The 139613-nt window shown below is 45.3% G+C and overlaps 12 protein-coding genes, 2 long non-coding RNA genes and 1 pseudogene across 17 annotated transcripts; 7 read left to right on the forward strand and 8 right to left on the reverse strand.

Annotated features, from left to right (window-relative positions):
- Window positions 1–14154: 14154 nt before the first annotated feature.
- Window positions 14155–23566, forward strand: LOC120656943 (lipid phosphate phosphatase epsilon 2, chloroplastic-like). Its single transcript, XM_039935185.1, has 4 exons — window positions 14155–14545; window positions 22182–22404; window positions 22960–23033; window positions 23169–23566. Exons 1-4 carry the CDS (start codon window positions 14243–14245, stop codon window positions 23391–23393), a joined length of 825 nt encoding a protein of 274 aa, XP_039791119.1. The 5' UTR covers window positions 14155–14242; the 3' UTR covers window positions 23394–23566.
- A 13401-nt stretch (window positions 23567–36967) lies between these two features.
- LOC120656945 lies at window positions 36968–38430 on the forward strand. Its single transcript, XR_005668045.1, has 2 exons — window positions 36968–37466; window positions 37732–38430. It is a non-coding gene; the product is annotated as an uncharacterized LOC120656945 (long non-coding RNA).
- Window positions 38431–41515: 3085 nt separating this feature from the next.
- LOC120656944 (lipid phosphate phosphatase epsilon 2, chloroplastic-like) lies at window positions 41516–44298 on the forward strand. The gene is made up of 4 exons (XM_039935186.1): window positions 41516–42027; window positions 42827–43049; window positions 43348–43421; window positions 43917–44298. Exons 1-4 carry the CDS (start codon window positions 41731–41733, stop codon window positions 44121–44123), a joined length of 801 nt encoding a protein of 266 aa, XP_039791120.1. The 5' UTR covers window positions 41516–41730; the 3' UTR covers window positions 44124–44298.
- Window positions 44299–45285: 987 nt separating this feature from the next.
- On the forward strand, window positions 45286–47913 carry LOC120656946 (lipid phosphate phosphatase epsilon 1, chloroplastic-like). Its single transcript, XM_039935188.1, has 4 exons — window positions 45286–45842; window positions 46430–46655; window positions 47057–47130; window positions 47308–47913. Exons 1-4 carry the CDS (start codon window positions 45546–45548, stop codon window positions 47530–47532), a joined length of 822 nt encoding a protein of 273 aa, XP_039791122.1. The 5' UTR covers window positions 45286–45545; the 3' UTR covers window positions 47533–47913.
- Window positions 47914–50750: 2837 nt separating this feature from the next.
- Window positions 50751–54724, reverse strand: LOC120656947. The gene is made up of 4 exons (XM_039935189.1): window positions 54308–54724; window positions 52921–53734; window positions 51731–52159; window positions 50751–51264 (listed from the first exon to the last, which is right to left on the reverse strand). The coding sequence occupies exons 2-4, from the start codon at window positions 53669–53671 to the stop codon at window positions 51101–51103; spliced, it is 1344 nt and encodes a 447-aa protein (XP_039791123.1). The 5' UTR covers window positions 53672–53734; window positions 54308–54724; the 3' UTR covers window positions 50751–51100.
- A 4541-nt stretch (window positions 54725–59265) lies between these two features.
- LOC120656948 (ornithine carbamoyltransferase, chloroplastic-like) lies at window positions 59266–65189 on the forward strand. The gene is made up of 5 exons (XM_039935190.1): window positions 59266–59649; window positions 60453–60787; window positions 63818–63949; window positions 64053–64328; window positions 64683–65189. The coding sequence occupies exons 1-5, from the start codon at window positions 59463–59465 to the stop codon at window positions 64863–64865; spliced, it is 1113 nt and encodes a 370-aa protein (XP_039791124.1). The 5' UTR covers window positions 59266–59462; the 3' UTR covers window positions 64866–65189.
- On the reverse strand, window positions 60617–63472 carry LOC120656949. The gene is made up of 2 exons (XR_005668046.1): window positions 63252–63472; window positions 60617–60828 (listed from the first exon to the last, which is right to left on the reverse strand). It is a non-coding gene; the product is annotated as an uncharacterized LOC120656949 (long non-coding RNA).
- A 758-nt stretch (window positions 65190–65947) lies between the features above and the next one.
- On the reverse strand, window positions 65948–70616 carry LOC120656955 (soluble inorganic pyrophosphatase-like). Its single transcript, XM_039935194.1, has 9 exons — window positions 70442–70616; window positions 68389–68481; window positions 68161–68189; window positions 67502–67567; window positions 67069–67176; window positions 66919–66984; window positions 66583–66703; window positions 66390–66471; window positions 65948–66252 (listed from the first exon to the last, which is right to left on the reverse strand). The coding sequence occupies exons 2-9, from the start codon at window positions 68477–68479 to the stop codon at window positions 66210–66212; spliced, it is 606 nt and encodes a 201-aa protein (XP_039791128.1). The 5' UTR covers window positions 68480–68481; window positions 70442–70616; the 3' UTR covers window positions 65948–66209.
- A 1955-nt stretch (window positions 70617–72571) lies between these two features.
- On the reverse strand, window positions 72572–78983 carry LOC120656950. Of its 2 annotated transcripts, XM_039935192.1 has the most exons (12): window positions 78540–78983; window positions 76354–77629; window positions 75514–75624; window positions 75393–75425; window positions 74953–75121; window positions 74680–74861; window positions 74050–74186; window positions 73835–73930; window positions 73578–73647; window positions 73395–73469; window positions 73268–73313; window positions 72572–72998 (listed from the first exon to the last, which is right to left on the reverse strand). In XM_039935192.1, exons 2-12 carry the CDS (start codon window positions 77587–77589, stop codon window positions 72940–72942), a joined length of 2214 nt encoding a protein of 737 aa, XP_039791126.1. In that variant the 5' UTR covers window positions 77590–77629; window positions 78540–78983; the 3' UTR covers window positions 72572–72939. The 2 variants fall into 2 exon arrangements, with proteins under 2 accessions (XP_039791126.1, XP_039791125.1); XM_039935191.1 differs by having other exon boundaries at window positions 76354–78983.
- Window positions 78984–79100: 117 nt separating this feature from the next.
- LOC120656954 (probable pinoresinol-lariciresinol reductase 3) lies at window positions 79101–81336 on the reverse strand. Its single transcript, XM_039935193.1, has 5 exons — window positions 81103–81336; window positions 80882–81016; window positions 80041–80278; window positions 79721–79924; window positions 79101–79364 (listed from the first exon to the last, which is right to left on the reverse strand). The coding sequence occupies exons 1-5, from the start codon at window positions 81295–81297 to the stop codon at window positions 79204–79206; spliced, it is 933 nt and encodes a 310-aa protein (XP_039791127.1). The 5' UTR covers window positions 81298–81336; the 3' UTR covers window positions 79101–79203.
- A 205-nt stretch (window positions 81337–81541) lies between these two features.
- Window positions 81542–83583, reverse strand: LOC120656951 (annotated as a pseudogene).
- Window positions 83584–93714: 10131 nt separating this feature from the next.
- LOC120656956 (tubby-like F-box protein 5) lies at window positions 93715–97187 on the forward strand. The gene is made up of 4 exons (XM_039935195.1): window positions 93715–94758; window positions 94868–94955; window positions 95948–96080; window positions 96171–97187. Exons 1-4 carry the CDS (start codon window positions 94360–94362, stop codon window positions 96841–96843), a joined length of 1293 nt encoding a protein of 430 aa, XP_039791129.1. The 5' UTR covers window positions 93715–94359; the 3' UTR covers window positions 96844–97187.
- A 2235-nt stretch (window positions 97188–99422) lies between these two features.
- On the forward strand, window positions 99423–103085 carry LOC120656958. Of its 2 annotated transcripts, none has more exons than XM_039935198.1 (5): window positions 99423–100130; window positions 100671–100750; window positions 101050–101168; window positions 102052–102128; window positions 102835–103085. In XM_039935198.1, exons 1-5 carry the CDS (start codon window positions 99890–99892, stop codon window positions 102858–102860), a joined length of 543 nt encoding a protein of 180 aa, XP_039791132.1. In that variant the 5' UTR covers window positions 99423–99889; the 3' UTR covers window positions 102861–103085. The 2 variants fall into 2 exon arrangements, with proteins under 2 accessions (XP_039791132.1, XP_039791133.1); XM_039935199.1 differs by having other exon boundaries at window positions 99538–100130; window positions 102819–103083.
- LOC120656957 (transcription factor BHLH089-like) lies at window positions 103044–105480 on the reverse strand. The gene is made up of 6 exons (XM_039935197.1): window positions 104663–105480; window positions 104317–104547; window positions 104043–104177; window positions 103632–103952; window positions 103462–103549; window positions 103044–103210 (listed from the first exon to the last, which is right to left on the reverse strand). The coding sequence occupies exons 1-6, from the start codon at window positions 104924–104926 to the stop codon at window positions 103173–103175; spliced, it is 1077 nt and encodes a 358-aa protein (XP_039791131.1). The 5' UTR covers window positions 104927–105480; the 3' UTR covers window positions 103044–103172.
- A 24986-nt stretch (window positions 105481–130466) lies between these two features.
- Window positions 130467–136205, reverse strand: LOC120656959 (U-box domain-containing protein 6-like). Of its 2 annotated transcripts, XM_039935200.1 has the most exons (7): window positions 135951–136205; window positions 135725–135858; window positions 134120–134213; window positions 133478–133663; window positions 133263–133370; window positions 131796–132988; window positions 130467–131562 (listed from the first exon to the last, which is right to left on the reverse strand). In XM_039935200.1, exons 3-7 carry the CDS (start codon window positions 134174–134176, stop codon window positions 130788–130790), a joined length of 2319 nt encoding a protein of 772 aa, XP_039791134.1. In that variant the 5' UTR covers window positions 134177–134213; window positions 135725–135858; window positions 135951–136205; the 3' UTR covers window positions 130467–130787. The 2 variants fall into 2 exon arrangements, with proteins under 2 accessions (XP_039791134.1, XP_039791135.1); XM_039935201.1 differs by having other exon boundaries at window positions 134120–135858.
- Window positions 136206–139613: the final 3408 nt, after the last annotated feature.

Raw genomic sequence — 139613 nt, forward strand, 5'->3', positions numbered from 1 at the left:
AGTGCCCTAAAATGCAAGAAGATAATACTGGTGCTGAGGTTGGACTTTCTGGAAATCCCATCGATGGATTGCCTCCGGATTTTGGAGCCCGTCGCGTCTAGATTTCGTTATGTGTGCATATGTATTTGAACCAGAAGTATGAATATGTATTCCGACCTGTATGTGATAATTATATTTTGTTATGTATGGATATGTATTTGCACCAGATTGTAGCATGTAATATTATGAAGGTATTTGTGTAGTAAGATTTCTTGGTTGCAGTTCTAAATGTGTAGGTTGGTTTAATTAGATTGCTCACTGAATGTAGTGTACTGAAAATAGAAGGGTAGTTACGAATCATAAATTTTCGGTTTGCAATACAGTTTTGTAAACAATTCTACGATTACAAAGCAGAGGCCTAAGGCGTTTGTACTACTAGGTACTTGAACAATGAAAAGCATGGCATGTGCAACACGATAACCTCGTGTTGTGAGTAAACCTAACATGCCTTAGGAAATGTAAAATGCCGGGATTACATGGTGGTGCTTTACTGAGTGCACCGGGGATATTTTCCCTTCCTAATAGCTTCATACCCTGCTTCCTTAGCACGGCAGGCCCTCTCTCGCTTCCTCTCCCTATCAGCTTCACGTTCCTCTGCCTTCTGATGTTCCACTTCTGCAATCCTCTTCTGATTCTCTTCCTGGTTTTTCTTGCGCTTCTCCTCCATCTGTTCTTCATGCAGCATTCGTTGCCACCTTTGTGCAGCCCACCTTGCTTGACGCTCCACGTGGTCCTTATCCTGCTGAGATTGCTAGGTGTCTAACCACTGCACGAAATCACATAGAGGCGGTGGAGTCTTTTCCCAAATTATGTTAGAAGTCATTACTAGATTTGAAAGTGACAAACTCTGATAGTGTTTTGAAGTATCTTTGCTCGGTCCTTGCCGTAATGCTTGGGCGGGTCATACTCGTAATTCTCGCACATGAAGAACCTCTTGCCAAAGTCGTCCCCCAAAACCCTTGATTTCATTAGTTTGCACAAGGATCCGCAAAAACACATAGGCACCTGGACTCCTTGGGGGACTGTTTCCGTCACCTTACTCCATGGAATGTAGGTGGATCCTGAGGATGCCATGGTGTTGAGCCCTGGCAATCACAAGTGAGCAATCAGATTGCTAATATACTATATCAACGCTAATCATTATCAGTAACTACACCTAAATGTACCACTAATCACTCATAATAATAATTAAACTGATTGCTAAACTACTGTTTCAACAAAATACTTTCTACAATTTTCTAACATTTTCTAAATTTTTTTAATATTATCTTCCAATTTTTAAGACTTTCTAATACTTCTTTAACAATTTTCTAGTACTTTCTAATACTTAATCTAACACTAAATGTACTGTATCAACGCTAATCATTACAAGTAACTGCACCTAAATGTAACACTAATCACTCCTAACAATAATTAAATTGATTGCTAATCTACTGTTTCAACAAAAATAATTACAACATAATTTATTTGTAAAACGTAGAAGAATTTTGGTTACCTGCAGTCGCCGGCTCGAAAATCCGGCAGGGCTTCGCCTCTCTCCCTCCCTATTTTTTCTTGGTTTCTGAAATTTTAGTGATGCAAATGAGGGGTTGGGGGACTAGCCAACCCTTATATAAGGGTGGGAGAGCCGGTCGCCCTGCAGCCGGGCGGCCAGGGGGGCCGGCCGCCCCGCTGCCGGGCGACCGGCCCCCAGGGACCTGCGCGCAAATATTTTTGCAAAAGTTTTTGCACAAAAGCCCCTGCCGCCCCGTAGCGGGGCGATCAGGTCCCGGCTGCCCGGCAGCGGGGCGGCCGGGGTATATTCCTGTAAATTTCGAAAATGAAAATATATTTTTGTAAAAATGAAAATAAAAAATATAAAAATAAAAAAACCGCATGTGAAAATACATATCGTGGGCTTCGGGATGGACGATCAGAGGGGTCTATGAGAATATGACTTTCGTCTACAAGAACGGAGAGAGAGGCCTTGTTCGTTTTCCAGGATCTTTCATTGGCTTTTTTAACGTTACTTACGAGTATTAAATATAAATTAATTATAAAATTGATTACATAAATAGAGATTAATTGTCGAGAGGAATTCTTTTTTAAACCTAATTAGACTGTTATTTGGCAATGCTGTGCTAGGTAAATATATACTAATCGTGGACTAATTAGGTTTAATGGGTTCATCGTGACTTCTACAATGAGTTTTGCAATTAGCTTTTATTTAGTCCATCTAATCGGTACCAAAAGACGGGACTACTCATAAAAAAATAAGGACTAAAGTTTAGCCGGATCCAAACACCTTGGACATGGTGTGCCAACCGCGAGATTGTGTTGCATGAATGAGTGATTAAAGATATCTAACTATAATAGCATAGTTTCAAATAGATGTATTATAATGACATATCTTAGAAGTCATGGTAAATATCCAATTAACCCCACATTAAGCGGATCTATAAGATAAAAATTAAGAATCTTAACCTAGCACACTTAGTCTCTGTAAAGCACTCTCGAATACGTAGGAGAGCTGCGCCTCATTGAATTAAGAAGGAAGAAATATTTTTACAGGCCCAACAACGAGCGTAAGCTCAGCAAGTTCTAAGAGCATGCCGCTGAACTTAGAAGAAACACCGGCCTAAGCGCTAAACAAGCCGATTCCTTGTTAGAGTTAATCTTGTTGTTTAGTTTGTTAAGTCGTTTTAGAGTTAATCTTCTTGTTTAGTTTGTTAAGTCGTGGCGTCTAGAGTCCAAGACTGTGTAAGTGCTCTTTGTGTCGCATAGGCATGGCTCAGAGGCCAAGATGGGCAGCCATGGTGTGAGTGCAGTAGCCTTGTTTGTATGTGCGGCGGCCAGGTGGTTGGTGTAGTGGCTGCGATTTAGCAGGTGCAAACATGAGTTAGTTTGTTCAGTGTTCACGCAGGTGCAGTTGCACTACTATAAAAATAATTTGTAGCAACATTCCAATTTTTCTTAGAAGCGGACCAATTTTGCACATATTTCTACAAATGAAGCTGGTGCACCGCAGCAATTAAACCGCCCCTGAAAATACATTTATAAAGACGGCTCACCCCCCACCCGCCTCTACAAATGGGCATGTTGACACCGTTTTTTGATACGTGTCAAGGAAGGTGATTTCGGTGAATGAAAGATGGCTGATTCAAAAGAAACCAAAAGATGCACAGAGTTGGGATCGGCCGGTGAGAGTTCATCCGATGGACCAGGAGAATATTCTGCGAAGATGCTGATTAGTCCACTCTGGTACTCGGCCGATGAAGAGTTGCCGATAAAGTCAAGGAAGGAGAAGAGGATCCGGACTCTACGAAAATTTTGATGATTCGGTTGTAATATTTTAAGTAGTTTATCTTTTAGGTAGTCTTTTTTTTAGGGTCAAGTAATGTTTGCCATAATCGGCTAGGACTTGATAGCGCTAGGCTATATATATCAGTTGTAAGGGACCGGAAAAACTTGATACACATCCAATACAACAAACTTTACAATTTTTTTGCACTTTTTCGGCGACTTCGCCTTTTCTCTTCTTTTTTTCGACGAGTTCTTTCAAGTTGATCAAGGACGTCTCACATTCGAGCGACTTGATTTGCTAGTGAGTTTTCGTTTTACCGAGTATATTTGAGCTTTAGCTACCGGGCGCATCGCTGTGGCTTCGTTCAAATCTATTCAAAAGTTATCGAGTTCATCTAAGCTTTGACTTCCATGCTCATCGCTGTCGTCTCGTCTAGATTTATTCACCAATCATCGATATCGGATAGATTTGTAGGTTTTCCTATATTTTTTTGCCATTATCACATCTAAAAATACACTAGATCGGGTTTAGGTTTTGGAGTGACACTTCTATTATCTCAAAAGCCGGTTTAGATCTGTTTTTAGTTCCACATCATCTAAGTTACATATTCGTAGCTTAGACGTTGTCATACATATACGATCGGCTATTCAAAGCCGGTTTTGTCGTTTAGTGCATCGGCTAATCCTGCTGATGCGCTCTTTACTACGCGCTTGCATTTAATATCTTTTTGTCGTCTATAGTATCGGCAAAGCTTGCCGATACGTCTATCTGAGAGATATTCGGAATCCCAGCCGATACGCTCTCGAATTTGACTTTGTTTTCTCCCTTGTCAATTTCAGGTCAAATTGACTGGCTGACTTTTCCGTGCTTGGCGAACACTTGCCCTCGGATTCCAGTGTGTTGATTTTTGCGTTAACAGGGTGCATTTTCAAGGACAGGGGGAGGGGTAAATCGCCCCTACAAAGTTTATCTTTAGGAGCAGTTCACCCCCTACTAGCCCCTAAAAATAACTATAAAAGTCTGGGCACTTCTTCCGCCTCCCAGCAAAAGCGGGCGTGCCACCCGCCTCTAAAAATACCATTTTATCTGCCCCTACAAATGCTTTGTGTAGTAGTGTTGGCTTGGAGTTGTGGTGAGTCAAGTAAATGAGTCATGGTGTTAAGACTTAAGAGTAACTCTTGCATGTAAGTTGTGGTGGGTGCTCACTGCTCTGCATGCAGCGGGATGTGCCTTGCATGTAGGAAGGTGGTTAGAGGATAAGCCATGGGAGACGCTTGCCGGTTTGTGCGGCAAGACGTGACTTAGCCTGTGCGTGTGTTCTCTATTTAACCAATGTAATCAGTGCTTGTTGAGAGTGCTGTGGTGAAGAGAAAAAAAAGGCAAATGCTGGTGCTGATGTGCAGCACCGAATATCCTCTCTGTGTGCTAGTGCTTGTCTCAGAGTCTGCGTTTTTTGCGTGTGTTCTTCTGAGTTCTGAGTGTGTGTCCTATCCGCGAGTGTTCGTAGAGTTTGTGAGTTCATGAGGAGCCTAATCAGCCTGATTAGTGCCAACACTCCTCACATTTGAGACAATCCAACCTTGTCGCTCCTGAAGCAGGAGATCTGCTTGACGAGCTGCATAAACTGGTCCATAGACGAACATCACCAGTCATTCCTTCGAGAGGAGCCAAATTAAACTGGTCCATAGAGGAAGACTGCCAGTCGTTCCTTCCAGAGGAGCCAAATTAAACTGGTCCATAGAGGAAGACCACCAATCGTTCCTTCCAGAGGAGCCAAATTAAACTGGTCCATAGACGAAGACCGCAAGTCGTTCCTTCCAGAGGAGCTAAATTACTAGCATGAAGGGAGGATCGAAGCCCTTCCGTCGTTCCTTCGCTAAACCTGTTTGGCATATATAGGAGCAACTGACTAGGATGTGGTCGCTCGTCTCAGGTTCCAGGTTGCAGAGCCACCGGGTATCATGGGCGTCCAAATTCTTCCCTCCGTTGCCATCCAGGTGAAGAACTTCACCTTTGGAGCAGCTCTTAGGATGGGCAAATTTAACCGAGAATCAAAATCGAAGTTTCCCGATTCATGTTCGGTTCCTAGTTTCTAAGAATTGAAATTAGTTTGGTTTTTTATCTCGTTAACCGAACTAACTAAATACCAACCTCTGTTTCCAAATACTTGTCACTTTTAATTGCTTTATTTGTTTCCAAATATTTGGCATTTCACGTTCCCGAAACATGATTTGCTATTTTGCTCTTACATGAATATCATAGGAATGTTCAAGAGATATTAAAAAGGTACATTTACAAGGGTATTTTGGTCATTCCATGCTTGAAAGGTAAATTGCCTTGGTATTCGTGTCTTGTCAAAGTTGCTAAGTATTTGGAAATAGAGGTTGATATCAAAGAGACCTAGTAGCACATTTGGCCCAAGCCCAATCTTACAATACGATTTCCGCACCAAAAGAAGGAAGAAGAGCGTGGCCACGTCATCAGAAAAAATCGTGCCCGTCCATCCGGCGACCAACGGCCGGCGGCTGGCCGAGCCCATCCTCTCCGCGGCCCGCTCCTCGCCGCCGCTGGGCGACGCGACGCCCCGCCGGTTCCTCGCAGCGCAGGCCCGAGCCTCCTCGCGCCCCACAGGGCGCCGCGCGCGCCCGCAGCCGGCCCGAGGTCCGGCCGCCTGGTCACAGCTCCCCCCGAGCCGGATCCGACCGCCGCAGGAGAGAGAGGGAGGGAGAGGGAGAGGAGGGAGAGAAAGGGCGGCCAGACGCCGAGGCCCGTACGCCGCCGCCGCGAGCTCGTCGCCGTCTCCCGTGGCCCTGCTGAGCTCGAGGCCGCGTGGGCAGAGCTCGAGGCCACGCCGCCGCGCCACGCAGGCCGAGCTCGAGGCCACGCCGCCGCAGCCAGGTCCGGGCCGCTCGAGGTTGCGCGCTCGCGGATGGAGAGGAAGGGGGCGAGGTGCGGGCTCGCCAGCTCCAGGCACCGCCTCCGTCCTCCTGCCCGAGCAGCAGCGCCGCCGTGCCTTGCACCGGCCACCGCGGATCCTGACGGACGGCTAGGATCCCATGCAGGGTACTGGGCCGAGCATCGCCTCCGTCCTCCGGCCCGACCTCCCTCCTCGGCGCGAGCCGTGGGGTCACGCCGGGCCGCCGCGCCGCCCCAAGCTGTCCGCGGGGCCACCGCGGAGGACGAGAACGGAGGAGGACGACGCCACGAGCCGTCAGGAAGCCACGCCGAGCCGCCGCGGCAGCCGCTAGGCCGCGCGCCGCCGGGTCGGGACGCACAGCCGCAGCTCGCCTGTGTCGCACACTCGCCGCCCCGCTCCCGCGGCGAGCGTAGCAGCCCGGCGGCCGGCGCAGCGCAGAGCAGGCGAGAGGAGCAGGCAAGCGGGCGGGCGGAGCAGGCAAACCAGCGGACGGCCGCCGCCGCAGCGAGAGACAGCAGAGAGACAAAGAGAGCGGTAGAGATTGAGAGACAGAGAGTTCGAGAGAGAAATGAGGCGCACAGAGTTCGAGACCCACAAACACACCCACTCCCACGCACGGGCTCTCATGCCGAAACAAAAAAACAAAGCTAATCTTCCTCACACAAGAAACACACCGCTGCCACGTCACCGATCTCCACCCTTGGAACGGAGCACTCTCATTGGCTACTCCTGTTACTTCATTAAAAAAAGAGCTTATGTACATGTTTTATGTAAAATAGTTTCGAACTTATAATTTCTAGCAAATTTTGGTGCTTATTGGCCGTCCATACTTTAGCACGTTTTATTATGAGAAACTAAACACCTATAATATTTATCTACCTAAGCATGCATCTTTAATCTTTTTAATTTTCTCTTGCTGAACCTGTATGGAAAACATAAATAGTTAAAGACAACTAATCAGGATGTCACTTCTCAGTAAAGATACACAAGCATATCAAATGATATTCTAAAATAGTTTATCCGTGTTACACGGTTATAGAACAAAACAATGTATTATAACCAAAAGTGTTTTAGAATTCCAAATAGGTTTTCAATCATGATGGGAGATTTCTTCCTAAAATTGTTCGGTTACCATTTTCTTTTCTTTAAGAAGTCATATGACTTCTTCAAAAAGGAACCCTAAATATTTTCATTTTTAAAACTAAAAAAATATTTTCTTTTCTTTAAGAAGTCATATGACTTCTTCAAAAAGGAACCCTAAATATTTTCATTTTTAAAACTAAAAAAATATTGACATCCTATTTTATGCTACAATAGCGTAATCAAAGAGAGTTCATATGAAACCCATATGCGACAATATGCAAACATAACATGAACATGATGTTCAAATGAACAAATACTATGACTACATTCTAAATATTCCATTTTTGCCCTTCTATGCATTATTTAATTAGAACAAATTCTAAATACATTCTATAAATCATCCAAATGCATACAAATTAACCAAAAGTGATCGAACATGTCTTCATGCCCAAACCCATTGAAATGAAACATCTTGAAATTAAAAAATGTTCAGCATAAAGAGCAACCTACAACTTCGCTACAGAGCAAATTTAGAAATCCGAAGCTCTATAGACCCTGGTTATTTACAAAATAGTCTTTAAACAAAAATTATATATAGTAATATTTTACAATATAGTCTCTAGCTATTTATTATATAGTCTCCAAATAATAAAACAATATAGAAACACAATGGTGTATACAAATGGTATTCATAATTAATCATAGATTTCATGTAAATGATATAGTATCCAAATAAGAAAACAATATAGCAACACAATGATATATAGAAATGGTATTCATAATTGATCATGGATTGCACGTAAAGTATTAAACAGACAGATAGACAGTATTGTCTATGGGTTCGAAAAGTTGTCTATTTAGCTGTCTGTATTTCCTTTTACATATCAAAAATAATATCCTACTTATACCATGCATTAGTACAACTTGTACGAGAATGGAACCTATAGTCCACGACAACTCTTAAATTTGATGAATAATTAGTATTTCTATGCATACAAATAATATATACATACATTGACAAATTATTCACTGCATAACCCAACCTGGCGCGGCAATATGAAAAACTTAAGTTGCTCAACACTTCTAAATATGAAAATTTTTAATTGAGAAAACTTTCAAATTGAAAGTACTTTTGCAATACGTTAGGAAAAATATTTATATGATCCACTGCACATCCGCCGCAAGGCACCATAAAAGTATAGTCTACAAAATAGCTCCAAAGAGAAAGCAACGCTATTGCACCATATCAAATAGACAAATCAGCCCAGGAACACCCTTTTATGCCAATGCCATATATTTGTTCTACTATAGAGGTTATCCTACGAAAAGCTGCAGCACTGAGCTCCGAACAAAAATAATGCGAAGATAACAAATTGGCATATTCATCCCACCTACGTTACAATTCTGAAAAAAAACATCAAACTACGTACATTCTTATTCCACGTATTAAATAAATTTACACCAACTAGAATACGGTCCAATCGTTACTACTACAATAGCAATATTATACATACAATTCAATCACCATTCTTCTATGGCTTCTCATGCTACGTCCACAATAATACATCATATTTTAATACAACCACTACATCCTAAAAAATAATGCGCCTACTAATTAAAATATCTTTTCAAAAATACATTAAGTAACGCACTAATCGCGCTCCGCCCTCCCTAATAAACTATCTTACCCCTTCTTTCAAAAAAAAAACATCAACAAAATAATATACAAAGTTTCATATAATACACATAAAAGTTAAAAAACAGGTCACGCGCAGCAACGCTGCGCGGCCTTTCTAGTAATATATCAAATCCTAAATTTTCCCTCCCCTCGCCCCTGTATCCCTCCCTTCCTCCCGACGGGGCGGCAGCGGCAACCAGCAGCATGCGAATCGCGAGAGGGCGCGGCGGCGACGGATCGATAGCATGCAGCCATGGATCCACGGTGGCAGCGCATCGACGGCACGCGGCCCAGCAGCACCGGAGGTGAAGCGAGGTGCGGAGGCGACCCCTTTTCCACTAACGGGTGCGCGAATATCTTTTTTCTTTTTTCGTTCTTTTTTCTTTCTTTCTTTTCTTGGCTTGCTAAACCTATACAGGAATTCGGTCAGTTTTGTTATAATTGGAACCGAACCGAAATAACCAAAATCGAATTTTCTTTCCCAGTTCTAGAAAGTACTGATCGGTTATCGGTTCCTAATTCCTGAGAACCAAACTTGTGTAGAAACCAAACCGTTACAACTGAATGTCTAAGCTGGAGTTCTTCCAAATGCGAGCAGCACCTTGCATGTGGATACTTCTCTGCTGCATCAACGCATAGGCCAACTTTGCAGTGTAGTACTTGCCATCTGTGGTCCAGCGCCAGCTGAAGGAGTTCGGGCTGTCGCTCAGCTGGAAGTCAGCGAGCCGGAATCGGCAGTTGGAAGTCCAGTGATGTCTTGAACGTCGGACCCAACGGCGTCCACACAGAGCCTGCGCCACCATTCTTCGTCTTGTAGACTTGTACAACGGCACAACGCTTGGAGATCGTGGCAGCAAGGTTGGGCGCGATCTGTTCGACAGAACGCCCCCCAATCCAATTGTCTGTCCAGAATAAAGTACGCTCACCATTGCCAACTTGGACCGTGACCGAAGTGCCGAACCTCTAGCTCAAACCTTTTCTGCAAAGCAGACCTAGCTCTGTCCCCATCAGTGCGCTGGAGCCATAGCCACCGAGTGCGCAAGGCAATCCCGGCGAGCCTGAGGTCGATGACACCAAGGCCGCCAGGCCGTCATACAAGGTCGACGGACAGACCGTTGGCCATTCAACAGCACTCTTCCCTCGGCAGGTGGCATTTGTTCCGGTCCAAAGAAAATTCCTCCTGATTCCATCGATCTCCCGGATGACCCAGGGCGGCAGTTTATCTGCCATCATTATGTAAATCGGCATGGTGGATAGATTGGCCTTCATCAAGGTAAGCGGTAAGCCTGCCGCTTTTATTTATCAAGGGGCCTTGCCATGCATGGCGCCAATTTGGCTGCCATCTTTTCCACCAGTGGCCTGTACTGCACCATTCAAATTCATGGACTGTGATCAAATTTTTCTCCGAATTATCTATCTATAACATGATTAAGGCCCTGCTTAGTTGGTGAAAAATTCCCTACAGTATCCGTCACATCGAATCTTCGAACACATGCATGAAGTATTAAATGCAGTTGAAAAAAATAACTAATTACATAGTCTAACTGATTAGTATGAGATGAATTTTTAAAACCTAATTAGCCTATAATTAGATATTATTTATCAAGTAATAACGAAATGTGATACAATACCAAAATCCAAATTTTTTTCACCAACTAAACACACCCTAAGATGCCCGAGGTTCCTGTACCGTGCAGGAGCAGCAAGACAGTCGAAATGACAGCATGCAAAACTACTGTTCATAAACGGAGCGGTGTTTGGATGTTAATTGGGAGGACTAATTATGAGCTAAACAGAGGGGTGTTTGTGTTTTTTAGTAGGGGTCACATCAGATGTTTGAATGTCAAATAGGGGATTAAATATAATCTAATTACAAAACTAATTGCATAAGCCGAAGCTAATTCATGATGAATCTATTAAATCTAGTTAATCTATGATTATCACATATTTACTGTAGTACCAACAGAGACTAAAGTATACTATGAGACTTCTCTCTATCAAATTTCACCACTTCTGACAAAATCCCTGTCGCGCACTACTACAGCCCTACACATACAAATACGTCACTGTATCAATCTCAGCATAACACCTGTCCACCGGATATCATATCAGTTTAATTCTCCAACCGGCGGAACCGCGCCGGGCGCGCGGGAGAGAATCCGTTCCCATCATGGAGGAGCATTTGTCCAGCCAGGTTGATCTGTACGTACTAGTCCGGATCTCTGAAGCATCCTTGAAAAGGCAAGGCATCTTCGATCTCGGCCAAGGCATCATCCGCGTACATGCTTTGATTGCCGGAAGTCCATAGTTGGCTGCAAGAGGCACCAACCACTTGTGCTTTGACAAACAACCTGTTGAGCACGTCCACCGCGCGCAATCACAACGGGGTCGCCCTGCCGATTCTCATTTGCCACTGCTCCTTAAAATAACTGCCATTTTCCACTCACGTACGCCCCCATCCTACCCAAGTACGCATGCTCTTTTTCTTCCTTCACGTGGCTTGAAATAAACACCACTCAAAAGTCAGAACAGAGGGGGCACGAGATCGAGATGAGGTCTCCGCTTCTCTGCTGTCAATGCAAAGAAGTCAAAGGAGACAGGAGAGCAGAAATCGTTGAGCAAGTGCCGCGAAGTGGTAGAGCAAGAGCAAGAAGCCACACAACACAGCTACAACACACAAGAGACAGGGTCAGCCATATTGAGACTGGGCACACCAAATACCAAGTTGATTGATGGGCAGCGTTTCTTTATACCGCCGCATGCACCGCCACCTCAATTACTATACTCTCGCAATTTTTTATTCACCATTCTGGTCTGACGTGACTCATATGGATCCATTGTTAGGATCCGGCCGGGTCAACCACTGCTGATGCTCTAAGGTTGCTTGCTCATTACGTATATGTTTCTCTCTCTCTCTCTTTATTTTTATTTACAGGTCATATTAGGTTTTTCGTAAATCAAAATTTGTCCACTTTAATCAAATTTATAGAAAATAATAATAATACTTACAATACTAAATTTGTTTAATTGAATAATCCACCATGAAATATACGTTTTTAGGGTAAAACGCGAGCTCCATAGATTAAGGAGACACCTTATCACAATCAAGTGCAACTTGTTGGACAATACAAGTAGGCACTTGTCTCAACCAAACAGCAGAATGCATATTTCTCCTTGCTAGTTGCGCTAACAAATGCTCTGCATAATTTCACTCACAATTTATCTGAACTTTCTCCACCTCGTGAAGAACTTGCATCAGATCCTTCCCTTTCCTAATATGGAAAGCAATCTCAAACTATCCTCCTTCAAGGTTTTGAAGGCATGAATCACACGAGAACAATCTTGACTTCAATATTACAGGCATGTGTACCATTGAGCAGCTAGGCGTATAACCTTGACACAGTCACGAACTTCAGCTTCAATGGGAGAAGAGCAGTAAACAGGACCCGCTATGCTGAGAAGCAAACAATCCCATTATCCCATAGTGATCTCTAGCTAAAATGTCAATTCCTACCTCTTCAGTTTGTTCAACAAAACCATCATCGACATTTATTTGACCCAGCCAGCTCTTGGTGTACCAAGTATGCAGCTTAGACTTCTCCCCAGCGGTGCTGCTGTTGTATTTTATTTCCATATGGCTCCCAAAAGGGCCTCTTACCTTTTGTGTCCTGACCATCCTTGCTTTGTCGGATTTCTATCCGGGGGGAAGTCACGTTGGCTTTTCCTGGTGCACGTGCACCACGGTAAAACTAAAAGTTACTAATATCTACCTCAAATTTTTCATGTATTTCCTCTACAATTGTATATATTCCTTTATATTTGATAGTGTACCTGGGCCAATTTTGAGCTGGCTTCGCCCCTATTTCTGTCAATGTTGCCCGATAACTCAAAAGAAAGTGAACAAAACTTTCTATAGATAATGGACCTGAGTTATGTACAAGAATATTGTGATCTGACCAAGCTCTTGAGAATAAGAACCTCACTAATAGTGCATTTGTTGTATACTATAATTGTTGCTATATTTTTTTATAGATTTGATCAAAGTTAGCTAAGTTTGACTTAGAATAAACATAATACGATATGTAACTAAAAACGGAGGAAGGAGTAAAGCTATTTTGATAGATTTGGGATATAAACTGTTGCAATTTGCGAGTTATACGAATATTACTTTATAGCTGCACACTAAAAACCATTTGAGATGAAGTTTGTTTCCTCTATGTATTTTTAACGTGACAAATATTTTCTTTACACAATATCAACTTATTGGCGTTTCAGTATTTATATTAATGGTCGACCCTCCATTTTTAGCTTCGTCATGGCTACAAAAATAATGGGCCTGATTGTGTCCTCAATCGATGTGCTCAACAGTCAACGCCTCAACCAAACACGCTGATACGGAATTCCGATCTACTCCCCTCCATCATGAAATATGTAAAGCTCCATTTGGAATTTTGGATGTTGATGTTGGAGGACTTGACATTGAATTGGGTTTGATACCAAATCAAACTCAGAATGCGGGGGACGAGGAGGGCAATTTCAGCCAATGCGCTGAGGGAGAGCTCAGCATTCCGGGAAGGGCTGCGCTAGCACGCCGAATGCCGCTAGGTATTGGTCTATTGGAGCAAGTTTTCAATTCCAATTCCAAGATTATCCAACAAACAACTGATATTTTATGCTCCAATATCTACGTCCAAACAGGGTATAAGCCATTTTGGTGTGTCCTAAATCTAACCGTTCTAAGTTTAATCAAAATTATAGAAAAGACTAATAATATTTAAATGTTAAATAAGAATAATTAGATCCATTATGAAATGTATTTTCATAATTTATTTATTTGATGTGTTAGTTACTAATATTCTTCTATACAAATTTATTCAAACTTAGACTATATTAACTTAGGGCAAAACAAATTATCTTGCATTTTAATTTCAGGATTGAGAGAGTAATCCGAAAATACTGACGCACACTTTATTACTCTTCCATAGTTCCATTTATCTTCTCGACCGTCCCTGCCTCTCCCCAATCCATCCACGACCATTTCCGTCAACCACATGGTGTTGACCCGGCCTCAAATAAAAAAAAAAACCACGTGGGCCAAGCTGCGAAATATGAAACATGCAAATCTCGTCATTGGTCTCCCCCCTCTCTCCCGAAGCTCCCAAGATGCGCTCTCTTCCTCCATTAATGTAGCTCCCTCTCGCTTCCCGGCCCGTGCGTGTCTTGCAACTCCAAGAACGTAACCATGTCCTCCTTGCTGCTTCGATCTCCAAGGCCTCGCCTCCTCCTGACCGCCCCGTCGAGCAGACCCCACCTGCCATGTAAAGAACATCTCTTGTTGCCCCGAACGCGGCCAAGGGTGCAGCTCGGCGTGCGCATGGCCGAGACGACGGCCTGGGTCGAGAGTGGCGGTGGGGCGTCACCGGAGACCGGGGTTACTGCGGAGGGAGGCGCGATGATGATGGACGTGGGAAGAGACGACGAACTGCGAGGCCCGTCGCTGGAAGCGAACGGGTGGGCGCACGTGGAGGCGGCGCTGAACTGGATGGTTAGTGCTTCTTGGCAGGAACCTATACTCTCCTCTATTTTTATTTACACTAGAATTAGTCTTACACAATATCACGGGCTTTGCTACGGTATTCCTATCACCTCCTAGGTAATACCTCAAACAAATCACCGCCGTTGATTTTTTTAGAGCATACTGTTTCTTGGATTGCCTGTTATCCATTATCGGAGGCGCGGAAGGGTCCTGCCTACCCAGTTCTTCCGATCCGGTTCTTTCCCAAACGGAAGAAGCATCTCCCGCTCCGAGATTATCGGTCATCGTTAGGCTTTATTTCTTGCGATATCGAAGATGGATTGAGCAGTGTCTCGCGTGGCATTGCCCAGCATTCTACCTGGAAGTCGCCGCCACCCCCTGGTGCGAGCGCCCCTGCATGCCGTCACCTGCGACTGCGAACGCACTGCAGGACCACATCATCTGTTGGCCACCGATGTCCATGAGCGTTGCGCCGCCCGCTGCCGCCGCCAACCGGCGTCCACGGGCGCACGGCGCAGCACTGCCGCTACCTGTGCAGAATCAACAGTTGGCCACCGGCATCCAGTAGCGCTGCGCGACGCCTGCCAGCCACCACCCCATGTCACGTTAGGCCTCCTCCAAAGGTTTTTTTAGAGAAAAGGTTTCCCCCCATTTTACTCAAACGAATAAAACGTTCGCAAGTGTAAGCATCTACGTATTCGAAGCGCGCCCACTATATAGCCAACAAAAGGGAACAGACATCACAGATCATGGGCTACCTCATTAAAACTACAAGCGCCCCGCATCAACGAGTTTGCTGGCAGCACCCCCTGCACCCCCTCAAACGTTGGTGAAGCATCCGTCTGAGGCCAAGTAAGACGCGCAGGTTCTCTCGTCTTTCTGTCCATAGCTTTCGCGATCTCCCCCAAGCGTGCACCTTCCGAGTCCTTGCACAGCACCCTCCATCTTCTTAACATTCCAGCCGCCTTGCTTAGAATCCTCTTCACATCCATCAACACAAGTCCCTGAAAACAAAGAGCATTTCTTATTTTCCAAAGGCTCCAAAGAATAGCAGAGGTGCACATATTAGTAATGTAGTGTTTTTTGCGGCATAGCCACAATTTAGCAATGGAATCAAAGTCCGACAAAGGAGTCTCTAAGATATCCGAACAAACATTCCAAATATTTGCAACAACACAGCAACCAAAGAAGAGATGATTTACAGACTCCGGTTCTGCACAGAAAAGACAAGACTTGTTTTCAACATATCTTCTCTTACTAAGGTTATCCCTAGTAAGGAGTTTATTATTGCTCAGTAACCAGAGAAAAACTTGGATTCTGGGAGGGATATTCAGCTTCCAAACCACAGGGGTGTGGATTGGTTGGACCCCTCTAAAGCTGATAACAGCATAAAGGGATTGGACTGAGTAGATCCCATTGTAATTAAAAGTCCAAACAGCCGAATCTGGTTCCTCAGAAAGGGTGATAGCACTCGTAATACCTAGGATTTCCTCCCACATCCTCATCACATAAGCCGACACGGTTCTCCTAAAAGTGAATTTAAGGTTTATCCCATCCCAACACTCAGCAATTGTGCTCTCTTTCTCATTAACTGAGACATAAAGATGCCAGTATTGGATAGCAAGGCTAGAAGAGCCAAACCATCTATCCTCCCAGAAGCGGACATGTTGACCATTACCAATCTTCCAAGAATAACCCATCTGGGCTGCTTTAACCGCCCATAGAACACCTTTGCAGAAAGGAGAGGAGTTGATGTCAGGGCAGCAGAAGAGGTTAGGGTCATTAACTCTATATTTGAACTCTACAATTTTTTTCCAAAGGGCATTATCACTTAAGTGATACCTAGAAATCCAAGAGGCTAGCAGGCACAAGTTGAAGTTGTGGAGGTCAGGGATGCCCATGCCTCCCACCTCTTTCCTCTGGGAAACAAGCTGCCAGTTGGCAAGATGGTACTTGCCCTCTCCCTCATGGTTATTCCATAAAAAGTGAGTCATTTGGGAGTTAATTGCATCAATAGCCCACTTGGGGAATTTGATTATAGAGAGTAGATAGGTGGGAATGCTAGCTAAACATGATTTCAGAAGGGTTAAATGCCCCCCATAAGAGAGGAGTTTCCCCCTCCACCCAGCTACTCTCTTGATCACTTTGTCAACTACAGGTTGTATGTCTTCTCTTCTGAGCTTGTTAAAGTGAAGGGGCACACCCAGATAAGTAATAGGGAAAGTGCCAACCTTGCAGCAAAAGAGATTGGCAAAGGCATTAAGTTCGTCCTCATCCAACCCTACACCAATCATATCACTCTTCTCATAATTTATTCTCATCCCAAAAAGCTGTTCAAAACAGGCCAGGAGCCATTTAAAATTCCTTGCCTTATCCAAATTTTTTTCCAAGAAAAGCAAGGTGTCATCAGCATATTGCAAGCTAATTACTCCTCCAGGGCACACCTCAGGCATAAGTCCTGAGATCAAGCCCTGCTCACCAGCTTTCATAAGCATCTTGGTGAAGACATCAGCCACTAGGTTGAAAAGGAGGGGGGAGAGGGGGTCCCCTTGCCTCAAGCCTTTTCTAGTTTTAAAATAAACACTGTCCTCATCATTTATTCTAATACAAAGAGAGCCACCCCTCACCACATTCCTAATCCAACCTACCCATTTTTCTCCAAAACCTCGAGATGTCAACATCTCATCCAAAAATTCCCAGCTCACCCTATCGTAGGCCTTCTCATAGTCAAGTTTGAAAATAATGCCACAATCTCATTTTCTATGAACCTCATGTATAATTTCATGGGCTGATACTACACTCTCAAGGATATACCTGCCCTTAATAAAGGCAGATTGATTTGAAGAAATCAGCTTATCACACAACTTGATTAACCTATTGTTCATAGCCTTGGAAAAAAATTTGAAACTGCAATTAAGGAGGCTGATAGGTCTGAATTTCTTCAAAGTTTTGGCATCCATTTCTTTAGGGATAAGAACAATTGAGGCATAATTAAGCCTAGAGAGATTTAACATCCCAGTTTCAAAAGCGGAAAACAGGGCTATTAAATCTAACTTGATAATATCCAAAAAGTGCTGGTAGAATAAAAAGGGGAGGCCATCAGGACCAGGAGCCCCTTCCGCATAAGAGTCAAAAACAGCTAGCTTAATTTCATCTTCAGAGAAGGGTGCCTCCAAAAAGCAGTTATCTGCAGGAGAGACTTTATCCTCCTCCTTCCAGAAGTTGTCCCCTAAAGAGAGACCCAAACTAGCTTCACGACAGAAAAGATTTTTATAATAATCTACTGCTAAATCAAGCATATCCTTAGTACTATCCACCATTCCAGCAGGGCCCTCAAGGGCATTGATATTTTTCTTCCTCTTTCTCTGATTAGCCACTGCCTGAAAGTAGGACGTGTTTCGATCACCTTCTTTGATATCCCTATCTCTAGATCTTTGTTTTGCTTTAATTTCCTCCATTCTCCAAAGGGAATCGAGCTCATAAAGCACTTGTTTCATTTCACTTCTCTCCTCCTCACTTAAAGATCCCTCTTCATACTTCCTATCTAGGAGGTCATATCTACTGAGTAAGGCCTGCTTCTTCTTCCTAACTTCTGCACTAACATTCCAACCCCAACCTTTTAACTTTTTCCTGAGGAGTCTGACCTTAAACTGCCATACCTCCATTGGGTCAAACTGTTGATAAGGGGTGTTCCAGATATTAGCCACCATATCATGGAAACCTTCCAACTGTAGCCACCACTTCTCAAAACGGAAGGGGCTACGTTTTGGTTTGTCATGTACCCCAAAGTTCACCACTAGGGGCACATGATCACTATTTGCCCTTGAGTTAGCCTTAACATTGGCAAGGGGGAATTTCTGGTCAAACAAGGTGTTAACCAGAACTCTATCTAAAGCAACCATAATAGGGCAGTCCTGATTATTTACCCAGGTATAACTTCTTGAGGGGTTTTTTAACTCTATCAGACTCCATTTATTAATCCAGTCATTGAAAGCATCCGACCACCGATGATTAATCATCCCGTTATTTTTCTCAGACTGAAATCTGACAATGTTAAAATCCCCCCCAACCATCATAGGGCCATCCCAGTTATCAAACATAGTACCCAGTTCATCAATGAACTCCTGTTTCCCTTCCTCATAAGCAGAACCATAAACCACTACTAGCTTCCAGACAAAATTGTCAGAAGTATTTCTAACAATCATGGAAACATTAAACTTGTTGGCTTGCCAGCCAATAACTTCCAGCCTACTATCTCTGACCCCAACAAGGACACCACCGGCTGTACCAAGAGCAGGGAGCCAGTGCCAAGAGAAATGAGGGTTAATAGCTTTTAAAAAGGCTTCCTCAAAATTCTCTTTTTTAGTTTCTTGAAAACCAACAAAATCTAGCCTGTTGTCAGTAATAAAATCAGACACACATTGAAGCCTACCAGCCTTATTAAGGCCTCTAATGTTCCAGAAAGCACCTATCATGGGGAAACAATTATTTATTATCTGAGTTCAAGCTCTTGGAAACAATCTGACACCATTGACTGGAGCATTCTCCATCCCCTTTAAGAGGCAGAGTGGCACTCCATTTTACTTCAACTCCATTGAGAGGAGGGAAGTCACTCAGGTTAATGTTATCATCCTCTTTCACAACCATCTGAGAAGGAGCATTAACGTCAACGTCACATTCTAGATTACTAGGGAGAGACAACTCAGGATTACTATCTTTAAAGCTAGTAATTTTCTCCAAGTCTCTACCTTTCATAATCTCAATATTTTCTATAGCTACTTTATTATTGCATCCCATGTTCAGGTCAATTTGATTAGCAATATCATGTAAATGATCATTATCAGAAAAGGCAAAAGAATGACCTGGTTTGCATTTAAATGCCATCTCCAAATTCTTGTATCTAGCCAGTTCCTCAGCTCTCTGCAGGATTGTTTTGCCATTATCCACATACCTTCTTGGTCTAGCATCCTTCTGAATGGGACCCCAAACAGTTTTCCTTTTCTGATTTGCCTCAGCTGGTTTTTCCTTGGCAGCTTCCATAGACACACATTCTGAGAACTCCTCAAGGAGTTGCCTTGCACAGGGCTTGTCAAGGGGTTGATGTGTCATCACATCAGTTTCAACCAAAATATCCTCTTCATCCAGGGCATCCTCTTCATCAGAGTTAGCCAGCTCCATTTATCTCAAGAGAATAGAACAGTCAGTATTGTTATCCCCATCTTTTATCTGATCCATAAAACCCAACCACGCAGCTTGCTGAGAAGAAAGTTCTACAGTAGCTTCGGGATTCATACTTTCTTGCAGCTGATGAAGTTGATCAATCTCCTCTTCATCTCCCATCAGCACTGTCTTGCTTCCCTTTTTAGGGGTAAGCTGCTTTTCAGATGGTATTCCTCTCCCAGAAGCCGAGGACCTAGGCGGTATGGTTTTATCAACATCCATATTTAGGTCACCATCATGTATAGAATCCAAGTCATCCTCCTCTCCATCATCGTCATCAGGTTTGTCATCATCATTTGGGGGGGGCACTCCTCCGGCTTTCCTGCTCAAAACCTTCCACTAGAAATGACACTAGGTAGAGCTGTTTTTTCAGTTCATAGAGCCTTTCTTTAGGGATCTTGCATGGGTTCCTGCAGGCTATCTTGACTCTCACCATCTCAAAAAAGGACTTGAACAGACTTGCCCAGTCTACCTCAATCATTAAGCCAAACCCAGAGGCCATTTGAGCAAAAACTTTCCAGGCACACCACACTGGGGGTACACCCCTGATTTGGACCCAGGTTTCTTGCAATTCACTGTAGGGTTCTAAATTTCCCACCCATTCCAGCACTTCCACCTTGACACCAGGCTTTCTGAGATTGAAAGATGGCAAATTCTTGATATCAGCTACCTTCTTGTGTCCTCCAAAGGTTTTGCCTGCCGGCGATATTGCTGGCTCACGTGGAGGATGCAAGCAATAAAAAAAGAAAAGAAAAAGAAAACGTGGAGTATTAAATGCAGAACGGGGCACCAAAGATAGGAAGCTTTTCGAAAGATGTACCCAATTAGCGATTGCAGGCTCGCTAGCGTGTAGCTTTTTTGTGCTTTCTCTCTTCCACGTCAGAGAAAGTCTAACACAAGCTGGCGATTTCGACCACCGCTGGAGGAGGTTTTAGAAGAAAACAGGTCGTTTTTCTTTAAATTAAAGTGTCAACCTATGTTACGTTCACGTTACGGAAAGAATAAAATAATAAATGGTCGTCAATTTGGTGGAGAAGTAGCAATTGTGTCTGACGCACCCAAGTAGTGACTATAAAGTACAAACGGCCATCATGCACATGAACGTGTGTCACATTTGCATTAGCTAAAACAGTGAAATTATACACTCTATCTGTCACGTTAGATTTTTTTAGTTAGATCTAATAGAAAGTTAGTTCCTATATTATCTCTATATTAGAATTAAAATATATAAATACTACTACCTTCTAGGAGGTAATAATTCATTCTAACTGTCAAGATAAAGATCTATGGTCCATAGTTATTTTGGAGTACCGTAGCAAAGCCCATCAATCACATTACATGTTAATTGATTTTTCAAGCACAAAAATTGTGCGATTCTCTATCTCAAAATAAGTTGGTTGAAGCAGAAAATTTGTTTCACAGCATTCAAATTTTGGCGTATCCACACCGAGCCACAGCCTTAACTATTCCTTAAAACCCTACAAACACACATTTCATCGTGCACATATTTATCTTCGCCGCTATTTTTCTCTTAATTACCCTTATTACACGCATCGTTACAAGACAACAATAAATAAATAATATACTGCCACAAATCAAAATGGCTTTAAAACTGGAGCACATGATTAATGGAGGACAATGCATGAAGTCTTTTTTTTTTCCAAGATTGTAATCTTTCTGAAATTTTTTAAAAGGAAAAGTCCGCTTTACACCCTTGAACTATCACAAAAGTCTGATTTTCAACCTTTAACTATAAAACCGGATAACAAAAGACCATCCAAATATTGAAACCAGGCAAATTTCGCCCTTTAGGTGCTTTTGAAGGTGGTTTTCTATTTTTTGATAATTAAAATATTCAGATTTAAACTAGAAAAATTATAAGTAATTCATTTTAAATAAAAAAGTACAAAATTGGTATAAAAAATTTTCTAAAAATGTAACCTATCTATTGGTATGATACTTTTCCGTTATTCAGATCCAACTTTTTTATTTTCATAATATTTAGTTGCTTGTAATTATGTCTATTATTTTAAAAATGGTACTAGTTTCATATTTTTCCTAATTCAAAATGAATTAGTTTTGATTTTTTAAAGCTAATTAGATTTTTTATTTTAAAAAAAAAATAAAACCACCTTGGAAACCACCCTAAAGGTCAAATTTGCCCGGTTTCAATAATTGGATGGCCTATGTTATCTGATTTTGTAGTTGAAGGTTGAAAATCGGACTTCTACAATCCTAGGGTGTAATTTTTACTTCTCCCTTTTAAAAATAACTCAATGGTGCATCTACATTTAATGAAATTTTTTATCCACTAAAAATTAATGAATTTTTATGACATGGCACTTTTGGATATAAGATAATGATCTTTATAATAAGTTTAATTGGAATTTTTGGCTCTGTACTAATATAAAAAGCTGCCTGCCAGAGCAAATGGCTGGTGGCGGCTGCTTATGTTTTTGCAGGTCTTTGGAAGCGTGATGTAGAAATTATGTGGGTTTTGCTGGGTGCGGCTGCCAGCTACCTGCTTTCACTGATTCTTAAAAGGGTGCTAAACCATGAAAGACCGACAGATTTACGGTCTGATCCTGGGATGCCATCCTCCCATGCACAATCCATCTGCTACGCTGCGACGTTCTTTGTTCTTTCATGTAAGAACTTCAGAAATTTCTCTTTTGCACTGTCTGAACTTGTACTAGAGACAGCTCGAGGATGAAAGTCATTCTCGTTGGGCTGCTCTATTTCGTCTCTTCGTTCTCCTTTTCTCTACGCTTCTCTTTCGATGTAGGATGTCTTGTATGAACTGGAATTTCCGTTGTGAAATGGAAATGGGGTTTCCTCGCGTCAAAAAAAAAAAACTTCCGAAACACTCCAGCGTTCTAACTTATGCTAACCATGATGATACGGCGCTCTCCTGCCAACAGACACACAAAAACAAAGAGCTATTAAGTGTGGTGTGTGGATAACAGCATATCTTCTTTTAGTAATTTTTTGTTGTTTCGCTATGTGCCTCTGCATGCTTATATATATATATATATATATATATATATATATATATATATATATATATATATATATATATATATAAACACGATGAGTAAAACTAAAAAAATATGATAAGCTTATTTTTGCTCAAGATTTTTGCTTCAGATTAAGAAAAATAACTTTTGAAATGTGCAATTCATCTGTTTTGTTTTGAAATGCAGTGTACCACTACCTTGGGACAAACTATCTGACGATGATCCTTGGACCAGCAACTCTATCATTGGCCTTATATCTAGTAAGAATCATGTCCTGCAGACTAAACTCTCACATGTCCAATCATATCCCTGGATGTTGACATTCTCGTATCATCATCATGCTGTAATTTAAGGCGTCAGCTGCAATCTCTAACTCTGGTCCTATCTGCCTGCAGTCATGGCTACGAGTGTCGCGGCGCCTTCACACGCTAAACCAGGTCATGGTGGGCGCTGCTGTAGGATCTGCCTTCAGTGCCCTGTGGTTTGTGCTCTGGCGCTCGCTCGTGCAGGGGGCAGTTGCTTCCTCGCCGTCGGCAAAGATTGCGGCCATCCTCGTATCAGCAGCAACCATTGTCGGCATAAGCGTTCACATGATGGACCATTGGCTCAAGACTGAGTGATTGTACTTCACAGTTGCAGTTGACAACGGATAGGTTTTTCTGAACAGAATGTACTTCAATTTACCTTGTAATATAATTTATCTTTTTTATTTATTTCTACGCATCCAAGTGGAATCTTAATTCCTCAAAAAAAAAGTGGAATCTTAATGTAAGGTTCTGCATGATTGTGATTAGCATCTATATGAAAAATATATTATAAATTTTTATCATTATTTTACTATAATTTTGTGTGATAAAGGTTAATTCATTATTAAATGACATACCCTAGCAAAATAATTATGTATAAATACTAGGATCAAGAATATGCAAGGCTTTGTAGAAAGGCCTGGTTTCCTAAATATTTGGACTTACATACCCTATTCAAACAGATTTACTAATTAAACAGAAATGTAAACTTTAGTGGTCACAATCATCAAGCCATAACTTTTATAAAGGTGGCATAATAATTATTGTTGGGTTCCAAGTTGTGGTGCCCATACAGAATAGAATGTGCTCCACAAGCTCAAAGCTAGGGAATGGGATGTAAAAATGCATTGTATTCTCCAAAAAATCAACCTCGTAAGGTGAAAATGGGAGGGGGTATCTATACCTCTGACCTCGGTTACATGATCCCGGAAATACCCCTACTTGCACACAAAATTCGAAGGATATTCCAGGATAATGGTCATTTCCTAGGGTTGGAGTGTACAAATTAACTACCCCAAAAGATCACGCTTCTTATGAGACCCCGATCTCCGGCTTCAGGTCCACATTTCTCACGTGTTTTCATCTTCGGACAGTCTTGAGGAGCTCCTAGCACCTTTGCAAGTCGCAGATCAATTGTTGTGCCCTTCAATGATCGCCCAATAACCTCCTCCGATCATTGTACAGGAGATCCCCACATGCTGCAGAGCGCCCTTGTTCGGATTTGGAGGTTCCAGAAGTCCTTTGTGCCCTTCATGGAACTCGCCAACGACCTTCGATCTTCCATGTGCTCCACCCTACAACAGGAAATAAGGAAAGAAACCGTCTCCACAGAGGTCAAATCACCGATCGGAGGTTATTTTCATGGTCTCTGTCAATATAACCTTCGACTAGGCACACCAAAGGAGGCAATCCCCAACAATTACTATAGGATGTTTAAGCGAGATCAAGCGATATTCATAATTGAGGAGTGTAGCGATTTGAATTGATTGTACACCCTGCAGGGGATCCCTAATCACACATCACATACGTGTTACCGATAAACCGTACATGGCAACATTTTACGAGGAAGATACTAGACCCTGAACCAAGCTTACCCAGATGCGGGTTTGCACCCCCATGCAGGACGCCACGCCAAATGACCTGATCTCAACACGGGTTTCATGAAACCCCACCAACTTCCCACTTCGAGTGGGGTATAACTTGGCTCAAGAATCTAGATCAACCAAGTTACTTGGGTTACTAGTTCCATTTGTCAGCATGTGATCAGTATGTTCACAGCTTGATCAAGGTTAAACATACCTTAGTTCTTTATTTCTTTCTTTGGAAGTGAGGATAGAGTTAGAACTCGTCTTCCACTCTACACTCAACGACCACCTTACTTGTCAAGCATTTCCTTGATTCAACAGGGTGAACCTTGCACTGGTATGATGACTATCTTTTGCTTTTATAAGGTAGAATATGTTAGACAACTTGGTTTAATCTAAGCTAGTTGATAAGATGGAAAAATGTCCTTAAGCAAAGGAAGTTAGGCATGCATCAAATAGGAAATCAATCAACTCCTAGACCTAATCATACACATGCAAAAACATGAAATAGTGTTAGAAATTAATAAATCAGTAGGTGTAGATGTTATTTCTCAAAAACAAAAATAGTCGGTGTACATGCTCTGGTGCTTGCCTTGATCGACTTCGGGAGGTGGGACCTCGATGGACGGATCTGGATCGTGTTCGACCATGATCACCTCCTCTTCTCCGGCAGAACCTTCAGGCGACAGCTTGATGTACTCGATGTTTATGTCTGTCGCTTCGGGCGCCATTGGTCGTTATGATACGCAGAGACAGTACATGCAAAATATTAGAATTGAATTACAACTTCCCTTCTCTATAAAGTTGTAATCCAACACATAGCTACCCTTCTAAAAACCATAACCACATTTTATCATAATTGTTTAAGCCTTAATAAAATTTTAAACATTTAATTAAGATTATTTGAACTATTCAATTAAGAAAAACCTTAATTTATTATTTATTATTATTCAAATTATTTCTAATAATGGGTTAACAATTATGCAATTTTTATTACAATATGAAATAAGGATTTAAGTATTTAATTAAATACCCTAAGAATAAGGAAAATAAATAAGTAAAACTTTTATATTTTTAATGCATAAAGAAAAATCACACATCCTAATAAAATTAGTATAAAGAATTTTGGATAATTCTAAAATTTATAAAAATTAAAAAAATTGGATTTAAATAAATCTAAAGTACTAATAGCTCGCTCATAGGTTCAGTCAACCTCCTCACTCTTGGTAAGGCAGGGCATATTAGAAATAGTAGTTGTATTTTAGGCAACAAGGTCCTAGGTTTAATTGCTTAAGCACTTATTGTCCGTCCGATTGTTGGAATCAGCTTAGCTAAAAAAGGTAGATCTGGTTGAACTAGTAGAAAGAACACCCTTCTAAGGTGAAGGTATTCCATTGATAAGAAGGAAGAATGCTATATTAGAACTATAGAGAAGCTAGGCCGATGGAAATTGAAAAGAAACATTTTGTCCATCAAGGTACTCACCCCACCAGAACTCGCAATCAAACATAGGGTATCCAAACTAGGAAGGAGCAAACTCGAAGGCATTTGCGGAAGAAAGCAAGCAAAAGCCTACCATTATGCATTGGCAACGAATTTATGTTTGAATCACCTTCTCTTTCCTCTCACAACTTCTTTCACTAAAACCCCCTCCTCCCTCTTTTCTTCTCTCATATAGCCTCCCCCCCTCTACCTTGGTCCGAACCGAGGGCGCATGAGCGGCAACCAGCCGGTGGGCCGCCGATAGCCATTCTGGGTCCACAGACCTCTCCTCTCGTCCCTGCACCACCTAAGCCTTCAAACTCCCATTGCCCTGCCTCTCACCGGCGAGAACATGCTCGCTAATAGCAGCTCGACCACGGTAAACGGTGATAGGCCGCACCGAGGGCCCACGGTCCCGTCCAGCACCAAACACTCAAAGGATCGCGCCACGACTCACAGCTGCACTCAGGAACAACTGGAGCACCTTGCTCCACGGTGGTGTCCGGCCGTTCTTGTGGCAGAACCGCCTAAATTATCCCGGCTCAAGTGCGCAGGCCATCACCATAAAGGCAACATTAGCTTAAACGCACTTCAAACGGAACAATTTTTGGTCTGTCGGGTAACGTCCCGATACAACCACCGATTCTAGGATCGAACAAGCATACCCCGCACGAAGGCGAGTCCAGAGATATTACAACCACAAGTTTTGCATCACAGGTATAAATGTTATTACAAACTAGTTCTAAAACATTATTACAAGTACAAACTTTAAAAAGCAGTTATACAAACCATAACTTTAACTTCAGAGTTTGAAAGCAGCGGAAAGAGACAACGACGGCTACAACACGTCGCAAAAGTATACCAAGCTAGCCCAAGCAAGGTATCACTCGCCATGGTCATTGCCGGCCGAAGACGAATCCCACTCTACGGACCAGCCAGGAGGCAAAGAGCAGGGATAGGTCAAACTAGCGACCTGGTCCTCAAGACTCATACCTGAAAAAGGGTTTCAACAGCAAGGCTGAGTATTCTAATACTCAGCAAGACTTAACCGTCAACGGGTATAAGTAGCCCACTATAACTAGACTATGCAAGGTTTGTGAGGCTCTGGTTTTCCTTTTTGCTGAAAAGCAATAAAGAGTAGATCCTTACTTTCAAGTTTTAGCTTTCAAGATTCTAGTAGATTAACCATTCTATGTAAGCAACTACTATCCAAACATGGTAGAAAAACTAAGCAAACATCAAGATTAATAAATAATATTGTTGCTCTTATTACTCTGTGTGGCAAAGGGATCAAGCAGTCTCATTTCATCGTGAGAGGCGGACGATTCTGAATCGAAATTCAACCTTGCAAGGATAACCTAGCACACACGCTTGAAGCACCGTCGAGTCACTTCTAAGCAACCGTTGACCTTTCTTTCCGGCTTGTGGATAGGGTCACTCTCCCCGACTACAGGGCTCCAAGGTCCACCCGTGCCCGGTCCACCCTTGTCCCTTGAAGTCGTAGTGTTGATCAACAATAACATTTAAAAACCTATCTCTAAAGAGAGAGTGAAAGGTATATCCACTCCCCGGTCCAATCGGCTACTAGGCTTGCCGCGTACCATATTTACGGCATGTGGCTAGTACTTTCAAAAACTTAACCACCGCTACCACACCCCGCGACCTTAGCAAGTTCATCAACACAGACGGGGTCTCACATAAAGTCATGATATCGATCACAACCCCGTCCGTCGTCCTTATATTGATAACAGAAGTAAACAAACAATTCCTATAAAGCTCGCGAGTGACAGGCAATCACTCGACTTTTACCGGTCCTATAAGCTTAGCAAGTAGTCGATCTCGAGTCTAGTGTTCAGTACATAGGTTCCTAGGATCATGCATCTAGGGTTTCAATTCAAATCCTAAGAACTGTAAATGCACAAATAAATAATAACAGTAAATGATAATAATTTGAAATATAGGTTATGTCCGGGGCTTGCCTTCTCGGTAGTTGCTAACTATTTCAGCTCTAGGCTCTTCCGAACTTTGGTTCGGGGCTTCAGTTAGTTCAGCAGTGTTCGCTTGAGCTTCGAGATCACCTCCGACAGATTCCGGGATCAGCTCGTACGTTCCGTCCGATAAGGCAGTCGTGTCTATATGTAATGCAAGAACAACATTATAAACATACATGGGCAATCGTTTATAGAGTAGTTAAATAATAAATTTAACTACACAAGGCATCATGATCAACAGCACAAATGAAGTTGACTAACTTCATAAACAAGTGGGGGTGATTTCCTATACAATTAAGTCATGGTTTGCAAATAAATCAACAACTCAGAGTACAAATAGTAATAAATTCTACCAAAATTACACTAAACAGAACATGAACATACTAAGCTACCCTGCAAAAATCATGCCAAGAAATGTAGCCATTTAATCACAACAAATCATTTATTCAGACAACACCTAGAACAATCTTGAATTATACAGGTCAAACTAAAGCAACGTAGAAGCTCAAAATTTAACAGGAGGTTTACACAGAAAAGGACTAGCTACTGTGAAATGTTCATGATTTTATCTACAGATAATTAATTATGAGAAAATAAACAAAACAGAATAACAGATTATCAAGATTCATTTTTAGCTCCTGTTCTAGCCATGAACTGAGGCTCAAACTTCCTGGACAAGCTAAGATACTCAAGAAGAACATGCAGAAATATTTTCATGATTTATTATGAACAGAAACTATTTAACATAATTAAAGTCTACCAAACAAGGATTAAATCAAAGAAATAGCACCTCATGAGAACTGACCACGAAATTTTTATAGCAAAACTAGTGTCACATGTGTAAACTACCATAAAAATTTCAGAGCAAGACAAGCTTTTAATCATCAGTAAAGAAAAAGACAAAACAATTAGTCTTTAATTACCTAGTGACACAAAACCATTTATACAGCAAAAACTTTCAACAAACAATCATAATATTTTGATTCTACTGCACAAATATTTGTACAAGGACTCCAAAACATCTGAGTTTACATTTTTCTGAATTTCCTATGATTTTCTATGGAATTTCAAAGTTCACTGCAAAAATTACAAAGGAGTCCCTGCTGGCACTATTCATATGAGTCTTGGGCTATGCATAAAACCCCCCGGGTTGTCTTGAATTTGAACCCGAGGTCCTTGGCCGCAGGGGAAGGACAGGGGCGGCTCGGCCGGCCTAAATCCGGCAAGGGGGCTCACCGGAGTTTGGGGGAAAGTGGTGGAGAAGCACCACGGCGTCAAGAGGAACCCGTAGGTGGCTTTGGTTGGAGCAGGGATGGCCGGTGGTGGCTCGTCGGCGTGACAGTGGCAGCGGCGGAGGGGTGGCTCAGCGGTGGCGGCGCTTCGGCGACGGATTGGCGGGGAGAAAGGGCTGGGGAGCTAGAGCGGCTCCTGGCGCACCAGAAGGTGCCCGAAGTTGGGGTAGGGGTAGCCCGTAGCGGGCTGTCCGCGGCGGCCAGGGCACGCCGGCGGCGAGTTGTGGCCGGGGGCGGTGGTCCGGTGAGGGAGAGTGGAAGGGGTGGGGCCGAGGAGACTCAGGGGACCAAGGGGGTTCGATTCAAGGGTCTAACTGGGGAAATGGAGGTTCGAGGTGGGCGCTCCACGGGGGCCGACGAGCGGCGGCGCAAATGGAGGGAAGGGGCGGCGGGATGCTGAAGCAAGGTTCTGCTGAGCGATTCGTTTGGCCGAGAGTGGAAGGAATAGCAAGGAAAAGGGCTCGGGGATGAGCTCGGCCGAGGAGAAGGCGAAATTGGGGACGGCGACGTGCTCCCGTGGGCGGCCGGCGAGGTGGCAGCCGCGCGAAGCTTCGGCGGAGGCGTGGCGAGGGAAGGGAGCTCCAGCGCGAGGGGTAGAGCGGCGGGGAACTCAGGCGCGACGCGTGGAAGCCACGAGGAGCAGGAGGTGGCGCGGGGGCGGCCCTCCACGGCGGGCGGCGCCGCGCTGTCGGTCGGCGGGGGTGAAACAGAGAAACAAGCAGGAGGAAGGAGAAAGAGGATTAGTTTGCAATTTCAGAAAATTCCAGGGACCTGAATGTAAACCAGTGATAACTTTTAATATAGGGCTCAAATGAAAAAAAGTGTCCAACATGAAAGTTGTTCCATTTTTCAAGATCTACAACTTTGATGTTGTGCAAAAATTTATTTGATCAAAGGATAAAGAGCTAATTTTGAAAACATGGAAAGGATTTTGAATTCCAGGAATTTTGTCAAATTCAAGATAATTTCACTTTAACTTTAGACTTAAAAGCAAAATTTGCTGCCATGTAATAAATGCACTAAATTTTACAAAAACACCCTCCACAAAAGCGATAATTGCACACCCTATTCAAATTAACTATAGAAAGGACCTTGCATAAAATCATAATTACACATATAACCTTTATATTTACAAAAAGATCCTTTTTCAAGCAATTCAAGCACATGATGCATAATTTGGTTCTAATTACCCTTAAATTGGCTATTTAAAAACCTTGGGCCGTTACAGTTCTGGTAGTCGGGGCCCAGAACTGGCCAATAGATACCAGTCACACCCTTCTCGCCCCGCACACCTCCTCCCAGACACCCTGAACTCAAGCCAAACCCTAGAACTCCCCCTACTTCACTGACGGCCTCACCTTCACGTCATGGTGGCACAACAGAACAAGAAGAATACGACGACCAACGGCTACAAAGGATGGTTTGTGCTAGAGCTTGCTCCAATGAGGTCGTAGTTTGCGGGTAGTGGCGTGACTAGAAGGAATCGGCGGGAGATGGTTTGAAGGTGGAGAATTTGGGTGAGGTGTGGAGCTCGGGCATGGGGAAATAGAATGGCTGGAGGAAGAAGATGACCTCCCTCCTGGCGGTATTTATTCAAAAAGTTACCACTTCCAGCGATCTACCTCATGCTTCAATCTATGCTGTTTGTCCATGGCTTGATCTGACACGTGCACGTAAAGCCAACGATCAGCACAGATTCAACTCTGCTCAGCTTTGCTCGAGCTCAGCACTGTTCAACTGCTCTTCCACTTTTTTCTTCCGAACCCAAGCTTTTATCCCTATTTTTCTCCAGATTCATTGTGTAGACATCCAAATCTTCCAAAACCAAAGTTGTAATCCCAACATTTCCCTATAATATTTATTTCAGACACAACTACTAATTTGGCCTCTAACTCATCCAAGAACAGCCTTGAATAAGCCAGGTTTAGGCGGTTTTAGGTTTGTTCAGTCAAACGGCCCCAAACCTGCTGATTTGAAGCCAATTATCTCATAATTCTATTTGCAAAGTCAAAAATTTCCCAATTAAAAGTTTTAGATGTGACATTCAGCTACATTTTTCCTTTCATGCACATCTCCTAATTCTGCCTCTAACATAGCTAAAATAGCTATGAATATGACAAGCTCACGCAGTTGTTCGGAATTTCAGACTTCCTTTTTGAACCGAAACTTTTTGAATTTGATTTTGAATCCCTTGCTGACTGTTTCCACACAAACAGATGATACACTTGTAAAGCTTGAACAATCATCTTTCCATTTTGGTACGCAAAATCATTTTATTTAGGTCTAAAGTTGGCTATTTTCACTATTTTTCATACTTAGCACAATCTTCTAAATCCTTAGGCTGAACAGTGGTTGATCCACAATTTGGAAGCTTTCAAACCCAATCATAGTTTCATTCACACCTCCCAAACTCAATTCCATTGCATAGTGTACATTTTTGCACTATGTTTTTATGTTGACTAAATGTTGACTCCATTTCTTTTTCTTCTCCTCATTCCATCTCTTTAACCCTAACCACAATTTCTTTTTATGTTGTTACAGCGGATGGGTGGGGGCGAAGGCAGAGACCAGGCGGGCGACATGCGACGGAGGCGAGGTGGATGGCAAATGACAGTTGTTGTTTTTTTTTGGCGGTGGCGGGGATGGGAGGGGTCTCTCCATCTATTCTTATCAGGAGAGGTCCCTCCATCTAGTTGACAATACATAGTTATGCATCAACTACATGATCATTAATCCGACCCTCACAAAAAAGGCAATCGAATTTGTATCAAGCCTTGCATGACTGGAGAGGATATATATATATATATATCGCATATGCTAAAATCGGCCAATCCATCGCCTGAAGCTGAAAAATGGGCCACAAGAGACGATCAGCCCAATAGTACTTGGTGGGAGTAGCGCAATAGCTACTTTGGCTAACGACAGCTAAGTAGCCTATCAGGGCGAGCTGACCAACAGTGTTAGGCTAGCTTTTTTTTATTATTCTAGCAGCTAACTGCTTGAGAAAGCAAACGACAACATTATTTTTTTTCTTTATCTTTTCTTCTAAGTTTATTTATTTTATTTTTTCTTATCCATTATTGTTTCTTAGTTTCTAGCGTCGTTACTAGATTAACCAGCAACGATGCCAGAAAAATGCCGACGGGTAACAGAATCTCACGAAAGAATCCGCAAGCATACGGATACCGTTGTAACTTTCACCTTAGAGTATTCTAAGGGTTATCGATTCTAGGGGAATGTGAGCACGGTATCTAAGGTTCTGGCTCAACCAAGGACACAGCACCGGCAGGATCAAAGGGGTAGAGAGGACTACTCAGAATCAAGGTAAGATCAGACTAAGAATCAGCTGTAAATGTTGGGCGACGGCTTCGTCTGGTTAGACCAGAAGTTCCGTCATAAGGTTTTCATCATGCAACCGAATGTGGAGGATTACGATGGCACTAAACAGGGATGTCACCACCTGCAGGCCACCTCTAAAAATCATGGGAGGCACAACAATCAAATGGTAAAGTCTAGCCTAGGCACCACGCCTACACTATCGTTTACTAGCTCTAGTCTCGGCCAAGAACATCCGTCTCTATCAGGAGTCTTAGACTAGAGATAACTAGTATATACTAGTAGACACTCAATCCAGTAAACAGCATGAACTTCTAAACGAACTTGTAGGATATTATGAAACTGAGATAGTCACGAACTCTTACAGACTGTGAACTTACAAATTTATAAGCATCTGTCGAGATACAAGCAGAGAAGAGTGCCGACAAGCCCGACACTTCCCCTGACTTCTCTTCACTCTCTCCCTATTTCTCCTTGACCTCCTAGGCTGCCTAAGCTCCTAGGAAGAACTCAAAGCTCCAAGTGAAGGATGAGAGGAGGAGTGTGAGATGTGTTTGTCCTATTCTAGCCACCCACCCTCTCATATTTATAGGAGGAGCAAAGGGGCTTCTCACGGCAGAATCAACAGGTGAGGCACCTCAAACTGACCTAAGGAAGCTTCCTAGAACCTATTGGCCATGTCTGGAGGTCGGTAGCTGGGCCCGCCAGTCGGCCGGCCACTATGGGCCCCACCACTGGCCACCGCCTTTGGCCAGGAAGCTTCCTGGTAGGTCCCTTTGGTCTTGCCACATGCCTGAGCTTTTAGAACGTCAGTTGTCTTGCTCTGCTGGGCCCTTTGATCCATGTGATGATACGTGTTGCGCTCTGATTCGTCGAACTTTTGTGCCTCGGATCATGACCTGCCATCTAGCTCCATTTTAACCTCAATTTCACCTGCATACATTCTCAAACCAACACTTGTGGAATTTGTTAATAAATAAGCCTATGCTACCATAATTCCCACTTTAAAGTATGGTTTTCATGCCAGAGTTGACGGTCAAAACGGGTCGAATTAGACCGTCAACCATAGTTATTATGACCGGGCCGGCAATCGAACCGCTAGTGTGCTCGATTCATTGGTCTGACCGGTTGAATCACCGGTTCAAAATGGTTCAAATAGATTAAGTTTAAGCATATAACACAAAGCACAAAGTGGTGTAGTGGTAACCACCTGAGGTGGAAACAAAGAGTGCAGGGTTCGAATCCCTCTTCCGCCCACTTTTGCCCATTTAATACCCCGCAAGCGCCCCTCTGCTCCACGTTCCTCTCCCTCTTCCGCCCACTTTTGCCCATTTAATACCCCGCAGGCGCCCCTCTACTTCACGTTCTGAAGGACCGAAGCCGGCGACCAGAGGGGGGGTGAATGAGAGCCGATCAAAATTTCTTCGAAATTTCAAAGCCGTCGGCCGATGTCCCAAAGTCACCGCAAACCCTCAAACCGAGATCAGTGAGAATAACTATGGATAAGCAATCTCAACTCCGAAAACTCGGATCGCAACGTGGAAGCAAAAGTGTGAGAACCAACTCAAAACGAAGCAGCTCAGGCACTGACCGGTCTGACCGGTATAGAAGACCGGTCTGACCGGTCAAGCAGTTCAAAAACAGGCAGACCGGTCTCTCCAACCGATCTGACCGGTGGCGTCTAGAAAACCTCAAAAAATTAGTTCCAAATCGTGAATCGAGATCAAATCGCGTCCAAATCGGATGAAACGTGGAAGATAGCTTCGTTCTTACCCCAAGAGTGTATCCCCAAGAAATCTCACCCTAAAGATATCCATAGCACGAGAATTTCGGGATGAGATCAAAGGGGGTGGGGTTTTCTCTAGTCTCCAAGAAATCGAATTTGGACGGGCTAGTGATTCCAGAGGGTTCAAGAACAAAATAGAGGTATGGGAATCACGGCAAAGAACTCGTGGACTCCTCGCAATCAAGCGCACCAAAAACAAAATCGAAATTTCATCAAACAAGTCACAAAACGAGGAGATGGATTGATCCAAACCGCCCAGAGGGCACGAGGAGGTTAGGGCCTCCTTTCCCAATCAAATCCACAAGAGTTCTCACACAAACAACATTCAAATCTACCCTAGAGAGATGAACAGAGGGAGAGGAACACAGAGGCGGCGGCCTGGGAGTAGAGACAATTCACGGACGCAATTACAAAAGCCGCCCTTAACCTAACACAAGTGAAGGGGTATTTATACCCGCGGGACTGGTCAGACCGGTACGCTGGACCGGTCAGACCGGTCAGACCGGTCAGACCGGTTGGCCTGCAGCACCTCCTGTACACGATCTCATCCGACGGCCGAGGTTCTTTCTTCGAAACGAAGTCTTCTCCGCGATGCCGCCGTCTTGATGAAGATCCAGTCCGCAGTTTTGGAGGGTCCGCGAAACCCAGGTAGGTGACCGGTTTTGAGAAAACCGCCAAAACCTCACGCGCGTGAAGATTCCTGCTTCCGCGCCGTGGCCCTAGACGCCGTTCCCGCCTCGGCCTTCTGACGGCCCTAGACGCCGCCCGACGCCCGTCGCCTCCGTCAGTCCCGAGACCGACGCCCGTGCCTCCACGACTTGGCGTCTTCAACCGCCGTCCGCCTCCTTGGTTTTGTGGCGCAAACCAAGAAACCCGCCTTCCGTCGCCGCTTGCGCCCTCGATCTAGGAGTGGACGCCACAGCTGCCGCCCGGTCCGAGCTCCGGTCCCGGCTGCCCTTCACCGCCGTCCATCGCACGGTCCATCGGCCACAGCACCTCCACGGCAGCTCCCCGTCGACACTCGACGCCCGTGTACCTGCAATCCAAAGACCAAGCGCACAATCACACCGCACGGTTAACAATTCACTCATCACAAGTAGGATAGAGTACTCTCGTTCCTCTCCCTAGCTCGGCTCATGGCCAGTTTTCCCATTTAATACCCCGCAGGCGCCCCTCTGCTTCACGTTCCTCTCCCTGGCTCGGCTCATGGTCAGTTTTCTTCGATTCAAATGAATAAAAACCATTCGATTTTCTGTAAAAACCGCCGGTTCAACCAGTCCAGTCCAGTCCGGTCCTAATAACTGGGCCGTCAACACTTAGCCGAGGCTCCAAGCGAGTTTGATCATTATTATATTTTTTCTCTTTTATTATTTCTTTCAACTTTCATTTTCCTTTCTTCCCCCTCTAATTCTGTGTATATTCATTTCTTTCTTTCTTTCTTTCTTTGTATTTATTTATTATTTCCCAATTTATTTTTCTTATACTTTTCATTTTTAATTTTTTGTAATTATTTATGTATTTATTACTTGTTTATTTTTCTTGTTATTTATCTTTCTTGCCTCAACTAGACTAGTTGTTTTTTGTTTTTACTTTTTCTTGTTAATTATCTTCTTCTTCATTTCCATTTTTTCTTTTGTATTTTTAATATTTTATTTTTATTATAATCCTTTGATGTATATTATCTATATTTTTCTCAATTTCTTTCCTTATTTATTTCAAAAATCATATAATATATCCTTCAAGTCAAAGTTTCTTTTATCATACCATGCTAATTTGTTCTAGTTGTGATTGATTGGTTAGTGCGAAAATAACTTATTTACTTTATATACTAACTAATTCAATATCTATTCATATTCTACTTCCCAAAAAAATAATTTAATTTGCAACATGAATGTGTTGGTTATTCATGTTAAATTATTTTTCTTGTGTAACTTATTTGTTCGTGATGTCAAATTATTTATTCCTTCTATGGATTAAATTGTTCGGTGATATTAACTCATTTGTTCGCGATATTTATTTTCCATTATTTATCCTATACAATCTCGCTGTCTAATATTTTGTTCATTGTATATTATTATTTATTCACTATGTTTAATTTTTTGTTAAAATAATTATTTATTCTTAAGATTTGAAAGTAATTATTTAATATTAAAGATATTTTTAATAAATATTATGCATACATAGGCAAGTGTGTTCTTCTTTTGAAGATCGTTTAATAAGATAAATAATGGTGTAATTCAAATTTAATCTGGATACTTGGTTTGATAGTCATAGCTTTATATCAGATTTTCGTGAATGTGGGTAATAGCAAAGAGAATCTATACATGCATAAAAGAGAATCTATACATGCATACTTGGTTTGTTATATTTTCCACTCTTTAGTTTTGCCTGTTTGCAAGTCTCCAAGCTTTGCTTGTTTTGTCCTCCGTCCTCCTCCCAGGCTCCCACTCCCAACCTCTCCTCCAATCGTCCCAGGGCCTAACAAGGCGTCAAGACGTCAACCACAGCAAGGGCAACCTGCCAAACACAACAATCCATCGAAACCCAGACAAACTCCCTAGTCCCTAATCCCTCCCGTCCTCTGGAGCCGTCGAGATGCTCCCTTCCTCCATTGGCCAAGCTCCCGCCGCGCCGTCTCGCGCCCGCCGCTCGCCGCTCCAAGAGCATGCCCTGCTTGCTGCTTGCTGCTCCGTTGCCTCGTCTCTGTCTAATCACCTCACCGCGTCGGCCACCGCGCTGCTGCAAAGATGCAGTTCTTGATGCCCCGGACCGGAGGCGGCAAAGGCTGCGGCGGCTTGGCTTGCGCATGGCCGAGATGGCCAGGGCTGGGAGCGGCGGGGAGCCGTCGCCGGAGGTCGGGGTTTCCGTGGAGTGTGAGGGGAGGAGTCGCCCGGTCCGGGAATGGAGGCAAGCCGGTGGGTGTTAGTTTTTCTAGGTATCTAGCAAATTCCTTGTATACTATTAAAAATTATAGCTATCATCTCAATGCTATTAAAATTAAATGATTATTCAGTGCCATCTGTTATAATTTTTCATTTCCTATATGGCATTTCCGTCGCAATACAATTATATCACTGTTCAGTGTAAGGTGAAAAGACAAAATTACCACTAGATTAAATATAATAAATATTTCTCTGTTATGATAAAATTACCAACAACTCATCTCAGTCTCATCTGCAGTCCTCCAACGGCGAGTTTGACGATTTCTCCTCCTGCACACAGGCACACGCGCTGTGTCGTGAGTCGTGCTGGTGCCTGGTGCAGCTGACGAACTCTGACAGTGCACGGCGGCTGGCCCGCGACACGAGGGAGCTCCACGTTGCCCCTACTGTTCTTCACTCCGGCGACGAAACCTTTTTTTAAGAAAAGGAGAAGCTCCCCGTCCAAGCGTCAGCCTCGTTGGCCACAGCTGCCTGCCGGGACTCCGCGACGTCCTTGGAACGGCGGCCAGCGCCTCCGCTCCGCCACGGCTGATGTGTCCGTCGAGCCCGAATGCCCGATGCGGCGCCTGCGCGAGGGGCTGCGCTCGATCTGGAGCACGCCCGTCGACACTTGGGACTTGGGAGCGGATGGCGTGCCTGGGAGCGGTGGTGGCTGGCGATTTTTGGTCTACTGGTGGCTGGAATTTGGAGAAAATGAGGAAGGAAGATGAGATATGGCCAGGATTGAGGTCTGAGCATAATTCTTCGGAGGGTAAAAAGGAAGAACCAAGTTGAACATTACTTGGTTTGAGGTGTTAGTGTGGGTATTCTGTTAAGTGTAATGGCCATAACATACAAGGGATGGAAAATTGGCTCCGTTTCGTTACTCTCTAGAATTCCCTAGAACAGACTTTGACCGCTAATTACGGTGTCGAATAAAGCCAGTTTACATAATCAACTCCAGAACCCTTGTGTTAGGAATCCTAACGAGGCATTTGATCGCGCGATTAAAAGATGGTTATTGCTACACCACTGTAGCATTCGTCGCGAAAAATTACACTCATTTCTGAAAAAAATTTGCAAATAGATTTTATTTAATACTTCATGAGGAGCCTAGAAGACGTATTCTAGGCCTAGAATGCAACCAAACAAGGTCATTATAATTGATGGTATTGAAAGGATCAGGTAAATTTTAATTGCATAGAAGGGATGGCTATAATTTTCAATACCGTACATGGAATTTACTACATCAGCTATGGATGTTCTTAACTGCCTGTTTTGGCACCAGCAACGCTGCAATTGTAAACTTTAACGGCAGCTATAGTGATTATGCCTTGCACTGCCCACTACCGCAGCAGCAGTTGCTGCGAAACCAAGCAGCCGAACGGTTCAAAAGACTAGTCTGACTGTCTGACTTCATATGTAGAAATAGAATTATGCAACCCGAAAGATTTTGAGATTTGTATTTGTTTTACAATAGTTTTAGGACATGCAGATGAGCTTAGTCCTTAGTAGACTATGAAACTTCCTTATTTCAGATCCCAAAAGGTGAAACAGGCCGCCTTTATTTGCTAAGGTCTTAAAAATATCTCCAACTCCAGTGATAATGGATAACATTCTTTTCTAGTTAGCATTTTATTTGTGACCATCCGGCATTGTTTTTCTTCCTATTTTTTTTCCCTCCCCCCGCGACCCCACCCTCAATGTTGCTTCTTTACCCGTGGGCTCCCCTTCTCTGTTGCTTTCTTTGTCCCCTTCTATGTTGGCATGTTGCTCCTTTACCTGTGCGCTCCTCCCCTTCCACGTGGGTGCCTAGCGATGCTTGGAGGTGAACGACCTTGGTGTCCGGATGACGGATGGTGACGAAGAAGCTCGGGGATCATGGGAAGTGGAAATGACCTAGGTTTGTTTGTTGCTAATATTTTTCCCTCCCGGTTTTTTTTAACGTGCAGAATATTTTCTTTACACAATATCAACTGATTGCGCTTCGGTATTTATTAGTAGTCGACCCTCCATTTTTAGCTTTTTTTAGATAAAGGAATATATTAAGTATATTCCAGCCGGTATCGATTGATACATATAGTTGTTCGAAAACACAACCACACCGCACAATGCGTCTGAACAAAAACAAAACAGAGTAGCAAAAGTAAGATTAAAACGTGCTTAAACATAAGCAATCCGATTAATAAAAGGCCATCCATTCGACGCGCAAAGCACTTAAGTGCGCGGCACCCCTCTAACACCGGCGGCCTTTCCTCTTCTTTTTGCAGCTGCACCCAAAACCGGATCCAATATGTTCCTCTAAATAACACCTGCAGAGAGAAAAAAACTCGCGCACAGTTAAAAATAATGTCATTTCGTGTTAGCCAAATCGCCCATAAGATGGCACATGCTCCCACTAAGGCCTGATGCTTCTGTTGTTTCTTCAGCCCATTTAACCAGTGAGTAAACATATGGTTCACATTTAACAGCATAGGCAAATTAAAAACAACACTTATCAGTCTCCACAAAAAATTAGCATTTTGGCAATCGAAAAAAAAGTATTGTATTGTTTCATTAAGATTGTAGCAACAACATTTTAAGCTCCCTTTCCATCGCCCTCTAGTTAAATTGTCTTTAGTGAGAGTAACCCCTTTAATCAAGTATCACATAAAAATCTTAATCTTAAGTGGTGATTTTAGTTTCCAGATAGTGTGATTATGTGGTATTATATTAATGGTTGTTATTGCCCTATACATAGATCATACTGAAAAAAGCCTGTTCTGTTGCAGAGACCACACAAAATTGTCACTTTGATCTTGTAGCTGGATGTCTATTACTCTAGCCACTAGTTGGTGCCACGAGAGTAAGTTATTAGCCATCAGAAACCTTCGAAAAGAGATATTTAGTGGAATCGAGCTTAGAACAGAACTGACTAAAGCTGATTTTTTTTCCTAACTATGTTATACAGAGTCGGGAATTGATTTTTAAGAGGCTTGTTCTCTAGCCACGTGTCTTCCCAGAATCTGATAAGAGACCCATTACCCAGCTTAAACTTGCCCCATCTCAGGAACTCGGGTTTCACGCTCATGAGGCCTTACCAAAAATGGGAATCTTCAGGCAAATATTCAACCTGAGTAAGAGATTTGGATTGAAGGTATTTTCTCCTGAGTAAGGTTTGCCACACCCCTTGTTCATTTATTAGCTTGAAAAACCACTTGCTTAGCAAGCATTTATTTTGAACATCGAGATTTAAGATTCCCAAACCCCCTTGGTCCTTTGAACAGCAGAGGACACTCCATTTCGTAAGCCTATACTTTTTTTATTTTCGTTACTTTGCCAAAAAAACCTCGATCTATAGAAATCCAACTTTTTCAATACCTCACGAGGAACTTCAAAGAACAAAAACATAAACAAAGGTAAATTACTAAGCACGGAGTTAATAAGAACTAGCTTTCCACCAGAAGAAAGCAACTTCCCTTTCCAACTGCTTAATCATTTTTGGAATCTTTCATCTACTCCCTTCCAATCTGAGTTATTAAGTCTTCTGTAATGCGTGGGTATTCCTAGGTATCGAAACGGGAACGTGCCTTGGCCGCAACCAAAAATCTGTTCATATTCCGTTTGTAAGGCCTTGGCCTCCCCGAAGCAGAATAATTCGCTTTTATGAAAGTTAATCTTGAGACCAGACAGTTGTTCAAAGACATATAACAAGAGCTTTAGGTTTTTTTGCCTATTCAAGGTTATCCTCCAAAAAGAGAATTGTGTCATCTGCATATTGCAAAATAGAAAGACCATCGTCGACTAGATGAGGGACTACTCCACTGAACTGCTGATTTTCTTTGGCTCTTGCAATTAAGATTGCCAGCATGTCTACAACGATATTGAAGAGTACGGGAGATAGAGGACCCTCTTGCCTTACTCCTTTTAGCTTGGTCTTAGCTACCAAAATCATGGGAAGTGTCTCGATTGAGGAGGTGCTCCACGGTCAACGCCTCAACCAAACACGCCGCCGCCGATACAGAATTCTGAACAAATTCAACAATTACGAGTGCACACTTCATTATTCTACCAGTTGTCTTCTTTGTCGTCCCTGGCTCTCCCCAGTCCACCCACGCACGGCCATGGCCGTCATTCCGCCAAACACGTGAGGAGAAGCTGCCAAACATCCAAAGTCCAAAACTCATCGATCCCCTCTCCCAAGCTCCCAAGATGCTCTCTCTTCCTCCACTATTGCAGCTCCCTCCTCGCTGACCCGTGTCTTGCAACTCCAAGAACCATGTCCTCCCTGCTGCTTCAATCTCCGAGGCCTCGCCTCCTCCTGACCGCCCCGTCGAGCCGACGGCACCTGCAATGTGTAGAACATCTCTTGTTGCCCCGGAGGAGCCCAAGGGTGCGGCTCGGCGTGCGCATGGCCGAGACGGCCTGGGTCGAGAGCGGCGGCGGGGCGTCGCCGGAGGTCGGGGTTTCCGCGGAGGGAGGCGCGATGGTAGACATGGGAAGAGACGACGAACTGCGAGGCCCGTCGCCGGAAGCGAACCGGTGGGCGCCCGTGGAGGCGGCGCTGAACTTGATGGTTAGTGCTTCTTGGCATGGAACTATACATTATATACTACTATATGGATATTCTTGATGAAAACTAGTTTGTGCAAAATGTGCAGCCCTATGAATGATCCTGAGTTTCACCTTTTGCTTTGCAGCAGCTTTGTTAGTGCCATCCAATTGATCTTTAAATTTAGTCCCTCCATTGGGACTGGCTTTGGTAACTCTGGAAAATTTGACATGGTAAAATGTATTAGAATTAGTCTTACACAAGATCCAACTTTGGCGCATTTATATAATCTAATAAGTTGGGTTTTCATAGATACAATCACACTACACCACGCTAATTGATTTCTCAAGCACAAAAAATCTATGATACTCTATCTCAAAATAAGTTGATTCAAGCAGAAAATTTTGTTTCGCAATAGTTGAGTTTTGGCGTATCCACACCGAGTCACCACCTTATTCCTTGAAACGCCACAAACACATATTTCATCGTGCACACATTTTATCTTCGCCCCCAGTTTTCTGTTAATTACCTTTATTACACGCATCGTTACAAGAAAACAATAAATAAATAATCTAATTCTACAAATCAGAATGACTTAAAAACTGGAGCACATGATTAATGGACAATTAAGTCTTTTTTTTCCAAGATGCTAATCTTTCTGAAAATTTTAAAAATAACTTAATGGTGCCTCTACATTTAATGATTTTTATGGCATGGCGTTTTTGGATACAACATATTGAACTTTGTAATAAGTTTTCTTGGTTTTACTTCAAAAAAAATTACTTGGTTGGCTCTGTACTGAAATCATAAAGCTGCGTGCCAGAGCAAATGGCTGGTGGCGGCTGCTTATGTTTTTGCAGGTCTTTGGAAGCATGATGTGGAAATTATGTGGGTTTTCCTAGGTGCGGCTGTCAGCTACCTGCTTTCACTGTTTCTTAAAAGGGTGCTAAACCATGAAAGACCGACAGATTTACGGTCTGATCCTGGGATGCCATCCTCCCATGCACAATCCCTCTGCTATGCTGCGACGTTCCTTGTTCTTTCATGTAAGAACTTCAGAAACACTCCAGCGTTCTAACTTATGCTAACCATGATAATACGGTGCTTTCCAGCCAACACACACAAAAACAAAGAGCTACTAAGTGTGTGGTGTGGATAATACCATATCTTCTTTTAGTAATTTTTTGCTGTTTCGCTATGTGGCTCTGCATGCTGATATATAAACACGATGAGTGGAACTAAAAAATAATATGATATGATTATTTTTTTGCTCAAGATTTTTATTCAGATTAAGAAAATTAACTTTTGAAATGTGCAAGTCATCTGTTTTGTTTTCAAATGCAGTGTACCACTACCTTGGGACAAACTATCTGACGATGATCCTTGGACCGGCGGCTCTGTCAGTGGCCTTCTATCTAGTAAGAATCATGTCCTGCAGAGTGCAGACTAAACTCTCACATGTCCAATCCTATCCCCGAATGTTGACATTCTCGTATCATCATCAGGCTGTAATTTAAGGCGTGAGCTGCAATCTCTAAGAGGTTGTTTGGTTCCAGAGGCTAAACTTTAGATCATGTCACATTAAAAAAAATATTAGTATTTAAAAGTATTAAATGAAGTCTAATTTCAAAACTAATTGTAGGATCCTGGGGCTAAATTGCGAGACAAATCTAATGAGATATATTAATCCATAATTAACGAATAGCTACTGTAGCACCAATGTAGCAAATTATGGATTAATCAGGCTCATTAGATTCGTCTCGCGAATTAGCACACATCTGTCAAAAAAGTTTTATAAACAAATATTTTGATGTCATAGGGACTAAATAGTAAAATTCTTTTTGATGTGTTAGGGACTAAAAATAAGTAGCAGGAAACAAACAGGGTCTAACTCTGGTCTTATCTACGTGCAGTCATGGCTACGAGTGTCGCAGCGCCTTCACACGCTGAACCAGGTCATGGTGGGCGCTGCTGTAGGATCTGCCTTCGGTGCCCTTTGGTTTGTGCTCTGGCGCTCGCTCGTGCCGGAGGCAGTTGCTTCATCGCCGTCGGCAAAGATCGCGGCCGTCCTCGTATCAGCAGCAACTTGTGTCAGCCTAATTTTCGCCAACCATGGATAGAGTTTTAGCAATAGAATTGCTGCTTAATAAATTCCCATGTGAATTTTGTTGGTGTCTCATATTTTCTTTTGTAAACATTATAAGTGTGTTTGCAGACGGAGGTGCTGCAGTTTGATGTAATGACTGGGTTGTAGCCTTTTGGAGGTCAAGACCGGGATGTTTTCTTTTCCCATCATCTAAAAAAAAGCATTTACATGATGGACCATTGGATGAAGACTGAGTGATTGTACTTCATTTTCGCGGGGAACTGAGTGATTGTACTTCACCGTTGTAGTTAGTAACAGACAGGTTTTTCTGGACAAATTGGAAAGAAAAAAGTTCAAATTACCCACCTCAAATATGTCCAAAGTCCAGATAACACCCTTAGTTATTTTTTAGTTCAATTTGGTACCTAAACTATATCATTTGGTTCAATTTACCGTGTAAGATAATTTATCTTTTTTATTTCTCCACATCCAAGTGGAATCTTAATTTAAGGTTCTGCATGATTGTAATTGGCATCACAGTGTGTATAAGAAAATATATTATGAAATTTTCATCATTATTTTCCTATAACTTTATATCATAAGGTTCAATTCATTATTAGATGACATACCCTATCAAAATAATGATGAAACTGGCGGCAGCGGCAAGCCTAGCGTTGTTAGTGGGTTGAGGATGGCGAGGCTAGCGGTGATGGCGCCACCGATCGGATGTGGAAGAGACCCGTTGGGGCGGGGGTATAGGAGTGGCGACGATGGTGGTAGATCTGGTGGCTGCGGCACTGCCAGAGCTGAAAGGGACGATGAAGGAGGCAGGGAAGATGAGGGTGATCCTCATCAGTGTCGAAGGTGGCATGGTGGGTGGGAGGAAGGAGTCTCTCCATATATTCTTATCGGGAGAGGTGCTCTATCTAATTTACTATAGACACTTATGCATCAACCAAATCATCATATTACTGCCATTAAATTCAACCTCCTTCCAAATGGCAATTGACATTTGTATCACACTCGGATGGAATAATTCCGCGTGATAAACTCCTAGCTCCTCTTTAAGAAAGGAAAAAAACTCCTAGTCCTGCTCTTGTTGACTTTTAAATCTCACGAACAATCCCGGGCTACCGGATGATAATCAATCTCTTGACACCATAAATAGGAGCTTCTTTTCGCAAGAGCACACAGCCACCAACGTTCGACCGCACCAAACAGTCAAAACACCCACCCCAAGCTTGCTTGTCGTGTCCTCCGTCCTCCTCCCAGCCTCTCCTCCAATCATCCCAGGGCCAAACAAGGCATCAACCACAGCCTGCCAAACACCTCAATCCATCGAAACCCCGGCAAACTCCCTAATCCCCTCCCCTGGGGCCGTCGAGATGCTCCCTTCCTCCATTGGCTCAGCTCCCGCCGCGCCGTCTCGCGCTCGCCGTTCGCCGCTCCAAGAGCCATGCCCTGCTTGCTGCTTCCAGCTCCGTCGCCTAGCCTCTGTCTAATTGCCTTGCTGCGTCGGCCACCGCGCTGCTGCAAAGATCGGTTCTTGCTGCCCCGTATCCGGAGGCGGCCAAGGCTGCGGCGGCTTGGCTTGCGCATGACCGAGATGGTCAGGGTTGGGAGCGGCGGGGAGCCGTTGCCGGAGGTCGGGGTTTCCGTGGAGAGTGACCCGATGCTGGGAGGGGAGGAGTCGCCCGGCCAGAGAAGGGAGGCGAGCCGGTGGGCGCCCGTCGAGGAGGCGCTGAACCGTATGGTTAGTTTTTTCTTGGCATTGAGCTATCTGCTATGGATGTTCTTGATAAAGACTAGTCTGACTTCATAGGTAAATCTGACATCATTGGTACGAATGTGCAACCCGAAAGATTCTGAAATTCACATTGGTCTTACAGCAGTTCTAGGACATGCAGATGAGCTTAGTAGACTCTGAAACTTGCTAACCAAGCTGAAAAGAAGGTTGCACACAACCAAACAGCTTACCAAAAGGCACTAAAGCTCCAGCATATTCTGATTCCTCAATCTATAGGGAATGTGCAATGCCCTAGCGTTACAATCAGTTTATCTTTCTAGATGTCTAGTTGCAGCTTGTAATGATCTCTACTTTCATGAGCTAGACTGTTTTCATATGGTATTTCGAAACTGAAATGTAGAATCTTCGAATCTGAATTCAAATGCCCTAACTTTTAAAAATGCATCTGGAAAGATTCAGTGATGTTCTAGCTTCGTGTTGAGTTGCTGACAAACATTATACTATTCCAAATGACCTTTTTTTACTAGAACTTAAGCTTAGCTTTGTGATATCTGCTTATGGGCTTGTGCTGAAATCATAATACTGTGCGCCAGAGTAAATGGCTGGTGGCCGGTTGTTTTACTTTAGCAGCTCTTTGGAAGCATGATGCTGAAATTATCTGGATTTCGTTGGGTGCCGTTGCCAACTCTCTGCTTTCAGTGATTCTGAAAAGGATGCTAAACCATGAAAGACCTTCATCAGCTTTGCGGTCTGATCCTGGGATGCCATCGTCCCATGCACAATCCATTTTCTATGCGGCGATCGTCCTAATTCTTTCGTGTAAGTAGATCAGAATTTTTATCCAGTGTTTGGATATGATTTAATCATGACATGACATTTAAATATACTCTCCTGCCAATGCTAGTAGCATAAGGCTGGTTAGGCAACATATATGGCTTAAGTGTGTTGATAATACATATATTTCTATTATTAAAGTTTTTTTTGCTTTGCTTTGTGGCTTTTCCTTGCCAACCAACAAAATGAGTAAGACTAAATTAGATATGGCATACTTATGTGCTCTGGACTTTTATGACAGTAAACGAAGATAAGCAAACTTTTCACTCTATAAATCCTCGAGACTAGCACATACCTACTGCTTCTCCATGATTAAAACGTATCAAATGCCCTTTTTCTCCAGCATAACAAAATGTGTGATTCATCTATTTCCTTTTGAAATGCAGTGTACTACTGGAATGGGACAAATTATCTAGCCGTGATTCTTGGGCCTGCAACTCTGTCAGTGGCCGCCTATCTGGTAAGAATAATGCCCAAGTAAGTTATACCATGTCTCAGTCTCCCTGTTTTGTCTAGTGAAGTGTTCCTTGAGGCTCCTCCATGTTCAATCATATCATGAATGTTTCCATTCTCATAACATCAGGCTGTAGTTTTATGTCATTGGCTGCAAGCTAACTCCAGTCTTATTTGTGTGCAGTCATGGTTACGGGTGTCCCAGCGCCTTCATACACTAAACCAGGTCATGGTGGGAGCTGCTGTAGGATCTGCCTTTGGTACTCTATGGTTTTTGCTCTGGCATTCACTTGTGCAGGAGGCATTCGCTGCTTCACTGTTGGTCCGGGTTGTGGTCATCCTCGGATCATGTGTATTTTGTGTTGGCTTTGTCATCTACATGATACGTCATTGGCTCAAGGATGAGTGATTGTACTTCATAGCTGCAAGCCTGCGATGGGAGATTGATTGATAGGCATTACGAACCAATTGGTAGCATACTGTTTTGCCGGGAGCCCTGGACTTAGTATTATCACACTGGAGACTATTCTGAAGGCAGCTTACGAGTCATGATGGTTCGGAAGCCCACGGGAGCAAAAATTCATTTCCAATATATAATCATTTTTATTACCAATACGGAAAAAGCTCCTCCATGTGTAGTAGCAAATACTTAATCTTTTGGTTTACTTTTCTTTTACACCTTTTTGCGTGGATTTTAGTTTTGACTGAATTTTATTACTTTGTTGCTTCCATTCTGTTCTGGAAAAAAACATGGATCACGTGAGAAATCATTCATTACCATGTTTATGAAGATATGGGGGCCACTAGCTAGCGCTGCTACTGCTAGCGGCGACTGAAAGGTGCCTCCTACTGTTCTTCTTCTCCCTTTTTCTCTTTTGATTAAATTGCACTCATCATACAACAACTTGCCAGGTGGGTGCAAATTGGTCCAACAATTTGTAAAGTGCTCAATTTAGTACAATAACTTGATAGCTGGGTGCAGATTGGTCCAACAACTTAAAAAATACTTAATTTAGTACAATAATTTGGTAAATTAGTGCATTCATAGTCCAAATATTACACGACAATATATTGCTAATGTCACGTTACAATGAAGAGTGTATTCACGTCGGAACGTATTATTTGACCGTAGATTGTTGTGTCGCAATGGACACCAATAATTTTATTCTCAGAATAAATTAATTATGGTTTTATTAAAAATAATATATTATTTAACTACCATTACAACAACAACATATTAAGCAAAGTAGATGAACGTCAATAATTCTTAAATTTTATAAATAGAAATTATTGATGGTGATCCGGCTGTTGCTTTTCAACTATGTACATTTTTTTATTAGTTCAAATGCAAACTAATTTTAGAATTACACCATTAGCATCACTCAAATACTGAAGCGATAAGAGAGCCCTGAAACCTTAGGTTTTTTTCTGCGCTTCTACTCATGTATTCAAAAATTTTCATATTTGTTTCTGTTTATTTAGCTCAATTTTTTTTCTAACGAATATATGAGGCTTTAAAAATACATGTACCAAGCTCCTAAAAGGTATCGATAGTTTGTATCAACATATTGACTTTTTTAGTTTAACAGTGCATATAATCAAACATATAGGAAATAGTGAGGGTTAATTTTTCTAAATTGAATATCATGTTAAATAGTTTTAATTAGAATTAAATCACTATACAAATATAATTAATGTAATGACATAACATTAATTTCTAAACAGTGAGGATTTTTATCCGGGCCGAATACATTGCCACGCAGGCGCAACACAAAAAATCAATGGTCAAATAATACTTAATAATTTGTCCTAACATGAATATACTCTTTATTGAGACTTTGCGTTAGTTACATTGACGTGTAATGTTTGGACTACGAATGCATCTATTTGCCAAGTTATTGCATTAAGTTGAGCATTTTACAAGTTGTTGGACCGATCTGCACCCACCTGTCAAGTTATTGCACTAAATTGAGCATTTTATAAGTTGTTAGACCAGTTTGCACTCATCTGACAAGTTGTTGTATGATGAGTGCAATTTACTCTTCTCCTTCCTTCTTATATGTCCTTCCCATCCGCCTCAAAGTCTCTCCTCTCTCTCCGTTTTTTTATCGTTTTTTATTGGCCTCTGCACCGATTAGCAGCCTGCTAGCTAATCCGCCTCAAAATCTGCTAGCATGCTATTAGGTTAGCAGCGGCCAGTCGATTGGCGATTACGTCGACCAACGAACCCAACGCATGGCGGACAAAAACAGATGCAGAAGCCAGAGCCTCCGTGCGTCCTCAGCAGACGGCAATGCACCGCGTGAGGAATCATCATGCCGCGAGTGTGATGCGCGCCGAATGCGACTCCGGCTCGAAATGATTGATGTTTGATTTCTAAACGACGATCTTTGCATGTTCATTGTAGTACATAGGGAATTGATACGAGAGTTCTACTGGGTGATACCAATATTTCCTCGGCTTGATTAATTTTGTAGCTTTGCACTAGTGTTTGTTACTAAATACACTTTTAAAAAAATAAGCACGGTGAAATCATCTAGAAAAGATGCATTAATTGGTAGAAAGTGAGCAGATAGTGGGCGAATGAGTTCTAAAATCACCAAAAGGGACACCAACAAGATTAAAATAACAGAAGCACTTAAAAAAATCCAGATGACTGCTAATATTAATACAAATGATCAAAGTCTTGCAAAAAAAATAACATAGATGATATATAGATGCTATTTTAAATCTTAGTGTAAGGGCCCCAGATTTTAAGTTCGCCCCAGGCCCCAAAAATCTCAGGACCAGCCCTGGCCGCCCCGCTGCCGGCACAAGCCCACCGGCTGTCCTGCCCCGCCTCGGCCGGCGGCGGCACCGCGCCCTCCGCCGACCGAACAGCCGCCGCCACCGCCCGCCCCGACCTTCCCTCTATGTCTGGTGACCATGGAACCGCCCCCCACTCCCGGCAACCCGAAAACCTAAAGGCCGTCGCCTCCCGCCACAACCCCGGCCACCGGCGGCCGCTCCGCCCACCTCCCACCCTCTCTGGCCGCCCCCTCCCCCTCCCCCCAACCCTAGGTCGCCTAGCAGGCGGCGTCGGCGACGGGCCGCGCGCCGCTACAAGTAACAGCGCACGCGCGCCGTATAAGGAATTCGGAAGATATGGAGAAATTGTAAATGGCTGTAAAAGAAACATTTAATTGGTGAACATGGTTCCAGGCTCGTTTCCCCAATGATGCTGAAGAAAACAAGTATCATTCGCGGTTATCCACAAAGCTGTGAGTTGTAGTATGCTATCTCCATTGACACTTCTAAGATCAAAGTAGCATGATGTACAAGAGCTAACGTTATCTGGGTACTATTTGCGCCCAGCAACGTTACTCGAAATATTGACAGTGGCTATCCAACACGAGATTACAGAGGAATGGACAAGATGTAGCATCTGGCAGGACCTTTATAATTGCGGAGCATAGCCACCAAGGCCCAAGGGTGACGACACGGTTATTCAACCTGCAAAACTCCACAAGGGAAAACAACGATCACACAAACAGAGAGCGCAACCATGATAGATGCAATTAAAATCGTAAAATCTGAGTCTAAATCAATTCAGAAACAACAACAAAAAAAATTTCTCGAACGGCCAGAAACAACAAAATTTCCATGATCCATCTCTTTTCTCTTAGTTTGAGAACAGTAACAAAACTGTGGATGGCAAAATCAACTCCACTTGAGTTGGGCATGGATTACTAACCGTGGTGACACTCATATTATTTGCCCAACCAGCTATGCAAAGAGATTTACGGTGATTGGAATGGAGCCAATCCTGAACGGAGATGGCCCATCCAACATTTTTTACAGAGGAAGCGACAAATGAGGATTGTAGCGATCACAGCCGATCACCAAAAGAGAAACTTGTACAACCTTTTTTTTTTCTCTAGGAGTATAGTTAGAGCTTTGTTAGGCTTCTGAAAGGATGATGCATCTTCATCCTAGCTCTATTCGCTGGAGGGGCTATTTGAATCTGCACTGCCTTGAGGCTGCGATGAAGGGAGGTAGGACCATGCGATGGCTGTGGCACCAAGGGTGACTGCAAGCCCAACTGAACCCCAGAACCACTTCTGTCGCTTCTTACGTTCCTTCCGTTGTTGCCTAGACATCTCTGCAAACCATAAGAATAAATAATTCAAGCATCAATCTATTACAGCACTAAAATCATGGAACATAAAGATTAGGGAGAAACAATCTGTGCACGGTGGTTATATGCAACCTTCCATTCAATATTTCTGGAACAAAGCAGCCAACAATAAGTTGACTTAATCAAGGCAACAAACATATTTTGTATTAGTTCAGACCTGGAGAACAGGTATGATATATATCATCTGGGCATGTAACATAGAATGCATGTAGCTTTTTCATCCAGTTTCCACAAACATTTCATCTCTCACCTAATTTATCAAAGATCAGGAAATACTATGCAATATGCAGTGTCTAAAGACCACTAGGAGTTACACAGAAGTATAAAGCCAAGTGCCTAGGTGCCAACTAGAATGCTGCTAAGTAGTAAGCTTTTGAACAGTGATAATCATGACAATAAACATACTAATTGCAGTGATAAAAGTACTTACCAATAGCTTCTTGGTTTCTTTGAGACATCTCCCTGTTTGCCGCTTCATAGTACTGGACCCTATCAGACAGCCTTGCGATCTCAAAGTTCTTTGCTGCAATCACAGTTTCCGTCTCTGATTCCACTTCAGCATGAGCTAAACCTCGTGCGATAGCAGCAGCTACAAGTTGTGAAACAGTTATTTGTTGGCACAACTCAGCTCCAGGATCCACGCATGAATCATCAGCATTCTCAGCTATACTTGGATATGGAAGTGATAAGGCAACACGAGATAGGTGATGACTCAGGTTCATCCATTCTGTTTGCCAGTTCTCAAGTGCTTCTTCTGCTTGCTTCCTCCTCTCTATTTCCATTAACAGACTCAACCTCATTTCACGGAGATCATCATCCATGGCTCGAGAAGATCGAGTTCCACCATCACTGGATATTTCTAAATTTTTGACAGATAAAAAGGTTGGAGTTAGCACAATAGCAAGACTGCTAGTTCTGAATAAACAAAGAGGCATCCAGAAATTCCAGCATAACGAAGAGATTAGCTGAAACTGTGTCCATGCAACAATTAGCCTACCCTAAACATTCCCATCACTGGGGGCAAAAGAACTAGCCCATGGTAACCAGTCATTACAAATGCAATAGATGACTGAGGCAAATCAAAACTATTACTCCTGTCAAAAATAAAACCCTAAAGGGAACTAAAGACTTTGTATAAGCTTTGAAGTTTAAAGACAGGGACAAACTACGTGTACTCCGACTAGAAACCCTGAAATTAACAGAAACCATGGGGAAATCACATGTAGGATGAAATTTGTAAATCTCTAACAACAATAAGTTGTGTGGGGAAAATTGGTCAATTGAACTTTAGAACTGGAGAAATTGTTATAGTCAAAGAATTAACTCGTACAATCAATCACACTTTTTAAAAACACTGCAACAAAACTAGTATAACCCACAGATAATGTGATTATAATCTTACATCTGGGAAGAAACCATAGAATGATATTTCTCCAACTAAGTTGCTACTGTTTTTGATATATGAGCTATTGCCATAATGAACCAGGAATTTAGAGTATCTGCTAAAGAATATTGCACTCACTAACATGATAATTTTCAACATTGTTTTAACAGTAATACCATCAAACCTGGCATACATATTGGTATGAAAAAAAATAAGTGTAGCAAACTGATTGGTACCTTCAAAGGCATCATAGAATTCTGCACCAGGTGTGCCAATAGACGTCCCAAGAGGAGAACTGGGCTTCCACCACCGCTCATGCATTCCAACATCAGCCTCATTATTGCTAGTCACGCTCATGGAATCCTGAAGTTCAAAGAAGGCATCACTCTCAGCATTTTTTGGTGCCCCATCATTTGAAGGTCTTCCAACATTGACAGACCTCACGGATGCTTCAAGACTTCCACGCTGAAACTCAAACTCAGGCTGATCCTGCTCGATTTTAGCTGCCACAGATCCCTCGACCTTCTGCAGCAATCCATCCTGCCCATTCAAAGGCTCTTCCAGACCACTGTCACCTTCAGCTTGACCATTGCCCACTTGCTGAAACGCAAACTCAGGCTCCAGCACTTCAATGGGTTCACAACTTTTGGGCAAACCAGGCAGTATCACAGGGAGCTTCAGCTGGCTGCCCTCACTCACAGCATCACCCTGGGAGAGGGTCTTGGCAAGGGAGGCGCCTCGCCTCTTATGGTTGATGATGTACGGCGACCAGGTTCCTGGGAAGGAGGAAGGCGAGTCCGGCAGGGCCGTGCTCTCCGGTGTGGCATAAAGCGATGCCGGCGATGTCTGTGTCCTAACTGGAACCACCGGCACGGGTGTGGCCTTGTGAGGCGGCGGCGGTGGCGGCTTGGACGCCGCCTTCTGGACCTGCGCTGGCGACCCCGTCTCAAGGAAGGGGTCCAGCACGTAGTGCGTGATGGTAGGCATGGGTACGCGGCTGCAGCTCGATGGTAATCACCGACAGCTGCACCTCTTTGGCATCAACAGTCACTGAATCGAAATCGACAAGAAAACACCGTTAGTGAATCGAAATCAAAAAAGAAAAAAAATCGCCGTTAGAATAAAATCAAACCCTCCATAGAGAGAGAGAGAGAGAGAGAAATATGCCATTGGGGATTCCGATCCAAAATATTCGGAAACATCTCCAACGGAACACGTATGCACCCTATCCTCTGGAAAAAGCCGCCGATGAGATGCCGATAGGCAGCCACAAATCACTCACCGCAGGAAAAGGAGAAACGCTCAATATTCCCCAGCCTGTGATTACTCAAACCTACCAAAATGGAATCGCGCAAACGAACAAACACACAAACCAAACGAGTCCCAAATCCAACAGTCCCATTTCAAAATTTGACCGAAACCCCCGACCAATTCCACCACGCGGCAGAGGAACCCACCCGAATCCGCGTCACCAACGACCCAACACCCCGTCCAGATCAGACGTGACCATCCCCCACCGTCGCCCCAACCCGCCGCGCCGCAGCTTAGAAGCCGAACGAATTGAGCCTCCCTACCCGAACACGACGTCGAAGGAGATCCGGTGGAGCTGGAGGCGGCACTCACCTGACCTCGTCGGCGTCCCGTGCGAGCGGCGGCGGCGGGGACACGCCCACCGAGAACAAGGGGGAAACCCTAGCGAGCCGGCGGCGTGCTCCCCACGCGTCGTCTCCTGGCGTCGAGGAAGGGAAGACGGCGCTGGCGTTTCTCTCTCTGCGTTGGCCTTTCCCACGGCCGCAGCAGCGCCGGTCGCGTTTTGGATTCGAATTTATGGGGCCCCGGGGGCCGAAATAGGAGCAGGCGGCGCGGGGGAGGGGAGGCAGGAGGCGAGACAAAGCCTGGCGCGGCCAGGCGCAAGCGCAAGGCAATAGGCGGGGAGGGGAAGGGAAGGTGTGCGGTTTTTGCGGCGGGATTTTATTTATTTAGCCGCCTCTTTAAATTTACCGCACGGATGGGGAGGAGCCGAGGAGAGAGGCCACGAGGGGAGCGGAGAACACGAAAGAAAACGGGAAAGCTGCCGCACCCAATCCCTTGCGTACCTTCCACGGCGCGGCCGCGGGGCCCGGGCGTCAGCGGTTGGCGGGCGCGGTGGCTCCCCTTCCCGGTTCTTGGAGGGAAAGAAAGAAGGAAAGGGAAGGGGCGGGAAGGCAGGGGAGGCGTCGGTGGGCCTGGTTCTTGGGCGCGAAGGATTTTTTTGTGTTTGGTTGGCGCGGAGTTTGGATGGGATGGACGGCCCAGCACGGACCGGTCGGGGACGGACGGCCCGTGAGCAACACAGGCCCTGTTTGGTTCCGGTGTTCTAGAAAACGCTAGAAGGCACGTTTTCTAATAAAAAAACCTTGTATGTATGGAGTGCTAAATAAAGTCTATTTATAATTTTTTTAGGAATGAGTGTAACTTTTCGCGATGAATCTAATGACGGTAATTAATCGATGATTGGGTACAGTGATGTTACAGTAACTATTTTCTAACCACGCGGTCAAAAATCTAATGAGAGTTTTCAAGGTTCCTAGTGCAGGAGTTCTGGAATTAGTTCTATAAACTGGCTTTATTTGACACTCTTAATCGCAATCAAAGTGTGTTCTAGAATCAGTAGAACACAACCAAACAGTACCACATGCGAGAGCTGCAGCCTGCAGCGAGCAGCCTGCAGGCGGGTTGTTGGGGGTGGTATTGGGTTCGGCTCCCGCGCCCACCACGTGGGGGGGCGCTGGCGGAGGAGGGGCCGGGGCCCAGGGGCTCGGTCAGTTGACCACGTGCGCGCGCTGGCGCACGCGGTGCGTCGTGCGGATGGTTGGTTTGGGTCCTTTCTCGTGCGGCGGAGGAAACGGATTTCTTTCTTTCTCGACACGTCGTGCGCAGCTCGGTTGGTGTTTTCTGTTGGTCATCAAGGGGCTCGAGTTCAAGGCTGCGGATGATGCTTCTCGATCGAAATCGGAAAAGGTAAATAAAACGAGGTGGCCGATGATGACGCAAGGGACGACGTGATCGGCGAGTTCAATCGGGAAGCGGTCAAGCACGGGACGAGACTCTTCCTTCGCTCTTCTTGTGCAACAAGTCCTCCTGACATCATCATGTTATTATATATGAACATGAATAGAGGCAGAGGGAGCAATATTGTACTTTCTTCCTTCTAAAATAAATGCACTTTTAGAGTTTAGGTGTGGAGATCAATGCTAGTGTGAAATTACATACTTCATCCTAAAATGTAGGACATATCGAGTTTTTACAGACAAATTATGAAGATAGAGAAAAGACACATATATCTCTTATTAGTGTATTATTTAATTAATCAATTGTTTAGTTTTTAGTGCTCACACCAAACTAAGGACACTAGCATGCCTTTTTTACTCCCTTGGAACACCATAATTGATTTTTTACAAAATTAACACTAAAATCAAGGAGATTATTATGACTTTTTGTCCAAAAAACTCTGAAGTATACCTCTATAAATATAAATTTTAAACCCTCAAATATCTTAAATTTTAGGACGGTTGGAGTATACCTCTATAAATATAAAATGATTGCACCTTGGATGGATATAAAATAGAAAAGAACAATTAAAATTAGGTTGTTTCATTCATAGATGTACTTTTATTTTAAAATATTTTAAATTCTAAAAATATATTTATTCCGTCGGGACGGAGAGACGGAGAAAGTAATCCTGTGCCCATTATCTCCCGCTGCTTTCGGTAGAGAGAGAAGGCTGCAAACGTGAACAATGATATTTTCTTTTTTTCCCCTTTTACCTAAAGCTAAACTCATTCTCTTCAGCTGGCTTGTCAACCAATCAGCCAGCAATATTTTTCTCTTACGCCAAATCAGTATCAGCCAGTCAGCAATATTTGACTAACAACAAATTAGCACCAGCTACCAGCCACAGTCAGCCGAACAGCCGTACAGTATGTACACCGCCTCTTTCCTGGAGATCCTCACCGATCATGTAATCCGTCTCTTTCCCTTTGGCCTATAAAAGAGGAGAGGCCTCCCGCAAGGTGGATCGCTCTCTGAACACACACGCACACGACACACATTCCAACACTTAGCATCTTGGGAGCTTGCTTTCTCTCTCGGTAGTTTGTAACCTCTACTACAAATTTGTGCAAACAACATTAGCAGCGATGAATAGGATGTAGATGGATATTCAGCCCGAATCAGTATAAATCCTTGTATCAATCTTGTACACCATCCGGATCAGACGCTCAATACAACATTCACTAGTAGGGGTACGAAGCACCGATACAATGATTTAGAAAATATGTAAGCAATTTCAATGCAGTATATTGTACTTGTATTAGAAATAGGGGTGGTTAAGGATCTTAAAATTTGACTTGAATCTGATTTGCTGAATACTGAAATGTTGGCATGTCGAAATATGAGCATGCCAATTTATTCTACTAAAACCTTGGCAAGTTTAGAATAGCACTCGAATATGTGAGCTATTTTTTTTCTTTCAACCTAACAATTGCCAAAAGGGGAGATTCCCAATTTGACACTGAGATAATGAGTTGTTTTTTTCTTGGCTCTGAAAAAATATCGTTCTCTATTTAACTTTCATTCCCAAATTGACACTCCATCGTTAAATGCCATGCAAAAAAACCATTTTACCCTTCCTAGACATGGGCCCCACTACTTCTTTCTTTTCTCCTTCCCTCTCTTCATCTCCTCCGACTCTCCCATGCCCGAGCGTGCCGCCGCGCTGCTTCTCGCAGGGCTATGTGACCGCGAGGCCGTTGGCCCGATGGGGCCGCAAGCCCAGCTACCACGTAGCAAGGGTCCGGCGCCTGTATTGGCTACATGGCTGTCTGATCGTGGACGACACAGCATGGCACGAGTCGCGCGCCAGGAGGTCATCGTTTCGGCGGCTCCAGTGCGCTTCTGACCAAAACGACGAGCGGATGAGCATCAACAGACCAAGGCGATGCTAGCACATGATACGAGAGAGAGAGAGGTACCAAATCGGCCTGGCCACGACGAAGTACTCCTCGGCGGCTATGGCAGACTGCCGCGACGAGATTCCGGTGTGCGTCCAATTTCGACCGAGAGAGACGACACGAGCGGGTCCAACTAGAGCACAAAGAGGTGGCGTAGGTGAGGGCAAGAGGAATCGGGCGGGGATGAATTTCGTTGTCGAATCGAGTTCCTCTTCCCTACTCAACAACGATGTCGCCGTTGGGATATGCGGGTCGTTGCAGTGTGGGTCTGCGTGGGACGCTGCTCCGCGCGTGCGCTGGCGACGAACAGTTCATCATCTTCCTTCCTCCTTTCTTCTACCTCCGTCGCCCCCGCCGTCGACCGGCTCCAGCGGCCTCCGCCGCCGCCATCCCTAACCGAGCACGCCACCATCGCGCCATCCCGCCGCCCACCGCCCACCGGTTGTCCGACCTGGCCCGGCCGGCGGCTCTCCCGTGCCGCCGCGCCCTCCATCGGACAATCCGCCTCCACTGCCGGGCCGCCGCCACCCCCGGCCCCCCTCCTCTATGGCCGGTGGTCATAGGAGCCGGCGAGCCGCCCCCACTCCCAGCAACCCGAAATCTAAGGCCGCCGCCACCCTGGCTGCCGGCAACCTCGCTGGCGGCCGCTCCACCCACCTCCCACCCTCCCTGGCCGCCCCCTCCCCTCCCCCCAAACCCTAGGTCGCTCCTCGGCGGCGGCGGCGGCGGGCGCGTGCGCCGCTACGGGTAGGGGCGCACGCGCGCCGTATAAGGAATTCGGGTCTGCGTGGGCTCACTGCGTTGCTTGCCTCGTTGGCGTTGACTGTCCTCGCAACTGCCGCCACCAATCGCGCCCGCCGTCGTGCAGCCGCACGTCCAGGAAGGAGAGCAACGGCGCATTAGTCGGAGAATAGGAAGAGAGGAAGGAGAAAAGAAAGAAGCAGTGGGGCCCACATCTAGGAAGGGTAAAATGGTCTTTTTGTATGGCATTGAACGATGAATGCATGGAAAATCAAACAGAGTGCCAATTTGGGAATTGAAGTTGAAGTCGGTATCGGTATCAAATAGGAAACAAAATTGTTTTGTGTCAAGGAAGGAACAACTCATTTTCTCAATGTAGATAGGAATTTTCTCTTGCCAAAATGTATGTACTTGCCCACATTTTGGCATGCCTATATTTTAGCATCCAACCAAGCAGGTCCTTAGATAATCTAAGAACTAGGCTCTAATCTTATATTTTTTGAGTTAAAAATATATAAGTATCAAATTGGATTGTGAAGAGGCCACTATGATCATGATATTTTTCTTTTTGAGATAAACTATCATAATCTATTACCACCTTGATCAGAACCATAGAGCTTTAAGATGAGATGTTTTGATGATGTGCTCGAATTGGAAGGTACTCGATGCTTTGTACTCCCTGATGATGTGCTCGAACTGGAGTATACAGTAGTTAGTGACTTTCATTTCAACCTAAAAAAAAACTAAAAAAGGCAGCTGATCACCCAAGCAATCCTGACCGTCCGTTTGGTTAGTCACTGTACCCCTCAACAGACTCCATAGTCAACACCTCCTCCTCATGTCCTCGCCAGCGCGCTTAACCCTAGACTAGTAGTAACCCCGGACCGGCCCAACAAATCCGTATCCCGACGCCGGCGACGGCCAGACCAGACGCCGGTATCGAGTCCACACTGCCACCCCATCCATCACACACCTGTCCTCCCATCCGCTTCGCCGCGCCGCGCCGCCTCGGCACCCCAATCTCAATCACACGCGCGCCACCCGCGATGACGCCGGCGGCGATCTCCGGCTCCAGCGGCCACCTCGTCCTCTCCTCCCCCCGCCTCCGGCAGCCGCTCACCCTCCCTCCGCGCGCCGCGCGCCCAATCGCAGCCTCTTCGCCCGTGGCCCGCTGCGGGGTCGCGGCCGCCGCCGTGTCCACTCCCGCCGCGTCCGCCGCCGCGGGGAAAGATGGTTAGGGACCCTGATGCCGCATTGAAGTGTTTCATGATTACTTGCTGGGTTGGGGGCTCGCTGGTATCTTGGGACTAGGGTTCTGCTCGGGGACGCGGTCGCTGGTCTGCGCTTGATGCGGTTGTGGGATTGGACGAGTGTGAAGTAGCCATGCTGTGAGATGTGATAAACTGTCAGCTGCGAAGCTTGGTTGATTTCGTTGGTTTGGGTCACTCAAATGTGATCAAGCCTTTTCGTTTTTATTTATAAACTAGCTTTGGGTCCTCACTCAGAAGTCAACGCTAGGTTTATTTTTTCCTTTTACTAGAAAAATTTAGAATGGACGCTAAGCTGCCGCATTGCCTGTGCGAAAATTTCAGGCTTGTTTCTGTTCTGGTGCATCCACTATGCTGATGACTAGAATGTGAATTGCTAAACCTTGCATTTTCCTTGAATTTCTCAGCAGTTAGGCACTGTGATTTATGCATTGTGTAATTTGATTTTTGCTTCGCATCACCATTGAGCTGATTCTACTGTAAAGATTTTAATTTTGCTGTTTGATGCGGTGTAGAATGCACAGGTACAACTAATTTAACTTGACTTAATTCTGAGTAAAGATATTGGTTTTGCTGTCTGATGTGGTGTCGAATGTACAGGTACAACTAATTTAACTTTGATTTAATTCCGAATGTGACCCTTTCATACAAATATATGCACTTGAATGTTTTAGGCATTGAAGGAGCTTTCATCATATAGGATGTACCATATAGGAGCTTTCATCATGCTTAGTGCACTTTCCTTCTAACTGTAGCATTTTCTTGCAGCCAAACAGGCTCCTAAGGATTTCCTTCATATCAATGATTTTGGCAAGGATACGATCATGAATATCCTTAATCGGGCGATTGAGGTTAAGACACTGATAAAATCTGGAGACAGGAGCTTCCAACCGTTCAAAGGGAAATCAATGGCGATGATTTTTGCCAAGCCGTCAATGAGGACCCGTGTTTCATTTGAGACAGGATTCTTCTTACTTGGTGGGCATGCTATCTATTTGGGTCCTGATGATATCCAAATGGGCAAGCGTGAGGAGACTCGTGATGTTGCTCGAGTACTCTCTGGCTATAATGACATCATTATGGCTAGGGTTTTTGGTCACCAGGTACGAGCTCGGTTTCATGATTACGAATTTTTCTGGTTGACCTATTTACCAACATCTTGTGTTGAACTTTGCGTTAGCCTACGACTTGTTGATAGCGAATACCGTGTTTAAGAAGAGGGAATCCCATCTTGTGACGTTTCGTAGTGGACAACACTCGAGCCAGATCGACTTTATCCTTACTAGGAGGGAGGATAGACGTGATTGCTTAGATTGTAAGGTGATACCTGGGGAGTGTGTTGTCCCTCAACACAAGCTTGTGGTGGCGGACTTTCGTCTTCGGGTACGTGTCCACCGGGACAAATGTACCAAGATTGCGAGAACAAAGTGGTGGAAGCTTAGAGGGGAAGCGGCACAAGCGTTTAAGGAAAGGATGCTAGGTGAGGGGCCTTGGGAAGAAGGAGAAGACGCAGATGACATGTGGCTAAAGATGGCAACATGTGTTCGGAAGGTGGCCTCAGAGGTGTTTGGCGTGAGTAAGGGAGGCAAACAGGAGGGGAAAGACACCTGGTGGTGGAACGACGAGGTGCAAAGGGCTATTAAGGAGAAGGAGTGTTTCAAGCGTCTCCATCTTGACAAGAGTGCAGCCAACATCGAGGGCTATAAATTAGCGAAGAGGGTTGCAAAGCGAGCTGTGAGTGTAGCAAAAGGTAAGGCGTATGATGACCTGTATCAGCGGCTAGGCACGAAAGAAGGGGAAAAGGACATTTATAGGATGGCTAGGATCCGCGAGCAGAAGACAAGGGACATCAACCAAATCAAATGCATTAAGGATGGGACAGATCGACTGCTAGTGAAGGATGATGAGATCATGGATAGATGGAGAGAGTACTTTGACAAGTTGTTTAATGGGGAGAGTGAGAGCCCTACCCTTGAGTTAGATGACTCTTTTGACGATACCAACAGACGTTTTGTGAGGAGAATTCAGGAGGTAGAGATCGGGGAGGCTTTGAAGAGGATGAAGAGAGGTAAAGCGTTGGGTCCTGATGTTATTCCCATTGAGGTGTGGAGATGCCTAGGGGATAGAGCAATAGTTTGGTTAACTAAGCTTTTTAATCTCATTTTTCGGTCAAACAAGATGCCGGAAGAATGGAGAAGTATATTAGTACATATCTTCAAAAACAAGGGCGATGTTCAAAGTTGTACTAACTACCGTGGGATTAAGCTGATGAGCCATACGATGAAGCTTTGGGAGAGGGTCATCGAGCATCGCCTAAGAAGAGGGACAAGTGTGACCCAAAACCAATTTGGGTTCATGCCTGGAAGGTCAACCATGGAGGCGATTTTCTTAATACGACAATTGATGGAGAGATATAGGGAGCAGAAGAAGGACTTGCACATGGTCTTCATTGACCTTGAGAAGGCATATGACAAAGTACCGAGAAATGTCATGTGGTGGGCTTTGGAGAAGCACAAAGTCCCAACCAAGTACATTACCCTCATTAAGGATATGTACAAAGATGCGACGACGTTTGTCCGGACATGTGATGGCAACACCACTGACTTTCCTATTAACATAGGCCTACACCAGGGGTCAGCATTGAGCCCTTATTTATTTGCTTTAGTGATGGATGAGATCACAAGGGATATACAAGGTGAGATCCCTTGGTGTATGCTCTTTGCTAATGATGTGGTGCTAGTTGACGAGAGTAGGGAAGGGGTTAATAGGAAGTTAGAGCTGTGGAGACGCACGTTAGAGTCGAAAGGGTTCAGACTTAGTAGGACCAAGACCGAGTACATGATGTGCGATTTCAGCGCGACTAGGCATGAGGGGGGAGACGTTAGTCTAGATGGGTAAGTGGTGGTCCAGAAGGATACGTTTCGGTATTTAGGATCGGTGTTACAAAAGGATGGCGACATTGATGAAGATGTTAGGCATAGAATTTCAGCTGGCTGGTTGAAATGGCGGCAAGCTTCTGGCATCCTTTGTGACAAGAGGGTGCCACAAAAGCTAAAAGGCAAATTCTATAGGACAGCAATTCGTTCGGCGATATTATACGGTGCTGAATGTTGGCCTACAAAAAGACGACATGTGCAGCAACTGAGTGTAGCAGAGATGCGGATGTTGCGGTGGTTTTGCGGGCACACACGGAGGGATAGAGTCCAGAACGAAGTTATTCGGGATAGGGTCGGGGTGGCACCAATTGAGGAGAAACTTACTCAGCATCGGCTGAGATGGTTTGGACATGTCCAACGAAGGCCTCCTGAGGCGCCGGTGCGTAATGGGATCCTTGAGCTAGTCGATAATGTAAAGAGGGGTAGAGGTAGACCTAAACTGACGTGGGATGAGTCGGTTAAGAGAGACCTTAAGGATTGGAACATCTCTAAAGAGATAGCTTTGGATAGGAGCGCTTGGAGACTAGCTATCAATGTGCCTGAACCTTGAACTTATTTCTTTCGGGTTTCATCTCTAGCCTACCTCAACTTGCTTGGGAAAAAAGGCTATGTTGTTGTTATTGTTGTTGACCTATTTACCAACATAATCTGCTAGTCTGCTAGTATGCAAATTCTGGATCATTTACATATTTGATCTGTCTTCCCTATATTGCTTGAGCACCACAAAACCATGAGCACTAGAGTAGGCAGCTGAAGTAAGATCTTCCCAATCTGAAATAGATTAATAAATACCAACTTTGATTTAGCGTAGCTTTTACACTTCTACTGAAACAGTATGTTAATCTAATAATCTAGAAGCATGATGTTTGGAATGTTGATGCATGATGTTTTTTGAACTGATGCCATTATCTTAGCAGGTATCTTATGCGATTTTTCTTTGTTTGATTATATTCATTTATAGTAATATCAAAAAATATTTTACCTAAAGCATCAAGCAGATTATTGATGTTCTGGGTTGACATTTTGCTTTGGGATCATCTCGTTTTGTCGACATGTACCGAGACACTTGATCTTCCTAATTTACTGCTACCATTCTACCTGCATGCATTAACCTTAGATTTGCATTCAGTTTTGGTTACTATATATATATTTAGCATCTACGCATTATCTCCCTAACTTCTGATATGGTCTTGGCAGGATATTCTGGACTTGGCGAAATATGCATCTGTACCTGTCATAAATGGTCTCACTGACTATAACCATCCATGCCAGATAATGGCTGATGCACTTACTATGCTTGAGCACATTGGTCGTATTGAAAACACCAAGGTAGATCATTATATGTACCACTGAAGTAGCTGCATATGCTCTTTTTTCTTTATATTTCAATTTGTGCAATGCAACCAATTCTCCCATTTCAATTGCTATGTAGGTTGTCTATGTTGGAGATGGGAACAATATTGTGCACTCATGGCTTCTATTGGCTGCTGTGCTTCCTTTCCACTTTGTATGCGCTTGTCCTAAGGGATTTGAGCCAGATGCGAAGACAGTGGAGATCGCTAGGAGTGCTGGAATCAGTAAGATTGAAATAACAAATGATCCCAGGGAAGCAGTTAAGGGAGCAGATGTTGTTTACACAGATGTCTGGGCCAGCATGGGCCAAAAGGAAGAAGCTGATTATAGAAAACAGAAGTTCCAAGGATTCACGGTTTGTCTTTTTTTTTCCTCATTTACACCCGCCTTTGCTCATGTCAGCTACCCTGATTGGAAGATATATGCTCATTAGAATTCATTCTTGTCTTACTGAACACCAACTACATTTACTGGTACTGGTCCATATGGTGATTTACGAAAAACTGGACAAGTAACCATTTACCATCAGACGCTTCAAGAATAAAAATAATACTAACCTTTATCTCATACAAATAGTTATGATGCTTTAGTGATGGTGAACTGTACAAGCAACACTTGTGCAGATGTCTTCTTTTGGTCTTCGTCAGTAATGCTAGATGCATATGTGGTGGCCCTCAGCTAAAAAACCTACTTTTACCCTTCCCTGCAGGTGGATGAAGCCATGATGGAGATTGCTGGTCCACAGGCCTACCTCATGCATTGTTTACCCGCAGAGAGAGGGGTGGAGGTGACAGACGGTGCCATTGAGGCTCCCAACTCAATCGTATTCCCTCAGGCTGAAAATCGGATGCACGCTCAGAATGCCATCATGCTTCATGTCCTTGGCGCTTAATACCCCTTCCGCACCATTACTGAGGGATAAAGGCTGTTTCAGCTTTAGCGCTGAAGCTCTAGAGTTTCTTTGGAGGCACGATGGTAGCGTTTTTTAAACATGTCACTGTATTACGATGAATTGGACTGTCCGGCAACGTGATATTTTGCTTGTCCGTCCGGGTGGTAGCTTGTTGTGATGTAAAAGGGTGGCAATCTTGAATAAAAACACAAACTTCTATGGTGCCAAATTTTCAAATCTTGTAAAGATTGGCGTTTTGTAAGAGGTGCACAAGCCTTAAACATGATCTGAAATAGCAGATCGCTTATAGTTTCAGTGCTGAAATACTCAAGTCTTGTAGGGTACTTGGAAGCAACTCACCATGTCTGTCAATTGCTATTTCTCCAAAGCGGCTGAATTCTGCGATGGCCTGTAAGCAGAAGCTGCTAGTGAAACTGTGAAGCCCAAAGTAGGAGTAATAATTTTCGGGTGTGGAGGAAAAAGCCCGAAACACCCGGATATCGACAAAAAGTATGCTGTTCGAGTCTGACACATGTTCTGTTTTAGGTCACATTTTGCTAATCTGGGACGTACAAATCTAATCGTAGGGATATAAAATTCTAGTGTTGGTAGTAGGACCCAATACTCGAGCGCGACGTAGATGGATCCAACAATCATTACGGGATATATATTGATTTCTCAGATCAAGGGTAGGAACCAAGATTACGGAAGATTGATTTCTCAAATGACTAGCTTCAATTCATAAACAAAGACAAAGACTATTTTCCTTGTTAGAGCGCGGTAATCTGTATCGCAGCAATAGATTCGATCAAAGGAGAGGTCGATGAGTATGAGCGGCCGGCGGTGCCCCTTCTTCGACGGCACGAGCCACGCCCAAAGTTACCGCTACCCAGTAATTAGATTCTGTGCAAGCAGAAGTGCAGAACATATGCCAAAACATTGGCTCGTAGTAGCGAGCTTTCAACTACCAACAGCAAATCCTAAGCATCTCTAGAACACAACGAACGACAATGTACAACCCCCCCCCCCCCCCCCCCCGCCCAAAAAAAAAAAACTCGGTACATTGGAATGCGCAGTGAAGATAAGCAAATGGCGTTTATGTAATCAGTGATATTCTATTAGGTAATCGTTCTGTCAAATGTTGGTTTGACGACAGATTTCAGCAAAGCCAAGTGCTTGGACTTGACACGGCATATATAATGGAAACAAAAGGCACTGCTGCTAGTCTCAACATGAACACAAGGTAATATTCCTTTGTCATGATTTCAGTTCGTGCATGTTAACATATGTCGTGCTACAGTACTCTCGAGCTGCTGAGTAAATCATGAAGCATCTGCAATCTTGTTACTTCCTCAGTCCTTCGATGATGTACGAGCCATACAGGTCCCTGCATTATAACATTTGAAATAGTTTTGTGAAATAGCTCCTTGACAACATGCCAAATTTTGTCTTATAAAATTGAATCAAATAAAATTAGTATAGAATAGTATCATATCATGCTTGAGTACGAAAAAGAAAACTTGCATAGAGTATCTGATTGCATCGATGGCATTTTTTGCTGGGAGGAACTCATTCACCGCGACCTCTTTGTTTTCATTCTTCTTGTCTGTTAGCCACAACAGAAATATAACAATTACACTCTAGTTAGTAGTAACTGCAGTTGATGAGCTGTAATGTAACAGTTGGGATGAGCTATGGATATAATCTAAGAACATACAATCTTCAAAGAAGCGGCGAATCTCTTGAAGGCGATGTGGAGGAAGGTCCTTGATGTCCGTGTAGTGACGGTATTCAGGGTCATCAGCGCAGACCGCTATGATCTTATCATATTTCTCTCCCTAGCGATAATGATCAATGATTAAATAAGATGTAAAGATGTAAGAACTCAGCCTCGAGGTAAAATTAATTTACAATGAGAAATGTTATTCCATAGAAAAGCCCCCTTATGCTGGCTTGGTCAAAGCTCATTCATCAAGTGATCCCAAATTACATGCAAGAATATGAGGCACAACGGTGAAACAGAGTATGCAATCAGGTGATGGAAAAACTAGACCTGATCAATCATAGGCATGAGCCCAATAGCACGAGCTCGCAGGTAACACCCAGGGACAACTTGTTCCTATCAGAACAAGAGAAGTAGAGAACACAATGTTAGAGTAAAAGCTGACAATGGAAGTTCTTTAAACGTTACATACATTAGTACCTGCATCAGGATGAGGACGTCCATGGGGTCGCTATCCTCACAGAGTGTGCGTGGAATGAAACCGTAGTTGTGTGGGTAAACAACAGAGGAGTAAAGGACACGATCAACCTGTAACAAATAATCTCCGATTATCTATTCTGGATGTGAAAAACAAATGTTGTAGGAAGCAAGCTCACCATAATCCTAAATGTTCCTAATCGACATACTGTTATTGGCACATTATTAAGACCTGTCCTTCTCTTTATTCCTTTGGAATAAAGACTACATTTGTCTGAAGCAATGCTAACTGATATAGCTCTTAAACTCTTGGCATGGCAACTGTGTTTCCTTGTCTAATAGGGAGCGGAGATATGGCGCACAGACACCAAGTGTTTTCAAATTAACAAACATGTTTAAATAACATTAACAGACTGAACATGACATAGGACCTCACCTTGATCAGACCAGATGCCTTGTCCAACTCATACTTCACCTTGCTGCCTCTAGGAATCTCAACCACCTGAAATTGAAAAAGAAAAACATGTACATAAACTTAATAGAAATAGGACAAGTACAGGCAAAAACAGGTTTGAGACATGCCGAATTTCAGCATGCCAGCTGAATGCATGTAAATAAAGGAGCCCAGGCTGGAACAAATGCTATCTACTAGTATGTAGGTGTAGCTGGTTTATACAAAACCGTTAATTGGTGAGTACAAGTCCACCACAGTAACACAACGTGAGACATGGTTGAATTGGTTCATCATATATTCATACTGCATGACAGTTCGACAAATGTTTGAATCACTAGGTCATATATTCATATGACAGCCAAAATGATGTACATATTTAAATATCATGAAAATGATTTGGTACAATGTAATTTAAGCTCTGTTGTCCCAGTAAGTATCAGCAGACCTAATATATGTAGGGAGGTTACAAATTGTGGAGTCCAAGACTGCTAACCAAAGAGGCCACGAATATAAGTCCCTATGCTGTCATATGGGGCTTAATGCAAGTATGAAGATAAAGCTTCAAATTCTTGCGCATCAGTACGATCAGAGTCCAGAACACCAACCATATTTGTAAATTTAGTAATAGAACGTAAACTTACACAGTTGAAAACTTCAGGAGCCCCTGGTCCTGCATTTGAAGGTGCATTCAATTAGGCAAAGACAAAACAAGAAATCACTTGATTAGATATATTTTCCATTATTATATAACAATAGTGCATTCAGTAATTTAAAAAGCATGACGGAATGAAAAGGTGACAATATCATAGTCTTAAGAAAACATAGCAAAATTATGTGTCCTTGATTAGAGAATTAAGAATATTTAGTACCTATCTCCAAATCATGCCATGGATGAGCAGCAACATGTTTCTGGGACATGGAAGAAAGGATGCGCTCATTGAGAACAGCAGTTCCAGCCATGGCTACATGATTTAAAACAATTTCATTAATTCAACATTTTTTCTGAATCAAGGGCAATAGGAATTGGAAGCAAATTAAATAGCACAACAAAGTAAGGTTAAGCATGAGGTCCATGAATAGGTAAGTAAATCAGATTATGCACAATAACAAAGTAAGGTTAAGCATGAGCTCCATGAATAGGTAAGTAAATGGCAAAATAGTTAAAATCATCCCTGAACTATGGTGCTTGGCTCAATTTGGTCCCTGAACTATGAAAACATCCAATTTAGTTCCTGCCACGTCGGATTCAAGGGTGAATGTGGACCGGTTATGATAGTAAAAGGACTAAATTGGACGTTTCCATAGTTCAAGGACCAAAATGAGCCAAGCCCCATAGTTCAGGGATGATTTTGGCTATTTTACCTAAGTAAATCAGATTATGTGCATCATTACTACAAAAGTCAACGTTGTTATCCTGCGTATATAGAACTTTGCCATCTCAATGATCCTGCTTAAGTGTTTAGCTCCACTGTCTCTCATCTCAGTGGACTTGTATCCAAGAGTACACAATTATCAAGTTTCCAGAACAAGCAGCGCTCCTATCTCTATTGCCTGAAGATCAACACACGATGCTAAGCAGACTCTAGCAAACAACGGATGCAATTTTACGCTAAAAATTACTACCACCACATACAAGACCCCAATGACCAAGTAACTAACTGAAGATTGACGTTCTTGGTTTCTTGCTCTGTTGTCAGCAGACATGACACAATTTACAAACACGTTGAAAATAGTCCAGAAAAATGCAGAGAGAAAAACTAGAGGTCTAAAACAGAAACTGAGTGCTTAGTAACTTCAAAGAACGGACAGTCAACAAATTGGGAATCGAGAAAAAGCTCTTTATCCTGAGTAACTTCAAAGCCAAACAGATGCAGAAAAAGGCAAATGGAAAGTGGCCTTCTAAGTAACTTCAAACAGCACAAAGAAAGAGGCCAATAAACAATGCCAAGTGAAACAATTTTATGCGATTGCCAAAGGATGCGGTCAGATTAGTACATCTATTCTATGCAAGCTCGCATGCAGCAGTCAGAAGGACCGCAATAAATTAATCGAAACTAGCATGATGTTAGTCAAGGGTTAAAGACCAATACGAGGAGATGACATCAGTATCCTAAACACTTGCCCTGAACAACCGCAGCACCACATTTTCGGAAATATAATCGGTACAAAGAGATACATTCTCACAACTAGAACTAAGCACTCAGTATAATTGGTACAAAGAAATACATGCTCACAACTAACTATATCCCAGATGGGAAACAAATAGCAGATGGGGGGAAAGCCCACGAGGTTGCAGCGCTTCTACCTGTTTGTAGCGAACTCCACAAAACAAGAAAAGGGACGCTCGAAAAGGCGAGCGAAGGAACACCACACAGTACAAAGAGGAAATGACCCAATCCAAAACAAATCGAAGCAGATCCAAACCAAGATAACTCGATCGCAAAACGTTTTCGCGTAATACGGTAACATGGTGTTGGCCTTGTTAACACCAAAGCGTACGCAAAACAATGAAAAAAAAATACAGGAAAAAAGCGAGGAAAGAACACGCACGAATCCTTCCAAACTTCATGAAAACGGAGAAAAAGGAGAGAGGAAAATGGCCGCAGCAAAACCGCCAGCACGCATCTGATCACTAACCACAGCGCCATCAGATCAATCACGGGAAAGAACACCAAAGAAGCGCAAACCGCGTAGCAAACGGCTCCGACGGGCGCATCGGATGGCACGGCAAGCCAAGCATCAGGCAAGAGCAGCACTGCAGCACCCGAGCACGCACAGGGCGGGCGAGAAACCAAGAAACGCTGTCGTACAGCACGGCGCCCCCAAGAAACCAGCGCCACCAGAGCCACGAGCGCGCGTCCAGCGATCTACCACCGGGCCGGATCGAGGGAAAGAGGAGGGGGAGGGGCCCTCGCCACTCACCGGAGCCGATCGGAGGGTCGCCCTCCCTCCCCGGTGGCGAAAGCGAGGAGAGGCGTCAGGCAGGCGAGCGCGAGGTGGCGGAGGGAGGGAGTGGCCTCGAGTTCGCTGCGGCTGCTGCTGCTGCTGCTGCTGCTGTCCAGCGCCACGGGCTCGAGCCGATGTGATATTTCGGCCAGCCAGCCAGCCAGCCGGGCCCAGCCTTCTGCTTTTCGGTGACGCGAGGGGAGACGGGTGGGCCCGGGGCGTCCCCACGGCTGGCCGGCTCAGTGTTCGGGGCCGTCCGATGGACGCGCGACGGGGACGTGGACGGCGCGGATCGCGCCCACGCGGGGGATAACGCTCTAGTGGAGGCAGCTGGGAGTGGGAAGCTGGGGTGGGGGGAGGCGAGGCGCGCACGGGTCACGGTCAACAGATTTTTCGATAGGTTTTTTTTTCTGTTTTTAGAAATTTTTTTATCGTTTTTTTGAGAAAAATAAATTCAGACATTTTTTTATGAGTTAAAAAAAAATTCGAGTGAAATTTTGGTGGGTAGAAAAAAAATTTAAGAAACAAATTGGTGAGATAAAAAAAATTTTACGAGAAAAATTTTGACAAGAGAGAAAATTATCAAATGGAAGAAAAAAAAAAGTACATCCAAAAAAAATTTGTATGCAAAGAAAAAAAAAGGCAGGGGGCGGCACTGGTGTCGAGTGGAGGCCGACGGCACGGAGAGCGGCGACCCTGGTGCGGAGCAGCGGCGCGGGACAGGGCAGCAGCCGCGCGGGGAGGTGCCGGGGGCGGGGGCGGAGAGGTGGCCCGGCGGCGCGAGTCGGAGGAGCAGGGGCCCGTCGGCGAGCTCCGAGGAGCTAGGGCCCGGCAGCCCATCGGCGTGGGGCGGAGGAGCAGAGGTCCTATCGGCGAGCTCTGAGGAGCAGGGGCCCGGCGGCGTGGGGCGGAGGAGTAGGGGTCCCGTCGGTGAGCTCCGAGGAGCAGGGGCCCGGCGGGGCGGGCGCGGAGAAGCTGCTAGATCCAGACAAGGAAAAAGGAAGAGAGAGGAAGTGAAAAGGGAATGGGAGAGATGCTGCCGCGGTAGAAAATAAACTTGTGAGCGTTAGGCCCACCACGTGGATGGATCAGTCGACCATAAGATGCCCCACTTTCGGTCGACCGTAGATCCAGTATCGCGGGCGCGCACCCGCATCCGGTTCCCGGGAATATACGGGGAATCGGGCGCCTGGCCCGGGAATATACTAGGGCGTGGACCGGGAGACGCCGACGCCCGCCCGACCGTACAGTCGCGGGTTCCCTTCCGGGGCTGCGGCTTCGGAGGTGGGACCACCGCCACCGGCACAGGGAGAGAACCCACCCGGACGGGCGCGTCGCGACACGACAATACCTACACAGGCCGTCAGCGGGCCCCTCACGGACTGGGCCGCCGATGCTCCGCGCAGGGCCGCAATTTTGGTTGTCACCTGCTCGTGGCCGCCGCCGCTGCCGGCCTACCGAAGCGCCTGGGCCTGGGACGGGTAAGCGAAAGCGACCCACGTAGGCTTTCTCGCCACTGTTTGTTCCGTAGCCAGATATTCAGTCTTCGCCCACTTGTACACGTATATTACCAGTTGGTCTTCACATATACTCCCTCCGTCCCAAAATAAATGTAAGCCGTGTTTGGTTACCTGTCAAATCAGAATTACACAAAAAAACGAATATCTGCATGGAGTACTTAATGAAGTCTATTTGCAAAACTTTTTCAGGGATGGATGTAACTTTTCGAGATGAATCTAATGACAGTAATTAATTGATGATTTGCTAAAGTAATCATTCTCTAATCACACGATCAAAAATCTCATTAGATTCGTCTCGCGATTTACACAGAGGGTTGTGGAGGTGATTTTGTAATTACACTTTATTTAATACTCTAAATTAGTGGTCAAAGGTGCAAAAAGTTTTTGCGAAATTTTTTACACCCTAAACCAAACACTGCGGTAATTCTAGAACCAAACACGGAAACCAATGCTAAGTGAAAATTACCAAATTGCTCCTTGTCCTTTGTGAGAAAAATCTAGACATTGGCTTGTCTTTTCTAGGAGAAATCTCCGGAGACTCTTGTCTTTTGTGGTTGTTGGGTCAAAATTGCATTTTTTGTGGGACAAATTTTGAACCATAGAATTGTATTTATTTTGGGACCGAGGGAGTAACAAATTAATACTGTATATGTCTGCTTCCATATGTTTGCAGCAAGCATTGCCCATACAGAAGGTACAGGCACTTATTCACTGTACATATTTATAGTCTAAAACAGGAATGTAACTATACCAACTGCACGATGCAAACAGGGAGTACTACCATGGAACGAGAAAAGGATCTACCACGAGTCGATGACCATTAACTTTCAAAAAAAAAAAGTTCATGACCAGTAATAAGCGATAGCACACATGATTATCAACATGAACGGCATGCAGTCACGGCCGCGTTGATTGTTCTGCCGATTCCACCCCGCCATCTCAGGAATCTTGGGCTCATTGTGAGCCGACTGACAAGCTCTTGCGGTGGATGCTCATGAACTTGGCAACAAACTCTGCCGAAGCAAAGATAAAAGGGATTAGATACCCGTTAACTTTACAGGGACAGAAGCAACAATCTACAGAACCCATGGAACATACAGAAAATACACTGACAAGTGGTTATATGCCTTTTCCCATGTCAATTCAAATGCAGCGTTGATCCAGAACCAAGTCTAATCATTTCTCACCAACTAGATCCATAATCCCGTAGCACTTCGGGGTATGGATTGATTGTGTATTGGAATATGGTAATCATTTGGATACAAAGAAAATGGTAGCTTACCTTCCAGTTTCAGCAGAGCACTTGCACCGACTGGCAACCGCTTATCCTGAAATTCATTATTCTCATATATCATTAACATAGCTCGCCAGGTAAAGTGCATGCAAATTGGAAGTGAGAGCAAACTCACATAGTAGGCATGCCAATAGTAGACCTCCCTCTTCACACTAGTCTGAATCCCCTTCAGGAAGAGTTCTACAAGCTTCTGCAAGAGATTCAGGAATGATGTTCATATGCATGTCTATTTTTCTGTTGAGATAATAACATCCCTGAAGCACAGAGAAACTTTTCAGCTCTGGTTCGCATAGTTTACCTGGAGTATTAGTTTAGGAGGTACAAATTCCACCAGGAGCTTTTGGAGCTTGCCTCGTGCCAAGAATAACCTACATAATATTTTTATTATCTGTTATGCAGATGGAACTGTAAGATGCAATCACGCAGTTCAATGTCGTTACTCTGTTCCATGTAGACACAAACTCCGATCAAAGTTACCATAAAGATATAATGTGACGGTGGTGGGAGCAACTATGTTCCAACACAAGAAAGTTTCTTCTAATTCTAGTGTCACACCTTTTGGGATCAGGATCATCCAAAATTTCTGTCGAAAGTTCCTCCAGGACCTCCTCCCATCCTAGTGGTATAGCTTGTCCATCAATGAATGGGTAACTGGTAGGTTGAAAGGGAAACGTTTAAAAAATCAGAGAATTGTGCAATATGATATAGAATGAGATGAATCAAGAACTTTCACATTACAGAAAGAGAAGAGAGAAATACTATGATCGTACTTGTTGGTTTTACATGCCTCCAAAGCTAATATAGCCTCCCTCAAGTTCTGCCTGGATTGACTTGCAATAGTAGTAGCAAAAGTTGCAGGAAGATCAAAACTCTCTCTTTTTGATATATAAGTGAGGATATCCACAATCTGAAAGAAAAATGTCAGTAAGTGGTTCTAAACAATTAACAAAATACTGATGTCCATGTGCTACTCTCTCCAATCCAAATTATAGTTCAATTAGCTGCCCTAAGTTAAACTTTTTTTTTTACTTTGACCAATTTTAGAGAAAGTTATGTAACATCTATAATAACAAATAAATTTACTATCAAGATATATTCCATGGTGGATTCAATGAACCTAATTTGATGTTGTAGACAATAGTGCTTTTTTGCTATAAACTTGGTCAAAGTTGGACAAGTTTGACATAGGACAAAGCTCAAGTGAACTATAATTTTGAATTGAAGATTTGAAGGAGTACTTATAAAGAGTGGAAGTTTCCCACGCCTCATAATCATGTCAAGCAAAAATAACATGCTAGAGTTGAATACTTATCTCATGTGTTCTGAATTTGGGACTTAGGTAGTTCATGAAAACTAACATGTAAATGTTGGCTTATAAGTTATAGCTAAAGTGAACTCACCTCACGTGTACTGGGAACACCAATTGTAATAAGCTTGCAACGACTCTTTATAGAATCTACGAGATTTGATTCATCCTGGCAAGTCATTATTATCTTGCATGCATCAGAGGAGGAATCAAGTATCCATTTTATCAAACGCTGATTATTCTCGCTGACTTTATCAACATCATAGAGAACAATTACTGGAAAGAACAATTAATCATGTTATGAATATTTCAAATAGAATGGCATTTAAAGGAACAATGTTAAAGAATTGCAGAGCATGAATTATACCTTTAAAGTTTTTTCTCACAACTGGTTCAGTGATTTTACGCTTATCTGACATTTCATTCGCAAGAGTCATCAAAGCATATCTAGCATTCTTTGATTGAGACCTCATGTTGAGTTCCACATGGTGATTGCTTGATGACACTGGCACAAGAATGGGCACAGATGCAGATCCCTGCAAAATTACGGAAGCCTTAGCTCTCTCAATCTCATAAAACACAACTACTTTATGCAATGCTCTTTTTTTAAAAAAAAAACTAAAGATGCAATTGCAAGTAGTTGGAGTTCTATGGAACTGGCTTCAGAAGATGTATTTCCTGGTTAGTTTGGTGCAAACAGTTGTATTCTTGTGAAATTAACTCAAAATTAAAAGGTAATGGCATCACATGGTATACTGTGTGGACAAGTTCAAATGTTGACTGATAAGCATTTATGACAGAACAAACCTGCCCATTGCAACTCTTCAAATAGTGAGAAACCTGGAAAACCCGCAAAAAGTACTCGATGAAATCTTTACAGGGTATATATATTAACAGAATTTTTCATATTCAGTATTTAAGGTTGTACATTCAGAGAGGAATCACCAAATATCTCAGTGAGGACAGCTCGGCACAAAGACCTCTTTCCTGATCCTGGAGGTCCTTTGAAAATTATATGTGGGTAAATCTCCGCGGAGATCTGTCACAACAGGATACTGACATTTATAAGACAATAGCACCAGCTTTGACAGGATACTGACATTTATAAGACAATAGCGCCAGCTTTAAATTACTAGAACCACAACTTGCACAACAGTATGGACATGCAAATGCCAATTAGGCAGACTCATCAATAGATTCTAAGTCAATCTAATAAAAATAGCAGGCAAAACGAGCTAAAACTGTAGAAAAGTAGGATGCGTATAATGCGGTCGATGTATTGCATTGAGCTCCTTGGGCGGTATATATAGGAGTACATGGCTTGGAGGGCAAGTAGCCTCTCCTAAACTAACCATATCCGGAGTTGCCTAATATACTCTAACAAAAACAACTGAACTCTTTTGGCAATGAAAATTCAGAAGCAGACCACAAATACTTTGTTAAAGAAAAAAATATAAATTTATAATAGATAAAACATACTCCCTCCTTCCCCATTTATAAGGCATGGTGGAACATGACACGGTCTTCTAAACAACACTTTGACTATTTATTTATCATATATTATATCACTTTTGATTATAAACTTATAATCATTGTAAACTATATTTGATTATGAATCCAATCATATGAAATTTGCATTATAAAAACAAAAATTTAATAGTCAAATTATTGGTCAAAGATGAGAATGTTTGAATCTTGATATACGTGTATGCCTTATAAACGGGGAAGGAGGGAGTATTTAGCTAGGAAAGAACTCAAAAGCAGTTACCAATTGTTTAAGCTGATGAACTTGCTCTTTGTGGCAAGTAAATCCATTTAAATTTCGTGGACGATATTTATCAGCCCACAAAAGTCTAATCTTCTCAACAACGAGTGCCTTCTGAATGAAACTTGATTCAGATTCCTCATTCATTTTATTACTTGGTTTTCTTGATTTCCGGCATGCCTTGCCAGTCACACATGGAAGCCAAGCATCATTTTGCACTTTGCTGGATGTGAATTTCATGACACCTCCGACCAGTTTCCCGGTAAAATCACTAAACTTTCCACTCTCTCCACTTAATCTACCACCATTATACGGGCTCCTCAAAGTGGTGGTGCTGCTTATTTGGGAATAGCGGCCTGTAGCATAACTGGATTTTGTAGTTGTACGTGATAGACCTGTCCGGGCTGAAACAAACTGTGACAACTGGCCTAAATTACTATTGTTATCTTGAGTAGCGCCTCCATCGTTATCAGCATGGGCATTTGAAGGCATGGTAAGTGATTCGTCGATATTATTGTGCTTTGTTGAAGTTTTCTCTAGTGGCGCCCTGCAATCACGGGAGAAGAAGATGTCACCTGTAGGTATTGATTCTGTGCTTGTAAATGCATACTCATTATATCTGGAATTAGACACCTTGCCATTTCCAATCAACTCACTGATCTCCTGGGAACAATTTTCTGCATGCGAATCTTCTTCTATATTATCAGCAGCTTCTCTTTCTGGACGTGCTGAGACAGGATTAGTGCCAGGAAATGCAGGAGCTCTAGAAAGATGTTCCTTCTCTTGTGGCCGTAGTTTCGGTGCAGAAATTGATCGGTTGCGTGAAAACCTCGCCTTGATTGATGATTTACTAAAGCTTTCCATAGAAGAACGAAATCTGGGAGGCATCCGGCTGTTCTTCTTACGTGATTCATTCTTTCCAACCATGTATGGAGACGGTTGGCGCTTTTGTTCTGTTACTCTGGGAGGTGTACGACTGTACCTCAAGTTTGAAGTTTTCTCAACATGGTAACCTCTTGTGCGGTTAGGAGATATGTTTGGCCTCCTAATACCAACTTGGCCATTCCTACCAGGATCTTTAGGAGGATGAGTCCTCTCAGATGTCAATACTCCATCGTTCCAAGGGCTTTCATGCCATTCGGTCTCTGTGTCTGAAGGTTCATAGCCACTTTTTTGCTTTATGGAAGAATCATTGCGAGAATGCCTATTATACCCTGAGTTGCTCTCTGCAGCTAACATGATTGAATTTGAAATTCCTGTGGTCCACAAGATTTACAATCTTGTAGTATCAGCAAAATAAAATAGAGTATGAGCATAATTCAAAATAAAAAATGTCGGCACATTTAAATCACTAAAGCAAGCAAGATCCATCATGGGCTACACTGCTAGGAGTTCATAATAAATCTAACAAATTCACCTTTTAGTTCATCTTCAGTTGGATGATAATATTTTTGAATAATTCTTTTTTATATCACTGAAAATGTCACTAATCCAGGATCTGCCATTCAAAGGATTAATCCGAAATATGACATCCGTGTTGTAAACCTTATACGTATGCTTCATGGTATTCGTGAATGATACATAAATTGCAATATGTGACTTCTTTATGTGATCAATCAAACAAATTAGAAGTTCCAGAGAAAATCTGTATGGAAATAAAGAAAGAATGAAACCGACAAATCATCATGAACTTTATGTGAACTAGCTGAAAATTCTGAAGCTTTGTGTTTGCAACAAAAACCAGGCTCACATATAGGGGAAACTACTCCAGATCCAAATGAAACATGCCCAAACAAATTGACTCGCAAAAACACAGATTGTGGGATCTGAATTCTGAACCATGCTATTGACCACGAGGGTGTCTTACTAACGGAGCACAGATGATGGCAGAAAGCTAAAAGCTAGAACATGCTTATACTTCCTGTCTGGATTTGGAGTAACCAACCTGCTAATTTCTAGGTTTGGATGCATATTATGTATAAACACATGTAGGATTATTGATGGATAATGGATTAGCAGTTTAGCACATATGTAGTTACTGAGACTATACTGTACGGAAAATAACTTATAAAGAATCGAATCATCATTCATTTTTATTCTTAAGATGTTGAAGTGCGCAGAGTAAGGAAACATGTGCTGCAAATCTTTGTCAAATAAATGAAACAAAGATGAATCAGGAAAGTAGTTACCTCAAGGATCAAGAACAGAATCACGTTGTTCAACAATCCCACAGTTGGAGGTCCAAACGAAGAACAAAAGGAAGAGTTATAAGGAGACAACTACGAGGGAAAGACAAGAAAAACAAATCCTTGTTTTTTGCTGTGTTGGCATTCTTGTCCTGTACTTCTACTCCAGCAAGGATAGAACAAACCAAAGAAGAGGAAGCAGCCAATCTTCCACATTACCTAGGCTGCTTATTCCAAAATATATCATCTATTCCTAGGAACACAAAATATATCTTTAAAAGGAGCCAGCTTATGTAGGACCCAGAAACTGTACAATATTGCATTCTGACTTCCTAGCACCGATCTCTATCCTTTCTCACTATTTTTTTCATTCTGTGAAACTTACAGATTTCAGTAAGCAAAGTTCGAGATGTCTGCTAAATCATCAGAGTTTTTGTCTGTTCGTGATTTGTCTGTTGCTTGGATATGGCCCCGTTACTGATTCAACATGCCCAAGGACCATGTCATGTATGCAGGATAAAACTTTGTCCGATCATCACCACATTCGCTTTCAGAGCAAACAAAGATGGAGAGATATTCGACACTCCACTTATTTCAATATTCCATTTGAAACAAAAGGGGATTGCTTATGAATTACAAGAAAGATATATAAATATAGATCAATGTTCTAAACCAGTGTATCTAAGTACTCGCCCACTGTTGTATATTTTACATGGGGATACAGTTGAGTTCCTTCACTCAACAAGTCAATTTCAAAATATGTGTGGTCACCCTTAACAAATGCTGAATAGATAAAAATTAAATCCATCTTCAAGGGAAATGGTGCATCTGCAATGAGAAGGAAAAAAAGGAATGAGAATACACGACGATGATTTGCAAATTGCAATCAGAAAAGGAGAGGCTTCATAGTTTCTTCATATTTTCATCAACTTTATTCTTCTCTGTAGACATAGCTGCAAACTTCTACTCCATTATCACATATACAAGTCGATATTTGCAACTATTCAAGTGAAGGTATAAAAAACTTCAATGTGTTGATCAGATTATAAAACATCACATATCAGTAACTTGGATTAAATTAATTTTTATGTCAGTAACTACAAATATTAATTATATTTGAAGAAAATATATGAATAAACAGGGGTTTTAACGCTACCACTTAACCTTGAGCAGTTTTAACTTACCAACTATTTCTTTTAGGAGTTGCTCTTCTGTTATATATATCTTTTTCAGGGATTTATTAATTTTCATCTCCCAGAGGTCAGCCAGCTCATTCATTGAGCAGATATTTCCTGGAGGTCTCAGATACAGCGTCTGGTTTAATGTCCTGGTATCCTCTATGGTACATATTGTAAATTGAGCAACATCACCCTCCTTAACAAACACGCCTGCAGAGAATGTTCTTCCTTGAGGTAACAAAATATACATGTAGAATGACCTTTTTACTTTTCTCAAATTCAGACAGCAGACCAAAAAGAAGAAAAGTGCAGTAATATTATCAGACCTTTAGTGTTTCCTTCACCAAATATCTTCATTTCGTCTCTAGGAGGAGCATTTAGGCCTGGCTGCACCAGTGAAGGAAGCAAATAGCGCATAAAGAAGTTGCAGCATATGTAGGTATGAGGAATGCCTTCGGTCTCTATCAAATGGCGGATTTCAATTTTCTTCTCATAGAAGCCATAAGCCATGTCACCAATTTGAACCTTTGTAGGATCAAGTCCAAATTCAGACGGAATAAATCTCTACAACAAATCACTGCAAAGTCAGAAGCAACACCTCATGTTTCCTAATGCAACAATGGTTACCATAATTTTTCTGGTGTAAACAGTCACAAAAAAAGGTTCCAAAAATCCAGAATGACCCCCCTACAACATGTCGTGAGAAACTAACATGTGAATAGAGATATCACCACAGAGACCTCCTATCTAGTTACACCACTTAAGCAGTGTAAGCTTTGCAGGTAACATGCCTGGAGCAGTGGAGCTAGGCACAGATAAGGTTGGAACTGATAAAGCAAACAGATGAGGTGGAAGTTTTTTTCGAAATACATTTTTAAAACTTGTCTCATTTCCAGGCTCCATTTCCCTGTAGAACACATGCTCTGGGTTATTTTCATTTCCAGTTTCGAGCAATGATTAATCAGACCACCATAGTGCCGAAATCAATTTCTTCCCTTCATTAACAATAGTCCAACTATTTCTCCGCACGTTCCCATTTCGATTTTTTTTTCTTTTAGTGCTAAAACATTTCGATATGGCATGACACTATGACAGCAGCCAGCAGGTTCACAAAATCTAGCAGAGTGATCGAGTTAAATGCAAATGCATTATGGCTTGCAAGCTCACCTTCACGCAACCAGCTTCCTTTATCGCCCGGATCAGGGGCTTCTGCTCGAGCGCCTGCTTCGTGGGCTCCGCGCAGATGACAACGTCCACCTGCCGTACTGCCTTGAGCAGGCTCTGGTAATCCTCCAGCGACCCCTGAACCACATCGAACCGAATCCTTATAGCGGATTCAACCGCGCTCCGGTGGAGCGGTAGCCTACCTCGGGGTGCCGCGCATTTACCTCGACCAGCGTGGCGCCGGCGGCTACGAGCGCCCGCAGCGAGGGGGAGTCCGGGCGGGCGAGGCGGTGGGGCCGGACGAGCGCGAAGGTGGGGTGGCCAGCGGCGAGGCTGGCCCGCGCGAGGCTGCCGCCGAGGCGGCCAGTGGCGCCCACCACCAGGACCCGGCCCCTCGCCCCCGCCGCCTCCTCCGACATCGCCGCCCCGTTCGGTTCGATGGAGAACTGGAGATCCCCGGCGCTGGCGTATGATCAAGCGATTACCTCACGATTAAATCCAATCACGAACCGTTGGTTCAACACCTCTCGCTGATCGGACGGCTTGGAGCGAAGTTTAGGACCAAGGGGCTAACGTTGGGAGCGTTGGTGACCGTCTGACCGAAATGATTAGCCAGGGTGTCGACACAACTTGGCCGGCCGTTTAACCAAGGATTTTCGTTATCAATCTCGAAGTAAATCGTTTTTTTGTGTGCGAAATTCAATTTTCGCAACGAATTTTGATCGAGCACTTGTCATTCATTCAAGAACCCAGCTCTCCAATTGGTCACCATAAGAATTACTACTACTGGAATACTGTTACTACAAGACATGCTAGTATGCTACACTGGCACACGGGCCACCAAATTGTCTTCCGATCAGACGGTCTGGAGGCTGGGCTCGGCCGGCGTGGCGCGGGTGTCGAGGGCGGCGAGCCACTCGAGCAGCGCCCGGTTGGCCTGCTCCGGCGCCTCGTCATGCGGGCAGTGGCCGGCCTGCAGGTGCACGACGGCGGTGTCGGCTAGAACTCCTGGATCCGCGCCGCCTTGGCCGGGCCGACCCACGGGTCCAGGTCCCCCCACAGCAGCAGCAGCGGGCACGCCAGCTTCCCCAGCAGCCGGTCCAGCGTGTACCGGCTCTGGTTCGACATGAACCGCGACATCAGCCGGTAGTACACCTCGCCGGCGTTCGGGTCCGCCGTCGGCGCCGTGATCGACCCCACCAGGTACTCGTCGACGTTGCTCGGGTCGATGTACACCTGCGGCGAAAAAGCTCTGTCAGAGAGCCTCTACTGACGTGGCAACTGATGGACTGAACAGAAGAGCTAGCTCGTGTTCTGGCTACTGACGCTTCTCAAGACTTTCTCCACCCGGGCCGGCTGCTTGGACTGCCAGAAGAGGAACCCCAGCACCACCCGCTGGAAGGCCTCCTTGAGCGGCTTCACGACGAACCTGGACAGCGGGCTGCCCTCCTCCCCCTCCTCCGCGGCCGGCGCGGCGGCCGGCTTGTCGGGGTCGGCGAACTGGCCGGCGGAGTTGAGCAGCACGACGCCCCGGACCAGCTCCGGCACCTCCGTCGCCGTGAACAGCGTCGTGAACCCTCCTAGACTGATGATCGCGCGCGCGTCGATCGGATGTTTTTTTTTTTTTGCCAGTCAGGTCTGTCTGAACTCTGAAACTGAATTGCGTTCAGTTAACCGTGTACGAACCTGTTGCCTACGAGGACGGCTGGCTCCTTGACGATCTCCCTGAGGAAGTCGGAGACCTGGTCCATCCAGATGGTGGCCTCGTAGTCCACCAGCGCCTTCTCGCTCCAGCCGAACCCCAGCAGGTCGATGGCGTACACCTTGTACTTCTTCGCCAGCTCCGGGATGTTGTACCTGAATTCATTCATTCAGAGCAGCTCAAACTCAAATGCTTCACGCTTTGCCGCTGCAGAACATTCAGGTGACTGAACTCGTTTCATTCAGTGCAAGGAATGAAGGGGCTTCGTTTTCCCCATAAGTTAACCAAACCTCCAGTGGAAGGCGGAGGCGCCGAAGCCGTGGATGAGCACGATGGGTCGCCCGGCGCCTTGCTCGACGTAGTGAATCCGGCGGCCGCGCCACGTCCAGAAGTTGTACCCGTCCGGTTTGAACGGCAGAATCTCCAGCCCTGCACGCACGACAGGAGGAACCGAGTCCCTGAGACGGTGCTGAACTGCCGTTATCTGACAGAACTTGAGAATCGCGTAGCTCAGGCTTCAGACCTTGCGCGGAGCCGTTGGCGGAGGCCGGGGAGGTGGCCATCGAGCAGGAGACGGCGAGGGCGATCCCGGCCTTGGTCACCAGCTCCCTCCTCTGCATCATCAAGAACCTGCCGCCTGCCAATGGCCGGGCCACAACCACAAGGATCGATCAGCCTCGGGATAACCACAACAGAACGGAGTCACGAGTTGCGTGGGCTCGGCGGAGACGAGGGCACACACCGTTGAGGCCGACCTGCGGGGAACCCGCGCCGCGGCGGCGGCCGGAGCCGCCGGCAGTCCGGAGGGCGGCCACGGACGCGACGGGCATCGGCAGAGGAGGAGCTTGGACGGCGGGCAAGGCTTCTGGAGAGGGTCGGAGACACCGGAGCTGAGGAAGGAGGCCGGGGGAAGGCTCGCTGGTTAGTTTTTGTAGGTTTGCACCGGGGATCGTGTGGTGCGCCGTGGCGCTGCGCGCGATCGGGCAGCCGTGGCCGCTCCCGGGCCAAAAGAGTTTGCCAAGGCGGCGGCTCGCCAACGGTGGCGTTTCGGCCAGGTTTTCTTCTTGGCCTGGGCTGTTGTGAATCCGCGAAATATCCTGCGGTCTCCAACTTCGTGGCTGGCTGGGCGGCGGGGGCCGAACGGGACCTGGGCCTAGTTCGCCGGCCGCAGCTGGGCCACGCATGGTCGCCGAGACGCCGACTTGAATCGCGCCACACCAAAAGTTTCATGTTGTTCTCTCGTCACACAAATAACGAGCTACAGCGTACAGAGAATATTGCTGGGAGATCAAATTTAAGGTCCGAGGAAAATGAATGGAAGTCGCTTTAGCAGGTAAAGGTACCATCAAAGATATATGTGTTCGCTCATCACTCCTTGTCGATAGGGGATGTACTGCACTATAGAAACATGGCTACTCGAAGCATCTATGCGATCTGTTGTATGCCTAACTCGTGGAAGCACTTATTAATAGAGTGCGGCATGGCGAAATGTACGTGGGTTTTGGAATATGGGGAAATTACACAGCTGATGAGTGAAATTCAGGAGAATGAGCCTAGGGGTTGGAATGGAGGAGGATGGAATGACTGTTTATGGCCACTAGCCTATCAACTTGTGCTCCTGCACAGGCTAATTATAGTTATTTTAAAAATAAATCATACAACTACTAACTATAATTATTTATCTCATGCACTCTCATCTATTGAATATTCTAACACATACTATGAAATATATATTTATCATAATATAGTTGCAATAGATTTTATTTTGCAGCACATCTCCATGTGTGTTTGATATAGGCTCCTTTGAAGCCTCCACGTGAAGTCACCTAGGATTCTAGGTGGACACTCTAAAAAAATAGAGAAGTTCTAGAAATTCTCACAAAAATCAGAAACATCTGGCCATCCATCTAACTCCTCTAATCATAATAGTCATTGGATCTGTTATTTTTCTAATAAATTACCCACATCTCCCATTATAAAAATAGACTAAAGTAACCCCTAAACATGCATCTAAATTACCCACATCTGCCATTATAAAAAAAACCCAAAGTAACTCCCTAATCTTTGTGTAAATTACCCACCTATGCTATTAAACAATAATATAAAATAGCCCCTACATTTTATATAAATTATCCAATTATGTTATTATTAAAATTTAAAGTAACCCCTAAATTTAAATCAAAATTATATAATTATAATAAAATATTAAAGTGTATCAATATAAAATTCTAAATTGATATTTCTATCATTATTATATTATCATGTATATAAAAATACTACCAACGATAAGTGTCACTGTGTATTCATGTATGACAAAAGAGATAAGAACACTAATTCATAAATAAATAGTTTAATGTAATAAATATATATAGATGATAATAGTAAGATATCATCAGGGAGGGAGATAAAAGGCTAAGAGCAACGCTTTTTGGCAATGCTGATTTTGTTCATGAAAATAGACGCTCCAATACACCATCACAAAGGAGTGCGATTTATGCTAAGCTCTTGTTTAGATGCATAAATTTTTGGATGTAAAACACTGTAGCACTTTTGTTTGTATTTGGTAATTATTGTCCCGATATGGGTTAACTAGTCTCAAAAGATTCGTATCGCAAATTATAGACAAACTGTGTAATTAGCTATATTATTTAGCTATATTTAATACTTCATACATGCGTTTAAAGATTCGATGTGATGGAGAATTTTGTAAAGTTTTGGAATTTTGAAGGTATCCAAACAAAAGCTAAGTTTGGTAGGCTAATTTGGCTGTTAAGTCCGACTCAAGGTGTTTGTAACACTTATAACTCTGTTGATGAATAAAGAGGTATGCTCCTAAAAAAAACCTATCAAAGCAAAACACAGATGGCCGTGTGTGAATAGCCAATCCGTTTCGTTGAACACTGAACATGCGAGACGAGACCACTTTTCAAGGTATGAGTTTTGTTTTCGAATCTTTACAAAATGATCACAACAGAAAAACCGAGGGCAGCATATCAGTTAGGCCAGTCTCAGTGAGAAGTATCATTATACAATTGCCAAGAGTGTCACATCAGTTCGACATTGGAATAACATAGTTACTTTTAGTGCACTGTGTCATGGTACAGTTTCATAAACAACTTACATTAAATAGTGTAGTGGTTGTGTGATCAAATATATCATGTGTGGTCAAATATATTATGTGTGATCAAATATACCACGACTCAACGAAGATTGACCTCATTTGGAACGCCATCCCTGTGTCGTGGTTTGATAACCGCGTCATAAGAGAACCATGATGATGTTTTAGATCAACTCTCTGCTCTTAACTATGTTGCTAAATTAGCAATTTTCTAATATATCATTGTTTTAATACTTATAACATTTTTATAATACTCCCCCGTTCTAAATTATAAGTCATTCCAAGAATCTTGGAGAGTCAAAGTTTTTCAAGTTTGACTAAATATATATAACAAGATAATAATATTTATGATACCAATTAAGTATCATTATACTCTTTGTTAGCTATATTTTCATAGTATATCTATTTGATTTCATAAATTTTTGTATTTTTTTATAATTTTGATCAAACTTTGAGATAGTTTGACTCTCCAAAATTTTTGGAATGATTTATAATTTGGAACAGAGGGAGTACTGGCACTAATGCTGGCATTAGATCTTCATGAGCCAACAATGCTCTGAACATCTCCATGGCAATCCTCGTCGCCACCTTTTTTTTTCAAAAGCTTCCTCGCGACTTTCCAACTGTTCGAGACCTCTAAAACACTTCCCACAATAAAAGGAGCCTTCCTTTTTTTTTAAAAAAAAAAGAAGCCTTCAACCGAAGAAGGATCGTTCGCTGGGGCACATGTGACCTCGCTGCGAGCATGCACGACTCAGCTCTGAAGAAAACAGTAACACTGTAACAGCGCCGCCGCTGCCTGCCGGTACTGCTCCTCCTCGTGCCAGTTTCAGAATCTCTAGGCGGCGAGCTCGTGATGGCAACAGCCGGGGGCCTCGCGCTCGCTTGAAAAAGAGGGGACTCGGCGCGAACCGCGAAGCTCTAGTTTATGCATCGCCACGCCATGGACCACACGGGCCTCTCGAATCTGAGGGCACGTCGATGGATGAGCTCCACTTGGGGCGAAAAAAAGTTATCAGCTCGGCAGCCGGGGGAAGCAGCGCGCAGTGTTCTTGAGTCTTTGACCGGGTAAGGCACTGAGAGGTGGACCCACACCTGCATATGGGACCACACATCAGTGTCAGTGAGGGTGGAAACTTAACATTAGGCTGATGCATTTTCCTTGGATTAAACTAGTGCCGGAGCATAAACTACATGAAAGTCTCTGAGACCCTTTTGCATGGTGCCCATTTGAAACTAGACTAATAAACTAAACAAAGGGAAAAGCGATCGATCAAAGGGTGAGATTAAAGTATGGCCTACTTGCCTATCAGCGTCTGGCAAAAGAGGGACCGCCGGACCGGTGGTCATCCTGGCCGGGGAACTTGAAAAATTTTCTGAAATCAAACGCCAGGGACCAACGGTCCTCACTCGACGAGGTCCACATACCACAGCTCAAATGGATTTGGGTTTGATAACCCCTTTGAATATCATCCCTGAATTAGAGCAGCTCCAGCGTGCGGGGTTAAGAGGGTGCTCCAAAGCATACCCTCAAGATTCCGTGGTGCTCCACACTGCAGAGTGGGTGCTAGTAAGCATCCCCTTAGCTTTGGAAGCCTAATTTTGCATCCAGTGCTCTAGATAGAATATTAATTTTTTAAGACGGTTGTTGCTGCCCAACATTAAATATTGTTTTCCCTTCACCTGGCCGTTACAAGTAGCCGTTGCTGCGCTCCATGAACGTTGAGCACCGGAGCGCCTGGCTACAAATATGCGTACATCCAGTTCAAATTGGACCACTACCTTCTATACGAAAAAAAACAATGGATGATTCAACTCCAAATCCACTACAACGTTCAATCAAGAGCAAGGAGATCCAAGCAATAGACCCACTAGAGGATACCAGCAACCACCGTTTGCAAATTTTCCTCCTCAATTCAATCCACAGCTTCAACCTCAGTTTCCTCAAAACTTTAGTCCATATGGCATGCCTCCAAACTACCACCCATGTGGAGGGTTTCATCCTGGTATTCCATATTGTAACACCCTGCCCGGATACTCCCGCCGTAGGCTCGGATACTCCGGACATGGAGTTCCTAGTTTATATAACTTTTGTCCTCTAGGCCCCACAATCATTTAAATAGAAAATATCACTCTCTCTCCCTCACTCTCACTCTCTCCCGTCACCTCTCTCTCCCCCTCCCTTCCCTCACGAGCTCACCCTCTCCCTCGTGAGCCCTCCCTCTCCATGATGCCCTAGACGTGATTGCAAAGCCAAGGAAGCTTCAAATCAGGTGGGGGAACCTTCCTCCCCACGAGCTCCTCCCAAGGGCGCCTTGGATTTCAAGTTCTTCACGCACGAAAAGCTCATCCTAGGTATTCAAACTTGTGCCGCCCTGATCTATGTTTCTAGGAGGTTCTAAGTGATTTCTTTTGGTCAATCATCTCTATATGCATCCTTGAACTAGGATTCAAGAGGGTTTCAAATTTGGTGTGTTGGTTTTGCCAAAATCAAGATTTCAGTTTTTGGGCCGAAAATGCTGTCGGGTCCGGAGACTCCGGGTATAAGCCTGGATACTCCGTGTTTTTGAACACTCCGGGCGAAACTCCGGGTATAAGCCCAGATATTCCGGGTTTGGGATACTCCGGGTATAGGCCCGGAAACTCCGGACTTCGGAGTCCAGATACTCCGGATATGAATCCGGATATTCCGGGTTTTATTAGAACTGTTGGTTGTAGAATTGGGTAAATTTAGGGTAAATTTGTAGTGTTTCTACTTGGGCATTTCAAAGATTGTTGTTGCATATCGTATTTGCATACATTCTCATGTCATGTGCATACGTGTAGACGCCGCCGCCGAAGGAGTCGTATATGAAGTGATCGCGGAGGCGAAAGAGCACCCGGAGCAAGTCCAACAGGGGGTTCGCAAGGATCCGGCCCAAGGCCCGTCTGCCCCTAGCTCTGAGCAGCAGCCCAAAGGCAAGCCCCGGTGCACATTCTATTAATTTAAATTATGACACCTATATATGTATTTATTACTTATGCATTACGTTTAGGAGTTGTTTGAAACCCTAGTTGCATGAACCCTAGGTGTCCTTGAGTTGTACTAGTATGTATAGGACGTTAGAAAATGCTATGCTAAATAGGATTCGGTAGAAGACGAGTAATTCTTGGTTACTCGCGAGATATATGATAGTTTTATGTTCCAGACATGAGTTACTAATTTATGGATGAAAGTCTTGGAATGAAAGAAAGAATAGAATCTGAGACCGGGCGGGAGAAGTGTAGTTCCACCTGTGTCGGTTAAGGACCGAACTGTTGTTGGCCCTGCTGATCATGTTTGAACTGTACTAACCGCATGCCGGGAGTAGGAGGTAGTCGAAACCGGTAAGCCTAGTATTGCCTCGCTTCGAAAGTATAGAACTGCATCACCACCCCGTAGGGCGAGTCGAGTAGTCGCGGAGAAATGGGATGCATATGTTTACTTTTGGTTGGCTCACGTTGAGCTCGGCTGACTATATGAAGGTGGGGTGGTTCTGTAGTTCGAGGCGGGGAGGGGAATGGTTGGTGCGTGTGGTCCGACGGGGCATACGTGTGCCGTGTTGGTTAGGTCCACCTTGCAAGGTTAAATCGAATCGATTCGCCGTCAGTCGCTCTCGGATATGAGCACCTTGGTCACTGCGTCGCAGCGTAGTGTTGTGAAAGGAAAATGGTTATACCATGTTGATGAACATATAAATTGTTATTTATTGTTCCACTATGTTTGCTCTAGATTTGGTTATGCAAATATTAGAATAGGTTAATTTATATAGAACTTGGGCTAAAAATAAGGAAAGTGAGGAATTACTTAGTCGCTGTTTTCTGCAAGCTAACCACCCGCAAAAAGCCTTGCATGTCTAGATATGTGGGCTAAGTTATACCCACTGGTCGGGTAAGCCTTGCTGAGTATTAGTATACTCAGGGTTTGTTGCCACAATTATTTCAGGACACGCAGACGTAGACTTCTGTCCCTGCTGCGTCAAGTTCATCCGCCGGGATGCAGAGGGATGGGAGGTTGTGGAGGCAGATGTTTAGATAGGGATCTCCATAGGGCACACTTTTGGTAGTTGTAGGCCCGTTTCCTCTAGTTGAACCCGGGTTTCAGTAATGCAAGGTTGTAAATTATGTATTTATTCAAACTTGGTTTGTAAAACTTAAGGTAAGGTCTTGTGTATATGTGTTGTATTTTCAAATATGCGTCGTGCTTGTACCATCTGCGCCCACCCTCGCGTGGGACTATCGGTGATGTTTCGATCAGGATGTGGGTTGAGAAAGGATCGCCAAATTAAGCCGTTAAGCTAATGCGCCCGATGTATTCAAATGACGGCCATTACGCTTAATTAGAGTTTTAATTTGGCGGTTCCGTCACACATATGAAGCCAACTTTAGCTTTCCTCCTGCTGGAATGTTTGGAAGAGGAGCTGCAATTGAAGGTGCTCGGTCTTCATCACCAGTTGAGTCCATGGCTTATAGCCATGGTGATGTTGGGTCAGGTCCGGCATCACCGATATCTCCTGTACAACATAATAATATGAATGCAGACTCCCCCTCGATGGATCTAGCTGGTGGCGCCCTTCCCCCGATTGGATCTGGCGCGGATTGGAAGATGGAGGAGACGACCAAGGCAAGTCCCCGCGGGAAGAAACAGAAGGTGGGAGTGGAATTGTTTTATTATTTAGGGACGGGAGGTGCCTGCTGTTGCTTAACGCTGGACCGAATCAATCCTCCCAGCACCCATATGATGTGTCCGGTTTTCTATTTTTCTCTCTACCCCAGCTGCTCTTAGGTGAGCCATCCCATCCCTGGCATCTGCTGACTGGGCCACCACATCACGAGCGAAAATGAGGTGGCGTGCTTAGTCAGCAGTGCATGCATGCTTGCCTGTCCAGTGACGGGAGTAAAACTTGATGCTAGACGCCAAATTAGTGAGGAGAATTTGACCATATTCGTAGTTCTGCAATCATCTCCTTTTTTCCCAAATGATGATATTTTTGAAAAAACAAAAGCTCAACACATAGTTTTTTTCTCTCTATAATGATTTAATAAAGCCTTACTGTGAATTTTACTCATTCCATTCCAAAATAATTGTACATCTAGAATTTAAAATTTGTCGTACAAAAAATAGCTACTTTGATCCAACTACTATAAAAAATAAGAGTTTCCGGAATCTTCTTACAAAAAAGATAAGATAGTGTCCGGATCATTCTAAAAAAAGATAATGAGTATTTTTATAATTTTACACCAAGCATTAGTTTGTATGTTCGATCTTAGAATTATATTTATTTTGAGATGGAGGGAGTACAAGCTAGGAGTGGACTTTCAGATGAAACATCAGTGGGCAGAAATTCCTTGGTGGAAAATGATTGAGCAGTGCCAAGCCTCCCTCCTCCGACGCTGCTCGGTCAAAAAGGCATGAAGAAAAGAGGATCCCATTGCGCAGCGCAGCGCAGGGAGACCATGATTGGGAGCCTCATGACGTGCAAACCCAAGAATATTTCAAGATCATGGACCATCATGTGCTTCCGTCGAAAATTGACTACGAACCTGCGCCCTTTTGACAAACTTCCACACTGACATTTGTAGCTGTCCGGCCGGTGATGGGAACGCCAACGCCGTGCAGACACATACATACACCCCTGCTCATTGCATTAGCAAAGTGAAAACCTTTTTTCTAGAGAAGATGCATGCATTGCCTGAACATGGCGAGTTATTGGCCGCCGCCGGCATCCGGCCGGGGGCCGAGATGGTGGCGGAGGTGTGGTGCCCACGCAGACGAAGGGAGCGAGCGGAATGGAATGGGATGGAATGAATGTGCTCTCGCCGGCGCCGCCTACCTTGTGACTTGTGAGTGCCCATGTTGATGCCTTGAATGCAGAGCGAGCAAGCGATGATGCCAGTGGCAACCCAACGAGCTGTCATCCTCATCAAAGGGCGCGAGCACGCATCATCTGCTCTCATGCGTATTAGCCTAATAGGATCTTGATCATTTGAATTTTTTTTGTGCTTCGTTGAGGAGAATTCCTCCTCTATTCCCTCAAAAAAGTTTCCTCCTCTACTTTTTTTATGTGCCTTGATTGATCATTTCCGTTGCTGATTATTTTCATAAGCCTGCGGGAGTTTGATCACATGGGGTGTGCAACTTGCTCGATCTATTGTGTGGTTTTGATGAAAAACAAAAAAATAAAAGGTGTGACGTGATGGCTGCTGCTAGAGTAGAGGAGTGAGGAATGGGTGCAAATGAAATGAGTAGTATATAATTCGTCGGAAGAACGTGTTGAGATTTCAAAGGGAAGTTTTATAGGAGAGGAAAAATATTTTTGTGACAGGCTCAACTCTTGAGCCTTGTCCTAAGAAAAAGTACTTCAGTTATCTGAATTATTAGAGTTTTAGTGAGCCACCAAGTAGTGAGCGGTCGTGGAGTCGTGAGCGAAACTGCAAGGAAATTTCTTGGTCCAGGACATATTCCGTAAGATTAGGACGTAATTTACTAGACCGCCGTGGATGAAATGCACTTTAGGACCACATGTGCCTTTTCCTACCCCGGAAGTTCATGAATGTCGCCTTTCTCTCTCAAACTTAAGCACATAAATTTGTGACGTCAACACTTCACAGAAGACACATATGCTAAATCCATGTACACATGTGGCTACATTTCTCTCCAATGATCAAAAAGAAAAAACTCGACCTACGGGGGAAAGACCGCCCCCATGACATTGTATTAAGAAGAAGACCTTCTCACACAGATCAAAAAAATCCCCGAACCCCTGCCCCCACTCATACATAGTAGCCCGTCACCTTATGAGTTAGACTAGATATAGACTATACTTTGAACATGAGGACAGACGAGATTTTTTTACTCCTACACTCCTGGCCCGTCACCTTATGATTTAGACTGGATACAGACTATACTTTGAACATGAGGACAGACGAGGAGATTTTTTTACTCCTACACTCCTGGCCCGTCACCTTATGATTTAGACTGGATACAGACTATACTTTGAACATGAGGACAGACGAGGAGATTTTTTTAGATACAGACTATACTTTGAACATGAGGACAGACGAGGAGATTTTTTTACTCCTACACTCTCGAAGGGGGTCGAACTCCGGCCGGCAGGGGGCGCTACTGAGCGCGCTAGCCAGTTCGGCTTCACGGCAGTATTCACATGAAGTTGGGCGATGTCAAGTTTCTGCATTCATGATACACCTTTCACTCACATTCTTTGTTTTTTAAGAAAGAATCATCTCTCACATTTTGGCCGTCTATTCTCCGAAAGATTGAAAGAACCTTTCTAAACCCCAAAAAAGTAGCTTTACCATGTGGTAACTTGTCCAGCTACCTCATCAGTGCAGCTCAACTACGAATCCGGAACAGCAACCGGTAGGGAGCGGTAGTTGTGCGTATACAGTGTGCTACTGGAGTTACAGTATTGCATAGGATTCTTGCTGGGCGGTTGTGACTTGTGAGTTTTGGGAGTTGATGAGCTGCAAGTACCGCACAGGAAAGATAAACACTTGAGTTCCTGTTTAGTTCCCAATCCATAATCCCGTAAACACAAAAAAAAATATCACATTAAATATTTCGACACATGTATGAAGTACTAAATGAAATTTATTTATAAATTTTTTTTCATAGATGGGCTGTAAATCGCGAGACGAATCTAATGAGCCTACTTAATTCATAATTTGCAATAGTAATATTACAGTAACCATCTGCTAATTATTAATTAATCATAGATTAATTAGCATTATTAAATTCGTATCGTGATTTACAACTCATCTGTGCAAAAAATTTTGTAAATAAATTTCATTTAATACTTCAAATTAAATTAGTAAAATTCCATCGTAAATTTTTTTTACAAAACATCTGAACACGGCCCGAAAATGAAAGCTCGGGCAAAGAAAACAAAAACTGCCCCACCGTGCTTAAAAAAATCGCCCCCACTTTTCCCGAATCCTTTTTATCCTCAGCCAGTCAGCCTAACACAAACCCACACACAAGCGCACAGAATTCACAAGAGCGGCAGTGAGGGGGGCGAGAGAGAGAGAGAGAGAGAGAGAGAGCGAGCGGGGAAGGGCTGAAGGGGGGAGCGGCACTGGAGAGTGATAGAGCCTCGTCGGAAGCAAAAATCCACAGCGTATAGAGGGAGGCAACGAGGTCTGGAGACCCTGGGGAGAGGAGCTGAGAAAATCCCTTGGAAACGTTTGGCAGATGCGCGAGAAGGGGCTCCTTGATCTGTTTTTGAGCGGAGAGATTTGGTCATTCGAGCTGCGGAGCTCAAGAAATTAGATCCTGGGGACATCGGAGTGAAAAGGAGGCTCGATTTCCCGGTGCCCTTTTGCTGCATTGCTGCCTCCTTTCAGATCCGAGCTGCCGCGCGAAGAAAGGTGGGATCTTTGCTCGTCATCTCCTCAAATCCGCCCAAAATTTGGGCTTCTTGAGCTGTTCTTGGAGCCCCGTGCTTCAAATCTTTGAGAGAAAGTCGACTTTTTTAGTTGGGGTAGATGCGGGAGTGATGTCAACTACTTTATAAGCTGTCCCCTACAATTGTTGATATTAGATTCGCTAGTTATGGCGGATCTTGCCATGGGGCACTAGGCGTTTCTTTCGGCGAAGGCGAAAGAAACTTGCCGTAAGCTGCAATGTCTCTCAAGAGCATTGTGGGCCAACTGAAGGAGATGAGGGACGGCATCGGGAACATGTCGAGGCGCGCCGGGGGCTCCGATGGGCGCGCCGGCCACGGCCGCGCGGGGTCGCGGCATTCTTGGCCTAGCCTGTGGGCGGAACAGCCGCAGCGGCATGGCCAGGGCCAGGAGGGGCCGCCGCAGCTGCAGCAGCATCAGGGGCGGTGGGCGAACCTGCCGCCGGAACTGCTGCTGGATGTGATACAGAGGGTGGAGGCTAGCGAGGCGACGTGGCCGGCGCGTCGCCAGGTCGTGGCGTGCGCGCACGTTTGCCGGTCGTGGCGTGAGATCTCTAAGGAGGTGGTGAAGACGCTCGAAGAGTGCGGCAGGATCACCTTCCCCATATCCCTCAAGCAGGTATCGACCTCCATCAGTGTCCTCTGATGTCATTAGTTCATGGCAAGTTTACCGTCTAAGACGTAGTGAAAGTTTGAATATCTTATGCTTAACTTCATATTTTGCACAGCCGGGACCTCGCGAGCAGCCGGTGCAGTGCTTTGTAAGGAGGGACAGGGCGACATCCACATATCTCCTCTACCTAGGGCTCAGCCCATGTAAGTTATGTGTGGCTGTTGATTTAGTTTTAGTGTTCTTGTTCTTCTTAGCCCTTTTGTATTGCTTTTTTTTTTCCGAGGACCCTTTCTATTAATGCGTCTGCATCGAGATGAACTGTTATCTTGTGCTAGTGCCAATTTGCAAGAATAAACTTCATAAATATTAGTGTCCTTGCAGTGCAAATCTAATCATCTTTGCAAAGGAAGTTAATTCTATGGTTTAATCATTTAGTTAATTGTGTCAAAAAGGATTTGCATTAAGAATGCCTAGTTCAAGTTAGGCGAACAATGATATGTTTCTTTTTTCCTATACTATACTATGTCAAAAGATTTCCTGCTTCATGCTAGAGCATTGGATCCGTAGCCTATTGCACATCTGGTTGCTTTTTTAACCCCGTTTGTTGTTTGAGCATGCTACGTGAAATTCTGTTTTGAAGTTGGCAATCCAGAACAATTGAATAAATATCTTTTCCCCGTCAATGCGGGCTCTATTAGCTGCTTGCCTGGTTTGAGAAAGGAGCCAACTGTAACTAGCGAACTGCGAGGTTCCAATACAGACTGTGAAATACTTGTCTGACCACATTGAAGTTACTTTCCTTACTTACACAGCAAACATATAGCAGGGTCCAAAGATGAGCTCAATCGTTGGAAGAGCGGTGCATTATGTTATACTAGAATAGGCAACAATGCATTATTGTGGACTATCCATGGTATACATACTTTTCTGCACATTCAAATTTGTGCTAGATGTGTACAGATATCTACTACCTTGGCCCCTTATTAATATGGGTGTGGTCCTTTCCACTAAAAATTGTTGTACGATTGAGTAGGATGCCTTCAGAATTGTTAGACAGCTCACACCTCCTGTTTAGGATATAAGTCTTGAACCATAGTAATTCTACAATAGTTTATGGACCTATACTTGAACCTTATATTTGCGCTCGATTAATGTGAGAACATGTCACTTACTGGTGAATCTGTATGTTGTGCAGCTCTGAATGTGGAAAACGACAAGCTTTTGCTTGCAGCTCGTAAGGTCAGGCGTGCCACGAGGACTTCTTTTGTGATCTCACTGGCCTCTGATGATTTCTCTCACTCCAGCAGCACCTACGTTGGTAAACTGAAGTAAGCTTCTTATTATGTCAACTTAAGTGGCATTATCATTCTACTTTGTGTTAGTGACCTTCTAACATTGCCATTGTTTCTCATAATCAGGCCAAACTTTCTTGGTACAAAGTTCACAATCTTTGACAGCCAGCCTCCTCCTGATGCTGTGGTGCTACCAAACAATAAACCAAGCAAAAGGCAGTCGAAACAAGTATCACCAAGACTGCCACTTGGCAATTACAATGTTGCTACAGTTACATATGAGCTCACCGTCCTACGCAATCGGGGACCAAGGAGAATGCAATGCACCATGCACTCAATACCAGCTCAGTGCATTCAGGAGGGTGGGAAGGCCCCAACGCCTACTGGCACCATCCACTCGCTTGATGAGCCAGTGTCCACACTACCGAGTACCAAAGGAAAGGAACCAGTTGTGGAATTTTCGTCAACAAGCCTCAGTGCTGATCTGTCTGGTCCAGCTTGTACTGGTGAAGAGCCTCTAGTTCTGAAGAATAAATCCCCTCGTTGGCATGAGCAACTGCAGTGCTGGTGCCTCAACTTCCGGGGGCGCGTCACTGTAGCATCGGTCAAGAACTTCCAGCTTGTTGCCTCTGTTGATCCATCCCTCAACATCCCTGCGGCAGAGCAGGAGAAGGTGATCCTCCAGTTTGGGAAGATAGGGAAGGATATTTTCACCATGGACTACCGGTACCCGCTCTCGGCATTCCAAGCCTTCGCAATCTGCCTGACCAGCTTCGACACCAAACCGGCTTGCGAATAACCAACAGAGGTGTAAAGCTGGGCGTGAGTCTTGCCTATCCAGACATAACCTGCTTCCTGGGTCGATGTAAATTCTCGATCTAGCTGTGCTGGGCTGCTGCCCAGGCGAAGTGGTAGCTTGCGAGGGAAGTATGGCGTCTGTACCATAGGAAGATTTGAGCGACCCGGTGTATCCAACTGCGTTATGCATTAGGGTGCCCTATGTATTATTGTTGGGATGTTTGGCTGTGAAGTATCGCTGCCGTATGGACAATGGACGTTGTGACCATCTTGCCTGCGTCTGCTTGCTCTCATTTTGAGCCGTGATGGTATCCAGGGTTGGCAGGAAGCATCGCTTGCTCCCTCTGCTGCTGCCTGTTCCTTTTAGCTTCCTACTTGATGATCTGATGTGAAATGGGTATCTTATTTACAGGGACCAAATGCAGCATTTGCATCTGGTAAGGAAGTTGCATGAGACTGCTGTAAACGCAACAGCAGCCATTGCTGGTAGCTTGGGTATCTCGCCAATCATCACGAGAGCACCACCAGCAAGGGCACCTATGATTTGCAGCCACCCAAAAAGAGGAGAGAAAGAAAAGGAGCAGAAGCGCATGCAGCAGCGGCAGTTGCTTGCGGATATTCAGCGATGCGCCCGCGCATCTCACTCCCTCAACCGAACCCATCATCCCTTTGTCCGAATGATCTCGTCCGTATCCGTCTGAAGGCTGGTTTCAACATGTGCCCCTCCATGCATGCTAGTGCCCGCCTAAGGCCTCTACGACCGACTGGTCGGCTGAGGCTGCTGGCACCCTGTGGCGCGGGTTCGAGTCTTTGGGACGCGAATTTCTGATGCCGTGGGGTAAAAAATTCCCCTCGCTGGTGGGCCAGGTTCGGGGGGTTTCTCGGTCGGGTTGAGAGCCGAGGCAGTCGCTTTCTCTTAATGAAATACGAGTGGGGACCGTTTCAACACCCCGATCGAGTTTTATGGATGCTAGTGCCCCGCTCGGTGTCGGGATCTTTGTTTAGTAGATGCCCAGACAGGGAGCATGAAGATAGCAATGAAAGTAAGTGTCGAACTCTCCAATAATAATCAGAAAATTTAACCCTTTACATTGTGGAGAGAGGGGGCTATTTATACCCCTAGCCCTCGGCCAGGATTACCTAAATTGCCCCCTCCCAACTCATTTACAGCTCACCCTTGGCCGGTTCCGGGGTAAAATTACAAGGTGAGGTTTACAAATCCGACCTTCTCACGTATTCGGAAGGTGTACAACTCCGACCTTCTTACATACTCACGTTTTACTCACATGTCTTCAGTTGACGAAGGTCACCATAACCTTCGGGTACCTCCGGGAATTTGGGTCGTAGGTTCCATCAACGATCGACCAGCCGCCATCGTTCCCGATCGCGAGCTCTTCTCCCGAAGGTCTTGATCTTCGAGTTTACGCTTCCAGGTAGCCGTTCGTCACCTTCGGCGCGGTGGAGGCGAAATCCTTCGGACCGAAGGTCTTGGAGTTTGCGCTTGCGCTTCTGGGCAGCTATCCGTTACCTTCGGTCTTCAGAAGGTGATATCCTTCGACCCGAAGGTCATGGTCTTCGAGCTTGCGCTTCTTAGTGTTCGTCCGATACCTTCGGGTGCGCTTAGCTCCATTTCGTTGTGGCCCTGCAAACAGGTTAGGGAGCATTTCCGAGGGTGAGAGCTTCACCCGAAGGTCCAATCCCCAACACTCGGCTCGGGCGGACCGTGGTGGGCCAGGTTCGGGGGTTTCTCGGTCAGGTTGAAAGCCGAGGCAGTCGCTTCCTCTTAATGAAATACGGGTGGGGACCGTTTCAACCCCCCGATCGAGTTTTATGGATGCTAGTGGCCCGCTCGGCTCGGGCAGACCGTGATTGTGTTGTGACGGTGGCCTCCCACTGCAGCGAGCCTTCAGACGGATACAGTAATGGTATTCACCGTCCCTTTTTAGTTTAAAAATTATTTTAAACATTATTAAAGAGAAATGTTATTTTAAGATATTAATATAATTTTTTGAATAAAAAAGAAATAATTTTTCTATTATAAACTAAAGAGGAGCAATAGGTGCCATGTTGTCATGGTGGAAACCACTTGCCTCGTCCTTGTCCGCACGGGCGGAGCTAACTGTGGGTCTAGGAGGCTGGAGCCCCATATCTCCGGAAACAATAGAGCCTCTTCTTGAGCTCCATCTATTTTTAAAGAAAAAGAATGAGAAAGAAGGGGAGAAAGAAGAAAGTAAGAGAAAGAAAGAAGAAATTCAGCCTCCTTGATCTTGGATTCGCCACTGCCTGTCCCTGTCCGCGTGACTCGGTCGCCGCCCCACGAGCGCGCACTCGAAGGCCGCGGTGGCGTTGCGTGACGTGCGGCACGCCGGCGCGTCCGCCACGAAACTTGCGCGTCTCGCCCTTGGCTTTCTCTCATGGGATGACGTCAGCCACCTCTCTTTTGACCCATGGCACTGGCAGGCAGCCGTTGGAAGGTCGTCGAGGAGGAGATTGTCCACAGATAAGCAGGAGATCTCTGTCCACTGAACCCGATCTTCTACATGGTCTGAACGAGGCAGCCGCCGGCGCGATCAGCCTGCTGACACACTGATGCCAGTAGCAGTAGGGCTTGGAGAAGCATACATTCTGATGCTGAATTTTCTTCAGACCGACGAGTCACGACGTCTCCTACTAGTCTGCTACCACCAGCACGCGATGTGAATGATCACTTTCAGCAGCTGGTAGGAAAAAGCCGTAGAAATTAGCAGGGGACAGAAGGAAAACTCGATCCGCTTTCCTTCTTGTTCGCAAATTCAGCGGAATTTTCAACGGGGAACACGACGAGTCCACGAGTCACGCGTACGAGGAACCCCGCGCGGGAATTAATGCGGCCGCCCTCGCCACAACCACCGCGATCCCCGTGTCCGTGAGGAAGAAAAAGGCGTCGTGCTCTGGGCTCCGTCGCCGCCCCGCTCTGCAAGGCCAGCAACCGGCAGCCGCCGTCGATTACGTGAGGAGTCGGAGGGGGGAGGAGGGGAGGGGAGGGGAGGGCAGCGAGGCGACGATCGATGGAGACGGTGGAGGAGGACGTAGAGGAGTACAGCTGGCGGGAGGTGGTGCTGCCGCGCCTCGTCCCCGTGGTGCCCGACGCGCCGCCGGAGCTCGAGCGGGAGACCGGGGAGCGGCGACGCGGCAGGGACCTCCTCGTCGCCGTCGACTTCGGCCCCAACTCCAAGCACGCCTTCGACTGGGCGCTCGCGCACATCGCGCGCGTCGCCGACACGGTCCACCTTGTCCACGCCGTCTCCAGTTGAGCCCCCCTTCCCCGCCACCCGCCACCCGCCATCCATCCTTCTTCGAGACCCTACCTTGCCTGCATATATACTCCATCTATCTAGCTATCCTGATTCCTAAATCATTAGTTAACTTCGAGGCAGTTTTAGATTATGCCGAAGGTTGGTGAACTTACGACTAGTTAATTAACAGTTCGAATTGTTTAGCGTGTCGACGATTTGGACATCTGACTCCGATTTGGCGGCTTCTTGGTGTATCCAGCGTCCTGGCTTAAATTCAGTTACGTCTGGGTCTGGTCAGACATGTTGACCGGACCAATTATGTTTGTCTCGCTATAGATGTTAAGTATGATTGGTGATGTCACATATTGATGATCGGATAGGTCAGGATAGTATAGCGCTGTCAGTACAGATCTTACAAAGCGGAGGTGTTTCCTCATATTTTGCATCTTCTTTAAAAAGATCAGTCAAGCATCTTAACTACATAAGGCTGGAGAGTACGTTAAATTTGCGGTCAACTGAAGCTCAGGCTCAATGTGACGTTTGATCTGTGTAGATGTGCATAATGAGATTGTGTATGACAAAAGTCGGGAGCTAATGGAGGATCTGGCTATTGAGGCATTCAAGACTTTATTGGTATGCTTTCTCCATCCTTTATATGTCTGTCTGTACTGTTATGCTGTTTTGCATACAAGCAATGTATGTTGATCTTACAGCATACAAGCGTTTTATGTTGATCATTATGTATAATGCGAAGGGTTAATTTGCATACCTCAGTTACTGCCTTGTATTCTAGAAAAATAGTGCTAAATGATTTCTGATGACTAAAATTGAGCTGATGTGAAGTATGCACATTTGTGAATTCCTGTTTTTGCTTCTTTTCCATATTTTGCTCAAGGGATTGATACATGTACCTTTAATTGGGATTTTGTAAGGTCCGTACCAAGGCACGAATTGTTGAAGGGGATGTTGGAAAAGTAATATGCCGAGAAGCAGACCGACTGAAGCCAGCAGCTGTCATTCTTGGTACACGTGGTAGAGGCCTTATTCAAAGGTATATGACTCTTAAACCGCATATCAGTTATATTTGTGCCACATTTAGAAGCTCAGGCCTTTTGTTTGCTTGGGGAGCTTATGGTACTGGGCCTATTGGTCAACTTTGTAGGTAGCAAATTTTCTGGTCACTTTGACATTGGGACCACCACAAGATATGTCATACAATTGTCTTGTTGCTTGTAAGTTGCAGGCAAAAAATTATGCTCACCTATTCAACATCTAAAATAATTACTCCAAAAAAGAAATTTCAGCGTATTGATCACAAGTTTTCTGTTCTGATATGAAGTCACCTTTAGGATCTTCACTCAGCAAGGAAAAAAGTATCTTGATGCTAACTCGTTAAGGGATTGTTTGCTGGCCTCAGAACAATCTATCAAGTATTTGTCTAATTAACATTAGTGTTGGTAGTATGAAGCTCAAATTAGGGCATGTATGGTCCTCTTGTCTGGAAAGTTAAAGGCCATCATTTGAAGAAAAAGGTCTTGCAAGATTCAGCTATGAAATATGCTAGCATTTTTCCCTTTTGAATGATGTAAAGCAACTCTTTATGCCCCCGTAATTCTATGCCTGGATCTCCTACTATGGAAGTTTGCTGAGAAATGCTGAGTGCTAAGCCCATGCTCTAATTCAATGATTCAAGAAGGTAGGTCTAATTGATCAGTATCAAAAACAATGACTAGAGTGTCCTTTAAAGAACCTGATAATTTGCTGAATAGATCTGAAATGACGAGAAGGATTTGGCACTAAAGCAAATGAATGCAATTGAATGTTCTTTATTATCTGTTCTTTCTACCTTTTGGTGCTAGTTCATATTTTATTGCTGAATATGAGCTGGAGATTGCATTTCTAAGTATATCTCTAACTTTGCCTTTGTACTGTAGTGTGCTGCAGGGAAGTGTCAGTGAGTATTGCTTCCACAACTGTAAAGCGGCACCAATTATCATTGTGCCAGGCAAAGGTCAGTTCAAGTTCTTTACTCTTGTCACAACCATTACATGAAAACAAGACTGGGTACCAAATAAAGGTCTTCCGTATAGTGCTACCAAGCTTAGCATGCATTTGTGAATTCACACGCTTACATGCACGGGGATGGCTCTCGATAAGTGCAAGAAGCATCTAGTCATGTTGAATCGCAAGGAAATAGTTTGTCCTATGTCTTTGAATCTGTCCGTATCCTGTATCAAATAATTGCAAGCTATTTTGGATCTTTCTGACGGCAAAACATGTGAACGATAAAGAACAGTTCGTTTTTACTCTGCACACTGGGGGGAAGGAGGGGGACTGGATCCAAACTCCCCCATCCAGAGGGAGTGATATTATGGTTCCAGATTAACAAACTTCGACGTGATAAATGATTTTGGTCTAATACTTTTGTTGGTCCAGCCACGATGAGAGCAAAACTTAGTTTCCTGGGACTATATTGTGCTATCTTCTGAATGAAGGCATGTTGTCGGATTCAAAAGAAATTAGTCATACTCATGAAAATTGAAATATGATTGAACTGGTATCGCAATGCCCTCAAATCATGTGTCATGTCAGTGCATGTCTTTGTAAATATTGAAATCAAATTCAGCTGATATCTCAATGCACTCAAATCCTTTGCGGTGGGCAAATGAATTATCCTTTACTTCCATTACAAGTAAAGTAGAATTATGTCTTTGCAGAAGCTGGTGAACAGTCTGTGCTTTGAAGGAAGATAAGCGGGAGGCAGTGGTTGTTGTGCTTTCAGTTTAGGTGTAGAGTGTTGTATATTGTTGTTGGTTTGTTGTGGGAACATTATTTAGGTGCTTTGTTTGTAATCTGAAGTTCTGAACCCTCTGTATTGTTTGGCTCTGAAGGAACGTTTAGAAATTGAGTGTAACAGACAAACATATAACAGGAGAAATGTACTTGTATTGCCATTGCTGACAGAATACTCCATTAGTACAGTTGCTACGAATAAAGAATCTTTAGCCACAAATTTTGCTGTGGTTAAAATTCCAATAACGAGGATTAATTCTTCTTACATTTCCATTTTGAGGCTGTCTAGCAAACAGTCACCTGCAAGGAAAGTAGCAGCTGGATTCAGTAACTTATGCTGGAGAGGGGTACATTTCACGCAAGTTTGAATTTGCAGAGTTCTTTAATCGGCTGCCAGTTTTAACATTATCGTTCTGAACTCCGAACTGTAAGCTTGTTCAGGGATTTTTTTCCCCGCTGATCATCTAACCACTACTATGTTTCTTTCATTTCATATGAGGCAGAGACGCAGAGTAACTGCAGGCTTTGCTGTTCAAGAAGCAGCTACTCACTTTCTACTGACTGAAATTGTGCATCAAATCCACCGAACAGATTTTGAGAGCCAATGTCCCAGGCAGCAGCAGCAGCAGCTCCATTCACCTGCAGAGAACGCAAATCACTGGGTTCAGTTCAGAGAAATGGAGGAAGCAGAGTCGAGGACAACTGATTTCCGGGCACGTACGTTGAGGCACGGCTCGATCGACGGTCCAGCCGCCGCCATCACCGGTGAGGCAGCCGACACGGGGCAGCTCGCGGCGGCGGGAGGGTACAGGTTGTTGACGACCATGTCCAGTCCAAAGCCATTGGAGCCTCCTGCTGCAGATGGATGCACCTGCTGCAAGGGGCTCATCTGAAGGCAGGTCGGCTCCAGCTGCCCGGCCGGCAGAGCCACCGCGGGAAGGGCGGCAGGGCTGCACGCCTGCTTCAGCTGCCTGCCGAAGAGGTCCTCGACGATGTCGAAGCTCACCACTGGGTTGGACGCGGCGATCTTCATGGACAGGAACTGCAAGAGGAGCCCCCCGGTGAGCGATCGCACGCACAAGCTGGAAGAAGCAGAGAAGACGGAGCAGGACGGCAGGCTGCTAGCAGCTACCTCGACTTGCTTCTGCAGGGACTGGACGTAGTTGATGATCTCGTCGAGCATGCCGGCCTTGCCGGTGACCATGCTGCACCCGGGCACCAGCTCCTGCAGATACCTCATCCGCTCGCTGATCCTCTCCCTCCTCACCTGCACATCGATTTCGGCCATGGATTCTGGGTTCTGACAGCAGCAGGATGCGCAAGGCAGTATCGGTGCTGATGGTGCAGCATCGAGCACGCAAATGTTCGTTCAGCGGTTCAGTAATCGAGCTGTGTGTGTGTCGTACCCGCTCGGCGAGGCTGTGGCTGTCCGTGGCCTGGCCGCGGCGTGCCCGGACGTGGATGTAGTCGGTCTTCTGTCCGGCGGCCGCCGCCGTCGACGCCGCCTCCGCCTTCTTCTTGGCGCCTGCCTTTGGCCTCTCCTGCTTCGCCTTCCCGGACGCCGCGATCTCACCGAGGCCACACAGCTGCTGCTGCTGCTTCCCTCTGGGTCTCTTGCTCATGTCGTTGCCATCACCCTGCCAAGGTCAATTTTCGCCACACGTCAGTCGAAGACCTCCAACTGAATTTGCACGGCAGCAGTGCACATCTCCGGCAGAGGACTGCACCGCCGCGCACGCAGAAATCTCTCACCTTCGCGTCGAGGCACGCCTCCCGCCTCCTCTTCCTGAACCCGCCGCCGCCGCCGCTGCCGCTGCCGCTGCAGGAGTCATCGTTGCCGTCGCCCGGCGCCACCGCGCCAGGCGTCGCACCAAGGCTCGCGCCGCACATGGCGCCCAGGTCCGGCCACTCCTGGAGGTAGCCGAACGCGCTGCACATTGCGCCGAACTTGTCGTCGTCGAGGTCCACCAGCCCCTGGCACAGGCTCTCGACCGTCGTCCCCTGGCATCGCGCCATCCCCAGCCCTCCCGAGACGAGTTCACCGCCTTTCGATCAGCTAACCAAAAGCTAGCCGAGGATGACAAGTGACAAGGCTTCTTCTTTGGCTCAGCTATCTGCTGCTCGGCGCAGGTGGTGCGTGACCGTGAGCCCGATCCCCCCGGTGAAGAGAGAACTCAAGCAGCCTGGCCAGCAATTATGTAGGAGCTTGTGGGTGAAGCTTGCGCGTCCCTTTCGATCCCCTGCGTCCGTGCCCTCCCGGAAAATTTCCCAATCCATATATATAGGGAGAACGACGAGCGGATGGATAGGGGAGGGCTTTGCTTGGGGCGATGGTACTTGGCCATGGGAGACTGGATTTGGCCCCTGCTGCAGTGATGCCTTTAGGTGCGGTCATGTGAGGTAGGGCTGGGTAAAGGGGAGTGGGGCATCGTGTTTCTTCAGCTGGCACCTGCAGTGGCTCTCTCATAGGGCCTCCAATTTTGCCGGGGGGACCGACCCTTTGGCTTTGGGTACTTACGCATAGGCTGCAACTTCAGCAGGGCATCGAGGATGAACAGCACGCAAAGATCAGTGCTTAGTTAGGGAAAGCTGGCTTCTTTAGCATCTGGTTCGTGCATAAGTTCTTGGCAATTCACGCGTTCTGAACAAAGCTTTCTTCCATTGGGAGGTATGAACAGGGTGCAGGTTAAAACGGAAAGGAAAGGCTTCTCGATCTCTTGAGTGTGTGAAATCAGTAGCGCATCAACCGAACTACAGTAGGGTTTTTTTGAGCTGTGCGTGTGCTGAAAGTGAGATGGGCTCATTGTTCTGAATTTTTTTCCCTGAGGCTACAAAAGGACGAGTGGGGAGGTGACAGCTGCTCCAATAACAGCATGGACGACAGCTCTATCCTCTCTGTGCTGGCCGGTCCCCGGTGACTCACCACACGTTACCTGCCACGTGGGCTCTCGCAGTAACAGTTAAGGCCACCAGAAAATTACCCCACAGGAAATTACTGTCGGTGTTATATATACTCCCTCTCTTTTTATCTCTGCTCATATTTATTTGTCAAGGAAAACACGAAAAAAAATCTAAATGATTTTTTATTTGGTCTTATTGACCATTGAACAAGGATGGATACACTGCATATCTTTGCAGGATCAGACTGCACTCATGGTCGAGGCACTGCCACTTTATGTGGGTACAAATATTAGCTCTGAATCTCACCCAAACGACGCCAAATGAACATCAAATAAAAAACCATTTCCCATGATCAAACTGGAAGAGAAAAGGAAGCTTTCCTTTAAAAAAAAAGGAAGCAAGAGAGGAGTACTAGCACTACGAAGTACGAACAGCACTGTACACGTGCACATCACCTGGTCCAGCAATGATCAATTTCCTGACACGAATCCGGAACCAAAGCCTTCGATCGGCTCGGATCTTTATCATCGCGTTGCGAAGGGAAGCTGGAAATCGAGCGGAGGCCAAGGGTGCCTTTCACTTGGCAGTGTAAGGACCAAGGCCAGGGCATATGCTTGCTCCATTGCTATCTGATCTGGTGGTCGATCTTGACGATAGATCCCTTGGAACAGTCTTGCGTTGTTCTAGGGACAGTAGTGATGCATTGCGTGCATGCACTTGGCGGCCGGCCCTTAATGCGTGAGCTTCTGTTGTTTTTGCGGCCAAGTGATATATACTTGACGCACAATTTCAGATAAACCAGTTGAGTGACATTGACAACCTTCCCACCGTGGCGAGCCCTCGACTAGCAAAACCCTCAAGGCTCGTTCGGTTGTTTTGGATTGGATCCGGGCCGGAAATAACATGTAGAACAGATATTTACAATCTTACTATTACTAATTCATGAAGCCAAAATTTCTATAAATTCTTACAAAAATCAGAAACATTCAGCCATCAATCCAACAACTCTAATTATAATAACCATTAGATTTGTTATATTTTCTAATAAATTACCCACCTCTGTCATTATAGAAATATACTAAAGTAACCCCCTAAACATGTATCTAAATTACCCACATCTGTCATTATAAAAAAAGTCTAAGTAATCCCCTAATATTTCTGTAAATTACCCACCTATGCTATTATAAAAATAATACAAATACCCCTCTTAAGTTTACATATAAATTATCCAATGTCATTATTATTACAAGTTAAATTACTCCCTCTGTCCTGAAATATAAGGCATTCCAGCATTCTTGAAGAGTCAAATTTTTTTAAGTTTGACCAAATTTTTAGAGAGAATCATAAAAATTTATGGCACCAAACACATATATTATAAAAATATATTTAATGGAGAATCCAATGGTACATATTTGATATCATAAATGTTATTACTTTATTGTATAAATTTGGTCAAACTTGAAAAACTTTGACTCTCCAAGAATGTTGGAATGTCTTATATTTCAGAACCCATGATATATGTCACCATATATTCATGTGTGATGGAAGAGATAAGAATACAAATCACAAATAAATAGTTCAACTAAATATATATTGAATACATATGAAGGTGTGATGCAAAATAAAATCTATTGTAACTAGCTAATGATAAAAATATATTTTAGAGTATGTGTTAGCAAATTTAATTGATGAAAAATAGCGTAAGATAGATAATTATAATTGTTGATCTCATTCTTATATTAATTCTAATTAGCCCGTGCGGGAGCACGGGTTGATAGGCTAGTAGATATAATAAGAGACCAAAATTTATTCCAGATTGAAAACTAATTGCAACAAAACATATCATAATGTATGTACAACAAGAGATCGGGATTGATTATATTCCACACCTCTTGACTCACGGGTTGATTTTTGGTCTCTTGTTGTTGCAATTAGTTCTCGACCTGGAATAAATCCCAGCCTCTTATTGTATCTATCATGAATCTCTTCTTCTCCATATCATTTCTGACCCGAATCCATTCCAAAACAACCGAACGAGCTCTTAACCTTGAGCCCTAACTGCTTTTTGGAGAATCTCTCACTACAAGGGCTCGTCGAATTGAAAGTTGAACCAGCATGGATATATATATATATATATATATATATATATATATATATATATATATATATATATATATATATATATATATATATATATATATATGCGAAGACACCAGCATGGATATAGTCATGTGTTTGTAATATGAAATCCAACTTGTTTTAAAAGTTATAATTTTTCATATGAATTCAGATGGAGACATACTTTAATAAAAGTTATAGTTTTTCTACAAGACTACTTACAGTCGCGTTCTTGTTTTTTTTTAAAAAAATTGAGGTTGGATTTTTTATACTTTGCAAGTATGTCTGCCACATTCCTATTGCTGGTTCAATATACAAGAAAATTAGAAGTCGGGACGGATGGCACTACCGGATTTCGAGCGTTCGCCGTGTGTCAAAAGCACACGGTGAAATAAATCTAGCACATGGCGAAAATGTCGCCGAGCGTGTGGGGATATGCTGATATACAATGGTATTTGCCGAAGGTGGAGGAGGGACGGTCATACGCACCGCCATAAATCCTGTGAGATTTAGAGTTTTCCTAAACTTCCATTCCAACTAGAAGCGACGGCTGTGCATGACGATGTCCGCACCATGTGCGACGCTAGCGCCCCACACAGGCCGCGAACTCGAGGCGAGAGGCGCCACGGCGTCGCGGCCACGCAGTAACCGCGACTGCTCCGCGGCAAAAAGCTCCATGCCCTGGCCTCGGCCATCACCGGGCTGTGCTCCCTTGGCGGTTGGCACCCATGCATGCATCCCCCCAACCTTTTAGCCCATCTCGGTCACCACGCATGCATCGATCGATCGTTGGAATTCCAGAATCAGCTACCGGCCGGCCTTGTATCCATGCCATGCCATGGTGGCGATTTGGCACGCACACTAGTCGCCCCAAAGAACAGTGGAGCCATGCGTGCTCTGTTAGGTGTCAGAGCTTTGTAGGTCACGAGCACACCTAACAATGCCGATGCCGACACTACGGGGACGCCATTGTTCCCGTGGCAAAGCTCGTGCCCCGGCTTTGCGAGACCGCGAGTATGCTTGAGCCTGTAGATGTCGTCGTCGCAGATCACACAAGCACTCAAGCAGGTGCCACACTTCCCTTCGATTTTCCCGATCAAAGATACGGGAGACGCGCGCACACCGGCGACACCGTCGTCCCATGCAGGCAAGTACGCGCGCCGGGCCGGGGTACGGCGGCAGCCGGCGTCCCTCGCTGCGGATGAGCGCAGGCCGCCGCGAGCGGTGTGGGGGCGCTGTGGGTTGTCTTCTATTTGTCGCTGCCGGCGGGAGGCGGGGCAGGGGGGATCTCTGCCGGTGCGGCCGAACAGGGGCCCCGAAAGCCACCCCTGGGCGGACACCCCACATGCTCCGGGCATGCCGATGCCGCCGCGGCGGGGCGGGATGACGATCCGGCACCCCGGCGATCCGTTGGCCCTGGCGCCAGCTAACCCAGCCGGCCGCGGCCGGTCTGGTCTCTGGTCCACCCGCCCAAGTGGCGTGCTCATCCGGTGGACAGATGGTAGGACGACGGCGTCTGTGGGGAGAGGACAGGACAGCGTGCTGGATGGGCCTGCCTTGTAGTATAGAAAGCTGAGAGCAAGAAGCACAGCAGATGAAGCGCACACATGAATTTCATAGGAAGACTGAGAAATTCACGTTGGTATGTGTTGCATAGATTTGGCACTCTGTTTTCATTAAGAGGTGGGTGTGTATGACTAAGGCATTTTGAGTAAAATACTTCAGCGATCTCTGAATATGAGTTTGTGTCGGAGAAATTTATTCTGCACTGCTACATACTCACATGTTTTCTTTATGTAAGACATACTATTCATTTCAAAAGTCTTTCTGAAACAAATTTTGACCATTAGTTTATCTCAGAATGCATTATCAATTTTGACCACAAGTCAATATCACATGGAAGATATGTGAAATATGAATCTGATGGTAGAACTTTTAGAAACTAATCATGCACATAATTTAACTAATTATTGGTCAAATCTTATAATGTCTGCCTTTTTCAAATCCTAAAAGTACATGTGGGATATGTCCTGCATAAACCCATTTCAAAAGAAAAATGTCCTGCATAAAGGAGGAGTTAGTACATGTGGGATATCTATAAGATTCGGTCCATGCACCTTAATACATGAACAGACAAAAAAGCGCTAATGATTTTGGTGGATCATGGAAGAACAACTGATAGTGTATTAAGACGTCTCCACCACCCTCTCTGCTTTGTTGCATCTCCTTGTCGCCAACTCTTGTTAGGCTATCCCTTCAAAAGAGACCAGAGTTGTGGCATTAGCATTCCCATCACACATCGATCGAGCACTATCCTTTTCCCAGGACTTTGATTGAAACCGACTGGATTATTCCAGAGTCCAGAGGTTGTTAGTAGCCTCATCATCTCCTGTTTAACGATGCACCTCACCTTGCTTCATTATCATGGGCACTCGAACTTTTGTTCTGATGCAGTGTCAACTTGGGACTGTGGCACCGCAGCAACCTCAAACTTTACAGTCCCATTTTCTGTCAGGAAAAAAATGACTTGGGTGAATCTGAGTGGCCATGATTTGACGACCAGCATTACGCTGATTGTTGGAGTTTCCACTCACGAACAGAGCTCTTAGCATTAGATTCAGTGTACATGAACCAAGAAAGAAAGAAACAAACCTGATATGGTGCTGAATAAGGGGATCTTAGACATTGAACTTACACCTGATATGATGCAGGGCGACAAAAACCCTATGCACGGGTGTCTATCGTCTGAATTCAAGATTTGGGACTATTGAGAAAATATAATACTCAATTTGTGCGCTATTTATAGATTTCCAATTAAAAATTATGTACATGTGGCCCTAGACCCCACATGTCAGTTATTCATCCTGGAGTACCACAAGAGTACTGTTATTAATAACCAACTTTTTTAAAGGATGTATTGAACTGACTACCTTTGTTATTTTTTGAAACGTACTCAACTGTCTACTTGGTTAATGAAGCTAGTGGTTTTTTAGGAGACAGAGAGTGAAGCTTGCACGAGAAACCTACAAGGGGCCATCATAAGGAGCATGCAGGGAGCAGCATCTGGTCATCGTCAAGCTTGTTGGCCTCCAATCCGGAATAGGCCCGCCCTGAGATCTCGAGGGGCATCTACGCTTCGGTTTCAGGTGGCTCTCTTCTGTCCGATGCGCCTTTTGGCCTCGCCACAGCTGGGAAGATAAGAGCATCTCCAGATAGTCCCCAAATCACAGTTCTTATATAGTTTTTAGAGTCTGGTCCTCATCTCATACCCTCCAAATAATATATCTAACTCCAGCAGAAACCCTTATATTTGAGCCCGCATCCAAGTCTAGAGGGGCTGGTGAGTGGGGCCCATGGATGGAGGGCTCCCTAGAGACCCCCAGGCCTAGGGGGTAAAGGGGGAGATTTGGATGCCTTCCTAGTTTAGAGACTCAAGTAGAGAGCCTGCTGTGGTTGTTTTTCTTTATTTCACGCTTCAAATTTGGGGTAGAGGGTTTGATAGAGGGTCTGCTGGAGTTGTTCTTGGGAGGGCAAGGTATGTCACGGCCAAAGGGAACATGGGCCTCCAACTGTTGAAATGGAAAACATACTAGTTCCAAAAAAAACTGTTCACATTGGTTTATTTAAAAAAAAACAGCTCACGTTGCCATTTCAGTTCAGATAGTTCTTCAATCAAGAGTCCGACCACTTCGCAACCGCGGACTCGTAGTCTTAGTCAGCACATATCCATCTGAAATCTAAATGCGTGTTCACGCAAAGTGGGCAGAATGAGCCTATCTTACTCGGCAAAACCACTGAACTGGAAAACCAGGTGTGCCATGGAGATTTCAAGACAAGCTTCCTCCAAAGCGGTTTTGTGCTACGGCAATACCGACTACTGAATCCCCTGCTATCCAAAAACAATAAAACATCCAGAATGCAGATTACGAGACTCTGAATTCCCAAGATTTGTCTATCTAATCAGGGTGTCGGCAAAGCAATTGGCTTGCACACATCAGCCTCAGCCGTGTCACTACTCACTACTCACCCAGCAATCGAGCATCATGGGGCTCCGCCCCTGCGCCACACCATCGCCACCCCGCCGCGCATCCGATGATCATTGATCACCATCCCTGAACCTGCTCGGCTGAGGTCGCCGTCGCCGAGACAGTGCGTGCCGCCACTCCCAGCCCATGCGGCGCGCCCCAAGCCCGGCCAGTCCTCGCCATCGGAATCGGAAGCTGTGAGCATCTCCTGATCCGCAGGAGCCGTCGCGTCGTCCTCACCGGCAGGTCGCTGACCTGCCGCCGCCGTGCAGCTCCCCCCTGCCACTCGCAGCTCGGAGGGGGGCAAGCCAGGGAGGCAGGCGGGCGGGCTTGGTGGCCGCGCACTCAGCAGGGAAAGGGACCCGACCATGGCCCGTTGGGCACACGATGCACCGAATCTGGGCGGGGCTAGAAAGGAAGCGGGGCGCGGCGGCGTCCACTAGGCTATAGCCTATAGCTAGGCCACTATGGAGTCCTGGAGAATTGGAGAGAGACCCGCCGGCGGCCTGCGTGCGCTCCAGCTGCCATGGTGCCATCGGGATCGGGGAGGGCGCGACACGACTTCAAGCGCAGAGCAGGTTGCAGGACGGTAGGCAGGCGTGTCAGGGATCGGTAAAGCCTGTGGCGTGACTGTGATCCAGGCGGAAAGCTCCGGCTGTTGGGATGGTACCTTCGGATCAAGCCTCCTCCTCATAAATGCTCTCTAACCTGTTCGTAGAGACACAACGAAATAGAGCCAAGCATACCCGAAGGTATCGGATGAACACTAAGAAGCGCAAGATCAAAAATCATGACCTTCAGTCCGAAGGTAACGGATGGCTGCCTAGAAGCGCAAGTACAAACACCAAAACCCTCGGTACGAAGGATACCGCTCCCTTCGTGCCGAAGGTGACGAAGAGTTGCACAGAAGCACAAGTCCGAAGACCAGGACCTTCGGGTCAGGTAATCAATCTCGGGAACGAAGGTGGCGGCTGATTGCTCGTTGATGGAACCATCATGGCTCTGACTCCCGGAGGTACAAGAAGGTTGTTGTAATCTTCGTTGGTTGTAGACATGTGAGTAAGTCGGATTTGTACACCTCTCGAATACGTGAGAAGGTCGGATTTGTAAACCTCTCACCTTGTAATTTTACCCCGGAGCCGGCTAAGAGTGAGCTGTAAATGAGTTGGGAGGGGGCAATTTAGGAAAACCTGGCCGAGGGCTAGAGGTATAAATAGCCCCCTCGCTCTACAGTGTAAAGGGTTGAATTTTCTGATCATTATTGGAGAGTTCGACACCCACTTTCATTGTCATCTTTCTTACTGTTCATGCTCCATGTCTGGGCATCTAAGAAGCAAAGATCCCAACAGCGGCGCCCACCGTTCCAGCACGTAAGACAACCCCCGATGGCCCCAACGAAGAAGAAAGCCACCGCCGGCACTACAAGCACCTCCACTGAGCCTGGCCGCACCCTCGACGGCCCTCAACCGCACCACGAGGGAGCTAACCCACAAATGGAAGACATCACCAACGAAGCTGCTCATGGAGACCTGATTGATAACACTGAAAACACAGAAGCTCATCAACTCACAGAATCAGCACTCAAGCTTAAAGCCCTTGAAATGAAGAAAAAGAACATCGAAGCACAGCTTGCCACCAAAAAGAGGGCACTGGACCAAGCAAACAAACTAGCCGAGGCCAGGCGCAGGCTAGCAGAGATGGAGGCAGAAGTTGAGAGCTTGCAGAAGGCATACCAAGAAATGCCCGAAGGTTCCTCCCAGCAAGAAAACCGTGTCATCCTCCAGACAGCCTTCGCTCATAATGAGAATCAAAGGCCACTGCCGGTCAACCTCCCATTTGACCCAACCTCGCCACTCTCAGTCGCTCTGCAGCGAACTTCATGGCCGCTCGGCTACAAGCCAACACAGCTCCCAAGTACAACGCTACAACAGATCCAACTCAGTTCCTCATGGCTTACGAAGCAACCATCGCTTCGGCCGGAGGTGACGACTCCACCATGGCCAAGTCCTTCGTCATGGCCTGCGAAGGTTCTGTGGCCAACTGGTACTCGTACTTGCCTCCGCAATCAATCAACAACTGGTATCAGCTGAAAGGAAGGCTCCTACAGGACTTCCAAGGTTTCAGAAGGCTTAACGCCAACACTGTAAAAGACTTCAAATGCCCCCAGCATGACCGTGAGCCTCTCTATGACTACTTCCGAAGGTTCGTCCAAAAGAAGGCTCAAATACCAAACTTCCCAGAGAAAGATGCGATAGATAAATGCATCGAGGGTCTCCTGCCTGGCCAGCTTGCTTCCCACCTAATAAGAGAACCTCCGAGGACTCTAGAGGAGATTTATTCAGAAGCAGAAAAATATGCGAAGTCAGACGCCGACCATCGCAGAAGGGTTGAGCAAAGAAGAATCATGCGTCAGGCAGAGAAATACAACCAACAAACATGGCAGCAAGAAAAATAGCCAGCTCACCAGCTCATCTTACCTCTGGAACCTTCGCATGAAGATGAGGATCAGATAACCTTCGAACCCTTCATGACACCACCAGAGTCGGAACCCCAACGCTCAAGCGACAAGCAACCTTCGTCCGAGGCACGGGGCAGAGGTCGTGGACCTTCGCGTGATCCCAAAAAATTCTTCTGTCACTCCCATGGGTCTGACTCCGACCACCGAACAAACCAGTGCCCGGAGAAGAAGAAGACCCTTGACAGAATGGAGGCCGAGAAAAAAGCCAAGCTAGTTGGGCACACTACATGGCTACAGACCCAACCACCCCAACAAATACAGTACACGCAACCTTCGTTCGTTCCACCTCCACCATACACAAGCATACCGCCCACCCATGTTTAACTACAACTACAATCACAATTGACAGCCGCAGCCAAACCATCAAACGCAAACCGTTCAACCCACAACCCAAGCTCAACCCACTCAGGAGCAGCTACCACCCCCCCAGCTCACCCACCAAAACAAGAAAACCAAACCACAAATAGCCAACCCGCGGCACTACCATCCTTCGGCATGATCATGCCCATCTCCAGAGGTTCCACCCTGGACTTCGAAAACAAGAGGCAGCGCAGGGACTACTTCAGGCAAGTCCATTGCATCGTCTCCGAAGGTCCAACCAAGAGAACCCAGTGGTCACACTCTCCTATCACCTTCTCCGAAGAAGGTGTCAACCTCATCAGCTACCCACACACGGATGCCCTCGTCATCGAGGCAAACATTCATGGCTGGAGAATTGGCAAGATACTAGTTGACACTGGCAGCTCTGCAGACATCATATTTTCTGACACCTTCGATAAGATGGGTATTGACCGAAGCCTGCTTCAGCCCTCGGATATCCCCTTAATGGGATTCGGAGGAAAAAGAGTGAACACAATCGGCAAACTATCACTACCCGTGTCCTTCGGAGACACAGCTAATGCAAGAACAAAACACATCACCTTCGATGTGGTAGAGATGCCCTACCCACACAGAGCAATCCTAGGAAGGGGGACAATCAACAAGTTCGAAGCTATCTGTGACACCCTAGGTGTCTGCACAATAAAAACTATATTTGTTTGCTATGCTTCATGTGTGAATTGTTTGAACAAGGGCTTAATTTAAATTTATAAGGGCCTTTGTGTAATTTTGAATTAATGTAGGGTCATTCTTAGAGTTTTATTTGAATTGAATGTGTATATATTGCTTTTGTGGAGGGTGTTTTTGCGAAATGCAGTGCATTTATTACATGGCAGAAAGTTTTGCTTTTAAGTCTAAGTTTAAAGTGATTTTGCATTGAAAAGACAAAATTCCTTGGAATTCAAAATCCCTCCTACGTTTTCAAAAATAGCTCTTGAATCTTTGATCAAATAAATTTTTGCACAACATCAAAGTTGTAGATCTTGAAAAGTTGAACAACTTTCATGTTGGGCACTTTTTCATTTGAGCCCTATTTTAAAAGTTATCTCTACTTTACAGTTTGGTCCCTGAAAGTTTGGAAATTTGTGTTTGGGCCCTTTTCCCCTTCCTCCAGCTCCTCTCCTCTGTTTTCCCCGCCGCCGCTGTGCAGAGCGCCGCCCGCCCGCCGTGGAGAGCCGCCTCCCTGCGCCACCTCCTGCCTGCTAGCCCACGCGTCGCTCCGGAGCTTCCCCACCGCCCTTTGCCATCGCGCTGTGCCCCTCCTTGCTCTGCCACGCGCCCCCGCCGAGCCCAGAGCCGCCCGCGCGGTCGCCACCTCGCCGCCGTGGGGGCGAGCTCGCTGCAGCGGACACCGCCCTCTCCTAGCGCGCGCACGAGCCTTACAAAAACCCCCGCGCTCCATTCCGCTCGTTCTTTCGCTTGCTCCTCGCTCCCACGCCCCAGAACACACCGCCGCCATCCACAGAACACCGGCGAGCTCCACGCCGCCGTCGAACCCACCTCTCCGTAGCTCCTCCGCCCGCGCTGACACCCTAGCGAGCTCCGCCGTGAGCCCGCGCAGCTCCCAGACCACCTCCCCTCTCCCAACCCTCACCGGAGCACCCTCGCCGTCGTTTGCCTCCGCCGCCGTCTCCCTGTCTGCCATGGACCGCCCATCTCCGGCCATCTCTCCACGAACCAAGGGTACCTAGAGCTTCGCCTCGGCCTCCTCTCCCTTTTCCCCCACCTATTCCTCGCCGCCGGCGAGCCTAGACGCCAGATTCGGCGGTCAAACCACCGCCTCCCCTCTCTGACCCGGCCAAGGACCTCGGGTTGGAAGAAACAAAACCCCAGGGGGTTATTTGAATAGTCGTAGACACATATGAATAGTATCTCTAGGGCTCCTTTGTAATTTTTGCAGTGAACTTTGAAATTCAATAGAAATTCGTAGAAAATTCGTAAATTAGCAAATCCAGTTGTTCTGGAATCCTTGAGAGTATCTCTTTGCATTAGAATCAAAATATGATGGTTGTTTATTGCAAGTTTTTCCTGTACAAGTGGATTTGTGTCACTAGGTAAATAAAGACTAGTGGTTTTATCTTTTTCTTAACTGATGATTGAAGCCATGTCTTGCAGTGAAATTTTTATGGTGATTTACTCATGTGACACTAGTATTTCTATAAAATTTTGTGGTCAGTTCTCATGTGTAGCTATTTCTTTGATTTAATCCTTGTTTAGTAGACTTTAATTATGATAAATAGTTTATGCTGTTTATAAATCACGAAAATATTTCGGAGTGATCCTGTTGAATAATTTAGGTTATCCATGAAGTTTGAGCCCCAGTTCATGAATAGAACAGGAGCTAAAAATGAATCTTGTTAATCTGATGTCTATTTTGTTTATTTTCTCATAGTTAATTCTATGTAGATAAAATCATGAAAAATTCACAGTAGCTAGTTCATCCCTGTGTAGGTCTTCTATTAAATTTTGAGCTTTTTTTATTTAGATTAATCTGTGTAATTCAATCTTTTTTTAGGTGTGGTCTAAATGATTGATTTGTTATGAATAAATGGATACATGTTTTGGCATGAATTTTACAGGGTAGTCTACTATGTTCATGTTCTGTTTAGTGTAATTTTTGCTAAATTTATTACTGTTTGTGCTCTGAATTGTTATTTTATTAGCAAACCTTGATTTAATTGCTATAGGAATCAACCACCACTCACTTTATGTAGTATAACTTTCTTGTGCTGTTGATCATGATGCCTTGTGTAGTTAGAATTGTTAATTAACTACTCTATAAACGATTGCCCATGTGTGTATTTGTTTTGTTTGCTTAGCTTCACTACATCGTGAGCGTGTTTATAATACTGTTCTTGCATTACATATAGATACGACTGCTTTGTCGGACGGGACGTACGAGCTGATCCCGGATTCCGAAGAAGGTGATTTCGAAGCTCAAGTGAACACTGCTGTACTAACTGAAGCCCCAGACCAAAGTTCGGAAGAGCCCAGGGCTGAAATAGTTAGTGACTACCAAGAAGGCAAGCCCCGGACATAACCTATATTTCAAATCAACATCATTTACTGTTATTATTTACTTGTGCATTTACAGTTCTTAGGTTTTGAATTGAAACCCTAGATGCATGATCCTAGGAACCTATGTACTGAACACTAGACCTGAGTTCGAATAATTGCTAAGCTTATAGGACCGGTAAAAGTTGAGTGATTGCGTGTCACTCGCGAGCTTTATAGGAACTGCTTGTTTACTTTCTGTTATCAATATAAGGACGACCGACGGGGTTGTGTTCGATATCATGACTTTATGTGAGACCCCGTCTGTGTTGATGAACTTGCTAAGGTCGCGGTGTGTGGTAGTGCTGGTTAAGTTTTTGAGCGTACTAGCCACATGCCGTAAATATGGTACGCGGTAAGCCTAGTAACTGATCGGACCGGGGAGTGGATATACTGACACTCTCTCTTAGAAATAGGTTTTTAATTATGTTTATGTTGATCAACACCACGGGTGCAGGGAGGAAGTTGGTGCCCTGTAGTCGGGGAGAGTGTTCCTATCCACAAGCCGAAAAGAAAGGCAAAAGGTTGTCTGGGAACGACCCGACGGTGTTCCAAACGTGTGTGTTAGGTCTGCCTGGCCAAGTTAACAAATTCGATTCGAATCGTCTGCTTCCCACAGTTTGGGACTGCTTGATCTCTTTGCCACACAGAGTAATAAGAGTAACAATATTATGATCAATCTTGATGTTTGCTTAGAAGTTCTACCATGATTGGATAGTAGTTGCTTACATAGAATGATTAATCAACTAGAATCTTGGAAGCTAAAACTTGAAAGTAAGGACCTACTCTTTATTGCTTTTCAGCAAAAGGAAAACCAGAGCCTCACAGAACCTTGCATAGTCTAGCTAAAGTGGGCTACGTATACCCGCTGACGGTTAAGTCTTGTTGAGTATTAGAATACTCAGCCTTGCTGTTGAAACCCTTTTTCAGGTATGAGTTTCGAGGACCAACTCGCTAGTTTGTCTTGGCCCTGCTCTTTGCCTCCTGGCTGGTCCGTAGAGTGGGATACGTCTTCGGCCGGCAATGACCCTGACAAGTGATACCAGGCTTGGGCTAGCCTAGTATACTTTTATGACGTGTTGTAGCTGTCGTGTTTATCTTCCGCTGTCTCAACTCTGAACTTATAGTTATGGCTTGTATAACTGTTTTACTAAAGTTGGTTTTGTAATAATGGTTTGAACTAGTTTGTAATCCCTACTTTGCCTGTGTTATAAAATTGTGGTTGTAATATCTCTGGACTCGCCTTCGTGCGGGGTATGCTTGTTCGATCCGAGAACCGGTGGTTGTATCGGGACGTTACCCGACAGACCAAGAATTGTTCCGTTTGAAGTGCGTTCGAGCTGGTATTGCCTTTATGGTGATGGCCTGCGCACTTGAGCCGGGATAATTCAGGTGGTTCTGCCACACTATCGTCCATCAGCTGTACTTGTGCATGAAGATTCCAGCCCCCGCGGGGGTCATCACCATCCGCGGAGACCAGCAACATGCACGGGACATTGAGCGGGGATACACCCAAGGCCAAAAAAATGTCCACAACCTTTGGACTGAATCTAAGCCTGATACCTTCAAAGAGCAGCAGAGAGACAGCGAGAAAACAACCTTCGAGGAAGACTGCGAAGTCAAGAAGGTTCCCCTTGACGTGCATCTACCCGACAAAATGGTAACCATCAATGCAACTCTCGAGCCCGAGGAGGAAAAAGAACTCCTTGAGTTCCTCCGCAAGAACCAAGATGTTTTTGCATGGTCAGCAAGTGACCTACGGGGCGTCAGCAGAGACATCATTGAGCACCGTTTGGACATCAACCCAAACATCAAGCCAAAGAAGCAAAAGCTTCGCAAAATGGCAGACGAAAAAGTTGCAGCGGTCAAAGCTGAAGTCCAGAGACTGCTAGATGCAAATGTTATTCGAGAAGTCAAATACCCAACATGGCTGGCAAACACTGTGTCGGTCAAAAAGAAGAATGGCAAATGGCGCATGTGTATTGATTTCACTGACCTCAATAAAGACTGCCCGAAGGATGATTTCCCACTGCCAAGAATCGACAGAGTCGTCGATGATGCGGCAAACAGTCAACTTATGTCTCTACTGGATTGTTTCTCCGGATACCATCAGATTTGGATGAGGAAAGAGGACGAAGAAAAAACAAGTTTCATAACCCCCTTCGGCACCTACTGCTTCGTGAGAATGCCTGAAGGACTAAAGAATGCAGGACAATCTTTTTCAAGAATGTCTTCTATAGTCTTAGAGCATCAACTTAGAAGGAATGTCCTGGCTTATGTTGATGACATTGTTGTAACCAGTTCAATAAGAAGCAACCATGTGGCAGACCTGGCCGAAACCTTCGCAAACTTAAGAAAAGCAGGACTGTCCTTGAACCCCAACAAGTGCATCTTCGGAGTTCACAAAGGAAAGGTGCTAGGATACCTAGTGTCCACCAAAGGCATTGAAGCAAACCCAGACAAAGTAAAAGCTCTTTGGAACATGGAGGAGCCAAAGTCCCTTAGGGACGTACAGAAACTCACAGGGCGGATTGCAGCCCTAAACAGATTCATCCCCCGCTCTGCAGACCAAAGCCTACCATTCTTCAAGGTCCTTCGCAACGCAAACAAATTTGAGTGGGGCCCCGAGCAAAGCGAAGCCCTCCAGGCGCTCAAAAACCACCTACAGAACATGGTCAAAATGACCTCACCTGACCCGAAGGATGTGTTGCTCCTGTACATCGCAGCATCCTACTCTGCCGTCAGTGCAGCGCTCGAGCTCGAGAGAGAGAGCGAAGGAAAAAAGAAGCAACTACCTGTTTATTTCGTATCCGAAGCTCTCGCAGGCTCAAAGCTCCTGTACTCAGAGCTAGAAAAAATCGCATATGCAGTAGTCATGTCTGCCCGGAAGCTTCGACACTATTTCGAAGCTCACAAGATAATAGTGGTCACAGATCAACCTTTGCATGACTTGTTCAGTAACAGAGAGGCCTCAGTCAGAATCGCCAAATGGGCTTCGAAACTCTCAGAGTTTTACATAGACTTCGAAAGAAGAACGGCGATCAAGTCACAAGTATTGGCAGATTTCATTGCCGATTGGACATCCCCAACCTTCAGGGAGGAACCTTCGACTGAAACCTGGATCGTGCACTGCGATGGGGCTTGGTGCAACGACGGAGCCGGTATTGCTGCAATCATAGAGTCTCCTTCGGGAGCAAAAACAAGATACGCAGCACGGCTGACCTTCGGCAACCTCGAATCATCAACCAACAACACCACCGAATACGAAGCCTTGCTCCTGGGGCTTCGTAAAATGAAAGCTCTTGGCCATCAAAACTTCATAGTTAAAACAGACTCGAAGGTCATCAGAGACCACATCGAAAAGGACTCGGAGGCAAGAAAACCAGAGCTTACCGAGTACCTTGATGTCGTTAGATCCATGGAGAAGTATTTCAAGGGCTTCGACATCATTCATATCCCGAGGCACATGAACGACGAAGCCGACAAACTAGCAAAGGCAGCATCAAGAAAGGAGCAGATACCATCGGATGTATTTTTTGAAGAAATCACAGAACCTTCGGTCAAGTCAAAGAAAGAGAAACAAGTCTCAGTCATCTCAGCCGAAGATTGGAGAACACCTATAATGAAGTACCTTCGAGGAAATATCGAGCTGCTAAATGAGAAAGAGGAGAAGAAAATGTTCCAAAGAGCGAGGGGCTATGTTATCTCCGAGGGAGAGTTGTTCAAGTCAGGTGTAACCAGCCCATGGTTAAAATGCATCTCAATAACCGAAGGAATCGAGCTCCTCAAGGAAATTCACTCCGGGTTTTGCGGTTCACACATTGGCTTCAGACAACTTGTATCCAAAGCCTTCAAGCAAGGATTCTTCTGGCCAACGGCGCTGAAGGATGCTCAGCACATAGTGAAAACCTGCAAAGCATGCCAAATGATGGGTCCAAAGTCCTCAAAACATTCGGAGCAAACTCAGCTGATACCTCCAACCTGGCCTCTTCAAAGATAGGGAATTGACCTAGTGGGACCTCTACCCACAGATCAGGGAAACTACAAGTACGCAGCAGTTGCTGTCGAGTACTTTACAAAGTGGATCAAAGCCAAGCCACTAATCAACATAACCTCAGAAACAATCAAAAAATTCTTTTGGCAGAACATCATCTGCAGGTTCGGGATCCCAAGGGAGATCACCATAGATAACGACAAACAATTTGATTCACAGCTCTTCAGAGAATTCTGTTACAGCGTGGGCACGAAGGTAATCTTTGCCTCGGTGTATCACCCGCAATCCAATGGTGCCGTCGAAAGAGCCAATGGCATCATCTTCGGCAGCATCAAAAAGTGCTTGTTCGAACAGAAAAAAGGAAAATGGGCCGATGAACTCCCGAAGGTCATCTGGTCCCACAACACATCAGAATCAAGAACCACCAAGTTCACCCCATTTAGGCTACTCTACGGTGCCGAAGCAATGACACCGGAGGAACTTAAAAACCGAAGCCTAAGGGTGACTCACCAAGTTGAGGCCGTCCCCTCGGATGACAAAGACCTCATGGAACTGGACATCCTACAAGCTTCGGAAAACCTAGAGAAGTATCAACAAGAAACCACAAAATGGAGAGACAAGGAGATCATGAAAAAGGGCATATCAATCGGAGACTGGGTACTAAAAAGGAAGCCAAATGCCGAAACCTCCGGCAAACTTCAACCCAAGTGGGAAGGACCATTCCTAGTAATCAAAAGCAACAGGCCAGGGTCATATCACTTGTCTGACGCCGAAGGCAATGAGCTGCAGCATCCTTGGAATGCCGACAGCCTCAAAAAGTACTACATTTAAGCTTGTAAAAAGGTCGCATCGCGAATCTATAAGCGATCGTGGACCTTCGCATCTATTTTCAGTTATTTCTTACATTGTAAACGGGCCGTACTCTTTTCCTCACAAGGGGAAACTCCGCACAGGAGGTGAGGTTTTTGACGAGGCGGACCCAGTGTAAACAATCTCAATACAATGAATTTTCCCCAAACAGTGTCACTCTCGCCTAAGCAGCCAAAATGGCAAGCTTCGGCAAGCATCTACATGCTAAACAAAACAGTAAGTTAGCAAAGTATGCAGAATCCGCAAACTTTGCATACTTATCAAAACAAACGCACAACAAGTGCAAAAACGCCAAGGGGCTTCGACCTTTCAAAAGGTCCGAACCAAAAAACCTTCGGCACAAATGCACAACAAGTGCAAAAATGCCAAGGGGCTTCGACCTTTTAAAAGGTCCGAACCAAAAAACCTTCGGCACAAATGCACAACAAGTGCAAAACCGCCAAGGGGCTCAAAAGGTCCGAACCAAAAAACCTTCAGCACAAGCGCACAACAAGTGCAAAAACTCCAAGGGGTTTCGACCTTTCAAAAGGTCCGAACCAAAAAACCTTCGGCACAAACGCACAACAAGTGCAAAAACGCCAAGGGGCTTCGATCTTTCAAAAGGTCCGAACCAAAAAAACCTTTGGCACGAGCGCAAAACAAGTGCAAAAACGCCAAGGGGCTTCGACCTTTCAAAAGGCCCGAACCAAAAAACCTTCGGCACAAACGCACAACAACTACAAAAACGCCAAGGGGCTTCGACCTTTCAAAAGGTCCGAACCAAAAAACCTTCGGCACAAACGCACAACAAGTGCAAAAACGCCAAGGGGCTTCGACCTTTCAAAAGGTCCAAACCAAAAAACCTTTGGCACGAATGCAAAACAAGTGCAAAAACGCCAAGGGGCTTCGACCTTTCAAAAGGCCCGAACCAAAAAACCTTCGGCACAAACGCACAACAAGTACAAAAACGTCAAAGGGCTTCGACCTTTCAAAAGGTCCGAACCAAAAAACCTTCTGCACAAACGCAAAACAAGTGCAAAAACGCCAAGGGGCTTCGACCTTTCGAAAGGTCCGAACAAAAAAAATATTCGGCACAAACACACAACAAGAGCAAAAACTCCAATGGGCCTTTCAAAGGCTACGAACCAAAAACCAACGACAAAAAGAGCACAATAAGTGCAAAGCGAAGGCCAATAGGCTACCTCGGAAAAATCGAAAGATGGATGCCAAAAGGGGGGGCATTTTTTCCACAAGAACCCTCGGCACCCATCATTCGATCTACCCGAGACAAAAGAACTAAACCAGTCGAGGACAACAGCGCGCAAGGAAGGGGGGGACGTTTTTCCCAAAAATGTAACACTTCCGCGCGTTGACTCGACTGGTAAACAAACTATATATCGAAGTACAGCAAAAAGAAACTACGTCCGGGCAACGACTTGGTAGAAAGGGGGGAGACGTTTTTCCAAGAAAAACTACCCTAACAAGCGTCGCCCCGAACAACAACAATTTGCCTCCCGAAGGACCTTCATCATACCTATTCCGAAGGAAACTCGCCCCTGCCAAAAGCAGCCTTCGAAAAGGATCCCCTGGGACAACACGCTGGCAAGGGGGGGACACTTTTCTCCAAAACCACAATACCCGCGTGCCGCCCAGTCGTACCTTACCTAGCAAACCCACGGAAGGATTACAACAGAAAGGGAGACGTTTCTCTCAAGACACATAGCACCTCGAAGGATGCACAAACACAGCACCTTGAAGGATGCACGAAATAAAGCACCTCGAAGGATGCACAAAACATAGCACCTCGAAGGATGCAAAAGCATAGCACCTCGAAGGATGCACAAACATAGTACCTTGAAGGATGCACGAAATAAAGCACCTTGAAGGATGCACAAAACATAGCACCTCAAAGGATGCACAAAGCATAGCACCTCGAAGGATGCACAAACATAGCACCTCAAAGGATGCACGTAATAAAGCACCTCGAAGGATGCACAAAACATAGCACCTCGAAGAATGCACAAAACATAGCACCTCGAAGGATGCAAATAACACAACACCCCGAAGGATGCACTCATAAAGGAAACCCGAAGGATACTCAATAAGAAGTCACTACAAAGGCAATCGCGAAGGTCACATTTAGACAAAGGAGCAAAACATATCACAATGAATTTCTACCGGACTAGCTCAAATATTCCGCAACGCTGCATCCAGGACGAGCAAAGCTAAAAGCCTCTCAGCTCATCAATACCATAGCGTTGTTCAAATCCTGCACCATGGCAATATTTACAGACCAAAGTGCCAGAAAATTACCAAAGAAAACTACAAACTAATCTCTAGACCTGAGCCCCCGACGAACCAGCGGCGCCATTCCCTGAAGGAGACCTCCGATCCTCGGACATTCGATTCACTTCCGAAGGATGATCAGGAGTCGCCCCCTGCACCAAATAGACGAAACCAAACAAAAACAAACAAAAGAAAAAACGAAAGGTTGCTGAATCCAACCCTACATCAGCAGCTGCGGCCGCCAGAGTCCGAACGGCAATCTTGCCAGACGTTTCCCAGAAATGCTCAAAAAACGCAGCCTTCACCTCTTGAACTCTTGCCACCTCCACTCCAAGCCTTCGTAGGGTACATACTGAAAATCATCCAGTCGGGCAAGATCAACTGCGCCGGCACGAAGAAGATTTCCAACAATCCCCTCGAAGGAAACAGAGGCCGCGTTGTCATTTGCAATGCTCATCACCTCACCGAGACCCTCGAATTCCGACAGCAACCAGTCCAAAAGCAGAAAGAAAACTTGGGGACCTTCGACTGGCTCAGGCAAGGGCAAAGGCTCCGCCCCAAGGGCAGCAAGAGCCTTCTTGTACTCTTGGTACACTCCATCGGCTCGCCTGGCGACCTCGGGTAGGACCCGCTCGAGTTCATTCAATTTAGCCTGAACCCACTCCAGTTCGGTGATCCTACCCTTGAGGGCAACTTTCTCGTTAGCATCCCCCTCAACGGTCCTCCGAAGGCTCTCTAGAACCTTCTCGTTATCCGAAGCAGTGGACTCCAGCTTCGAGCACTTAACCTTCAGTTGCTGGTTCTCCTCTCTCAGAGCGAGAACCTCCGCCTCAGCTCGCCGCAGTTTGTCAGCCAGACCTAATCTCTCGGTGGAGCTTTTCTCCCGAAGGTCCGCATCTGCCTTAGCCTTTTACAATAACATTCGGCTGGCATGAGCAAGCTTCTTGCTCAACTCGGCAACGATAAAGGCGGTGTCAGAGGTAGACGTCTCTGCCACGGCTGCATTAAACTCTGAGACAAAAACAAAATCACCTTCGGGAACACTAAAAGACTGATCAAAAGCTAAAAATGAAAAAAAAGGCAACTCACCTTTCTCTAGGGGGAGAATCCCAGTCGTGCCAGGCCCATGCATCACAGCCAAGAGCTGCTACATTGACGCCGACACAGCTGCAAAAAGTAACATAAGTAGAAACCCCTTCGAGAGCGACGAACTAGTTAGGTAATCAGGAAAAGCCAAGTAGGTGAAACTTACCAGACTCGTCGAAGGTCATCCCCTCCAAAGCCTCCACCTCCTTGTCCGAAGATGGAGCAGAGGAACCACCAGGAGCCTCTCCTCCTCTAAGCGCCATCAGCGTCTCACCAACCAAGATTCCCCCCTCCTCGATGTTCAACACAAGAACAGGCTGCGCATCCTTCGGCGCCGGAGCCGGTTCCTTCAGGGCTCCAGCAGTCGAGGCAGCCACCCTCGTCACGGGTGGCTTCGGAAGGTCCGAAGGCCTGGACCCAGTCTTAACAAGGCTTTGAATCCTCTTCCTTTTCATCGTACCTTCGGAGGAACAATGAAGATTAATCAGCGCTTTAGCCACCTCAACCCGACAGTCGGAACCGAAAAGCATGGTCCCGTACTCATCGCTGAGATCATAACGGGATCTAAAAAGCCTCCCCTCGGGAACTACGATCTCCCCGCCCATCGTCCCCATGAGCTCTTCCATGAATGAGGGCGTACCACTGTCGCCCGAAGAAACGTCCTCATCTCGCGCCTTCCTCTTGGCTCTCTCAGCCCTCGCTACAGAAACCTTCGTGCTCGAAGGTTTCCGACCACGCCCGCGTCCCCGCGTGCCAGTAGCCCCGGAGCTCCCCGCCTCCTCCACCTTAGCCTTGCCCCTAGATTTTGACTCAGGAACCTCCGAACCAACGTTCCCCGGCGGCGTCATTCTTGGAATGGCGTTCGCCGGAACCGGCCGAGGCTCGTAAGCGACACCCATATCAGCCAAGCACCGGTTCAATCGAAGGTTCCCTCCGCACACCTCCACCAAAGAAAGATACTCCTTTTTGTTCCAAGGGCCCAGTATCTCAGCCTGCCGCTCCAGCTCATCCACAATAACTTCGTCACTGGGACCCTCGGGCCTCCGAAGCCCAAAAACCGGAGAAGTCACATGATACTTCAAACCAACAAAACGCTTACGCTCGAACCTCGACGGAGACCAGCCAGCAGCAAGTGGCCAAACCTTCGCAGCCAGAAATTCCTCGACAGCATCCCTGCCACCACAAACTTGGCAAGCCGTCATGAAGGCCTCCAGGCACGATTTGAAACATGGCTCGCGCTTGCTGAAGGCAGGCTGATAGACGTGATCGAACATCTCAATATCCAAAGCAAGCAGATACTTCTCCTCACCAGAACCTTTGGGGTCAGGGAAGCCAATCTTGGCGTAAAACCAATATCCTAACCAGTTCCCCTCCCACTTGTTCTTGTAAGCTATCGAGAGCATAATCTTTAACAGACCGGTCCTTTTGTTCGGCTTACGAGGAACGAAGGTGCAGCAGCCGTTCTGAACCTCGCTAAGCTCCAAATCATCATCTACATAGACCTTACGAGGCTGGCAGTGCAGCTGGAAAAGCCTACAAAAGGCATCCACAGACACTTCCCCTCCGAAGCTCCGCACCACCCAGAGAAATTTGGCCAATGCAACAATCCCGTTCGGGGTAAAGTGATGTAGCTTCACATTGAATGGCTCCAAAAGCTTCGGCACAATTGGATCCAACGGAAGTCTAAGCCCTGCTGTAAAAAATCCTTAAAGACCACAAGTTCGCCGGTCTCCGGTAGAGGAATCAATTCTACCGCCGGAGGTCGACAAACCCCCTCGGCGAAATAGCCCTTCGTAACGTAGAAGTCTATCATGCTCTGAGATATGGCAGATGACTCGAAAAGCAAAGTCTTACGTTTCTCCGGAGCCATCAGTTCCGACACGTCCGCGGACACCGCCGAAAGACTCTCGCTAGATTGCTGCTACTGCTGCTAAGACGGCTGCGAACCACCAACCTCTCCTTCGGGAGCTGCACCTGAGTCTGCACGAAGAATCGCCCTCTTAATGAATGCCATATCTACAAAAAAAAAAACAAAATCAAATTAGAAACAAAGGCTCAAACGAACCTTCGATCAACCTCGCTGTTTGTTTAGTGCGAGCCATGAGCTGCAAAGCTACTTACACCGAAGAAAACAAGCAGCCTGATTCGCACGAAAGAAAAACCTTCGGAAAAAGCGCTTTATAGCCGAAAGCGTCGAAGGTAAGCCAAGCTCGAGAGGGCACAGGCTCCCCCCCCCCCCCCACCTCCGCTTTTATAGGCGGTAAAAAGCAACAGTACCAACGGTAAAAACGAGGAGACGGCCAATCAAGTGGCCCAAACAGAGCCCGACACGTACACAACAAAAACCAACCGTTGCAGCCGACGGTTCAGGAGACGTTTTTCCTCGGGAGCTTACCGAAGGTTACGCGCAATCTTCTTCATTAACAAGGGTTCGGACCGTCGGCTTCTGACCTCACCCTCGAGGGGCTACTGTTGGGGATTGGACCTTCGGGTCAAGCCCTCACCCTCAGAAATGCTCCCTAACCTGTTTGCAGGGCCACAACGAAATGGAGCCAAGTATACCCGAAGGTATTGGATGAACACTAAGAAGCGCAAGCTCAAAAACCATGACCTTTGAGCCGAAGGATATCACCTTCTGTAGGCCGAAGGTAACGGATGGCTGCCCAGAAGCGCAAGCACAAACACCAAAACCCTCGGTACGAAGGATATTGCTCCCTTCGTGCCGAAGGTGACGAAGAGCTGCACAGAACCACAAGTCCGAAGACCAGGATCTTCGGGTCAGGTGATCAACCTCGGGAACGAAGGTGGCGGCTGATTGCTCGTTGATGGAACCTTCATGGCTCTGACTCCCGGAGGTACCCGAAGGTTGTTGTAACCTTCGTTGGTTGTAGACACGTGATTAAAACGTGAATATGTGAGAATGTCGGATTTGTACACCTCTCGAATACGTGAGAAGGTCGGATTTGTAAACCTCTCACCTTGTAATTTTACCCCGGAGCCGGCTAAGAGTGAGCTGTAAATGAGTTGGGAGGGGGCAATTTAGTAAAACCTGACCGAGGGTTAGAGGTATAAATAATCCCCTCTCTCCACAGTGTAAAGGGTTGAATTTTCTGATCATTATTGGAAAGTTCGACACACACTTTCATTGCCATCTTTCTTACTGTTCATACTCCTTGTCTAGACATCTAAGAAACAAAAATCCCAACACCGGCTTGGCCAGCGCACACACAGACACACTGGATGCCTGGACGGGACAGCGAGCAGTTGGAGACTTGGACAGCGGCGGTGGGAGGCGTGTGAGCTGAGCTCGGGGGTCGGGGCAGCGCCGGCGGTGGCCTCGGTTCCGGCGAACACGCGCCGGTGAGCCGAGACGGCCGCCTAGTCTCTGCACTACTACTCGATGCCCATGCGGTTACAGGTCGCAACAGAGCGCTGATCAGAGTAGTGTGCTGCAATTCTGTGCTGCCTCACGATGATGATTCGACAAAGGGTGTCCGTCGTCAGCCGAGACCGAGATCGACGGGACAGGTTAGACCAGCGGCGGGCGATCGATCAGCGTACGCGAGAAAAGACGGGGACCGGGCACAGGCGACGAAACGGGCGGTGTTCCGGAGCATGTACGGGGGCATGGAGGTCTACTGCTTCGAACCACTCCTCCTGGAGTCCTGGGACGAACCCGGCGGCCGTCGGGTGATCGTGAGCTTCGTGATGGTGCCTTGGCACTGAAGAAATGGGTGGCCGGACTCCGTGCGCTGCACCTGGGCGATCTGCAACAGGGATGGATCGTCTGCTGGGGAAGGGGAAATGCTCCGACCTGACTCGGATGGAGATGGAGATGGAGATGTAGCCCCCATGTGAGCATAATTGGGAGGAGATGGGCGCCAACGGGAGGTCTGTTCCCCTTTGTCCCGGAAGAGACAAGACTGTCGTTGAACTTTCATGGCAGGAATGGAGATGCTCCGGAGCAAAATTCAGAGCGCCCACAGCATGCTTGGCTGTGTTTAGTTGCAAAATCTCTCTCCAAATTTCACTATTCATCTATCACATCAAATCTTTTGCCTGCATAGAGTACTAAATGTAGGTAAAAAAAACTAATTGCATAGTTTTGATGTACGTTGCGAGACGAATCTTTTGAGCCTAGTTAGCCTATGATAAGACAATATTTACCACAAACAAACGAAAAGTGCTACAGTTACAGTATCCTATGTAACCCTTTTTATCAACTTTTTGCGGATCTAAACACAGCCCTTGTATGCCATATCAGTCAGACAGTTACTGCAAGTTGGAAGGGCAGTATTTTGAGCCAACCATCAAGTTGATGGGGAAAATATGGACTAGATCTTGGAGGGACAAACTTGTTCAGCAAAAACAAGCTTCTATTCAGGCTTTTGAAACAGCGGAGTACACAACGGCAAACTTCCCACCAAAAGAACCGCTATATCTACTGTACTGATTGTGCACACTGCAAAGGTGCCATAACAACCAAGGAAACTCTACTGAAATACATGAGGATGAAAAACTATCATCTCATCAAGCATTTCGCTCGGACGATACAACCACTAGCAAACTATACAGAAGGCGGTTAGTTTCATACCATGTACAAGGAGTCAAGGACTACTCAACGTTCCACTAAAAAGGACTACCAACTCGAACAAACTTTGACAGTTTTCAAAACAGTGTGAGTGACCGAGGTTTGGAGAAGATGTTCAACTTCTTTTGGAAAAACCGGGACGACTTTGATACTGGCTGCTTGTGAACAGAGTTGTCCGGGGCATCCTGTGCCACGTCCGTGGCAGCCACTTCTTGTGAACATGAGTTAGTGAACTGGTCGCTTCGCCTCATGTCCCTGAGAAGATGGAGCAGCTTGATCGAACAGCTTTTGGCTTCTTCGGTTCCATTCACTGACAAGTCCACTAGGGCAGGGATCACACCTTCCTTCATTACAAGTAGACAGTCCTCGATGCAACGGGAACATATTTCCAGAAGGATAACCACTGCATGCTCTCGTTCTTTAGGGCTTCCTATGTCCAGATATTCTGCAACAGAAGCAAGACACCGGTTGGTTCTTGTAATACGAGCTGCACCTTCTTCCATGTCACATAAATTCCGTAAAATCTCCAAACAGCACTCAACGAAGCTTCCTTCAGAGAAAATGGGAACAAGCTTTGAGATTATTCCCATTGAAACTAGAGAAGATCTTATATCAGCATCACATGAAAGCTCACAGATAATCTTTAGGGCAAGTTCAAGCCCTTCATTATCTTCAGATGCCAGTATTTTGAACAATGGAGGAGTAACAACGGAGGCCATCACATGAGACCTTGGACTGCTCAAGTGCCGAACCAGCTCATGTAGTGTCAACAAAGCTTCAACTTTTAACTCAGAGTCAAGGAAGGATATGATCAGATGAAATGCATCTTCGTTCATAGATGGAACCTTAGCCCTACATGTAAGAAAAGATATGTTTGAAAATAATCTCATGAAATATCATGTATGATAAGTAACCACCCAATACCAACAAGAAAACAGAACCCAAATATAGTGCTAGAGCAGGAAGATTTTAAAGGCCTACTTTGCCCTTTTATACTAAATGTTGGAAACACATAGATGTTACTGAACCCCCAACATAATAGTAAGAAAGTGATGGTGCAGATTTAGAAGAATAAGTGATCTTACCTGCTATTGGAAAGGAAAGCAAGAAAAAATTGAAATCCAGCTTTCTGAGCTTGGACACTGTGGCTGCCAGTATCATTTCTCAAGAATTCAAGGAATGCTTCTACAAATCCATTTGAAACCATAACGTATGAAACCTCATTTTCATAATCAAGAACATTCTTCAGATCTTTTACTGACTTGTCTTGGAGTTCTAATGGGAGCATGGAAAGCTCATGAAAGAACCTCAGGAACATCTCCTGGTTGAAGTGGTGGAACGACAGATACTTTTGATAGTCAGTGTTCCAAGAGAACTGAGAAATATTTTTTGAATCCTCCATGTCCCTAGCATGGGATGCATTAGAGACATAACTGGCATCGGACAATGCAAAAGATGTATTGCTGTGGTCAATCGCAAAACTGATGTCCTTTCTAGCAATGAGAGGTACAGAAACATTGTGCAAACTTGACATAGAGTAACCATGCAATTGCTCTGGTATGTAACTGTATGCACTTTCACTTGGAGGAATAAAATCGGAAAGCGTAAAACCATGCTCTTTGCACCAATTGCAAATTAGATCTCTCATGCAGGTATTTGGGATCATGGAGAAGTTCTCTAGCTTCATCTGTGTCCTAGGACAAGTATCATATCCTTCATTGAACCATCTCTCAATATTTTCTCTTTCATAAGTCTGTCCAGATGTTATTATAACAGGATCATGCAATAGCTTTGTTGATATTGGGCAGCAGAACTCCGCAGGCGGAGTTGCGGCTCCAGACATACTACTGTGATCTTCATAAATCTGAAAGTCCGTTGGTGTGTAGCATTTTTCAGGAGGGCTGGCATCACTGGAAGTTGTGCTTGGAGTTAAAGACTGACTTTCAGATTGTAAATTCTCATTCCGTTCACCAGTCTCTGATCTGACGCTCTTTCCATACTTCTTAATGAGGTACAGGAAGAACTTAAGGACCCCCTCCTTTTTTGGATCATTACCGTTAACCTTGTCAAGCAGCTTCTTGATTGCTCGTCTTTCAATTAAGAGAGCTTTAGGAGATGTCAGGCCCAACTTCGAAGCAGCCTGCAGGAATGTCTCAAGTTCTAATTCTTCACTTGCATCAGACTGCCGGAGCATCTGTAAAATGGCTTTGCCAGCCTCTTCTTCCATCGGATCAAGAACAAATTTGACATCCCGGAGATCATCGTGAACTTCGGCAATCTGTATGCAGTAATGTAATAACAATCAATATTGCAATAGATGAACCTAAATGATGAAGCAATATATTCTCATGCATAGGTCCACAGAATGCCTACAAGTGAATATAAGCACATTCTGGTTGTTGTAGTTCACAGCAGGTAAAATGCAGGCATGGTATTTATTCTATAAGCTATTAGAACATAATATGGCGATTGGACAAGTCGATCATAGTAGCAAAAATTGAACTAATTGGTACAGACAAAATAGACTAAAACAGCAAACCACATCAGCTAACCTGATTAGCAAGTGCTGGTGGAACCATATTCTGAATAAGGAACAAACTCCGCCTAAGTGAGTCCCTGATCCTTTCACATCTTGCTACAATCGCCTCTCCAGTAATAGCCTGAATCATGGATATCCAAAATCGTCAAACATTTTTCTTAAAAAGAGAAAACATTAAAACAGTATAGATAGGTGAGCAGAATATTTAGTTCCAAAAAGACAACGTACCAAGTAGAGCTTACTACACTCAATGCAGTGTAGAGTTATGAGTTTCCCTTTCTCAACAACATTATATAAGTTGCATAATTCCTGTATGCCTGCTTTACAACCTGGTCGAGCTGCCTCTATTGACGGAAGAATAGAAGAGACCTTATCCAACATCGTTGTCAGCTCATTACACATTGCGCTATGAACCTAAAAGAGCAAAACAGAAAAACATGAATCACATTAACAATAATGGAAAGAACAAACTTGAATTTTACACGTCCAGAGAAACAGATCTATAAAATAATCTAAAAGATGAATCAAGCTTCCAGCAATGAAACGAAATCATAGAAAAAAAAATCTTGGTAAAAATGATCTCCTCTTTAATGTCAGGCACTAGACATTCAAACACAAGGATTCATGCCTTTAACCGAGAACTGGCAGGGGATATCGTGTAACAAATCCAACAGTTTGCTTGTGTTTAATTTCATGATCAGCCAGGACACAGAAGCAACATTAGCATAATGAAAAGAAATATTAACAAGTTACCATTGGCAAAGGCGCAAAGAGTGTTCGTACTTGCATAATAGTGCCACACGGCCGTACAGTTCATGTTTGAATGGAAAATGAAAGAAGTAGTGCAAAAAAAGAGGCACAATAATTTACCTTTGGGCAAGATTTGCGCTGAGATATACCCATCACTACATTGTTTCTGTTTGCCATTCACAAAAGAGGTTGCCAATCTTTGATCTCAGCAGTCCTAACAATATTAAAATGTCAGAAAGAACCCGGAGCAAAATCATATCAGATCCTAGTACAGTCATAACTGAATGGTTAGTTGCTTGCAACTTATGAAGGATTGAATAGTGAAGTCAAACAAAAATGTCTAATCTCAAAGGATATGATGGCTCCGTACAAGGGAAAGTCAAATTTGCTTTGCATCATTTGCATAGCGTAGAATGTTTGACTACTGTTATTTACCTTTATCCTGAGCTTAAAAAATCAAATTTCAGGGTTCATGCTATCAATATTTATAGCAATTATGTAACACCGATAATTCACAGATTCAATCTGCAATAGACAAGTTGTCAGCTATCGAACTAAACACAGTTTACAGTTACAGAGTCAACTGTTTACCTAAATAACATTTTGAACAAAGGTCAACATTAGCATTCGTTGACCCAATAGTCAATCCTTGCGATCTTGTGATCCATTGCTAAATGGAGGGGGTGCTAGTCTCATTCACCCACCATAGGCGGAAGTCAATTAATTGGTCAAAATCTGCTTTTGCTCTTTATAACATTGAAACATTTCGAAAGAACCAACTGTGATTTATTTCAGTTGAACTCCCAACCATAGGTAAAAGGTGACTAATTTATGAACATAATATTTTTCTATTGCATATTGAGACTGAATTAAAATAGTTTGAGCTAAGTGTATATTCACTGCAATAATTTATCTCCTTGAGGCAATACATAGGTGTTGATATGTATTATTCATATTTGTGTATTGAATCAAAACGATAGCAATAAGCATTTGACCTTTTTTTTGCCTAAAGAAAAGTCTTCTAAAACCAATTTGCCAAAATTTGTATATAACCAAACATTTTTGAGTTTGGACCTCCCATTGCATCAACTGCACTTATCCATGCCTCAACACTGGTGCCTCAAAAACTTAGTTCTATTAACCCATAGCTACATCTTGCAGGTGTTATGCCAGCTGCAACGGAAAACTAGATAACCCAGATTTATTCATGTAACACGATTCCCCATCAATTGCATCTTGTAAGTACTTCCATAGAGTTAGATGACACGATACGGCTATTTGGACACCATGGGTCAAAAATGGGAGGCTGGCCGAGTACTCGTGCAGGAAAAAAATACTAGTAGAAGAAGAGACCGGTACAAAACGACCCTTTTTTGTTCTGTGGTAAGGTGTCGACCTAGAACTAACAAAGGTGGGGTTTCCAGGTCCCAGTAAAGAACAGGACAGGAATAGACGAACAATTTATTACTCGATGTAAATACAAAAATCAGCTAGCAGGACCGCTCATCTCTCTTGGAAATGACAGCAATCCTTATCTGTTCTAGAAACAGAACAATCTTCTGAACTTGCTTAGTTTTTTTTTTTTTTGAAAATTGAACTTGCTTAGTTACTAGAGAGGGGAAAGGCTGCAGAGGACACAGGACAGAACACCCAAACAAACAAACAATCATCAACCAGTCCCTTGGTATAATAAACAGAGCATAAGTTGAGAGGATGGCAACCAACCTTCTCGACTTCTCGCAAGGATCTCCCCGTACTTGGTGGACGAATCGATCAGACCAATGAATCCAGAGGCCGAGGGCGCTCTCCGAAACTCAGACGGCGCGCGCAGGTAACCAAAAGGATTGTCCTTTCTAACCCTGGAGCATCAACATGGAAACCCTCCCGCAATCACGAGATGAACCAGACGTATAAAGAGAAAGCGAAGGAGAAGGGAGGCCAGGCCACGAACCACTCAGAAAACAGGCTTCTTTGCCCGCAGCGCGAGGATTCCTCCCGGCTCAGCCGATCGTGGACAGCGGCGGCCCGACGGCTTCCTCCCCACCTGTTCACCTCGCACCAGCAGACCCGCACCTGGAGCAGCGGAGATGGATAAAGATGGCGCCCGCGCGGAGAGGAGAGAGGGAGGGTGGGAGGGCCGACGGGGTTCGCTGAAGAAATGATGAGAGAGGGGGGGGGGGCGCGACGGGGCCAGTGAGCGCACAGCGCCCCGCACCGCGCACGCTGGTGTTTTTATTCGTTTCGGGCGCGTGGCGAATTCTTCCCCGGCCGCCCACCGCACTCCACGTCTCCACCTCGCCCCCTTCCTGGGTCGTCGCCTCCGCGCAGGCCTAGCGGTTCGCGGGGCCCGCCACCTCGGCCCCCCGCCCGCCGCCCCCCTGCTTTCCCCTCCCCGTCTCCCTCGACCGACGGACCGAGACAGACCAGACCGCAGAGATAGAGATTATATTGGATTGGATCCTTGTGTTGGCGGCGGGGCCCGCGTGGCAACTGGACGATGGTTTCTTCCTGTGGCTGCGCGCGCCACCTTCCTGTTCCTCCCGCGACGATGGGCCGGCCGACGCGGCTCCGCGGCAGTTCGCCACCTACCCACCCCCGGAACCCGGAGGCGGGGAGCCCTCCGCCTCCGCGCGCGGCGCGGCATGCGTCGCACGCCCGGCGGCGCCGGCACCCCGCGGGGTTTAATTACAACATGAGTCGCATGACAGCAACGGATTAGCAGCGGGTTGCGTCGCGGGATTAGGACAGCGGGATTAGCGAGCAGTAGGTTAAGACGACCCGGCCCGGCCTGTTGTGTCCAGAGAAGAAGATTCGCTTTCGCCGGTCTCGGTGACGGTGGCAGTAGGCGGGCGACGCGGGGGTTGGAGGCTTGAGAGCTTTTAGTTTATGGAGCAGGTTAGCTGTGCTCGGGGAGCTTAGGGTCTGATTGGTTTTCTTCACACCATATCCTGGCTCGTATGGAGTATGGACGATGGGCTACCTAGATGCAAGAGCCTTTTGTTTGGTTGTCGTTTGCATGCAGCCAGGCCAGCGTGAGATTCTGTTCGGTTGCCTGGTCCACCGGCGTTCATTCCCCTTTTTTTTTTTTGAGAAAGGCGTTCATTCCCTTTTCTACTACCGCTGAGGTCTCATCCATGCACGGCGCCAGCCAGGCTCCGGAGAAACGGAGGAAATCTGCGTATCCCGTGAACCAGGCCGGAGGACGCTATTTGCATCCCATGAGCCAGGCTCGTTTGCATCTGCTGGCAACCAATCACAAGAAAACTGCATCCGGAGGGCCTGGCTGCGCCAGAAACCAGGGAACCAATCGCGCCCTTAGCTTCCGTCACAAGCTGACTTGTTCCGGAAGCTGGTCTGGGGGTGAAGTGGTGAGTGGGTGGCTCGACCGGCTCCAAGTTTTAAGCTTTGGCGGCCCTCAAACTGAGCCTAATTTATACAGCCAGACATGTAACTAGCGTGGATAAAGACAGCCTAAATCTTTTGAAACCAATGAAAGGGACTCTCGATCAACAGGGGGCCATGAGATCGTCTTTGCGTCACATAATAAGGGTTCTTCGTTGAAAAAACATACTCCCTCCGTTCTTTTTTATATAACACTTTTGATTTTTTTTTCAACTTTGACCAATATTATTTAATTAATCAGTTAGTTAAATAAAGTGAAATAAATATCTTTACGTCTATTATCAAGAGTCTCTTGAATCTAACTTAAAAATTTGACTATTTACATAAATATTTGTAGAAAAGACGAATAGTCAAACGATAAGAACAGAGAGAGTACCAATGGAAGAGGCTCTCTTGATCAACAGGGGAACGGAGACCTTGTGGCACAAGCATTGCACGGCGACACCAAGGAACAAACTCGGCTGCACCGAGCGGAGAGCATGAGCCTTTTTGGGTCATGAACCAACGACCCTCAGCGAGCGAGCGATCACGGCTGCGCATGCGATTTCGCTCGACGGCATGCACGAGCACGACCGCACGATGCACGAGCACGACCACGCGCGAGGTGGTTCCGCGAGCCGGCCGAGAGCGTGGTAGGCGGCCAGCGGAGCGGCCAGACGACGGCCCGGCACGTGCGACCGTGGGCGCGAGATGACACGGGGGGCGCGGCCGCTTCCGTCCAGCGACACGCCCGCGCGCGCCGGCAGTGCGCCACAAGCCCACGACGGCCGCTACTTTCTTTTCTGGAAAGGCGCGCGCCGGTGGGACGGCGGACGGCCAGGGCGAGGCCGACGCCGGCCGCGAACATGTTCTCGGCGAGCCCAGGCCTGCAGCCAGGCCAGGCGTTGGCCGGCAGGGGATGGCCCGCCCCCGCAACCATACTGGTGGTGGGTCGGTCGAATCGAATCTTTCGCCTCCCATTCCACCGACCGGTCAGTCTCCTCCGGCGTGCTCGTCGTCGTCGGATACCACCACGTCTCCCCTCTCCTGACGACGTGAGGGGAGGGGAGGAGCGGCGTGCAGAAATGTTGCCGGCGACAGGTCAGGCTCCCCCCGCTCCACCAAAGAAAAGGAGGCCTGGGCTTTTAGAGGTGCGCACTGGCATCCGTGCGTGCGCTCGACGGGCGTGTGTCGGGCTCAACTCGCGGAGCGGAGACGTGGCCGCGTAGTTGGCTCCGCGGCAGAAGCTCCCACTGATCTTCCCATGATGAGATTCCCGGCTGCGTTGTGCGCCCTCTGTACGGACGATCCGTGTCGGAGCAACCGTCGCGGGCATCGGGGGGTGGCCGTTGGCAGGTGGCCACGACCACGATGCCGCAGCCTTCGATGGTCACCGCGCAGTGCAGTGCTGGCTAGATTTTGTGCCGTGATCCTTCTTTTTTTTCTCGCGAAAAGTGACCATTTGTATATGTTCGTGCCTACACGTATCGCCTTCTAGTACTCCGGCGTGCCGCCGCGCGTAGCGATGTCAGGCCACGTCGCGCGGCGCCGCCGCCCACTCCGCGCGCCACCAACATGACCGCGCCGGCGCGCGGCACATGCATGCTCCGCGTCGGGGCGCCGGCAACCGCTGGCATGGGCGCGTGCGCTCTCATCGATCGCCCCAACAGTTTTCTCCTGTCCCGTTCCCCAGGGCTATTTGTTCCGGTTTTTAGAACCGGGATTCGCCTTTCGGGACAAAAGGTGGTAGAATCGGGACAAAAAAAAATTTTCACACCGCGGGATTCGATCCCAAGACCTCTTGTCTAATGCATGGTTTTCTTGCCAACTCACATAAGTAGTACATGTGACCAAGGTTTTAAATAGCCGGCTATAACTTCCGCTATAGACCGCTATATCTTCTATAAAGGGCAGCAGCTATGGCATTTAGCCCGCTAAAGCCGGCTATAGCCCGCTAAATGCCGGGTATAGCCTGCTAAACGCCGTAACAGCAGCTCTGCCGCTAAACGTCTTAGCCGGCGATTTAAAACCTTGCATGTGACTCAGTATAGAATAACTTTCTTTTGAACTGTCACGTGGAGGAGCTTTTTATCCGGATTGGTAACACCAACCGGGGCAAAAGGGTTCTTTTATCCGAGTTGGTGCCACCAACCGGGATAAAAGGGTCACCCTTTTGTCCGGGTCGATGTTACCAACCGAGATAAAACAACCGAGATAAAAGGGTTGGGCCTTT

This window comes from Panicum virgatum, chromosome 1N, assembly GCF_016808335.1.
Source record: "Panicum virgatum strain AP13 chromosome 1N, P.virgatum_v5, whole genome shotgun sequence".
Taxonomy (NCBI): domain Eukaryota; kingdom Viridiplantae; phylum Streptophyta; class Magnoliopsida; order Poales; family Poaceae; genus Panicum; species Panicum virgatum.

Coding starts and splice junctions, on each gene's coding strand:
- LOC120656943 (XM_039935185.1), top strand. CDS start 14,243: ATGTCCTCCTTGCTGCTTCGATCTCCAAGGCCTCGCCTCCTCCTGACC. Junction 14,546..22,181: donor AGGCGGCGCTGAACTGGATG/GTTAGTGCTTCT, acceptor GCTGCCTGCCAG/AGCAAATGGCTGGTGGCGGC. Junction 23,034..23,168: donor TATCATTGGCCTTATATCTA/GTAAGAATCATG, acceptor ATCTGCCTGCAG/TCATGGCTACGAGTGTCGCG.
- LOC120656944 (XM_039935186.1), top strand. CDS start 41,731: ATGTCCTCCCTGCTGCTTCAATCTCCGAGGCCTCGCCTCCTCCTGACC. Junction 43,050..43,347: donor GACGTTCCTTGTTCTTTCAT/GTAAGAACTTCA, acceptor TTTCAAATGCAG/TGTACCACTACCTTGGGACA. Junction 43,422..43,916: donor TGTCAGTGGCCTTCTATCTA/GTAAGAATCATG, acceptor ATCTACGTGCAG/TCATGGCTACGAGTGTCGCA.
- LOC120656946 (XM_039935188.1), top strand. CDS start 45,546: ATGCCCTGCTTGCTGCTTCCAGCTCCGTCGCCTAGCCTCTGTCTAATT. Junction 46,656..47,056: donor GATCGTCCTAATTCTTTCGT/GTAAGTAGATCA, acceptor TTTGAAATGCAG/TGTACTACTGGAATGGGACA. Junction 47,131..47,307: donor TGTCAGTGGCCGCCTATCTG/GTAAGAATAATG, acceptor ATTTGTGTGCAG/TCATGGTTACGGGTGTCCCA.
- LOC120656947 (XM_039935189.1), bottom strand. CDS start 53,671: ATGCCTACCATCACGCACTACGTGCTGGACCCCTTCCTTGAGACGGGG. Junction 52,160..52,920: donor ATTCTATGATGCCTTTGAAG/GTACCAATCAGT, acceptor TCAAAAATTTAG/AAATATCCAGTGATGGTGGA. Junction 51,265..51,730: donor AAGAAACCAAGAAGCTATTG/GTAAGTACTTTT, acceptor TATGGTTTGCAG/AGATGTCTAGGCAACAACGG.
- LOC120656948 (XM_039935190.1), top strand. CDS start 59,463: ATGACGCCGGCGGCGATCTCCGGCTCCAGCGGCCACCTCGTCCTCTCC. Junction 59,650..60,452: donor CGCCGCCGCGGGGAAAGATG/GTTAGGGACCCT, acceptor ATTTTCTTGCAG/CCAAACAGGCTCCTAAGGAT. Junction 60,788..63,817: donor CTAGGGTTTTTGGTCACCAG/GTACGAGCTCGG, acceptor TGGTCTTGGCAG/GATATTCTGGACTTGGCGAA.
- LOC120656955 (XM_039935194.1), bottom strand. CDS start 68,479: ATGGCTGGAACTGCTGTTCTCAATGAGCGCATCCTTTCTTCCATGTCC. Junction 67,568..68,160: donor CTCCTGAAGTTTTCAACTGT/GTAAGTTTACGT, acceptor TTTCAATTTCAG/GTGGTTGAGATTCCTAGAGG. Junction 66,253..66,389: donor GATGCAATCAGATACTCTAT/GCAAGTTTTCTT, acceptor GTTATAATGCAG/GGACCTGTATGGCTCGTACA.
- LOC120656950 (XM_039935192.1), bottom strand. CDS start 77,589: ATGTTAGCTGCAGAGAGCAACTCAGGGTATAATAGGCATTCTCGCAAT. Junction 74,862..74,952: donor TGTGAGAAAAAACTTTAAAG/GTATAATTCATG, acceptor TGTTCTTTCCAG/TAATTGTTCTCTATGATGTT. Junction 73,314..73,394: donor ACTATTGGCATGCCTACTAT/GTGAGTTTGCTC, acceptor AATGAATTTCAG/GATAAGCGGTTGCCAGTCGG.
- LOC120656954 (XM_039935193.1), bottom strand. CDS start 81,297: ATGTCGGAGGAGGCGGCGGGGGCGAGGGGCCGGGTCCTGGTGGTGGGC. Junction 79,925..80,040: donor TGGTGAAGGAAACACTAAAG/GTCTGATAATAT, acceptor CATTCTCTGCAG/GCGTGTTTGTTAAGGAGGGT. Junction 79,365..79,720: donor ACTCCTAAAAGAAATAGTTG/GTAAGTTAAAAC, acceptor TTCTCATTGCAG/ATGCACCATTTCCCTTGAAG.
- LOC120656956 (XM_039935195.1), top strand. CDS start 94,360: ATGTCTCTCAAGAGCATTGTGGGCCAACTGAAGGAGATGAGGGACGGC. Junction 94,759..94,867: donor TCCCCATATCCCTCAAGCAG/GTATCGACCTCC, acceptor TATTTTGCACAG/CCGGGACCTCGCGAGCAGCC. Junction 96,081..96,170: donor ACCTACGTTGGTAAACTGAA/GTAAGCTTCTTA, acceptor TCTCATAATCAG/GCCAAACTTTCTTGGTACAA.
- LOC120656958 (XM_039935198.1), top strand. CDS start 99,890: ATGGAGACGGTGGAGGAGGACGTAGAGGAGTACAGCTGGCGGGAGGTG. Junction 100,751..101,049: donor AGGCATTCAAGACTTTATTG/GTATGCTTTCTC, acceptor GGATTTTGTAAG/GTCCGTACCAAGGCACGAAT. Junction 101,169..102,051: donor GGTAGAGGCCTTATTCAAAG/GTATATGACTCT, acceptor TTTGTACTGTAG/TGTGCTGCAGGGAAGTGTCA.
- LOC120656957 (XM_039935197.1), bottom strand. CDS start 104,926: ATGGCGCGATGCCAGGGGACGACGGTCGAGAGCCTGTGCCAGGGGCTG. Junction 104,548..104,662: donor AGGCGTGCCTCGACGCGAAG/GTGAGAGATTTC, acceptor TGACCTTGGCAG/GGTGATGGCAACGACATGAG. Junction 103,211..103,461: donor ACAATTTCAGTCAGTAGAAA/GTGAGTAGCTGC, acceptor CTTTCCTTGCAG/GTGACTGTTTGCTAGACAGC.
- LOC120656959 (XM_039935200.1), bottom strand. CDS start 134,176: ATGGCAAACAGAAACAATGTAGTGATGGGTATATCTCAGCGCAAATCT. Junction 132,989..133,262: donor CACCAGCACTTGCTAATCAG/GTTAGCTGATGT, acceptor TACTGCATACAG/ATTGCCGAAGTTCACGATGA. Junction 131,563..131,795: donor GCTTTCCTTTCCAATAGCAG/GTAAGATCACTT, acceptor TCTTACATGTAG/GGCTAAGGTTCCATCTATGA.